Genomic DNA, 124,752 nt, shown 5'->3' on the forward strand with positions numbered 1-124,752 from the left:
AGATTCCTTACCTGTGGGGATCATCTGGTCAGGGGGAGCGGGTGAATCTGACGAAGCCAACTCAGAGGGCAGGAGAGCTAAGATATGGAGAGAAATTGAGTGCTGTGGTATCACATGAGTCCCTGGATCCAGCTATACCTGAAGCCACATAGCCCTGCTTCAAGCCATCATAGTCATTTGAGTCTATAAATTCCCTTTTTGCTTAAGCCAGTTTGAGTTGAAAGTCCTGACTAATCCATTACGTCAAGAGAGTAGTCTACTAGTATGACAGCCATTGTCCTAGAGAGTTTATAGCAGCATTATTCATAGCAGCCTTCAACCAGAACATACCCAACTGCTTGATAATGGTTGACCGGATAATAAACTGTGGTATATATTGACACAATGGAATACTATTCAGCAGCAACTAAAACGAATGACTTACAACCTCACTCAACAATATGGATGAATCTCACAAACATAATGCTGAGCAAAAGAAGTCAGATACAACAGTATATCCTCTATGATTCCATTTATATAAAGTGAGTGTCAGTGATATTTTATATCTTGATCTGAGTGCTTGTTAAATGGGTATATTCAGTTTTGTTTTGTTTTTGGTGAGGAAGATTGGGCCTGAGCTAACATCTTTTGGCAATCTTCCTCTACTTTGTATGTGGGACGCCACCACAGCATGGCTTGATGAGCGGTGCATAGGTCTGCACCCGGGATCCAAACCTGCGAACCCCAGGCTGCCGAAGCGGAGTGCGCGAACCTAACCGTTACACCACTGGGCCAGCCCCTCAGTTTTAAAAATACAGTGAGCTGTACACTTGTGATGTGTGTATGTTTCTATATATATGTTATACCCCAATTAAAAACAAAACAAAACAGAAAAACCTCAGTAGGTACAAAACTGGGGGATAAAAAGGATGGCAGGCCAGGACCGGGTGGATTCAGGACTCAAATTATGTTGTCAGGGCTCAATTCCTCTTTGTTGCTTGCATCAGTCTCCCTCCATATGCCGGCTTCATTACCAGGCTCCGTATGTTGATAAAATAACTGCCATTGCTCCAGCCTCACAATCTTTCATATTTATATCTACCAGGAAAGAGAAAGTCGGCTTCTCCAAAAGCATACATTTAAACGTCTGAGAACTGAGTCTCATTGGCTCTGACGAGTGAGCCCAACCCTGAACCAATCACTATTACCAGAGGAATACAATGTCCTGACTGACCAAGCTGGCCCGCAGAACAAGTCTGACGGTCAGACGACAGAAACAGAGCCAGCAACCCCAGAGAGCAACACAGACTGAAGGCAAGAGAACTAGGAAATTGGAGCTGTTGCAGAAGGTAAATGGAAGTGGCTAAAAAAACTTCAGCAAATGCCTGGTACCTAGCATCATCACCATCATCACCATCATCATCATCATCATCATCATCATCATCATCATCATCATCATCATCATTTTCTCTTAGCATTTAGAAGAACGCCTGGCACCTAGTTTGGTACTTGATAAATATTTATTGAAAAAAAGAATCACTTTTTATCAGTCAATACTCCCCAGGAGCAACCCTGTCATACCTCAGGCCTTTGAAAAGATAGCAGAACTTAGAAAAGGGATAGAAATCAGTCATTTGACTGCAGAGATACAGCGGTCTCTAGAATCAATGCTGTTGGAAGACTTTTGCTAACTGTTTTATACCAGTTCTTCATATCTTACCGTCTCTCTTCAGAGAGCTTTGTGGCAGAGGGACAGAGCCCTGGAAAAGTCTGATCACAGCAACTGTGGGTGAGGCAGGAAGTCACAGGAACCTTCACTCACTGCTGAGGGAATGCAAACTGGTACACCCATTTTGGTGAACAATTTGGAATTAGTCAGTTAAGCAGAAGATGTGCATACCCTAGTGCTCAGCAAATCTATTCTTTGTATGCATGTGCTCTGGAGAAACTCTTGCCCTGGTGCACAGGATACATACAGAAGGCACTGTTACAGTTACTATTGCTCTAACAAACCACCCCAAACTTAGCTGTGTAAACAATAACCGTTTCATTATGCTCATGGATTTGGAAAGGGCACAGTAGGGACGGCTTGTCTGGGGCTTCAGCTGGGAAGACTTGAAGGTCAAGGATGACTTGAGAACTGGGGGCTGGAACATCTAAAGGTTTGTTCTCTCACATGTCTGGTGATTGATGCTGGCTGTCAGCTGGGACCTCCACTGGGGCCATTGGCCAGAGCATCTATACGTGGCCTCTCCATGTGGCCTGGGCTTCCTCACAGCGTGGTGGCCAAAGGCTCCAAAGGAGAGTGTCCCAACCAACAAGTCAGAAGCTGCATTACCCCAGAAGTTGTGCAGTGTCACTTCTACTTCTTTTTATTGCCTGTAAGTGATTCCCAGTCCCACTCAGATTCAAAGGGAGGGGAATTAAAGAAAGTTCTAGAAGAGTATGGGGATGGGAAACATTGTTGAGGCCATCTTTGGAAAATACATTCTGCCACAGATGTTCACTGCAGCAGTGTTTGTACTAGGCCACCATCCCTTATCCAAACTCCTTGGGCCAGACGTGCTTGGAAATTTAGAAAACCTCAGAATTTTGAAAGGTAATATGATACATATACTAAATATTTATATAACACCCCTCAAGAAGGATGTGTCACCCTGTAAGCAACAATCTAAATATTTCCTCAGTGGAACATATATTCATATTAAGTACGGTAAAGATTCTTGATAGCTTTCTGTCTATTGAGGTCAGATTTTGCCACTAACAGGTCAGGTCATGTCTTGCTGCCAAATAAATTATGAAAAAATTTTTAGGTTTTAGATTTTTTAGATTTTGAATTGTGGCTAAGGATCTATGGACCAGTAATAGCAAAAATTGGGAAACAACCTAAAAAGACATGATTAGGAAAAAGGACTTTAAAAAGTGTGGCCTAGTTATATGATGAAATACCATATAGCAGTATAATGAATTTGAATAAACTTGAGCTACATGTTTCATTGGGGATACATCTTATAAAAACAATGTTGGGAGAAAGCCAGCTGCAGAAGAGTATATTCGTGATCAGTTAGGATAAGCCAGGTAGCAACAAACAGCCCCTATATCTCAGAGGCTTAAAACCAAGTTTCATTTCTTGCTCTTACTACAAGTGCATCACTGGCCAGATGGGGTTGGGGGAATTTCTTCCTCACTCTGGAACTCAGCTGGTGGGGCTGCTGCTCTGGGGAACACTGATGATTATTGTGGTACAGGCATAAGAGGGGCAAAGGACGCAGGGGTTCTTAAAGCTGCTGGCAGGAAGTGATGCCTGTCACTTCTGCTCTGAGTCTCAGTTTCCTCTGAACAGGCTGATAAACCACTGCCTGGCTGGGGGTTACCAGGGTGAACCTCACACTCAGTGCTCAGTCAACAGGCGTGCCGGCACCGGAGGCACTCAACGCCACGGCTCCTGTGGCCTGGAGAGCAGTTACGCGCATGTCAAGGATCTTTATCCGTTCACCAGTTTGAACTGAGATAGTCATTGCTCTGTGATGTTATCACACCACTGGTGATTAGTGTTTACGGATTGTGCAATGGCTTCCTGGGGGCCAGGGCCTGGAACCCTCTCTAGTAGAGTCTGAAGGGCGGGGCAGGGCATGGTGTTACTTCTGACTGACTTTAGGCTGTGGATCCTTTTCTTTCTGTGTTTGATTTGGGCAAGGCTGTAATTGGGTTTTGACAAGCACACGAGGCCTAACTCGTGCTCTCCTGGGACTTGTCCAGGGAACTCCCTTTCTTTTGGCCACTCCTCTCCTCTAAAACTTTCAAGGGCTCCCTATGGCCCACAGGAAAAAGTGTAAGAACAGCGACAGCTCGCATTGATTGAGCACCTGCTACATGCCAGACACTTTATAGACACTATCTCAAATCCTCGCAGCAACCCCAGGAAGGAGGAACTGTATGATCCCCACTTCACCGATGTGGAAATGGAGGCTCAGACAGGTGAAAAGACTTGCCGAGATCACAGAGTGAGGGCAAGGAAGAGGCAGGACTGGTTGGTCAGCAGATCTTTCTGACTCTGGGGCCCCTGCTGAGCCACAGGGTCAGGCCCCCTCCAGCCTCACCCCTCCCCTTGTACTTTTCCTTGGAGGGACCAGTTGCTCCAGCCAGGCAGGCCTCCTCTCATCGCCCCTTGAGCAAGTCTGTCTCAACTCCCCTTCAAAGACCATCTAGAATCTCACAGGACACCTCCCCCCACCGCAGGCCACGTGAGTCCCGCCCTCATCGCATCGCACCACAGTTACTCACTTTCCCGGCGGTCCACTGGACAGCGGCGAGAGCCTCCACTGAGTCACCTCGGCATCCGCCAAGCCCAGCATGTGCTCAGCGCACATCTGCTATTCTGTCAGCATTCCTCCAACAATTATTGAGCACCTGCTGGATGCTGGGCACTGGGCTAGATGCAAGGATACGGCAGAGAATGACACTAAATCCCTGAGCTCATGGAGCTTATGTTCTGATACCGGAGACAGAAAACGAACAAAGAAACACACACATGCTTAAGATATAATGTCAGCGGATGAAAAGCGCTACGAAGACAAAGCCGCGTGAGGGGATGGAGAGTTCTGGGGTGGGGACGAGGAAGATAGGCTAGTGGAAATGTCTCTTAGAGGAGGTGACATCTGAGCAGAGACTAGAATGCAGGGAGCGTGTTTGGCTGAGGGACTGAATAGTAAGTGAATGAATGAACGAATGAATGTGTGCTTGAGTGAGTTGGAAACCAGACTCGGAGATGAAAAGGGAGTGTGAAGGGAGGAATCTGAGCTAGGGATCTCCTTCCATTTAAAAACATAACCAATCTCTCTCAATACCTGCTATTTCAGACAGGACATGAGTAGAGATTGGTCATCGGTGTACAGTCCAGGTGTGGGAAGGCCTCCTGTCTCTTTCCACTAGGGAACAGGGGAATTCCTTGCCCACTAGGCTAGAGTAGGCGGATGGTGAGGGAATCCAGCCGTAGAGGACATTTGCTGTTCTGAGCTGGCTGGATCTCCACCACCCCCTTTCCAGTTGGAGACCATTCTGTGTCAACCCAAGGGGCCAGACCCTCTGTTTCCCTGTCTCAGCATAGTCAGAGGTGTGCAAGTCCCTGAGGTCTTTCCCCCTCCCTGCTCGTTGAGGAAGTCAGTCTTATGAATGTCATCTGACAGATGTGGGATGACGGAGTGAGGAGTTCCAAAAGATGCATCCAGGGCCAATTAGGAGGCACTTCGGCCTATTGACAGGGCAGAGGCACCTCTCCCCTTGGCTTCCAAAACACCCAGCCTCCTGGCTTTGCCTCCTACCTTTCCGTCTCCTTGGCAGAGTCACACCATTCTACTCCACCATTCAAAGTCGGACTTCCTCAAGGCTTGGCACCGAGCATTCCCTCTCTTCCTCCGACCTGGTGGCCCACAGATGGTTTTTCAGAGGCCAAATGCAAGCACTTTTTCATATGCTTCTTGGCCATTTGGATATCTTCTTTTATGACATGCCTGTTCAAGTCTTTTGCTTGTTTATTTTTTTCCTTATGAGGTTGTTGGCTGGATATGAGTTATCAGCTATGTATTTCTATTTCTTCTCCTACTGTGCAGCCTATGCTTTCCCTTAATGATGTCTTTTGATGAAGAGAAATTCTTATTTTAATGTAGCCGAATTTATCAAATTTTTCCCTTTTGGTTGGTGTTTGTGTCCTCTTTGGGAAATCTTTGCCTACTCTAAGGACATATGGATATTTTTCTGTGTTTTTGTCTAAAAGCTTTTTTGTTTTATTGTTCACATTTAGATTTACAATCCATCTTGAATTGATTTTGTGGATAGTGTGAGGCAGGAGTGAAGAGTCTTCCTTTTCTCACATGGAAATCCAGTCAACCCAGCACTAGTTCAGTTAAACAAAACATTGCACGGTGAGTGTTCATTGCACCATTCTTTCAACTTCCCTATAGGTTTAAACATGTTTTAAAAAAAATGTTGGGAGGAAATGATGAAAAAACGAGAGAGACTATTGCAGATAAATACTATGGAAATAATTCCAAAGGCAATGTGCAAGCCTTGATTTGATACTATTAAAAAAAAACAGCTATAAAAGACATTCTTTAAACAAATGAGGAAATTTGGGAATGGATTGGATATTACAGTATATTATGGTATGAGCATTCATATTCTCAGGTGTGATAATATTATTGTGGTTCTGCAGGAGAATGTAATTTTTCTTAGGATTTCTGCTGAAGTATTGAGACATGAAGTACCAGTAAGGCAGCAACTTAATTTTAAATAATTCAGAAAAAAAACCTTGTACCTATGAATATGGATAGATAAATCTGGAAAAATGATATCAACCGTTGATTCCAGGTGGAGAGTGTACAGGTGTTCCTTGTACTATTCTTTCCGTATGTTTGAGAATGTTTATTAGAACAGGGTGAGGGAGGGGCCATTGTGTGGGCCAAGCAAAAAATAGCTGCAGGTCAGATTATTCCAGCTGGTTTGGGATTTCTGGTTCAGGGCCTCCCCTCTGCTATCTCACTTATTCCACATCACATCCCTGTGGGTGGGCAGCCTCGGGCCCATTTCACAGGTAACAAATAGAAGCTCAGAGGAGTAAGTGATTTGTCCAAGGTCACACAGCCAGTTGAGGCCAAGCCAAGATTTGAACCTACATCTGTCTGAGTCAAAATTCTCTGCTTTTCTTTTTTGTTCTTTAAGCCTCTTCTCTCCCATCCCACTTCCCATGGTGCTGGAGCTGGTGAGAGCTACGTGCATTTACTATGTGCCGGGCTTTGGATGTATTACTCAACCTCTCATAACAACCTGATGCGGTTGTTACTAACATCCCCCATTTTACTCAGAGGCACAGAGAGGTTAAGTAACTTGCCTGAGGTCACTCAGGTATGAATGACTGAGGTGGGAGTCAAGAAACCTGGACAGCCCAGCAATAGAATCCCCACTTAAAGGATCAAAGGAACACCGTAAAAAAGTATAAATCACTTCAGGAGTATAAAGTGGGATTATTGTTGGTTCTCACAGAATCCCTGCAGAGTCCTCTCTCCTCCTGACTGCTTCTGGCATTCCAAGCCAGTGCCCCAGGTTCAGATGTGTCTACACAGGGGACACTTCCTCCTCCCTTCAGCTGGCAGCTTCTTGAAGCTGGGGCTGGTTCTACTGGCCCTCACTATGAGTCTAGTGACTGCTCACTGTCTTGGGAGGTCTTCTGGATGGGGGCTGATCTTAAAGCAATGTTTTGGATATGGTCTCACACTCTCCTATGGAGTAGGACACCAATTTCCCTGCAGGACGAGAATTAGGGGCCAGCTGGAATGCAGAGGCAGTTACAACCTAGTGGCCAAGGATCTGCCTTGGGAGACAGGTCAGTTTTAATTTGAGCCCTTACTGCAAGGCTTGGGTGAATTGCTTTTCCCTTTAGAGCCTCAGTTTCCTCATTTTTACAATAGAAATAATAAAAGCAGGGCGTTTGGGGGGATTTTATGAGATAAGTAAAGCACAGTGTCTCTCAACACAAGTCTTCACATTGATGACTATTATCAATTACATAACTGTTATCATTACACTCCTTATGATTCTGTGGGATGTGGACCCTGCCTAGAGCCCCCACCTCATCCCTGCTGCTCTGCCTACCTTACTGGATTTTATCCATGCTGGCCTGGGAGTCAACCTGGGGACACATCAGGCTTTTTTTAACCTCAAGGCCTTTGCACCTGCTGTTCACCCTTTTATGGCTTAGCTCATGTCAGCTGCTCAGTGAGGACTTCCTTGACCACAGTAGCCTGCCTCCAACACATTCTCCCGTTTTGTTGTGTTCATATCACTTGTCAGTATTTGAATTGTATTATGAATTGTTTCTTTTTCTCCTCCCATTTGAATGTAAATTCCAAGAAGCCAGAGATTTTGTCTGTTTTGTTCTCTGTAGCATCCCCAGCGTCAAGAACGGTGTCTGGCATATGTCTGGCGTTCCATACGTGGTGAACTGAATGAAGGCAGGAAGGAAGGAAAGAAAGAATGAAGGTGAATACCGAGCCCTCATGCCTACAACCCCGGATCTGCCGCCGCAGTGGGTGACCAGCGGCCTCAGACACTGCAGTGGCCGCCCGGCTCCCGGGTCTGGGGCGCCCTTGCGCGGGGCCGACCGGCCCTCGAGCGCCGCTCTCCGAGAGCCCCGGTGGCCGCGGGGGCCGGGCGATCGCCCTGCGGCCACGTCCCCCGCGGGCAGCCGCGCCGCCGCGGGGCCGGGCGGGGGGGCGGGAGTCAGGTGGCGCGGGTGTCCGGCGCTGGCCCCGCCCCGGCCGCCCGCCCCGCCCCGCCCCGCCCGCCGCCGCCGCGCTCGCCCGGCCGCCCGGCCCCTCCGCTTCATGTGGCCGGGCCCGCGGCGGCCGGCGGCTGGGAGCGACGCGGCGGCGGCGCGCGGCGGCCAGCGAGGCCCGGGAGGCGGCGGCCGAGGCCCAGGCGGCGGACGGGGAGCGGCGGGAGCAGGCCCGGCTGCAGCATGCGCGTCCGCCGGGGGCTGCTGCGGCTGCCGCGCCGCTCGCTGCTCGCCGCGCTCTTCTTCTTCTCGCTCTCGTCCTCGCTGCTCTACTTCGTCTATGTGGCGCCCGGCATAGGTAGGACGGGGCCCGCCCTCGCAGGACCCCTGGCCCGGAGGCGGCGGCGGCGGGGACCGGGCCGACCCTCGGGAGAGCCGGCGCTGGCCCTCGGGGACGCCGGGACGTTCCCGCCCTCTGCGCCCGGCCGGCCCCCGGAACCCCCCGCCCCCGCCCCTCCACCCCCGAAGCCGGCCGTGCCTTCACGCGCGCCGCCCCGGCCTCCCTCGAACCCCGCTTCCCGCTGCTCGGCTCGGGACTCGCGCTCCTCCCCGGGGGCTCTCGGGCCCCGCTTCCCGGCATTCCGCGCACCCGAACCCCCCCGGCCCGCCCGCCCCTCCTCGCCGAGCCCCGGTGCCCGGCTCTCCAGCGCCCCACCTCCCCGCTTCCCGGCCATCCTCCCCGCCCTCCTCCCGGTGACTCCAGCGTTTCCTGCTCCCCTCCCTACCCTTTCTTCCCTCCACTTTAAGTCCCCGGTTACATCCACCGCCCGGTCCTCCTCGCCAGCACACGCTCTCCTCTGCCGAGTGGCCGAATCCCTTTCCTCGCCGGGTGGCACCCTCCCCCGCTTAGGGAGGTACACCCCCCATTCCAGCCACTCACCCCTCAGCATCCCACGCCTCCTTCCCACCTCGATCCCCCCGTCCTGCCTGCCCCCAAGGGCACACCCTTGTCATCTCCGCCCCCTTCCCCCCTCTCCTTCCCCAAATCCTACATCCCCTCCGGCCCTCAGCGACAGTTTCCTCCTGAGTGAACACTTGGGGAAGGGCTGCTCTGGCCTCTTCCTTTCTTCCACTTCTGCCCTCTCCTAGCTTTGAGGGTAGACGGTGGCCCTTCAGTATCCCGTGGTGTCTGCTCTGGGGACTGAGGGGAAATTGAAATGAGCCCTGGAAGAGGAGATATGATAAGGGCCTTGGGGAAGCGGTGCCAGGTGGGAAGGAGGAGCGTGGAGAAAAGATGGAATGGGTACTCATTCTTCTCAAAGGCATGTCCTTTAGAGGAAAGTCAGCTTCTGGAGAAACTGAACCCTGCCCAGGCATGGACTTTGTAAGACCACAGAGCAGACATTTAGGACATAAAGAATTTACTAGCAGGAAATACGGCATGAGGGTTAAGGTCAGAGGACATTGAGGTCAGACTGGGATTCGAATCCCTGCCCTGTGTGACCTTGGGCAAGTTACTGAGCCTCAGCTTTTCTCCTCTGTAAAATGGGGGTACTATTCCTAACCTCATAGGGTTTTAAGGATGGAAGTAGATAAATTCCCTTTTAAAGGACTTATCACTATACCTGATGCATGGAGAGTTTTCAGAAAAAAAAAAAAAGGAATTATTATATGTAATTTTAGAGAAAGAAGGGAGTAGGTGGAAGTTTAAGGAATGTATTTGCATCACTGGGCCTCTAGAGAAAACCTCAGTTTAGGGTGATAAATGATCAGAAGATGCTGTTGGGGATGGGGCAAGGAGAGTAAATTTTTCTATGAAAAGTCTGGATTATTTGGGTGTTAGGAAAGGGTTGATGGTTTAACTATAGGGAAATGCCCTTTCGGATTGTAGTAATAACTAGTACCAGTCTCTGTTGATCTGTCAACACTGAACTAGCTGAATACAGAAATTTCCAGATAGAGCAGGAGATTCTCTCCTGATTTTTTTTTTAGAGCATATTTCATCTGATGGTTAATATTAATGATTTGTATTCTAAACTAGATCCAGGAAGATAGAACAGGCAGCATCCGATTACCCTAACAATTTATAAAGTGTCTTAGGAAAAGCATTCATCTAGGAAGGTGCAGTATGTGACCTGATGGATCAGATGAGTAGATAGGAATTTTGGCAGAACAAGAACGGGTGAGTAATTAGTGGAATTAATTGAGAAAAGAGTTGATTAGCATAGTGGATATTAGAGTCTAATAAAAAGGGGTGTGAAATGATGGATTTGGCTCTACAGGAAGTTTTGGAGCCATAACCCCTTTTGTGAAAGTGACAGGTTATTTCTGGTGTGGGTACATAAATCAGCCATATCTAAATGGAAAAATATATCCCACTGGGATGGTAATCACCCTTTTGATTAGAAAGGTTAGAAGCCAGATTCTCCGACAGAAATAGAATTTATCAACTTAATTAAAATTCCTGAATGGTAGATTTTTAGGTCAGTGGAACCCCACTGTAAAGCGAAGGGCTACTACCATGCTTAGATTTCTATATGACTAATAACTGAAAAAGATGCAAAGCACTTAAATTTTCACTAGTTTCTCTTTAAAAGTAAGTCTTCTAAAGGGCAGATCTACTTGATTCAAATTCTGTTAGTGGGAAAAGGGAGCAGTAAAAGGATGGTTTTTAAAAAAAGTGGTTTTAGGGTTCTCACAAGTGGGTTGCATTCAGTTTGGTGGTTTTATTTTTCTTGGCTTTCCTGTTAATGAACTTGATTTTTCAAATGACCAGCTTTGGACAGAGAGGTGGCAAACCTTTTCAAAAGGTTAAGGCAATCTAGAGAAATATAAGGTTTTATTTGCCTTGGGATATGAAGACCTTATTTGAGATAATTATTAAAATGAGCTTAGAAAATAATATTAGGTTGAACCATATGAAATTTCTGTTATTGCAGTTCAAAAACAGTTGTATATCGGCAGTTTGATATAGCTCAACCTAATACATTTCCAGATAATGACAGTTCTGTTTTTTGGCCATGGAAAGTGTTAGGCTTGTATTTCCTTCCAGGTTTAATTTTTTCCAGTCCTGCTTTTGATTTGCTTTCTATAACCTGTAACCACGTTTTGCTCAAAGGCTGAAGAGAAATCATCACTCCAAGAGTGTGTTACAGCTATATTCAGAAATAGGTAGGCTTGAAATTGAGATAAGAGAAAGATCAAGTTAGTTATAAATGTTTTAGAGTTATTCATGTATAATATAACCTAGCCACAATTTCAGCCTAGCTATTAACTTAGTATTTTTGAGATCTAATGCCAGCTCTTAATATCCATCATAGTCTGAGAGCAAAGGGAAATTTTCCTGGACTTGAGGGTCATCTGAAATGGGGGTAATGGTACCATTTGATGTAGAAAATTGGAATTTTACTAAATATGACTTTACAAATACAAAGTGCTCTTAGCTCCTTTAATATCCTCATCCCAATCCAGTTAATAAGTTTAAATATGGCTTCATTGGAAGTTATGTTTTTGTTATTAATTCAAAAGTAGTGTTTTATATCAGCAGTTTAAAAGTAGAAATGCAAAGGATGGGGCAGAAAGTGTGAGGGAGGTGATGGATTTGAGAAAGGAGGACAGAGGAAGGTGATATGGTGGTGAAAATGCTGTTACATCCCTCTTCCCTCCATCCCTCCATAACGCCAAGTTATTAAATCACTTGTTTCCCCTGCACTGTTAAAATAGCCCTATTCCTTTTGGGGTTCTGAAGAAAACTTTGAACTTATTTGTGATCTTTTTTTTTTTTTTTTTGAGGAAGATTGGCCCTGAGCTAACATCTATTGCCAATCTTCTTCCTTTTTTTCCTTTTTTCTCCCCAAAGCCCCAGTAGATAGTTGTATGTCATAGTTGTACATCCTTCTAGTTGCTCTATATGGGACATCACCTCACCATGGCTTGATGAGCAGTATGTAGGTCCTCGCCCAGGATCCGAACCGGGGAACCCCGGGCTGCTGAAGGAGAATTCTCGAACTTAACCACTACACCCTCCACCAGGCTGGCCCCTTATTTATGATCTTTTAGCTTAAAAAAAATCTAAGAGCTCAGAGTACTTCCATATTCCAGTCTGACCAGGTCTTTTAGAACATGAGAGGTGAATTATTCATAGATGTACATATGAAGTGCTGATTTAAAAACATCTTAATAAGTTTATGGTGCCGTCATATGGGAAGGTTGTATAGAGGTTACAGATCTTTGCAAACTGTTAAAATATTTGCCAATTTTGAGAGAGGTGCCTGTGCACGGTTAGAGGTGATGGTCTATGCATTGATGGAATTTTATTAAAGTTCTATCATTGAAACTAATTTTTCTTTTGTCCTTTGATTATTGAGGGAAGGAAATGGGGAATGATTTTTCCCTTTTGGCCTGCTTAGTTCCAAGAAAAGTTTGATTTGTGGCTAGCTTTTGCAAGGCAGGAACCAGCAATTCTAATCCTGCCTGAAGTGATCAGATGACCTTGAGCAAGTCATTGATTCTCTGATCTGAAACTTGGCACAAAAAACAAAGCTCTTTGAAAAACAAGAACTGCTCTTAAACTTTTAATGAGACTTTTTAAACATAGAAAGTTGATAATTCATTCACGTTCTATACAAATATTGGACCTCAGATTTTAGATAAGATACATGTTTTATATAATCAAATGCAACTTTTTCTAATAACCACAGAAAAACTTCAGATTCCGCTCAGTTTAGTATGAAAGTAGCCTTTTGTTGTGGTTTTTCCTCACATGAAAATGCCTCAGGGCACTTGGTTCCTGAGCTTCTCTGGAGTGAAATACTTATGGTGAAGTGTGGGCTGTTTTTTTTTTGTTTTGTTTTTGTGAGGAAGATCAGCCCTGAGCTAACATCCGTGCCAATCCTCCTCTTTTTGCTGAGGAAGACAGGCCCTGAGCTAACACCTGTTGCCAATCCTCCTCTGATCCTCCTCCTTTTTTTCCCCAAAGCCCCAGTAGATACTTGTATGTCATAGCTGCACATCCTTCTAGTTGCTGTATGTGGGACGTGGCCTCAGCATGGCTGGAGAAGCGGTGCATCGGTGCGCGCCCGGGATCGAACCCGGGCTGCCGGTAGTGGAGTGCGTGCACTTAACCACTAAGCCACGGGGTCAGCCCCTTGGGATGTTTTATTTCAGAAAATTAAAAAGCCTCACCCTGTTAAAGATCCCCCACACGTGCGCATGCTCACTCAAATTTATTTTCTTTGAGTATTGTGTCCTGTCAGTCTTCTTAGAAGGAAACCATATTTGGAGAACAGGTTGAAGTTATGAAACTGAACAGCCCTGCTTTTGACCAGGACTTTGGTGACCTTTTACGTCCTTTCTGCAGAATTTTGCTATGTTGGACACAGAGTTTTGGGTTTGGAGTTGAAATGTCTTTAGCAGTCAAAATATGCTAGTCTTGGACAATCTTTGGAAGCTGCCGTTCAGACAGCATGAGTCACTGTTCCAGGCCGTCGATGCTCTAGCCAGTAGATGATTCTGCTCTAGTCCTGGCATTTCCCCCCTGAGCTTGACAGGCCAGTGCGAGCAGTATATAATAAATCACCGGGAAAGAGGGTCTCCCTGTGTGGCCATGACTCTTCAGAGTTCTTCAAGAGAGTAGAAATTTCAAAGCCACAGAAGCCAAGATGCTGCTGACTTATCTGCTTCCCTAATTTTGCGGCTTTTTTAGATTATGGAAGGTATGTTGGGAACATCCAACTGTATAAGCAAACAGAACTTTAGCAAGCAAGAAGTAAGGCATGTGATGCTGCTGAGGCCTGACAGAGATAGAGAAAACTGGAGGTTAACGTTGGTCAAGATAAAGGATAATCAGAAGCAAACAGGTTGGGTGTTGGCTTACAAGCAGTTAATGGAGCTATCATGAGGAGAGGCCAGGGGCGGCCCGGTGGCGCGGGCGGTTAAGTGCGCGCGATCTGCTGTGGCGGCCTGGGGTTCGCAGGCCCGGATCCCGGGCACTGCTTGTCAGGCCATGCTGTGGTGGCATCCCATATAAAGTGGAGGAAGACGGGCACGGATGTTAGCCCAGGGCCAGTCTTCCTCAGCAAAAAGAGGAGGATTAGCAGATGTTAGCTCAGGGCTGATCTTCCTCACAAAAAAAAAAAAAAAAAAGAGGCCAGCCTGCAGTACTAACAGTGAAAGGGTAATTAGTCGTTAATTTCTAATACTAGCCAAATATAAGTATGGCTTCCTTTGCAGACTAGGTGTATTTTTGTAGCAAGTTGTGAGAAAATTCAATAATAATTAATAAAATTAAATGATAATCCAGTATTTGAGTGTCTGCCTGTCATGTTACCAGCTATGGGAGATATTTGAGTTCTAGACTTTTGGCTGCTTCTTTCATTTTATAGCAGATCGTGTAAGCCCAGGTTGAGTCATTAACTTGCCCAAAGTTGAGAATTGTAAGATATCCTCGAGGCACATACAGTATGGCTGAAAAGACAAGATTAATCACAAGAAGCAACTAGAGAAGAATAGAAGATAGTGTGTTATCAGCTGCTGAATCATGTGATACTGGCCCTTGGTGAGATGGAGGTTCAGACACCGGGGTTCGTTCCTTTATTCAACAAATAGTTTTTTTGAGTGCCTCCGCTTGTCAGATCTTCTTGGGTACCGGGTGGTCTAGACACGAATAAGGCAGAACATTTCTGCCATCGTGCTGCTTTCATTCTACTGGGAGGCTTTTGTCTTTGTGGTGCTTTTATTCTCATGGGGGGACAGCCACTATACAAGACAATTTCAGATAGGGGTAGGCGTGACTGAGGGTCAGTTTTCTATTGAGTGGTTAGGGAAAGCCTCATTGAAGAGGTGATTTTTGACTTGAAGGGGTGTAACCAGTCACAGGCCTGGGGGGGGGTGGTTGGGGTGTGAGCGGGCGTATGCAGCACCTGTTACAGGCCCCGAGGCAGGGATGAGCTTGGGTGAAGGTTGACTGGATTTTTGTGAGTGATGGGAGAGTGGGAAGAGCGGTCAGACTGTGTAGGACCCTCTGGGCCATGGTAAGGACTGTGGAACATGAGTGAACGTGAGCTGAGAAATCAGCCAGACCTAGGTTTGAATCAACCCTGACTGAGTGGGCAAATCATTTTCAATTTTGTTATGTAGCAAATAGAGGATACCGTCTTTCTCCGCGTTGTTAGGAGAATTAGGTAGAAAATGCGTGTAAAAGGGCTTAGCACAGAGCTTGACGCGCCGCTGCCTGTGTGTAACTGTTATTTATGGCCGTAGGAGATGTCCAGTTGGTCTCATGCTAGTACTAAACTAGAGTTGGGAGGATTGGGCTGCAGTCCGACTTTACCAATCACTAGATAGAAACTTTTACTTCAGTTTTCTCATCTGTAAACTGAGGAAATTGGACAAATTCTAGGGTCCCTTTTAGATCTGAAGCTACGTGATTCTGAGCAAGTGTGAATTGAACCTTGAAGCAGAAAAAGAAATAGTGACTTCTGTCAAGTAGACACCCCATTTAAAAAAAATGCAGATTTCTCCTTCACTCAGTCTCCCACCTCGAATGAAACACTGAGCCCAGACGCCGTGGTGCTGCAGGGGCGGTGCCGTGTCTGTGTGGGATCAGCAGACTTCACAGCTTCACTCTTGGGGTGAATGGAGCCCTTCACACTGTGCAGTGCTGTTGTTTTAGGACATTAGCCCTAAAAGGAAGACTTAGCATTTCTACACTTAAAGTCTCTCTTTGAAATTGTTGTGACAAAGAAAGGAAAAAAAAAAAAGAAATTGGTGTTGTCTTGGTCAAAGGAAAAAAAAACTAAAAGAATTTTATGGGAATATCTTTGTGATGTTAAGACTGTTTTTTTTCCTTTTTTCTCCCTCCCCTCCTCTTTTTTGTCCTCAGGGTAATCCTTTTAAGTTTCAATCTACTAAATGAGTTCTTTCCTCTAGCTTCACACTCTTCTGCTTTTAAGCATGAACTAGAGCCCTGGACTCATTAGCTCCCGCCCCATCCTCAATCCTCTAGGTAATTGGATGTTAAATGAAAATGAATACGTATTGCATTTTGACCCAGTAATTCTTTTTATATTGTGGCTTTATATTGAAGAACATTCAAACCTCCTGCTGATCCCATGAATTCAGTGTTTTTACCGAGCATGGGAATCACACTGAATAAAGTGCTGTCTCTTCTCATATTCTCCCTCACCTCCTTTTATTTGTTTGATAAGCAATTATTAGACTCTAGGTATTGTTCCTCTTCCTTCCCAGGTTACAGAGATTTCCAGGTACTTTGTGGCGACTAGAAGGCAAGCTGGTCATTGTTTCTGAGGTGCCTTAGTTACTGTCATCAATTATGAACAGTTCTTTGAGGCGATCAGTGGCCTAATTATGCAGATGAAAAATGATGAGTATCAGGTGCAGGAAAGTGTGCGTTGTAGGAAGGCTGTGTTGTGTTTTAACACTTAAATTATCTATGGTATACTAGTGAGCACAACTGCCTATTATTTTTATTAAAGGGAATAGATTGGCAGGGAGGGGGTGAGGGGAGGACGAAAGGGGTAAAGGGCACATTGTACCGTGACGGATGGCAACTGGACTTTTGGGGCTGAACACGATGTGGTCTGCACAGAAGTTGAATTATAATGATGTACCCCTGAAATTTACACAATGTTATAAACCAGTGTGACCTCAATTAAAAAAAGAAATAAAAATAAAGAGCTATAAAATATTTGAATATCAGTAAAGAGGGAACTTTTTTTTTCACTCTCCAGGTGCTCCTAAAAGTATGATCATTAGACATTTAAACCTTTTGCTTAATTCTCATGTGTTGAACAACCATAAACTTGGAAAGATGAAAAACAGGAGTATTTTTTTTCTTCATAGAACTGCTAATTACCCCATTTTGAGTAGTTCTGCTTGAGACACCAAGCCTAAATTATATTCATGATTGTGGTGTATGTATATATTTATTTTGTGATCGGCAGACCACTGATTTGTGAAGGTCAGAAAAAGCTGTTTTTCCGAATGCTGCGTTGTGGTCACATTTGCATAGTTAAAAAAAAGAAAAATTATTTATTCCAGTTCAGAAAAATGACAAAATTGTCAACCTAAGGAAGTTAAACCAGCTGGACCAAAGATGGTAGTAGACTGACTTTAGGATTCTTGATGTACTTATTTTGAATCCGTGCATTTTAAATAAAAGCATTTAATCTTTTAACTTTTTAAGAAACACTCATTTTATCCATATCCTCGTAATATATAGAGTAACGAAAGGGAAGTTTTCTGGATTGTAACTTCCTTGTGTCTAGGATGGTGCCTAGCACATTGTATGCACTTAAATATTTAACGAATTGAATGAAGAAACTGTTGTATGGGCAAGCTGGCCTTTTCCTTGTTGGAGTGCATTTACTCTGGGGGAAGGAATGCGTAATTCTGACTTTGAAGTTACTTTGAATTTATTTTGCCCAAAACAACGTTGTACTTTTTTTCTTACTTTTTTTGGTGTGTGTGGTAAAATATATATAACATAAAGTTTGCCATATATTTTGGTTTAATTTAAGTGTTCAATTCAGTGGCATTAATTACATTCACAATGTTGTGCAACCATCACCACTATTTCCAAAATTTTCATTACCCCAGACAAAAACTCTGTTCCCATTAAGCAGTAACTCCCCAGGCCTGCCCCTGGTAACCTCTAATCTACTCTCTGTCTTTGTGAATTTACTTTTTCTAGGTACTTCACAGAAGTGGAATCATACAGTGTTAGTCCTGTTGTGTCTGGCTTATTTCGCTTAGCATGATATTTTCAAGATTCATCCGGGTGGTACCATGTGTCACAACTGTGTTCTTTTTATGGCTGAATGATATTCCATTGTATGTGTATACCACCACATTTTGTTGATTCATCTGTTGATGAACACTTGAATTGTTTCCACCTTTTGGCTGTTGTGAATAATGCTGCTGTGAACATTGGCATACAAGTATCTGTTTGAGTCCCTGTTTTCAGGTCTTTTGGGTATATACCTAGGAGTGGAATTGCTGGGTTGTATGGTAATTCTATTTAATTTTTTGAGGAACTGCCAGACTTTTCCACTGTGGCTGTACATTTTACACATTCCCACCAGCAGTATATGCAAGTTCCACTTTGTCCACATTCTGGCCAACACTTGTTGTTTCCTGTTTGGTTGTTTCTTTTTTGTATATGCATTCTGCTAGGTGTGAAAAATTGTGGTTTTGCTTTGCATTTCCTTAATCACTAATGATGTTGAATGTCTTTTCGTGTGTTTATTGGCCATTTGTGTATCTTGTCTGGAGAAATGTCTCTTCTGGTCCTTTGCCCCTTTTTAAATTGGATTGTCTGTTGTTGAGTTGTTAGGAGTTCTTTATATATTGTGAATATTAAACTGTTATCAGATATATGATTTGCAAATATTTCCTCCCATTCCATGGGTTGTCTCCCATTTGCTCTCTTGATAGTGTCCTTTGATGCGCAAAAGTTTCTAATTTTAGTGAGGTCCCATTTGTCTATTTTTTTCTTTTGTTTGTACTTTTAAAAATATACGGTGTACTCTTAAGTGTTATCACTTAACTTCCGCCCCCTACAACGTGCCCTTTCCTTTTTCTGCCTTTGCAGGTCTGATAGGCATTTCTTACACAAGCTGCTACTGATCTGATTTTTGAGAAAGCAGTAGTCAGGGTGTTTTGATTTATCTTGTTCTTACTTGTTTAAGTTTGATGCTGGTTTCTTGATTTCTGATTCTTTGTCTTTAAAACGGTTACTGTATTTGCCAAACATGACATGGTCTGCAGATTCCGTCAAATATTTCACGTGTTTAAAGAGTCCTATGACCTTTTCTGATTAAAGAGAGACTATCGTATCTTATTTGATGTCTTTTGTTTGCTAATTATTTTGTTCAGTAGGACTGAAGTATGACTTAAATTTAAATGTTTTCTGCTTCTAATTGTAGTTCTCTGGAAGTCCATCTAAGGCAGGCGCAGATGTTGGGAGACCATATTTTTGGTCTTGGGGACAATACAGTTTACTGATAAAACATATGATATGGAAGAGAAATTTGGAAAATATTATTTATAGATTGGTGAACGTAGTTAATGAAACACTGGGCTCATTTTTTTCCCTTCAGAAATGAAAGGACCTGATGACTTTGAAGATAGGGGAAAGTAAATATTACTTGGCATTTTCTTGGCCCCAAATCTCTGTTAACCAGCACCTTTTATATTTTATTTAATAAGTGGTGGTGGTTAGAGTGAAGACCTGGAGGCATGACTTTGAGTTTGGTATATGTGGTTTTTTGTTTTCTGATTCTTTGAAAATTGGTGATTATTTGTTCCCCAGAGCATTCTATTTCCGCATGCCTCCCCAGTCCACGGCCAGGCACAGGATGGCAGGTGGTGATGAGAAATGGCTGTCAGGATGGTCCCTGGATGGCTAGCAGGTGTGTGGTGTGAGCACAGGACTTGTTTTTTTTTCCTGTTTCCTTTGTAGCATTATCAGAAAGTGAAGAGAGTGCTAAAGAATGAGGAAATAGAAAATTCTAACATGTAGAACCTGCTGGACTCCTGCAACTTGGATGTGGTGCAATTTGGTAATGGGATTTTTTTTTTTCACTGGTATCAGCTGAACTGCAAATATATTTCTCTAAATGTAAGTGATAATGGTAATGATTAAAGACAGAAAATGTTTATGTTTGGGGACCTGTGATAAAAGAAAAAATTACAAACTTGGCTGTGCATTTGCCTGATTTGGCTATTTTCTTAGAGCTGACTTTATTAATGTAATCTGTACGTGTTACACCCCTATGGTGTGCTAGCCTTGTGCAGTGATGAAGCAAGCAGATACCATCGCTCTGTCCCTTTTTAAGTCTTCAGCTAGGGCGCATGGCTTCACTTTAGTAAGAAAATTTCCGTTTTGAGTGATTTTATACTCCTGGATGGATATATGTTTAATGGAGAGTCAGTTCAACTGGTGTTCAATTGGTAACATTCCTTAATTGCCAGGAATAATAGTGAATATATTTTAAGTCTAGACATTTAAGACAGCAAAGCAAATTTTAAGAAAGCCTTGAGAAGACGTTTAGTTTAATTTCTTACCCCATTGGGCCTATTGGTTGTGCCAGCCCTAGGTGGTGGTCATATTTATAGGCAATGTTTCTGCTGTTTATTTCCCAGAGTCATGGTGATGGTGATGAGCAGTGACTTGAAATTTCTTAGTAACACAGATGCTCTCTGGACCAGTGGAGGAGTGATGCATTCACGTGCTGAGGCCTCTTCCCTTCCACCTTGCTGAGTCAGACTTAGAGTAGAAGTCTGGCACTGAGTAGGTGCTCAGGAAGCATTTGTCAGTCATGATGAAGCTGTCTCCTACCCTTCAGTGGCTTTCATTGCTCTTAGGATAAAGTTCAAACTCCTTCTTGTAGATTGTAAGGCCTTTTGTAATCTGGCCTCTACCTCCCTCTCCAGCCTGGTTTATGCCACTCCTCTCCCTTGCCTCCAGCCACGTGGGCCTCCACCTGGTTTCCAGCGTAGACTAGGCTCTGTTCTTGTCCTTCACTGGCTACCTGCTATACTGCTGCCCATCCTCAGATCCCTAATTCTTTCTTATTCATTGTTGTATCCCTGCCTAGAAGACTGTTTTGGCACACAGTAGGTGTTCAATAAATATTTATTTGTTAAGTCAGTGAAGTAAAGTGGAGGTGGACAGATCCGAGGCCCTGAAAAGCACAACCAGCCAGTTCCCTGCTTATTTGGGTATATTAAAGATTGCTGTGCTAACTATTAAGACTTCAAGGTGAGGAACTAAAAGGATCAAATAAAAACATGGTGGATTTGTAAAAATGGTAATTATGATTGAAGGTATGATTCATAGCACAGTTTTTATGCCCAACGCAGTCAGATGTGTGGTTATGTAGGCCTGGTTTGTGGGCAGATGGCAAGTAGGAGGTTTTAAGTTTTGCCCATTTAGGATTCAACATAGATTTTAACTCTTTTACGTGCTTTGTATCTTATATAGTATGTGTATGAAAATGCTTTAAAATTGCAAATCACAAATGAATGTATTAATGGTTTCTCTTGTACCTAAACTTGAAATTTAGATGAAAAAATTGATAAACATAGGAAAACAATCAGTCCTGATTTAAGATGGGGCAGATACAATAATTCTTATATATTGCTAGGAACATTGTTTCTAATTTTTAATTAGAAAACTAGGTTGATGGCTTTGGTGGTTTCAAATTTATGATAAAAACTATGCCTTTATGTCTTGAATATGCTTGCCAATCTTTAATTCGAGAGGTAGTTTTTGCCTAGGAAATGAGAAATTGTTCTATATTTTACTTTTTCTAAGGAGAGAAGAGGAAGAAACACTTTCTGAAATTGAAAGTTCGTATAGATGGTAGGGAAAGTAAGTCTGTTATTCATATATAGCTCGTCTCTTATGCTCCATGCTATTGGATGGAAGGTAGAAATAATCTTGCCTCTATTGCTAGGATTATTTTTCCCATAAAAGCTTGAGCTGGCTAGAGCTAGGCCAGCACCCATTTGTCTAGAAGGGATGACTGGAATCCTTCATTGTGCTGTGTGTGTGTGTGTGTGTGTCTGACTGAATGTGAGAGTGGGAGGAGGTGAAATGTTTTGGTTTTGATGTTGGCCTGATTTTCTGTTTCATTGTTGACTTGGCATGCCTGCCTTTTTCTTTCTGGTTTTAAGTGTTCAGAAATCTTAAGAGTTGTGTGAAATAGAATATTTGGATTTATTTGAATCTCGTTTGGCACTAGGGGAGATTAACTCTGGGTGAGAGCTCCTTTTTTGGTTGGCTTTATGTTTAAGATAATTTTTTTCCTTAATCATTTTATTTTACTATAGAAAATTACAGACATATACAAGAGTAGAGTGAATAGTATAATGGACCCCCATGAACAAAGCTAATTTTTTGATGTGGCCTTAATATTTATGAAAAATATAAAGGTGAAAGGGCCCCAAAACTACCCACCAGAATGAAACAAAATGAAACAGTACAGGCTTAGGCTTATTCATAACCCGGATTTTTAAAGCTTTTGGATAACTGGATTTTATTTTAGTTCAGACGTCTTGCTGATCTAGTTAGCTACATGAGTGTTTCTTAATGTGTAAAAAGGGAAGATAAACAGTATATAAACACAGGATTATTGTGAGGATCAAAGGAGAGGATATTTGTCGGATGTTTGCAAGTCTTAGTACTAGTGAGGTATTCACCAGATAAATGTCCCCTTCCCCTTTCACAGTCCCTTAATCACAGTGCTTAGCGGGAGGAGAGAGGGGAAGGGAGAGAAGTGGACTTCCTGCTAGTGTTAGCAACCCCGGGCGCTGGTACCTGGTAGAGCAGGGTTGGAGCAGTTGATCACAGCCGAGTTTCCAGAGGATTTAATTGTTTCCGTTATCCCGTCCTTCATTTGAACCCTGGAAACCCAGAGCTGGAAGAACAAGGGCCAGCATGTTTGCAGAGGATAAGCCTTTCCACGCGGTGGGGTTACCGTGAAGGCTGTGCTGAGCCTGAGGAGCAGGTGCTGCGGCTGAGGATGCTGAAGTCCCTGAGGAGCGCCGGGAGCAGCCGATTACTGCTAGCGTGTGTACCACCTGTGTTCTTTTGGTTCCCTTGGCCTTTCTTCTGAGACTATATTGCTAATTTCAGTAGCTATTTACGTCAGCTTTGCCCGAAGCCAACTGCAAAGCTTGCAAGGGAGAGAATGGCAAAAATACCTCTTTTAGGACTTGTGTTGGCATAGATGTTGTGGTTTATGTTTAGTAACATTCCCCAGTAGCCACACATTAACACCACCGCTGATTTAATTTTAGTATTGTTAGTTCTGTTAATAGTTCTGTAGTTAAAATAATAAAACAGTCTGCATAGATTGAAGCTCTAGTTTTGGGTCGTATTGTGTGTGTGAAAAACCGACTTTTCATTGTGATATTTGAACAGACTTACCAGTGGATTATTTATGTAAGCTTGTGTCATCAGAAACATTCCAGAGTGAATCATGTTTAATTAGGATCTAACAAATGCTACCACCCTTGTTCTGTTGAACAATATTTTTAAACTATTAAATCAACTTTAAGAACAATAAAAGGAAATTACAATAATTTGTTCATAATCATCTTTTTCATCTCAAGTGTTTTCATTTTTTTGTTTCCTTCTCATCTTTATACACACACACATATTTGAAAATTTTGCACCTTAGGAATTTCTAGGCTGAGAGAATGGCTTCCAGGAGAGTGGCAGCAATTTAGAAAATGCCGTGTTTGTGCTAGAATAACCTTTTATAATCTCTTTGCTATAACATCTTTTTCTGGTGAGTTCTGTGTTTCCCCCACTAAACTAAACATAGTATCTTGATATAAGATTATTTCTGGCCAGATATCCTTGAAAGGAAAGCTAGAAAGAAAACATACTTGCTGTGTTTACCAATATGTGGAAAACTTGATGGGAAATTCTAGCCCCTTTGGTATCGGGTTGATTTAATCTCACTCCTAAATATTATTAATAAAGTTAAATAGGAGAATTTCAAATTTCATTGAATGTTATAATAGTGTGGCTAATTTAATGTGCTAGTGTAATGTTTGATCTATCTCCTCCTTTAATTGGATTCTGCAAAATAGGAGTAAAGGCTTTCTCAGAAACCTATTTGTACTTAGTGATTATTTTTCTCAATTCTGGTATTTTTTCTCTAGTTTGTCAAGAGTAACTAAACTTTGAATGATTGAGAAGCTGCTCAAAGATGTATCAGATCAATTGAGCAGAAACCAAAGAGGGTAGGTTGGGCTGCCCTGGCCACATTAAACATACACATTACTGCCATTATTTCTTTGTGTCTTTCAAATACAGCTGTGTGACACAGCTTGCCCTCTAAATCTGTCGTTAAAGGAACTGAATATGTAGTTGAAGTTAATTTGTGTGGCCTTCCCTAGGCTGACCTGGCTTTCTTAGCCCTTTGGAAGATCCCACGTGGAACCATTAGACATAATGAAAACTCAAGACATTATTCCTTTGCTTCTGAGTTGTTGGAAATGATTAGGTTGAAACTAAATGTACTATTTTCTTTCCACACTCTTTTTTTTTAAACCTATATGTACAGAATGGGGATACCGTTGAAGTCATGCAATTATTTTCTGTAAAGGTGATTATATTAAATACAGTTAGTTCTGCTATAACATGATTTCAAGCGTTCCTAAAAATCACCATCACCATGGTATACAAAATTGTGGAATAAAAACCATAGAGCTTATGGAACAACTGAGGTTAGGCACACAACACTCAAAAACTTCATGAGTCACACATAAAAAAAAAGGGTGAGGGGCTGCCAGCCCCCTTCAAGTTCCACGCCCTCCGCTTTGGGCCGCCTGGGTTCTTGAGTTCAGATCCCAAGCACCGACCTAATCCACTCATCAGCCACGCTGTGGAGGCATCCCACGTACAAAATAGAGGAAGATTGGCACAGATGTTAGCTCAGGGCCAGTCTTCCTCAAGCAAAAAAAAAAGAGGAAGATTGCTAACGGATGTTAGCTCAGGGTGAATCTTCCTCACCAAAAAAAAAAAAAAACACCTAATAAAAACAGCACAGTTTTACACGTGTAAAATTGTTAAGAAAAACCATAAAGGGCACTTTACTTTGCAAAAGACCTGAAGTTTACTTGTGGAAGTGGGCATCAGAAGGATGGCAACTTGTGAGTTATTGTGGAGTGGTAGAAGGAGAGTCGTCCTGAAATAGTCCTGAGTGTCGTGACAGGAAGTGTGTGTGGGATCCCCACTTAGTGAATTGCGGTTGATGGTAGGTGTTGGAGGTGTGTGTCTGTTCAGCTGGGTGTAGTTTTCTGGGTGTTCCTCATGGGCAAAATTGCACATACATAGATGCAAAATTCCAGTTATGCTCATATTGTTCCCAGATATATCAGTTGTGTTGGAACAAATGTGCACTTGCAAAATAAGCGTTATAGCAGCACTGACTATAAGACAAAATGTGATGTAATTTGTATAAATATGTGAAAGTTTTTAAAAATGATTTTTAAAAAGTTTTGAAATCTCAAACCTACAGGAAAGTTGCAAGTATAGTACAGCAACTTTTTCTTGGACCATTTGGTGGCATGATGCCCCATCACCCCCAAATACTAGAGTCTGTTTTTCAACAAACAAGGCTATTCCAACGAAGGACAATCCAGCCATTAAAGTTAACATCGATACTTTACCTTTAGGGCCATCTAATCCTCTGAACCCCCATTAAAGTTTTGCCAGTTGCCACAGTAATGTCCTTTATATCAAAAGGATCTAGTTCAGAACCACCCAATGTGTTCAGTTGTAGTATTTCTTTAGTCTCCTTCAGGAAAATCTGGAAAAGTTCCTCATCTCTCCTTGACCTTCATGCCACTTTTGAGGATGACAGGCCAGTTATTCCTTTTTTTTGAGGAAGATCAGTCCTGAGCTAACATCTGCCAATCCTCCTCTTTTTGCTGAGGAAGACTGGCCCTGGGCTAACATCCGTGCCCATCTTCCTCCACTTTATATGGGACGCCTCCACAGCATGGCTCGACAAGCAGTGTGTTGGTGCGCGCCCAGGATCTGAACCTGTGAACCCCGGGCCGACGCAGCAGAGTGCGCGCACTTAACTGCTAAGCCACAGGACCGGCCCTATTTATTTTTATATCTATCAGTATGGTCCCATACTTTTTAATTTTTAAATTTTATTTATTTATTTTTATCAGCATGAACTTGTGGCTTTAATCTGTCACTGTCATTATTTACGTTCGTGCTCAGTTGTCCTGATTAGGCCACTGGGAGCCCCTTTGCCCTGGCGTCTGTCCTTTGACATGTCTATCTGCCCTGACATGTCCCCATCATTCTTGAACGCTTCCTTACTTTCTGGAATAACAAGGTGTTCTAGGCACATGTTGTGCTTTCCTCACCCCAGACCTGGAATCAGCTATTTCCCCAAAGAACTCGGATTCTTTTGAGTGGAGAATGGGTATTTAGAAGCCAAGATCCGTGTGCTGGGTGCACTCATTGCTGTTGGAGTGTCGTGGCTTCTAGGCCTTCTCATCAGTGTATAAGAGCTATGGAATGTATGTATGCAGACACACACACAGACACACACACACACACTCTGACATCTATATTTGTTTTTGGATGTATGTGTATATAGAAAACTGTGAGTTCACACAGTACCTACAACTTAAATCCAGCACCTCAGTGTTCATTCTAGTTTTCTCCCTTTCCATATTTGTAGCTCTGTTCCCTGAAAGTGAGAATCCTAGCTCCCATTTTCCTTAATGTATTTACGTATTTGATCAAGACCCCGTATGTAACCATGCTGCTCTGTCTCCAGTCCCTGTTTGGACATCCGTCTCACCCCAGACGTAGTTCAGCTCTCTTTGCTGAGCTGTCCTCCCTCCTCACCCCACTTCAGCTCGCACAGCCTGCACTAGGCCATCTGCCAGCACGGCTCCTCTCTCCCTTGGTCTCTGACACCCTGCACCAGGCTGCCCCCTCCTCGCTGTGCGGACACTCCTCTCACCTCTGCTTGGACTCTGGTACCCCACTCTGGCATCCCCCTCTTCCCTGCTGGATGCCCTCCTCACCCTTCCTGGGCAGGGCAGCCCTTGTCATCCTGCTGTGCTCAGACATCCCTCTGTGGCCCACGTGTTTCTCCTGTCTACCCTGGGCATGGATACCTACCTGTCTTGGCCCCACCTCATGGCTTTAGGACTGAATTGTTTCAGTAGAGAAGGGGAAGGGGCTATATAAATATAAACTTCTCAATAAGTAAATTCACATTTTTGGGGAAAAAAATTATTTGCCCTGACCATGGCACTTAGTTTTGCTTTCTGAACATATAGTCACCATACCTGTCTGAAATTGTTTTTAGACTATTTTTTGTCTCTTGATGCACAGAATATTCTTGATTTCTTCCTATAGACTGCACATTTTGAGCTAACCAAAGAGTGGCAAAGTGAAACATTTAGCCCACGTAATTATGATGAGTCTTTTTTTCCCCCGCCTTCAATCTTTCCTCTGACTTAGATGGGGATTGTGGGGTTTGAGAAGCCCTATTTCCCAGAAGTGACTATCTTGGTTAGTGGTTTGCATTTCTCTCTCTCCTTCTAGCTCAGTAGTCCTTTTTCCTCTGTCTCCCAACATGACGGTGGCAGCAGGTGCTCCTTCCAATTGTTGAGTCTTTCTGTAAATGTTTGCATGTATATTATCCTATTAATTAACACCCTCATTCTGTGAGATGTAGGTGTTTTAGAGGTGAGGAAACCAAGGCTTGGAGAGGTTAAGTAAATTTTTAAAGGTCATGTCACTTGTATATGGACAAGGCATAAGCCCGAGCCTGCTTTCTTTCTAGAGCCTCTGCTCGTGAATAAGCCTGTGCTACCTCTGTAGTATTAGGGTAAATTTGGTTATGTTCAGTTTTTCAGTCAATGTTTTTGATTCCTTTTGATTTAGGAAGAGGAACTGTAAACTCTTGAAAGTTATAGTTGGGAGAAGAAAAACAGATGCTATTAGCTGTCTGGAAACACTGACACGTAAAGGACTGTATTGCTGGACCAAGCCCAAAGGAGTGGTAGGTGGGAAGCCTGGATAAAGCCATTTCCTTCTGATCTGGGCACAATTCCTCTCTTTATACAGAAAGAGCACTTTGAAGTATGAGGATCAAAACTTTTCTAACTTCTCTTTGGAAACTAATGCGAAAATTAAAGTCTTAAAAGAAAGTATACTTAATCTGTCTGATGCTTTTTAAGGAAGAGTGGCTTAGACTTCTGCTTACTCAGGCTCATCAGCCCAGCGCTGTTATTTTTTTGTGAATGGAGTGGTGTAGCTAATTGTTATGTTAAAAGTGGGTGTCCGCCATGTGGTTTTGAGTTATTTTCCAGGTGCAGAGAGTAATTGTTCTGCGTCTTTGTCCCCCTTTACATCAGCTGTCCCTTGTGACTGGTGTTAGGCGTTGGTTAGGTAGCTGTCTGGGATTGGGGAACATCCCCCAGGCTGCTCCTTATGCAAAGACTTGTGCTTTATGCAAAGCTGCAGGCCCGCCTGGAGCCAGACTGGCACTGCAGCCTCATTTGCACTACTCTAACCGTGGAGCTGAGCTAATCATATCTGAGCGTAAACACACTGTCAGCCATGCTTTTTGAAAGTGGTGAGGGAAATAAGCTTGTTTCTTGATGATGTATAACCATGAGGATAGTAAGAATATTTATGCTCAGAATTCTGAGTCCTAGAAATCAGAGGTATAGAATTCTTTCTTTCTTTCTTTCTTGCCTGCCTTCCTTCGTTCCATCCTTCCTTCTGTTTCTCTATCAATCAGTCAATCAATCAACCTTTTGGCTTACAGGCCTTTAGAAACACTTACCAAGTTCTATTGTACTGTGTTGTGCTCTGTTTAGGACAACGGGAATTTACCTGCACCTGGGAAATGGACCGCAATGAGCTCTGTAGCTACACCTCCTGAGCTCATGTCCCAGCTCTGCAATGTGCTGGTTTTGTGACTTTGGGCAAGTTCCTGAACCATTCTGTCCTACTTCAGTGTCCTCATGGGATGATAATATTCCAACCTCATAGTGAAGTGCGTCACAAGGTCCCTGGCAATGATGAGCGTAGCCCATAAATGTTAGCTGCTACTATGATTGGTGTTCTGCCTGTTGGGAAGTGGTAATCTTAGATGTGTTTTCACGACTAATTCACATATATAGGATATAACAGGATTCGAAGAATCACAGCATAAAAGAGTAGGAGAGGATATTCGGGATTACTGAACGAACTCTGTATTTTACAGTAGGGGAAATGGAATCTTAGACATGTTACAGGATTTAGTCAGTCTCCCAGGTAGTACCAAGACTAGAACTCATTCCCAGTCTAGTTATACCAAAGATTTCCATCGGTTTTATCAGGGATTCTCATAAAGTTGGCATTGGATGATGATGGTATGAAGATACTAGGATTTTTTTTTTTTTTGGTTGGGTGTGAGGCAGAGAAAGGTTTGTGCATAAATAGAAAAAGGACACTCAACACACCTGTTGCTTTTATAATGCAGACTACAGTGGATAAGATTAAAAAAAACTTGGCAGGTGGGAATATACCAAAGATAATGAGAAAGCGTGATTGTAGAGGTTATAGGTTTGAAACAGTTGAATTACTGTCTGCTATCCTTACAAACTTGGGGTAAGTGGAATGTCAAGGTGGTTTGCTGCTGGGAGAACCAGGTTATACGCGTCTTCGGCGTGAGCAGCAAGGATACAGGTACAAAGGGCATCATAGCTCCGTAACCAGAGTGTGGCAGGGATCATGACAGGTCAGTTACTGCTGGCGTTTCGTTTTTCTCCCCCAGTCGTTTTTATTTATTTTGGGTTATAAAAGTAATACATTTGGGGTATATAATTTGGAAAATACAGCAAAGCATGGAGAAAATAAAGGCAGCCTAAAATCTCATAACCCAAAGATAATTCACTATTAACATTTTGGTGCTATTTCTTTTTTTTGGCCAGGGCATATGTGTGTAATTTTTGAAAAACAGTTGAGCTCACATTATATGTACAGTTTTATATAGTAACTTAAACTGTTAAAGTATGATATAGAGGCAGAGTGACTGTCAGTGTTATAAGGAAATGTGGACTTTACCACATGCCATAGAACATTCTTTAGTATGTGTTTTGTATAGTAGTAATGTCTAAAGAAGGCTGATTGTGCTGCACCTTTGTTTTTATCAGAATGACTCATAATTTCCCATCTATAGGTAGTCTCAGATGAAAACAATAATAAGTGACTTAATCCTCAAGGAAGTTTTGCCTGGTTTGACCAGCACCATTTTGATCATTTATAGCCCTTATCCGTTAAATGATATTCTAGGACCAGAGCACAGGCGTTATCTGTTAAAACCAGGTAACTACAGTTCACAGCAGAGAGAGCAGTCCATTCTTGCCAAGCAAGATTCGGTTTGGTCATATGCAGAAGGGAAAGCCATACATCCAAGGAATATAAATTATAGATGAAATTGAAGCCCAAGGGTGAGGATTCTTCCCTAGAATATTTTGTGCTTCCATGAATTCATAAAAACAGAATTTCAGGAAACAAGAAGAGTTGTGAGTAAAGGCTACGTATCTTGGACATACCAATCACGTGCCTTCTTTGGGGCTAAATATTACCACATTGAAAGATCCTGGCAGTAAATTAGCTATTAGATTAATATCACTCTAAGTGGTTTATAGGAATTGAAAGATGTCGCTTTTTTTCCTACTTTACATATATAAGTATATTAAATTTAACTTCAGGAATTTGCTTTCATTTAATATTTTATAATTAAAATGATTATCTTTTTTAAACATTACTTTTCTAAGATTGACTCTTCACACCAGAGATTTGAAGATTATTTAAAATGCAGTTCTGAGAAATAGTGAGTTAAAATAACACTTGTTCAGTGAGGGGGAAATGAGCATGGGGATTGACTCGGAAGGGGCTACAGGAAACTTTCAGGCGTGATGGTAATGTTTCATATCTGATAGGGATTTGGGTTACACAAGTGTGTGTATTTGAAAAAACTCAGCAAATGTACATTTGTTCATTTTATGAAATTTTACACCTAAAGGGGGAAAATGTATGCAAATATTGATCTCTTATTAATAATATGTATGCTGAAGTATTTAGAGGGCAATATACTGATCCGCAGTTTACTTGGAAATGCATGAAAAAAATAAGATGAATTGATGGCTGGATAGATGGATATATTTGTAATAAGTTGAGAGTAGAATCAAGATAGTGAGTATATGGGTGTTTGCTGTAAAATTCTTTGAGCTTTGCTGTATGTTTGAAATTTTTCATAATAAAATGTTGGTTAAAAAAATGTGTAAATTAGTACCTTTAAGATTCTTTTTACTTTAGGGGAGAAATGGAGCCATTTGAATCTGACCACTGCCCTGATCATTTTACCTTTGAGACTGATAGAGAGGGAGCTAAGAGTTGTTGGATTCTTGATCTTTACTGTGTTAAAGATCTCAGTGTCTTTCTCATTGAGTCTAAAGATTATTTTTGTGATTATTGTAAGTCCTGGAAATGACTGAGTAACATAAACCCTGTGTAATTGTCAAAGAGGTGGCACCTGTGTTCATTTCTATGTACAATACTATTGTACACATAAACACTGTTTTGCTGAGACACTTTCGAAGGCTAGCTCTCAATACAAATCTGTATTTTTCTATCTCCTCCTCTACTCTCCAAACTTTGGTCTGGATATTTTTTTTTTTTTTTTTTTTTTTAAGATTTTATTTATTTATTTTTTCCCCCCAAAGCCCCAGTAGATAGTTGTATGTCATAGCTGCACATCCTTCTAGTTGCTGTATGTGGGACTCGGCCTCAGGATGGACGGAGAAGTGGTGCCTCGGTGCGCGCCCGGGATCCGAACCCGGGCCACCAGCATCGGAGCGTGCGCACTTAACCACCAAGCCACGGGGCCGGCCAGGTCTGGATATTTTTTATTGTCTTGACATTTAGTTCACTAATTCTCCTGTTTTGCTGTGTCTAATCCAATATTAAACCCATCTATTAAGTTCTTAATTTCAATTACTATATGTAGAATTGAATAGAATTTTTATTTGATACTTTTTTATAGATTGCAATTGTATGGTGAAATTCTCCATTTCCTACCCATCATTTTTCTTTTTTTCTCCCCTTCTATTTTCTTGAATGTAGTTATTTTTACAGCCCATGAATGATAACTCCTTATCTGCATCACCTGTGGATCTGTACCTATTGTCTGGTCCTTCTTTTGATATTCAGTCATTTGGTCCTGTCTCTTGGCATGTCTGGTAATTTTGATTGGAAAAGTGGATATTGTGTATAAGAAATTGTAGTGGCCCTAGATGACTTTATCCTTCTCCAGAGAGGGCTCACTCCATTTGCTAGGCAGATAGGATGGGGACTGATTCCATTTATCCTGTGAGGGATTGAGCTGATCAAAGCTAGGGTGTGGTTTTGGGAAGGCTCCATCTACTTCTGGTTTGCTGCAGTCTTAGGGAGCAGCCTTCCAGCAGTTCCAGCTGAGAACCCGGGGTGTTCACCATGGCCTTGCCCCGGTGATGTGTGCTGAACTTTAACCTTTGTCTCCTCAGCACATGGGTGAAAACTCTGCTGTGCTCTTCAGAGGCTTTCTGCTTGGTTTCTCAGCCTCCTGCCCTATGCTGCTTCAGGATTCTACAAACTCTTTTCACCAGGATCCTGGCCCCTTAAGTCTCTATTTTTGTTGCTTCAGACCTGAAATACTGCCAGAAGTTTTGCTGGTTTCTCTGCCTCTTAGTAGTGGCTCCACTCTTGTGCCCAGACTGTTTGCCTCCTTCCTGAGCTTTGTTGTTGGTACCCAGAATTGGCAAATGCCCTGAGGGACAAGCCCGCTGCAGAGTGTTGGCTCCCTCCTAATGGGTTCACCCTTCTCCAGGGTTTTGTCCCTTCAATCCTGATTGCCCCTGCAGCTCTCCAAAGTCTTCAAACTTTTTTTTTGCATTTTTTTCTGGCTTTTCTAGTTGTTTTCTGAGGAATCCCTGGTCTATAGCAAACTACTCAGTCATAGTCAGAAGCAGAATTGCTCCTGGGTTTTGTTCCTTATGTTGTAGAAAAGATGGTGTTAGTCTCTGTTTCATTTCTTAAGGAAGATATGTTCAGTTCAAAGGGAATTGAAAGGAAATATGATCTGTTTATTAATCTGAAAGTGAACCAGCCAATATAAACTTATTTATATATTACTACTATGCTTTTTGTCTAACTGTATCAGCCGTTAACTTGAAAGTGAGTATAGCACAAAGAAGTTAAATGATTTGTCTAAGGCAGAGTTTCTCAATCTGGCACGAGTGACGTTTTGGGCTGGATCATTCCTTGTTGTTGGGGTCTGTCCTGTGCACTGTAGGATGTTTAGCAGCATCGCTGTCCTCGTACCCACTAGATCCAGTAGCACCCCTCTCCCCTGGCTGTGACAACCAAAAATGTCTCCAGATATTGCCAAATGTCCCCTGGGTGCAGACTTAGCCCTGGTTGAGAAGCAGTGGTGTAAGAGGGAGGAGTAGTTTCCTGATTTGATATATGCCCAGGGAAGTGCAGTTGAGTTTTGAGTTACTCAAGTCATTGTCTTTCACCGTTGGACTGTTTTCCAGCTGCATTTCTTGCCTGATCATTTGACGGTAGATATGGGGACCTAAGATGGTAATAAGAATAAATGGGTTTCTTCACCACTAGCTGGCCTGCTGTGAATTGGGAGCTCAGGTCACTTGTCCACCTGTTCTAGGGTTGGGAAGACAGACTCGTGATTTCTAGGTGACAGTAACTGTTCCAGCCTGTGTGTGGTATCTCCTCGGGCTTCTGTGAGGGCAGTACTGTTGGAGTCTGTTTTCGTTGTGTTCTAACGCAGGCAGTCTTTAAGCCGACAGGAGCAAATTAACAGAGAAATCCACTCACAGAATGTAAATAACCATTGGGAATTTAAGGTAGGAAGGACATAAAGAGATCAGAATTAGGGCTAAAATAAAGGTTAAAAGAGAAAAAGCCGCTTAGAAGAAAAATGACTTCGAGTGGACATTTCTGAGGTATGACACTGCCAGAAATGATTTAAGCTGTTTGCTACTCTTTCTCTTAGTCTGCAGACATTTTCCAAATCATTCTGCTTTGATGCCAAGGCTCTTATTAATAATGCATGGCTTTTTATGGTACTCCCTTCCCATCTGCCTTTTAGGTGCTGAGTCAGAGAAGATGGTTACAGCAGCAGCTCACACCAGGGAGGAGGAGAAACCCCTCTGCAGTGCTCAAATGCTGCCTTTTCTCTTGCACATATATCTTATAGCAAGCTTTTCACCTTAATTACCCTAAAGCTTCAATTCAGAGGATGCTTTTTTTTTACTCTTAAAGAATAAGCCTTTAAAAACTATCCAGAAGTGTCTATGACATAAGGTTTTTGAGAGCTCTTGGAAGTGGATCTGAAAAAAGAAAAAAAAATGTTGACATGAATGTTAGTATAAATTGCATTTGATTTCAGGGACAGTAGCTGTTATTTTCCACTTTTCTAGCTGTTGTCTGGATATGTCTCTTCTGAGTCCCTAATTTCTATTTTGTAAAATTTGAAATGGTATCTTCACATTACCTTTATGATAGGGAGCTGCTAGGAGTCAAACAGGAGGGAATGGGACAAGTAATTAATTGTTCAGTGAGCACTAGGACCCAGGCCTGGATCCAACATTTTTCTCCCCTACCTCTGCCGACCCACAGTATTCTGGATGACCACTCAGAGACTGACCTTCGAGAGCTCAGCAGCTGTTCTCCCTGCTGCTTGCAAATGCAGGTCTGTCTAGACCACAGAGTTTTTCATTTTCTGGTTGGTTAGGAAATACTATGTTGTGATGGGCACTGGGAACAAACAGGAATTTTGGAAGCCACTGGGGTCTGTGGTATGAGTTGAGGGTACACCCACCTCACCTGCTGAAGCTCCTGGGGGAGATGGTAACATGGAGAAGGTGTTGCTGGGTCTGTGATGAGCATCGTAGCCTCTTACTCACTTCTGCCTTTAAACTATGACACATCTTAACAAACTCGTTAAGTCAGTTCATTAACATGGCGTGGTGTGTTTTAAGTGCTTAAGTCAGGATTTCCTCATAGTGACAGTTTTCATTGTTGTCACGGGTTTTAAAGGTAGCTTAGAAATTGTTTACCTCTCCACAATGAGAATAACAATATGGATAAAAATGATTGTATGGGAACTCGTTGTACTATCTTCACAGTTTTTCTGTAAATCTAAAGTTATTCTTAAAAAAAGGCTTATATAAATAATAACTGTGACTTAGTGAAGGCCCACTGTGTTCTCATCACCAGCTTATCAGTCTGACATTTGTTATTTCTTTTTCTTTTTTTTTTTTAAAGATGTTTCTTTTTTTATTGAGGTATCATTGATTTATAACATTATATAAGTTCAGGTGTACAACATTATCATTCAGCTCCTGTATATATTTGACATTTGTTATTTCTGACCCTCACAAGATGTTAAGAAGGGCAGTGATGAGCTCAAGACCACACCGATGAGTCGGGTCCAGACTCAGACGTTGGTCTGAACTTAATGCCAGATGACTCCTGCCCCGTTTCACTCCCTCTGTGTTCGATAGGGGGTGGGAATGGAATTATTTGAACAGGTGGCTCTTCAGTGTGTCATGTAAGTCTATACATATGCCTTGATTTCTTTCTGTTATAGCATCACTAATATTGTGTGGCACTTACTGATCTGCACACTTGTGTCCTTGGTATGTGGCCTCTGTCAGTTCAGGGACCAACTTTTTTTTAATCTCGATTAAAGTAAATTCTGAACTAACATGTGAGTGCTAACCACATACGAGGCCCTGGTCTCAGAGCTTTGCGTGTGTTGCTTATCTTCCTAACCCAGTGAGGTGGGTGCTGTTATTTTTCTCATTTTGTAGGTGAGGAAATTGATGTACAGAGAGTCTGAGTAACTTGACCGAGGTTACACAGTTAATACGTGACAAAGCCAGCACTCAAGTCCAGAGAGCCTTATTCTGGAGGCCAGGCTCTTAATCACGAAGCTGTAATCCCATTTTAATGTCTTTGGATCCCCATTGCTTCATAGTAGACACTCAACTGTTGATGGATGGTTAGAGTAATGAATGAATAAAGCAACTCCGTGGAGAATAGAAACAATGAAATCCTGATTTTATAAAGTGTTTTCCTTTTTCAGTTAGATCAGAGGGCATCAACTCAAATGCTGGTGTCTGTAAGGACGCGGCAGGCCTAGTGAGGATTAGGGTCAACTAAAAAGATTGTATTCTGTTACAAGGAGATGGCCACCGGCTACTCAGCACCTGATGATTGTATCAAGGTGGGAATTGTATGCCTATTATTGCTAGATCTTCCAATATTTCAAGAGAATCTATAAATCTGGATTTTTATGTGAGTAGTAATAATAATAGCAAACATTTAAATAAGTATAGTGCTTATTATGTTCCAGGCTTTATTCTTAATGTTTTACAAATATTAACTCATTTAATGCTAAATGAGATAGAGATATTGTTATCCGCATTTTATGGATGAAGAAACTGAGGCACAGAATGGTTAAGTAATTTGCCCAAGGTCGTTCAGCCCACTAGGATTTAACCCTAGGTAGTTCTCCAAAGTTGACGCTTTTAGTTAACCACCAAACTGTTTATCTGGCAATTAATTCACAGTTTAAAGATAAGGAAAACCAGAAGACACCTGATAGGCGACACAGAAGACTTTTGTGTGTAGATAGTTTGCAGCTTCTCATCTGAACATTAACTATTTGTGAGATCAAAGCAGTTTATTTCTAACATAACTGCTTCATTAATCATTTTTAGTTAAGAATTTTTATCTGCTGTATACAAGCTTATTTTACTCTTCTATATCATTTCTCTATATCTTTATTTTTCTCTTACGAAGGAATATAGAGTTATATGAAATTCAAACATAACAAATATATAATCTTAAAAAGTCAAAAGTTCTGCATAATCCCGCCCTTTTCCTCCAAGTAACCACTATTAAATAGCCTGGTGCATGTTTTTCTAAGCTTTTTTCTAAACATAAACTAGTATGTTAATAGTTTCTGAGTTCATTTCCGGTATATTAGTGTTGTTAAATATCAAAATTGTATTTAAGGCTGTAAGGCTGGTTTGTTACTTTATTTGGTAAATTCGAAACCTGGAGTTATTACAGATTAGCCCTTCAGGTTTCTTTGATGTTCTCGATTGTGCAGCAAAGAATTTACTATCATTCATCCATCTTTGACTTTTCTTGCATCATACATTTTTCTTCTTGCTTATCAAAACTAGAGTTGCCAATTTTGTTAGCACGGGGTTGGTTTGTTTTTCACTAACATAGCATTTCTTTAACCTACTTCATCAAAACAGGAGTTTTTTCTGTAGTGCTGGTCATTTCAGCTGGAAAGGTGGGATGAAAAACAATATTAATGAGATATTAACATAGAATAATAGGATATGTATAAATGAAGATGACTTCTGAAGATTTAAAAATAAAGTTCAGTAGGATATAAATAAATTGCAGAGCTATAGTTTGAAACAGGTTTCAAATTGTGAGCACATATGGTGTTTATTACTTAATTGAAACTCTAGACTGGTGATTGATTTTTTAATTGAGAAATTTATCTTTAGCTTCGGAGGTATTTGTCTGTATTTGGAATGTGTTATAAGCCAAAATTGTGTTTTCAGATTCTTTTTAAGTACGGATCCTAATTTTTCCCATCTTTTTTGTTAATCATTTGATTTCCACCCCTACAATTAGAAGAGAAATCTTGAATTTTTGCCTTAGGCTCACTATGCCTCGCATACTCGTTCAACTATATTTAACAAGTATTGGGCTGCTACTGTATTCTGTGCACTGTTCTAGGCCTCAGATGCTTGAATAAGACATACAAGAATCTCTGCCCTCGTGGAGCTGATATTCTAGTGTGTAGGGGTCAAGTCAGACAAAAAAGAAAACTGTATCATATTAGGTTTAGATTAGTGCTTTGGAGAAATACAAGCAGAGAAGGGGAGGAAAGTGTGGATGTGTGGTTTTTTGGGAGGTCAGGGTTGCAGTTTTAAATATAGCGTGCTTAAGGAATGTCTTGCTAAAGTGACAACGGAGTAAAGACTTTGAGGAGTTGCAGTGGCATTGCAGTTGTCTGGGGGAGAGCAGCCGGCTGGGAGAGCCGCTTGGGCCTGGCCTTGCGGTGGGAGCGTGCAGGGCTGTCCGCGGACCAGGGAGGCGTGGCTGGAGCAGAGTGAGTGAGGCGAGAGGAAACAGAGATGCCGCCAGAGGCGTGAGGATGAGGTGCAGACAGTTTGGAGCAGGGGGAGCAGACATCTTCTGTCAAGGGCCAGCTGTCAGTGTTTTAAGGCCGTGCGGTCTCTGTTGCAAGTGCTCAGCTGCGCCTTGTAGCTCGTAGGGCTGAAGCAGCCGTGGACGCTGCATAAACATAGGGGTGTGGCAGTGTTCCAGTAATACTTTGTGTACAGAAACAGGCAGTGGGCAGGATTTGGCCCCCAAAGCTTGCTGACTCCTGATTTGGAGGCCTGGAGGCCACTGTCCAGAGTTGGACTTTTACTCTGAGCGAGGTGAGAATTCATTGGAGAGTTCTGAATAGAGAGGAGCGAGATCATTTGCCTTCTGTTTTAAAAGGGTGCTGCTGGCTGCCTGGTTGAGCGTGACTGTGAAGGGGTGAGGGAGAAAGGGTCGAGTTACCGTTAACCAGGCCGGGAGGACCGCGGGTGGCGCAGGCTGGTGGCGGGAAGGACAGCGCTGTGGTTTGGACAAGTTCAGTTTGGGAGGACTGTGAGACAGGCATCCAGGTGGGTGTGGAGGATGCAGTTGCTCCACAGACCCGGTGCTCAGGGTGCAAGTCAGGGCTGACTTACACATTGGGAGTCTTCAGCATTCCTGTGGTCTTTCAAGTCTCGAGACTGGATGAGGGAAGAGTGAGAGCGGCTGTAGCTTTGTCTGGACTGTCGGACTCTTTGGGAGCGTTGATTCCTCTGACTCTTCAATGGATTTTCAGTACAGAACCTTCATGCCCTGTGGGTTAGGTTTATTAGTTACCACCTATGATCTTAAGTTATAATTCTAGTTTTTACCTGCTTTTTTCTTATTGTGGTAAAATATACATAACATAAAATTTACCATTGTAACCATTTTCAGTGTACAATCCAGTGGCATTAAGTACATTCACAACGTTGTGCAACTATCAGCACTGTCCATCTCCAGAACTTTTTCATCATCCCGAACAGAAACTCTGCACTCATTAAACAACAACTCCCCTGTCCCCTTTCCTCTGGCCCTTGGTAATCATATTTCTACTTTCTGTCTCTATGAATTTGCCTATTGAATCATACAATATTTGTGCTTTTGCATCTGGCTTATTTTACTTAGCATAGGCTTTTCAAGGTTTGTCTATGTTGTAGCATGTGTCAGTGCTTTTATTATTTTTTTAAAACTTCTTCGAATAATTAATATAAACCTCTTATATTAAGTCTTATTTCTAAGAGCAATTCTGTGCTACAGAGAGGTCTCGATCACTCAGCCTTGTGTTCCAAATACTCATGGTCTGTGTGTCTGGAAAGCTGTACGAGTTTGTGGAAGTGCCTCTTCAGCCCATGCAGCCATCTTTCTTATCTGTGCTACTAGTAAAATAATGACAATGATATGGATGATTTACTCTCTAACGTGATTTGAGGGGTTTTCTGATATTGTATGGCATTTTTAACCAAAGGATAAGCTTGTCTCATTTGGAATAAATAGAAAACCAGAAAAAGTGACATCTTAAAGGTAGCAATCAAGTCAGAATAGATTCCTTCTGGAATGGGATGAGGGGTATTTTGGAGAGCTATAAGTGTACAGCTTGCTTATTTGACAAATCGCTGCGCTTGGGTACAAGTCCTGCAGTGTGTGCCTCTCACTGCAAGGCAGTTGTGGTATTATTTGCTATAGCTCTTGAGTGACCTCTTCACTCTGCTTGATAACAGCAGTATTTATGGCAGTGAGTGCATTGGGGGACAACCTGTTCTCCTTTGGGGTTCGGGAGTTAAGTCCTCTGAAAGCTGACACGTGAACAAGGCGTAGTTTGTTTAACCAACATTCGGTCTCGATGGCACGGCCCAGTGACATTCTTGACTGTGGTGGCAGAGAATGTGGAAGATAGAATGAAAATTAGTTTTTAGCTTCATTTCAGGACTGGCAACTGCCAAAAAAAAAACCTTTGTTAGTTAAAAAAAAAATTGAGGAAAAGAAAATTAGAGGCAAGAGACGCAGCCTCGGTTTAGTAGTTTCCAGTAGACCTTCAGGTCGTTTCCCATAATTCATTGAGTCATCCAGCAGTGCTGAAAAGGAGCAGCTGTAATGCAAGTTGAACAGGAAAACCAGAGTCTCCAGGTTCTCTCCTCTCGAATTGTGGTTAGCTTGGCCCTAGGTTTTTAAACTTTTCTTTTTTCTATATAATCATCTAGTGGGCAAGGGATTAAATTAATATATCTGGGAGATTGGAGGAGACTTTGCTTTGGGCTCCAGGAGCCCTGAGAACTTTTCATCTTTGCGCTTGTTGGCAGTAACAGCAGTAACAGCGTCTGTATTGAAGCACCTGTGGAGCCCGAGGACCTCTAAGGTCTTAGTGGCAAGGCTAGTGGGGGCTTCTAACCCAGATCTAAGCCAGCTTGACTCACAGCTTGTTTTTCTATAAAGTGGAAATAATAATACTTCATTTCAATTACTTGAAACCCCTTAACTCTTACTTTTCCTGTTGATTAAGGCTTGCACAAGGAGGAAGTTTGAGAGGAGTGTGTCCTTGTCATGTGTCTGTCTCACTTTGTCCTCCCAAAGACCTGGTGAGCTCCTGGATGGCTTCCAGGGCTCAGTGATTATGCATCTTATCAAGCAGGCATTGGTAAGCTTTTCTCAAGACCTCAAGGCCAACTGATTACAGTAAGTCTTGCCCTTCAGAGGCAGCACCCACGCTAGTGGGCGTATCTACTTAAGGACTCATGGCTGGTGCCCAGCTTGTGGCTACAGTGGGAAGGCATCTGCATTCTTTGAACAGGAGCTGAGTAAACTCAGAAAAGGGCCTACACTCTTCTCCAGCCAAGTTGTTACCCACCTGTCGTGGACTATAAGTAATGCTACGAGATACATTCAATCCTATTTGAGTTCCGGGGTTGATTCTGCTTTTCTGTCTTGATTCCCTTGGGCTGTCTCTGGGAAATTAGTAACCAAGTTGACCTTCAACCTTTAATTTAGCCCAGAGCCCTAGGCTGTATCTGATTGGCATATCAGGGTGAGATCTAGGCTCACTTCCAATGTCATCTGGTTCTCTACCTTGCCATTCTCCTCTACCCTGAAGAAGTAAAATTTGTTTACTCTGTGTCCCAAGGTGGAAAATGTCTTTTAGAGCACATGCTAACATAAAACTTCAAAGGTATCTCACCTATCACATTAGCCAAATCCATGTGTAATTTTGGAGAATGTGACTCTTATTTTATACTGCATTCTGGTTCTATTTAATTTTTGTTTTATCCGTTCAGCTGCATAGTAAAAAGCAATTTCACTCTTTCCCTATGCAGACAATTCCACTTCAGAAATCAGCAATAGATCGAATAGAATCAAAGAAACCTTACTTTAGCATAATTGCCAACAAGCGTTTGCACCTAGCATTTGAGACAAGAGATCAGTGTGTTTACAGTCTAAATGGTGTGAAAGGGGATAAAAAATAGAAGTAATAGTACACATTAGCCAATGTTGACGTTGTCAGTGGATTAACGAATAGTGCTGTCCTGGAAATGCTGCTTTTGGGAGACTGGAGTGGAGGTATGGTGCTGAGGGGGAGGCCAGGAGGTCGAAAGGAGATTCTGAGTGTTTTACTGGACACAGTATCTGTGGTGTTATTTTAGGGCCAGACTTTTGGGGGGGAGATTACTTTAAGACTTCTCATTCTCAAGATAAACTTGTGCTTTGCACGATAGGTGGTATGGTTATGCCCATCTTTGAAGCCCTGTGGTTTCCTTTCTAGCCCATGCTCACCAGATGACATCAGCAAGTTGTAGCTCTCTGGCTCATACTCTAAGGTTCTTCTGAAAAGGCTGCAGAGATACCCCAGGGAACAAAGAAGTCAGCAAAACTATAACACCCTTTAAAAGATAGGCACACACACCTCATAGGGTGGTATTGGAATGTCCCAACCCCATAATTTTGGAATGATTATGCCTTTATGTAGGTAGAGGAATACAGAAGTAATTCTCTGCTTCTCAGGGTGACTCCCATTCATTACTCACTAGAAAGCGGAGGTACTAGTTGTCTTAAACACAGAGTATGAATGCCATTTAACCTTGTTCTTTTAAAGAGTGAAAACTATTGCTGTGTAGTTTTTTCTCTCTCCTCCCCCCAAGGCCAGGACAAGACTGTTACACTGTCTTCTGTCCAATTGTGCCTCTCCTCCCTGTAGCCAGCTTCCTAGTTTTGGACGTTCCTGCGCTACTCCTGGTAGTGTGAGGTCTTCCCAGACCCCACGGCCACTGCACAACGGCATGTGTAAGAAGTGTTGCCCGTAAGAGCAGTGGGACTTTAAAGAAGGAAGAGCTCAATGGGCAGGTACATTGGCTCTGCGTCTTGAAGGTGCCCATACATTCTTCTCTCTCTCTTTTTTTTTCTGACAAGGTTAGTATCGTCTTCCATCAATAGCTTAACTTCATCTCTGCTTTTATTACTGCTCCCAGCATCAATTATTTAGCACAAATGCAGATATAATCTCATAAAATTACTTAGTATTAGTGTCCAGCTGTGAGCATCATTTTCTGGAGTGTGCTGTGCTCTCACCATGAATTAGCAAAAGACACTTAAAATCTTTCTGTGGATCCATTTAGAGGGATTGTTTGGGTAGAAGGTTATAGTTGGTGCTACCTGATCTTTTTTTTTCTTTTAGGTGAATTTTTCTTTTATTCTTATATAGTTCACAGCTTTCCTAGAACAATATATTTTTATTTAATTCACTTTTTACCCGATAATATTTTAATCCCTTAAAAATTTGTCAGGTACCCCATTGGTGGACTGAGTCATTTTATGAGCAGGGATCCAGCAAGGGCTAAGCTTTGTTTGGGGAGCTGGTGTTGGGTTGCCGGGAGAGGCAGTAATAAAACTCTAATCTGAAGCCCCAGGGCCTACAGTTGTTTGAGTTTAAGAGTTAGGTTTATTTTAGAGTGGCCTCCTGGGACAGTGACCCTGCACTAGAGATGACGTCACTCACTCACCCCTTTAATGATTTGCCAGGTTGTTGAAGTCAAGTCTAGAGCTGAAAATTTTGCTCCTTTTTAACAGTGATCTAATTGTGAAAAGCACAGATGGCTACTGCCAGTTTACGAATGTTAGGCATTTGCTGATTTAAAAGATAAGTGTCAGACGAGAAAACCAAGGTGAGAAGAGAGACTGAAAATCAGAGAGCCACATATGGTTTTGGATCTTTAGACAGCAAAAGAAACAAAATACAGGCGTACTGAATTGCTCAGGTAGTTGTAACAGTTCAGGTTTCTCCTCCCTGTGCACTGAACCCCTGGTGCATTGGTTGTAATAGGTTATTGGGCCAAGGCATCTGCTGACAAACCACAGGGTCATAAGCAACTTTGGACCCCAGAGACTCTAGTTGTTGGGCGTGGTGGGAAATGTTAATTGGCCTCTCAGTGAACTAGGAGTAGTACTGCTAGGATTCTTATCCCTTGATAAACTTACTCCCTCTGGCAGTCTTGTTAATATTTAAAAATAAAGTGCTAAATCTATTACAAAGCATTGTAATTTAATTTTTGTGGCATTTCAGTGCTGTGTGGTTGCCAGCAGAGGGTTGGTATCATAATGTCTTTGGGCATACCGAGTTTTAACTCTTAACCTCTGCAGTTTTTTTAAGGTGGGGTGTGCAGGCCTAGGAATTGATTTTTGTCTGAGAGTAGGGCCAGTCTCAGTCATTGAATGTCATTGAAGAGAGCCGAAAACAAGCCAGCCGGAGGAATGCTACATGTGAGAGGAGAGGGAAGCACAGCTGGCTTTGGTCTTCACTGGGATCTTTTCCCCTCCTCTCCCTTTTCATCCAGAGCTCATGCTTTTGTTATGATAGTCAACTTTTCCTGGGAATTTTTCCTTGTCTTCATCCTGGGGTTTGTGTCTTTAAGTTCTGGGCAATGGGAGCAGCATTGTCTGAGATCTTGGCTGGTTCCAGAGCGTTGCTGATATCCATGTGGCTGGAAGTGGGGAGTGGCAAGATCTGAAACCACAGAGACAGAGGCCAGGTTTTATGGACTCTTCTAAGTCATGCTAAGCATGAGGAATTTGAACTTGATCTTGAAGGCAGTGGAAAGCCTTTCAAAAGTTAAATGAGGGAGCAACAGCAAGATTGATTTATAATTTCTCGTCAGCTCTCCTATGAACTTTTAGGTAAGGAGTAAATGCAATTCTTGGTTCCAAAAACAAAGTCAAGAATTTTTGTTTTTTGGCATACAATAGCCGCTGAATGCTTTAACTTCTTATGTGAACATTACGAGGATATTTACTGCCTGTATTATAATTTTTGACCCATTTACAGGATTCTTAGTATTAGTATAGTATTAGTATACTTTAATTTAGATTTAGTTGGCAATTTAGATTCAAAGTCAAACTTCTCTCCCAACTTTTTTTTTTATGAAAAAATTCAAACACAGAAAAGTTAAAAGAATAACACAGTGAACACATTATACTCCATCTAGAGTCAACAGTTATTACATTTTGCTTTATTTATTTTAACTCTAGGTTTTTTTTCCCATGAGCCATGTGAAATTAAATTGTAGATAGATATCAAGATATTTAACCTCTAAATACATCAGCATGCATCTCTTAAAAAATAAGGATATTCTCCTATATAACCACAATACTATTATTGCAACTAAGAAAATTAACAGACCTTCATAGTATCTTCTAATATCCAGTCCATTTCCAAATTTCCCCAGTGGTGCTCAAAATGTTATTTATAGCCACCCTCCCCCAAAATCACATTATTTTTTATTGTGTCTCTCTGGTCTCTTAGTCTGTAGCTGCCTTCCCACCCTCCTTCCCCCATTATAGTAACTTTCTGAAGAGTCCAGGCCAGTTGTTTTATAGAATGTTCTACATTCTGGAATTGCCTGGTGTCAGTTGGGTATGTTCCTTAATCCCCTGTATTTTTATAAACCGGAAGATGGTTCTAAAAGCGTGATTAGATTTAGGTTAGAGGTTTTGGCAAGAATGCTCTGAAGGTAATGTGAGCTTATTCCACTATTAGTGATGCCCAGTTTGATCCCCTGGTCAAGTGGTGCCTGTCTGATTTCTCCACTGCAAATGTACATTTTCCCCTTTGCAATCAAGTCATCTGTGGGTGGAATTTGTTTTTCGGGATTTTACACGTTTTGACCACGCATTACGCTTTCCAGCATTCCCTTGAATTAGGCTGGTCCTTCTGTTTCTGTGGACTTGGTGGGTCTTGTGTTGCTTTAACAGTGAGCATCACTTAGCGAAAGAAAGAGAAGTTAATGTCTGATCATTCTGGATCAAGTGAAAGACACAGCAGGATAATAGATGACAGAAAAGGAGCCCAGCTTCCTGCCTGAGTCAGAGGAGCCCTTCTAGGATCACAGTCTGATGTTTGCTAAAGACAAGCCCTCTGGTCTGGAGGGAGGGTTTCATACCACAAGGTGTTAGGGGAAAACTTTGTTTTGCTAATGTTTATGCCTTAGAGTCAAGACATTTTCAAGTGCTTTTCCTGGCGATTTTTGCCTTTATTTGGAAATCGTGGCTCTGATTTCATGTGTTTGACAATTTGGGTGTTAATATCAGCCAGAATGATGCCTTCTGGAAACACTTCAATTGCCAAAGAGTAGATAACCCTATTAGTCTGTTACAATCTTCCAGGCTAATAATAATATGATTATGATATATTATCCCCATAGGACATGGAGAATAATCTCCTTTCCAAAAGAGGATCTGGAGAGAGACCAGAGAGTTGTCTATGGAAGAATGCTTGGGATGGTGGCTAGAGAGAGGAAACGTGCTTGGTGAAGTTTTAACTAGAAGCACTAGAAGTTTTAGGATAATTTTGAGTCATTGCGGGATAGGTGAAGGTGGAATAATGGTTTTGGATTGGGGAAAGTATTTGGGTCAAGAGGAGGGGACCCTTAATAAGGCAAAAGCCCCGGTTGTGTTTTTGTGCCCCCTCAGTATTAAAAATGTATGGTCGTTGTTTTAAAAAATGAAAAGAAAGAAAAAGACCTGTCCTAAGGTAGGACTCCTGGAGTGTGTTCATAGATATTAAACAGGTGTTGTGTGAAAAAATCATTCTCAGGAACTCTGGAAACTTTGAAATTTTGGGTCAATTCAAACAGATTTGGTTACTGCAAGAATTTTCGCCATTGGAACAGAGAACCTGTTTATCATACAGGGGCTTTTCTGACGGTCATGGAAATGCTCAATTGTAGCAAAGAAAAGGAAGTCTAGATGACCCATAATCCTACTAAGCAGAGATGACGCTATGAACATCTTGATGTACAATTTCTGAGATTGTTTTATTTCTCTGTGTCTTTTTCTTGAACACAAGTGTGATGTACTATATACATTGTTATACAAAAGGATTTTTTAAATGAAATAATGGTTGCTTAGTTTTCCGTAGTATGACTTTGCCATAATTTTTTCCCGTAGTTTCTTTTGTTGCACATTTAGATAGGTTTGCAGTTTTGCTTTTATAAACAATACTGAGATAAACATCCTTGACCATACTTCTTATTTGTCCGGTTCTTTCTTTAGGATGCATACTGGAAAGTGGGAACTGTTGGGTTAAAGAGTATGAACATTTCCCTTTGATGCATATTGCAGGTTGTCCTCCATGGGTTATACCAATTTATGCTCTCTTCAGCAAATTATGAGATACCCATTGCCCCACGTCCTCACCAACCTTCATTATTATCAGTCGTTTGAATCATTTAGACAAGCAGCTTCTAGCTTGATCCTAAAATCTTGTTACATATTTGCAGAGGGATAGAAGAAACTTAGTTGTAGGGGTTATGTTTCAGAGTTGAAAAAAATTCACCCCGTTGCTGTAGAGTTGCATTCTTTTAAATCATCACTAAAATGCAATTTTTCAGCATGGTAAGAGAGGAAGAGAGGAAATAGAATTAGAAGCCCTTTTAGGACCGTGTTCACTCTAGGTGGCTCCAGTGTAATTTCTTGACCAGTTATATGGAGAAGGAGGTGGCTCTGGGAATGTGCTTCTCCATCTAGTTCAGGCTCCACTCTCCCAGCTTTATCATGAAGAAGGCTAAAGCGCCATTGTTCGTGTGTGTGTGTATGTGTGTGTGAGAGAGTGTGAGAGAGAGAGGAAGACTAGCCTTGAGCTAACATCTGTTGCCAATCCTCCTCTGTTTGCTGAGGAAGACTGGCCCTGAGCTAACATCTGTGCCCATCTTCCTCCACTTTATATGGGACGCCGCCACAGCATGGCTTGACAAGCGGTGCGTCAATGTGTACCCGGGATCCGAACCCACGAACCCTGGGCCAATGCAGTGGAGCATGTGAACTTAACCGCCACACCACTGGGCCGGCCCCATAAAGCCCATTGTTCTGGAAAGGAAGGCCAACAGTTTAGGCCAGTCAAACCCTAACCCCTCTGGAAAGGGAGAAGAGAGAAGGCAGACACATGTAAATCTGAGGTGCATGCAAGCCAGTTTTTCCAAAATGAAGAGAGAAGAAAGCAATGAAGTTATAATTGTGAGATTTCGAGTTGAATGAGACTTTGTGGTCTAGTGACTCTCAGGGTCCAAAGGGAGGGGAGAAGAATCAGAATTGACAGGAGTTTGTGTGATTTGTAAAAGCACATTCAGTATTATATAATTTTATATTTTGAAAACATTCATTGTAAATATAAACTAACATTTTTATTTGCAGCAGATCTTCTGTGTGTCAGTGATGGGGTCGGGGCCTGGGTGAAAAGGTTGAGGAAACCATGTCCAGTTCCATAATGCCATCGTCCGGATGGGGCGGCCGAGCTCCGCAGAGGCCCAGAGAGCCAGCCAGGGACGGGACTCAGGCCAGTGCTGCTGGCTGCCTCAGTCCAGGGGTTTCCACTCCACCTGTTTTGCTTAGAAGGAAGATTTTTATGAGGGTTGCGTATCTTTCCCATCCTGTCTGTCGTCGATGCAGTATAGATGTGCTCTACTCCCGAGACGGAAAACTAGAACCCCTTGTCAGTACGTAAATTCTCGGTTCTTGTAGACGATTCTGGTTCTAAAAAGCTCTTCTGGGCTTCAGGTTAGGGAGAACTTGAGGAGAATGCGGCAGCCGTTATTGGCAGCCCTTCTGGAACAGAATGTTGATGTGGAGACAGTTCAAGTATGGCAGCCACACACTTGATACACTCCCTCGCCCCCTCCCCGAGAAGCCTAACAAAGAACAGAATGTGAATGTTTTGTTTATTAATGTCTATTGTCATGTGAGATAAATTCAGTCTGGCTGGAGGAATCCTTTATTTTTGCCCTAGTATATATTAAAAAAAGAAAAAATGTTGTAGAGAAAATTGGAAAAACAGAAGAAAGGAGAAAAGTCAGCTCACGTCACTGTCAGCCCCAATACCTAAGCATGTTGGTAAATTTGCTTCCAGTCTTTTTCTGCCTTATGCCTGTGCTGATTGTCCAGCAGTAATTACCGTAATATAACAGAACTTTGTTCATGTTGGCAAGACTGCGATAGTCTATGCTATGTGTTCTACATTTGTTCTGTTTATAAGATTTCATAGCTTTTACTTTTAAAGCTGTATAAGATTCTATCAAGTGTATGTATCCCAGTTAACTTTCTGTTATTTTATTGTTGCTTTTGAGTTGTTTTCCAAGTTTTTGCTTCTAGAAATAATAAAATACTTTGTGCAGAGAATGTCCTCATATTTGGGATAGTTTCCTTGAAGTTGCTAAATCAGAGGGTATGAGTATTTTTTTGGCTCTTTGTTGAATTAGCAAATAATTTTCCCAAAGGGTTATACCGATTTACACTTACACCAGCAAAATTAGTCAAGGATCAGTTTCACTGTGCCCTTTTCTGGCTTATAGAATCTTTCTTGTGTGGTTGCGGGAAAATCAGTACACTTCTAACTTGAGAAAACAAGTCACCACCACCAAATGGCCGTGACAGCATACTGTGTGCTGAGCTGTAATTCGTTAATTTAATAAATAGCTAAGTGTCTACTGTTCATCAGATGTTGTAGATGAAAAAAGAAGACAGACTGCCCTCTTAAGGAGCTTACATCCTGCTGGAAGAGACATGCTCAGATTTATAGGGGTCATGGATGGGAGTTTATGTATCAGTTGGGAAAGAGCCAAGACAGTATAATCTTGAGGGTGGGGTGATGTCAGGAAAAGCTATGAAAGGAGCCATTAAAGCTTAGTGTGAGCAGGTGTCACCAGAGTACATTGGTACAGAGGAGAGGTGTCAGCAGCCACAGGAGGTGCAGTCTGCCTGGCAGGTGGGACGGAAATGGGGAGAGGTGGGCAGAGCCTCTGTCTAGAGTCAGCTCCAGGGGGCAGTGTTGCTTTGCAGCTCTGTGTCCCTAGCATATTCCCATCCATGACATCTCGACTCACTGCGACTTTATCCCCAGGGCAGCGCCGGGGACCCTCAATGCAAAGAGCGCCAGAAAGGTCATTTATAGTTTTCTCTGATCCAGGGTTCTTTCGGGTTATACAGTGCCAGACCTGAGCATCCTTGTTTGCTGAGCCTCTCTTGTGGGTGTATATTTCTGGAGGTTGGTAATTGATCGTGCTGTTAAGATCTTTTTGGAAAAGAAAGATGAAGCTTAGGTCACTTAAGTGATTACCATAGGCTACTCAGCTAGTTAGTGGCTGTCTAGGTAGCATTTTCATTTCTAATCTCAAATACAGTTTAATAATTTAACAGATAATAGACTACCAGGTCAGTGGACATGTTTATAGGGTATTTTAATAGCTGTTAATTTTTATGACTTGGGTTTTTTTGTGCGTGTGTGAGGAAGAAGTTAGCCCTGAGCTAACTAACATCCATCGCCAATCTTCCTCTTTTTTGCTGAGGAAGATTGGCCCTGAGCTAATGTCTTTGCCCATTTTCCTCTGTTTTATGTGGGTCGCCGCCTGGGCGTCCTGTGGGACGCATAACCGGACAAGCAGTGTGTCGGTGCGCACGGGGGATCCGAACCCGGGCCGCCAGCAGCAGAGCACGTGCATTTAATGGCTACGCCATGGGGCCGGCGCCCCCAAGTTTTCTTTAAATACTTTTTGTGTGAAAATTATTGCACATTTGCTCCAGAACATTAAAATAGATGTGCCAAAGGGTGTAAATTTATTGTCAAAAAATGTTTTGTGTCTTAAAAAAAAAAAAACCAAACAGCTTTATTTTCTTTCTTAAATATGTGTGGTTGTGCACCAACCTTGGATCTTAATATCTCTCAGTGTATAGTATGAGTGTCCAGTGTTTTAAGTGGATCTGAAATGTGGAAATTCAGGATTCGCATTAGAGCTTCAGACTTACACCACTTTCGTAAAACTGAATAGAATTTTAGGGATGCACCGTACTATATTATGAGCATTGGCACCCACTACTGAAGTGGAATATTGGAAGCCAATCATGTAAGATTGCCAGTGAAGATCTGGATAAGAGGAATCAGTAGGCAAAGCGGGGGAATGGTAGCTGTGGATTCAAGGGATTCCTAGGCTTTGAGAGCCTGAGAGACGACAGAACAGATCTGTTAAAAACTTGGAGTCTGGAGACAAAGACATGTGAAGTCTTGGCTCCACGTAGTCAAGTTACTCATCCAAACCTCAGTCCCCTGTCTGTAAAGTGAGGGTGACAACCTACCTCGGTTTATCATGAGGACGACATGAGGTAATGCATACAGGTGTTTAGAAAAGCACTGGCGTGTAGGACTCAGTGAGCGTATGACTTTTGACGAGAATCCACTTCTTTTTAAGCAGAATAAGTAGATTCATTTTTACAGAACACCTGTTCTGCAGAGCAGTGAACGCTGATAATCTCTGACCCTGAGGGTAGAGATCAGTTGGTTTTCAGGTTCCGGTTTTTCTCAGAAAATATTGGTCAAAAAAGGTAGCGTAGGTGTTGTAGATATTCTGGCATGGTGAAAATCAACTTCAGTGTTCCTACTGGCACATTTCTGTTCTTTGTTTCCCTTAATTCTTTTCGTGTGTGTGTGAGGAAGATTGGCCCTGAGCTAACATCCGTGCCCATCTTGCTCTATTTTGTATGTGGGACGCTGCCACTACATGGCTTGATGAGTGGTGTGTAGGTCTGCACCTGGGATCCGAACCTGCGAACCCAGGGTCCCTCAATTCTTATTGAATCTTATATGTGTTTCTTATATGTAGGGGGAGGGAGGCAGAGTGAGCAACCTTCCTGTTTTCTTCTCTTTATTCATTTTCTGCTTCTGCTCCCCTTATATTCTCTCCGTTTGCCCTGTGCTTTATTTTATTTTGAAAGCATGGGCATATGAATGGGTATAACCCCCGGTCCACAGATTGTTCCAGTGTTTTCTGGAATGTACGTGACCCTGTTATAAATCACACATTGTGTGGTCTGTAGGGGTGTTTGGCACAAAGATGCATATGATGTGAGTAAATCCAGGGAGAGAACACCTCATCTGACAGGCCCCCCTGAACACTAGGCAGCACCTCTGCTGACTGGCAGATGCCCGCCCTGCGCCCCAGCTCTCCCTGCTGTGGTTAGTATTATAGTAGCACCCGCTTTATATCTTGACATCTTCACTCCAGCCCATCTGTTTGCTCCAAGATATAGCAGACGGGGTGTTCCTCCTGGTGCTTCACGTGGAGCAAAAATACAGCCTTTGGTAAGATTTGGACACCCAACTTTTAGTGACCAAATGGGATTCTACGTGCAGAACCTTATTCAGTTCATCCAAAGACGTTTCTCCTTTAAGGAACTTAGGTCTGGGAACTAAAAATCTCAGTCCTTCAGCTGGAGCCGTGAATTTGAGTCGGGGTGAATTGACTCGTTTTGATTGATACCTACTAGTTGGCCTGCCCGAAGTCTGATCCTGGACCGTTTCTTCTGTGTCAGGCCCCTAAGTATAGCACATAAAGCCCTCAGCGGTCCTGCTTCCATCTGTTTCTCTACCTCCTCTCGTGTTTGCCATACGTGCCCTTCATTCCAGCCACACCGAACTGTTTTTAGTTCCTCCAATGCATTTCTCCCTCTATGCCCCTTTGTCTTCACTGGTGCTCTCCTTTCCTATTTCAGTGCTCTCTTTCAAGACGCATCCTAGAGTCCTCTCTTCCTCAGAGTATTTTCTCTTTTTTTTCTTTTTTTTTTGTCAGGAAGATCAGCCCTGAGCTAACATCCGTGCTAATCCTCCTCTTTTTGCTGAGGAAGACCAGCTCTGAGCTAACATCTATTGCCAATCCTCCTCCTCCCCCCCCCCCCAAGCCCCAGTAGACAGTTGTACGTCATAGCTGCACATCCTTCTAGTTGCTGTATGTGGGACGTGGCCTCAGCATGGCCGGAGAAGTGGTGCGTTGGTGCGCGCCCGGGATCCGAACCCGGGCCGCCAGTAGCGGAGCACGCGCGCTTAACCGCTAAGCCGCGGGGCCAGCCCCCTCAGAGTATTTTCTGACCCCCGCCCTCATGGTGTGATGTAATAGCCACTCTTGTGCTCCCTTAAAACATGAGTTACAGGTTTCCTTGTCTGGCTCTTCCACTAAAGATAATGGCAAGGACTCCATCTTATTTAAAATTATCTTTTTATCCACAGAGTAGAGGGCAGCTCCTGGCACATAATGGGTATATAACGAATGTTATACCTGGTTCACCTTTCTTGTGTTTCTTTTCATAAAATTTGTGTGTGTATAAAATTTCACCTTATTTCTTAAACAATCAGTAATATAATACAAACACACACACACGCTATTGCCTTTGCTTTTTTTCGGTTAACAGTATCTCCTGGAAATCAGTTTGTAGATTTTCCTCATTCTTTTTTTTTTTTTCCCGTAAATTTTATTGAGGTATAACATACATATTAAAATGTGCAAAATAAGTGAACGGCTTGATGAATTTTACAAAATGAATATACCTATGTAACCAGTACCTAGGTCAAGAAGTAAAAGATTACCAGAAGTCCCCTTCCAACCCTCCCCACACCCCCTAAGGATACCTATTCTCCTGACATCTAACACCATAGATTAGTTGTGCCTGGTTTTGGACTTTATTTACATGGAATTATACCATACGTGCTCTTGGGTATCTTGGTTCCACGTGATGTATGATAGATTCATCCATGTGGTTGCATATAGTTGTAGTTTGTTGATTCTGGTTGTTGTATAGTATTCCAAGAATCAAATAGGCTACAAATTTAATCGGTTCTACTATAGATGGAATTCTGGATTCTTTCCAGTTTGGGGCTATTTTGAATGGTTCCTCATTCCTTTTTATGGCCTTGTAGTACTCTGTCCATGTGGCCGTACAATAATTTATTCAACCAGTCTCCTTTGGATGGACATGTAGTTTTTTCCCAGTGTTTTTCTGTTATAAATAATGTTGCACAAGGTTTTGAATAAACTTGTGCATTATATTAAGGAACATTAAAAAACCAAACAGCTTCTTGAGGAGTGAGAGTACCAGGGAGCATTTTTTGGGGAAAAACTAATCTATTTGGCAGCTTTGCTCAATTAGTCAAAAGGAATTGGTGAACTTTTCTGGGAACAGATTAGTGCAGTGAAGCTGGTTAACTCCCAATATTTGGGTTCATCTCATAAAGGAGTAGGGAGCTAATACAAGAGAAAGGCTTGAAATCCCAAATCCACACCCCGTTGGGCCCAGCTTAGTTCAGAAGACTCAATTGTTTATTGTCCCAACTTAGATAATGATTTATTCAGATATTTATTGTGCATCTTCCATGTTTCAGACACACTGTTCTGTCCACCAGGGGCATAGCTCCTTGCCCTCATGGAGCCCACATTCTAGGGAGGGAGATATCAATAGACAGACAAATAAGAAAATGTGTAGTATGTGAAATAGAAAAATAAAGCAGGGAAGGCAGATTAGGGCGTGTGTGTGTGCGCTCATGTGTACGTTGGGACATTTGGGTGTTGGGAGTAAGACACAGATTTTAAAGAGTAGTCAGGAAAGAAATGCTTTTCTTTTCCTACTTCTTAATTCTCTTTTAGCTTACCCAGCCAGATGTAACAAGCATTAAGGATACACGTGTTTAGGATAAAAAATTATGAACTCTTAAGTATATAGAATCTCATAATTCTGTCTTTTCCTCTTGGGTTCATTGTGTCTAATTATTTTACTCCTAATCTGGAATGTCAGATTTCATTATTTTGTGAGGAATTTTTATGAGTCAGAGTCATTTATTAATGTGTGTGTTCAGGTGAGAATCATGTTCCCTGATTCATAAGGATACGGCGGCTGCCTGGAATTCTGATGGGGAGGAGAGAGCGTGTCTTCCTGTTAGGGGACCCAGGGCTTTGCTCTGGGAAACTCTCCGTTTAAAGCCATGGCCCCAGGCTGCTTACGTTGGCATCTGGATGGAAATTTCCGACTATGTAAACCTGAATGGGGCTCATTTTTCTCTGCTGAATTATGATCATAAGAGATCCCTCAATCTAGATGCTGGGGCTGGATAATAATTACAATTTCTCATGAAAGTGTAAAAAAGTTGTTAGTAAGCCCGAATTTGTAGTAAATGTTATTTTAGCATTTATCACACTGCATTATGATTTCTTGCTGAATTGTGTTGGACCTTACTCTGGTGTCTACCCGTCCTCAGCCCGGTGGCCTAGTGCTGTGTGTCACAAGCAGAGGCTCAGTGAACACTTGTTGACACAGTGGAGGAGTTAACGGCCATGGCAGGGTGAAGTTTGTTTTTTAGCTGTGATTCAGCCACTCTTGATCAGGACTGTGTTATTGGAAAGTAAAGCTCTTCAACATATTGTGGAACGCCTCACCTCACCCCTCTCCGTTTCTGACTTCACTCGCCGTCTGACCTGGGGGGCTGGCTTCTGCAGGACTTGACTTGTCTGAAAATAAAAATCAAGATGATATCTACTTCACAAAGATGTGAATTATAAATGAGATAACAGATTGAAAGCAACGTGTGTGTGCATATACACTTCCTAGTTTAGGCCAGAGCCATGGCTAAATTTAGTAACAGACTTTTAATAGGGACACTTGTAAGGTCCAAGGGTTTGATCTATATAACCAGCGGCATGAACACAGAACAGGAGAAGGGCGGCTTAGCAACAATGTGTCTAGAAAGAGTGAGGATTTTGCCTCCAGCAAGCTTAATATGAATCTATAATATGGTTTGACTGCTATTTACCAATAACATTCAGCAATTATCGATGGATTACCTACCATGTAATGCAAGTTTTAAATTCTGCTAATAGAAATATCCAAAACAGTGTTTCCCAGAGTGAGTTCTGCAGAGAATCACTTTGATGTTACTAGTTGTTATATGGGGAAAAAAGGGCTGGTTTGGGAAACAGCGGGTTAGATGATTGAACATCTCTGTTGTAGAATTTTTGGGCCTTGAGTTATTGTGCATTGTGAATCTCCAAGAGCGGGGCCTCCCATGGACAGCACTTTGGTAAGAGGTGGAGCAGGGCTGTTGGTGGTTCTGCCTGTTTCTGGGCCCATCAGACTGTACCTGGACCACTCTGTCAGCAGGGACCCCACTCCCTGTCACATGTGGACTGCTGGGCCAGTATCCAGAGGAGGGCAGCCGGGATGGGGAGGGAAGTGGAGACGATGCCATGGGAGGGGCACACAGAGGAAGTGGGGCTGCCTAGCCTGTGGGTACAGGGGAGGGTTGGTGGGGTGGAGGTGAGGGTAGAGGCAGACTGAAAATGCCTGTCCTCCGGTATCTGAATGTGGGAGAGGGAGTGGACGGTTCTCTCAAGGAGCGGAATGAGAACCAGTGGGTCAGAGTGACTGGAAAACATTTTGGACCCAACCCAAAGTAGAATTTTCTTTGAAGATGGCTGTATTTTACATACTGACTCTGTGTTCTTAGAAGGTGTGGCTTTTGGGTGGTGTAGAAGCATTAGATGGTATTGAAAAGTGTTCTTTAAAATCCCATCCAATCCCCAGTCTATGAATTTGCGATTATTTTGTTTTGTTTGGCAAAGTTTATTTCCTCAGCCTTCTGTGTTTTCAGCATTGTGCAAATTCCTGTGGGTAATTAGAAAAAGCAGTGGTTTGTGTAAATTTGTTAGTTGAATGACAAGACTAACACATGAGACAATTGTTAGCAAACTAAGACAAAATATAAACAAAAGGCAAATTTTTGATCTGTAAAGGTACCACAGAAATTCAAGAAGAGGAAAACTTGAGGAGCCTGTAAACTGGGGTTTGAAGGATTAATAAGATTTGCTTGGCAGAGAGGCGAGCAGAAGCCCTGCAGATCAGCAGAAGCCCAGGGATGAAGGCAAGAGACAGGAAGCTTTTGAGCAGGAGCAGTGTGGATAAATCTGTAATTAAGAAAGATCCACGGGCCGGCCCCATGGCTTAGCGGTTAAGTGTGCGCGCTCTGCTGCTGGCGGCCCGGGTTCGGATCCCGGGCGGGCACCGACACACCGCTTCTCTGGCCATGCTGGGGCCGCGTCCCACATATAGCAACTAGAAGGATGTGCAGCTGTGACGTATAACTATCTACTGGGGCTTTGGGGGAAAAAATAAATAAAATTAAAAAAAAAAAAGACCCATCTGTCAGCTTTGTGTAGGAGATAAAGCATCTCCTTGAGAGTAATCATCTAAGCCATGTGAGTGCTTGCAGTCTTTGAGGGAGAGGTTGTGGCTAGAACATGGATGAGCGAGGTCTTAAAGCTTAGTTGTTAGAGCACAGGTCCATCCGGTTCAGATCCATCCCTCATTAGACCTTCGTGAAGCTACATGGAGAAACTGAAGCCCAGAAGTTGACTGTTAACTGGATAGTATTACTTGCCTCTAGGATATATATGAGGATTAAAGGAGATAAAGAATTACGTAATTCAGTGCTCAATAAATGTTACTTAATGTTATTTATTATGTAGCTGAAGTTCCCTAGAGCCGTGGTTCTGGAAATGTCCACAGACCCACCGACCACATTAGTGTCATTCGTGAGCTTGTTACATGTGCAAACTCGTGAGCCCCACTCAGACACACTGAATCAGTCTCTGGGGTGGGGCCTCAGAAGCAGGCTTCACAAAGCTCTCCAGGCAACAGGCAGGGAAAAGTCTGAGAATTGCCCTAGAGGAGTCCTACAGTTGGGATTCAGGAACTAAGAAAGGGAGGGTGTTTAAAAGAGGGGCTAACTGGGGCCCACCTGGTGGCCTAGTGGTTAAGCTCCGCTTCTGGGGTTTGCAGGTTCAGATCCCAGGCTCGGACCTACACACCGCTTATCAAGCCATGCTGTGGCCGGCGTCCCACATATAAAGTAGAGGAAGATGGGCACAGATGTTCGCCCAGGGCCAATCTTCCTCAAGCAAAAAGAGGAGGATTGGCAACAGATGTTAGCTCAGGGCTGATCTTCCTCACCAAAAAAAGAGGGGGGGCTAACAGCAGTGTTCTTTGCAGTGTAGAAGATAAAAAAACACAGAGATTATGAAATTTGGGAGAAGGGAGGTAGTGTGTTCTTTGCAGTGCCTGACAACTTTACACACAGTGTTCAATAAATATTTGTTTTTATGTTATTGACGACAACTGGTTTAGTGGTATGTTGGGAACAGAAGGAAGATTTCAGGGCAGTTATATATAACATATATAATACATAGCCCAAATTTTAAAAAATACCGCAGAACCACATTAGAAATTTAATGTTGGGTGAAGTTTAAGTTTTAGGTTTAACAGTGTTTATGGACTGCCTACCTACTGTGATTGGGCACTGTGCTATCTGCTATAAATAGAAAATGAGATACAACTCTTGTTTTCAGAGGCTTCACAGAATTACACTTTTTTATGAATTTGAAGCTGTCTTTTTCCATAGCTTTTTCTAGCTGTGGAGAATTAACGCTATATCTGATCAGTAGATGCCGGAAGTTGAGTGTGTGGTTGTCTTCCAGCCAGTGCGAGGCCTGATTTGAAGTGACCTCGTTTCTGAAAGCATTCTGAACGTTGACTTCTTTTGTTCATTATTTTATGGCTTGAGGTATACCTGAGAGACGATTTGAAATCTTTTGAGAAATTTTATGTCCCTGTTAAATGTGGGCACCTGGGGGTTTTCCACATTGAGAGTTGTGCCAGTTGGTTTGTCCCCATTCCCAGTACACGCACCAAACGCAGTAGCCCGAAATAAATTGACTTCTAAGCTTCATCCGTTTAGTTGTTACCTACTGCCCATTACGTACAGGACACTGTGATGATAATGATGAAACAGCATCGACAGAGTCTGTCTTATTGAAGAACCGGGACAGCCTGAGGCCGTGCACACTGAGTCTGGAGGAGTGCCTGGGCTCTCGGTTCAGTACCTGCCTGGGGCCTGCTGGAGGTCAGCCAAGGGTTCAGTTGATCCCTGACACACGGCGGGGTTGAGATTTGTGAACGTGCCGCCCCTATAAGACATCCCCCTTTCACAGTGGCGAGGGGAAAGTGAGTACATTAGAGTGGCTGGTGAAGAAGCTGTGTTTTTAAAACTTACAGTTTCTTGAAAATAGATGGCATAGTATTTAAGATTGCAAGTGGAATACAGGAATTATATTTGCTTGTATTTATGATCTCCTAGTTTTATATCGTAGAGAGACTTCAAGAAAACCCCAGTGGAGGTCGCTCTCCAAAGATGATGATGGTGATCGGGCAGTTAATCTGAATAGTCATTTGTTAAGAATGTTGCTTGTTTTGTTTTTATTGAGGTATAATTGACATATCACATTATATTAGTTTCAGGTGTACAGCATAATGATTCCAGATTTGTATATATAGCGAAGGGAATGTATTTTAATTGACGCTTGGACCAAGCCGCCTGCTCTCTTCCCCTTGCTCTGGACTTTGGGGCTGAGGTGGGTGGGTAGTGAGGACTGCTGACATTCTTTTATTCTTTTTGTCTCCAAATCCCCCAAAGAAAAGTAGCTGGAGCCTTAGTCCACCACTTTGAAAAAGTTGCCAAGACCAGACCGAGATCTGAGTGTTTCCAGTGGGCAGAGCGGTCAGCAGTGTCCTGTCTCTGAACATGGCTGTCGAGTATTGAGACAGTGAACTCTTGGATCTGTAAAGATCTTTCTGATCACCACAGTGCTAGACCACAGATTGGGTATTTGAAGACCTGGTGGAATAGATTTTTTTTTAATTTATGGGTTTTCTAAAACTGCTGAATATTGCAGTTTTCCTCTAAGTCCTACAGCTACCCAAGGAATGTTGGTGTCCTAAAAACACAGAACCCAGTGTGGAAAATAGAGTTATGGCATTTGTAGGGTTTTAGAGCTGAAAGAGGTTTTAAAAAGAAAAAAAACCCCCAAGGTTATACGCACTTTTTTGTTTTGTTTTGTTTTGTTTTAATGATTGCTTTGCATTCACCTCTTTTTTCCCTTCCCTTCTGTTTTCTGCAGTGAACACCTACCTCTTCATGATGCAAGCGCAAGGCATTCTGATTCGGGACAACATGAGAACAATAGGCGCTCAGGTCTATGAGCAGGTGGTTCGCAGTGCTTACGCCAAGAGGAACAGCAGTGTAAATGACTCAGGTATGTTTGTAGTAGAGGTGGTCTGATTAGAATGTCTCCTCCCAGGAGAGGTAAATTTGGTTTGAATAATTGTTTTTGATGGAAAAAAGTGCATTGTAAAGGTGGGAGGGTTTGGCTCTATCTTACCTTATTACTAAAAAAGAAAAGCTTGCAAAATGAATCCTTGTTTGTTTTGCTAATAATACCTTAAGGGTGTCTGGATGACTCCATTTTCGCTCCTAATACTTTTCAGGGAGGGGGAGGTAAGGAGTATCTTTCAGGACCCCGTTTTTCGGTGTAGTTGCCCCACTAGGCAGCTTAAGCATATATTAGGATACCAGCAAAATAGAAGCACCAAAAGCTGTTTCTGGAAATAATTTGATATTTGATTTCAAAAAAATGTATCCGTACAGCCAACAAGGAAAACAGAATTTGGTTGGACTTCTTTACACTTCTTTTATGGCTTAACTTAAAACTTGTTTTGTTGTCTTGTTTTTTTGAGTTACACGTGGTGGCGATAGTGGTGGTTGTGATGGTCATGGTGGTGGTGGTCTTGGTGGTGGTGGTCTGTGGTATTTTCAAAGCTAGTCTGGCCCTGGTTGCCACACAGGAAGAGTTGCTCCAACTCTGTTCTTCCTATTAGACTCTACTTGAATTTGTTCAGCCCAGTAGGACTTGTTTACCTTGTTGTTCATGAATGTTTTAGTTGAAACTTACCAAATTTCCATTTCATAATGATCGTGTAATTCAGGACAGTTTCTACAAAATATAGCTATAAAAACGACTTCTGGAAGGTAAGTTTAATAGATCACCTATCTACCTCCCAGTAAATGGTGTGATATTCATCCTGTGGTTTAATTCCAGCTAGGTGGCTGAGTTTGGTGGTCAGACTCATTCAGCTTGGAAGAAAGCTTTTCAGACTGTTCAGCCAAACATGCAATGATGGGCACAAGAGTGAACATTTCTGCCTCAATCTTTAGAACCTTTACCTGTGGCTTTTATTATCTTATAAGCACTAATTATATAAAGAGGAAACAAGAACACAGAAGTTAGATGGCTTGCCTAACATTGTAAAAACTTTTTCCTGAATCATGGTTTTGACTGGAACTATTTTTATAAAAGACTGTCTGTGGCAAGTTCTTCACCTTTGAGGGAAAGCTGTCTTTTTTATGTCTCTCTTTTTAACTCTTCCAAAAATTGAACATAGGAACTATTTTCAGATGGTTAAATGGGACTGTCATGAGCCTTCTCCAGTCTGGCCCGGGATGGTTTTTATTTAAAAAGTAGATTCTGAAATTTCATCTTGCTTAAGCATTCATGAGATGCCTCTTACTGAAGACTAACATGCTTTCCTATGGTTTCTCACTGATTTCACTCAAGCCTAGTATTATAAAATACATATGTTTTTAAAAATATTCTTTCCTCCAAATCAGTCCTCTCTTCTGTGTAAGTTCTAAGATTGTCTGGGGCTCACTGTAGAATGTGAAATTGGTTTGCAGACATTGCAAATGAGAATTATTCTGTGGTGCTTGCCATCTCAAGGAAAGCATTGCCTCTCAAAGGGCAGTTAAATCCTTGAAAGAATGGACCACATCCTAATTTATTAGTCTGTCCTGCTGGCCAACTTAGCAGCAACAAAGGACCCTAGTTAGCAAAGCTTTGGTACTTCCTTTCTTCTTGCTTGCAAAGAGGAAGTGATTGACTTTTCAGGGATTTTTAGCCAAATTGTGGGGACAAATTGCCTGAGCTCTGAACCATACCTGGAAGGGGTCCCTGCAGTTCCTAAAGTCAAGGGAGAAGGCTGAGTACATTTTTGTTTCCTAATTCATTGTGTGTAGTGTTAGGTTTTGCAAATGATCCCCAGACAGCTTGTCTCACTTGACTGGAATATGGCCCAGTCAGATAGGCAGGATCTTATGTTGCTTCCATTTTTCACATGTAGAACAGATAATCTTGGGGGAGTTGGAGTGGCTTGGTCGTGTGACTTTCCCTAAACCCTGCCAAACACCTGCTTCTGGCTGTGTAACGAAACTAGGGAGTCCTCTGACTACCATTCCCGAGCTCTTTGCCCTGGATCACTCTGGATAAAGGAACATTTGTGCTGTCATGACGTTTATCCATTCCAAGTGTTCATGCCTCTCTGAGGTTGGATGAAGTAGAACTTCTGTCTTGGCGTTTGGCGAGGTAGTCTGTTCTCTCTCAGAAGTTAGAGGGGTACAAAGCAGTACTCCATCCCCCACCGCTGCTGGTCTTGCAACACAGGATCTCACTAGATTGAGGGATTGTTGTCCTTGAAAACAGCACAGAAGTGAGTTGCACCCTTGGAAGGCATATCCAGGGACCCATTATTATTTGACTTTGCATGAGTTTATTCTCAAATTACCATACTCCAAAATAGTTCTTCCTAGCATGCCTCTGGTTGGACTAGTTAACCATCCATTTTGTGTTTCATGTGTCTATTTCCCTTATGAATAGGAAGTCTTTGCCATCGGGGGCTGTGTTTCTATGTGCTAGACACTTAACTTGCATTATCTCACGGAATCCTCACAAGAACTCAGGTAGCTGCTGTGTCCCCATTTTTGGGACAAAGGGGTGACTGTCTGACTCTGGTGCCCGCCCTCTGAACCCTGGCTGTGCCCTCGTGCCTCTGTCGTTTTTGTATCCCCAGCACCTGTACAACTGCCTACCACATAGGAGGCACTCAGTAAATTATTTTTGAGTGTGAATGAATAGATTTAACAAGAAAACACATTTTAAGTGTTGTGACATAATTCTGAGATTCCTATCTTGATTGGCTTCTATGTTATTGGCACATCCTTGGCGGGTACCTGTGAAAAAGTAAATATTTCATTGGGAATGTGTCCAGTGAAAACCCACCATTTTTACTCATGTCAAAGCAGTTCTCTGCCTAGCACAGTTAAAGATGGTGTTCTCGGCCTAAAGCTGCTGAGATAGCCAGGTGACCGCCACCTCTGACCCGGCCACTCCCGCCCAGAGCTCTGTGGGCTTGATGAGAGTAGGCTGGACCGAGGTCGTCCACCAACTCAGCTGCCCCACCCTGGAAACAGGGCTGTGGCACACACCCACATTCGAAGTCTGTCATTAGGCCAAGTGTCAGTGTCACTAAAAAGCTTAGTGTCACATTCAAGTAATGCTAGCTTTCTTTATCCTTGAAAGCTAAAGTGGTGATTGTCTAATAAGAGTGTTCTTTGGGGGATCAGGACCATGAGCCTGGAAATAGGCCTGAAGTAATGACCTGGAGAAGCTTCCTGTCAGTGAAAGCCATTGGTATGTGAGACTGTGAATCCTGCAGAACCTTCTATGAGCAATGAGGGGAAACGCTCAAAAGAATATTGGCATCAGAAGAGAATTCCCTGGGTTTTTCCAGTCCAGCCATTTAGTTTTATAGATGAGGGGAGTGGTTGAGTGGCCTGGCATTTCTCATTCTTAAATATGAATTTCCAGGTGCCATTCTACCTAGTAACTTTCAACCAGAGGGAGATTTCTTACCTCTATACACGCATGTACACGCACGTGCACACAGACCTCTCCACACTTACGGCCTCGTCCCCTTCTGGTCGCATACTCAGAAGAATGTGCTGTTGCCCACATCCTTCAAAACGGGGCTGTTCCATGGGCAAATAAAATGGATCAGGTCATTGCCAGATAGATGTTCTTGACCCCTTTCTCTCTGGTTTTTAGATGCTCCGTCAGGAGTTGTCTTTAGGTCTCCTCTCCTGTCGGGTGGTCATCCTTTAAGCATGCTAGTTCTTGAAGAAGGCGAATTCCTTTTTTTTTTCTTTGTGAGGAAGATCAGCCCTGAGCTAACATCTGATGCCAATCCTCCTCTTTTTGCTGAGGAGTACTGGCCCTGGGCTAACACCCGTGCCCATCTTCCTCTACTTTATATGGGATGCTGCCACAGCATGGCCTGACAAGCAGTGCGTCGGCGTGTGGCAGGGATCCGAACCTGCGAACCCCGGGCCGCCGCAGCGGAGCACGTGAACTTAACTGCTACGCCACTGGGCCCGTCCAGAAAGCGAATTGTTTATATCTCACAGATACTTGTCCCGAAGCCATCTTTCTAGTGTATATAAATTTCCACATTCTTCGTGCAGAGAGGCAAGTGTTTGGTCTTTTTTCAAATGGCAGACGGGGCAAGTGGTGATTCTTCCTGGAGTCTGTTAGTCAGCACTTTCCAGTCCTTGCTCAGCTGGATTTGGAAAGTTAAGGGAGAAAGCAGATTGTTGCCACCGCCTGAGTATTAGGGTGGCTGTGTCAACCTGAGTGCACACTGGAACCCCCTGGGGTGGGGAGGCTTTGAGAAATACCGGTGCCTGCACCCCACCCCCAGAGGTTTTTATTTAATTAGTCTGGGCTATAGCCTGGGCATTAGAGAATTTTTAAGAGCTTCCTAGATGATTCTCATGTGCAACCAAGGCTGCTGAGCCGGGGCGTAAAGCAGAGGTGAATAAGCAGCCGTTTGAATCTGTAGGGAGGAAGGGCGTCTGTTGTTTTCCCATTTTATACACGTGAACGCAGCTGCCGCCACCTTTGTCCCCTCCTTCCCTCGCTGGAAGAACGCGTCCTGATTTGAAATAGATTAGAGTTAAATTAAAAAGGAAAACCATGACCATAGAAATTCGGCAAGCTGGTTTCTCCTTGTAGCAGTTCCCTCAGTCAGTAGGTACGGGCTTTAGAAGAGTAAGAAATGGATGTTTGGATCCCTGGGGCGAGTGCGCAGTGCCATCCGCCCACCTCTGGGCGGCTGGAGGAGGAAAAACACAGGGACCCCACAATAACCATGCACAATTTTACCAGGTCATGGAGCAATTAATTTCCTCTGCCTTTTTCACTTGTTTAAAAGTTTTCTCCTGCTGGTGAGAAAGTAGATTTTATTTAAATTTTTATCTAAAGAACTTAAAATTAGAAATGAAGAAATTAGGGGTTTTTTCCCCCTAAGGTGTAGGGAAGGGTTATGGAGGACTTCCACTTAGGAGTTGTGTATTTGAGGGTTTTTTAAAAATATGGCATTACTAATTTAGTCATCAGAAGGAAAAAATAAGTGATGTCTTGTTTTGTTGCATGCTCGTTGCTGCCAGGCTATGTCAGTGCTTGAAGGAAGTAGAAAGGAATTTATTTGTGTCTTCAAACAGACCCCAAAAGTGGGCTGATTATGGTTATTAGAAAGCATCTTGTCTCCTCTCCCCGTGGTTCCCTTCTCATTTCCTGTTCAGGTTGTAGCTGTGAAGCTTGGTTCTGTCATGGCCCAGAATTACTGTTCTCTTCTGTTTTTGTGGATTTGCTTATGAAAATGCTTATTATAATACCTCTGGGAATTTCTTTGCCTTCTAGGCAAATGTAATTACTGTGATGCGGTCTCTAACCAGCTTCTCCCTCCACACATGTGCACACTGCAGACACACACGTTTTCTAAAATAAAACATAAAAACCGTTAATTTTTACTTAATAGTTTTTTGTATTAAAATGTATATATATAATTAAGAAGCAGAAGCAGAATCATTCAGAGTAACAATTAGTATTGGAGGTTCTTAACACAGCTCTTTGAAGTGTTAATACCTTCAGAAAAGGATCAACTCAACGACAGGGTTGCATGTGTGAACTGAGGACTTGGGGCTAATTTCTGTATAAATGTCATTTACCTTTAGGGTTCATGCTGGCTTGGTTTATGTCTTTATATAAATGCAGGCTTAGTGTGTTTTCGGAAAGCTACAACTAAAAAGGACAGAGAGCATTCTGTTCCTTTCCTCCCCTGTTAAGAGACTTAAAATTCTCAAGTTGCCTCTCATTGAGTTTGTCCTCTGAGTACTTGTGGAGTAGGCAGCCACATGCCTGTATAAAAGGATTTACTGTATTAGTCATTTGATTCTTGGAAACCCTCTCATAGTGCTTTTTAAAAAATATCTGGTTGATGATTCCAGAATTCCAGGGTGCAAGTGAATTTGAATAGGAAGTTTTAATTTTCATAGAATCAGCATGAATCCAAAAGGATTGCTGAGAGAGATTTTAGTACTGTGAAAAAACAGCACAGTGTAGTGGAAAGATCACTAACCTGGAGTTTAGTCGGGTCTCTCTGTGCACTGGGCAAGCCTCTTTGTACGAGTTGTGTATATTAGTGCCTCCGTGTCTTATCTGTGAAAAATAAGAAGTTGGAGAACCCCCTTCCTATTCCGCTATTACAGTCCCCTAGGGAAAAGGCACCTGCTTCATACTTTTGTAACCCCACTAAAATGACAGTTAAGAGGCGTGTGTGTGCGTGCGTGTGTGTTTAATGGCATAAACTCTTAAGAATGAGGAGAACAAAAAAAAGAGACCACAGCAAAAAATTGTGAAAGTGGGAAAGCAGATGGACTTAACAGACCCCAGAAAACTGACTGCTAATGTGGCAGCAGGGAAAGCCAGCAACACCCAGTTTTATCCCAGAACCCCCCAGAAGCTCAGGAATTAGCAATACAGGTACTTTTGGAGGTAAGAACAAAGGTGGCAGCTAAGATAAAGGTTGGCTGAAAGCTATTTAAAAAGTAGTCAGATACCCAGATCCCTTTCCCCATCCTGGCAAAGGACTGGAGCCTTGATAACCTCTAGAGATGGTACAGAGGGTCCCTCAACTTGGGGACACCTGGCACGGTTTAGGGTGCCCCTAGCCTATTTCTCAGACATGAGCAGTATAGAATCGTCATCATATAACTGTTGAAGATTGTCGTAACCCCGATGATCATATATGACTATTGGGAGGCGGGAGGATGGAAAGGGTGTGTGTGTGGTGGGGGCAGGGGAGGAAAAGGAGTGGAATCCTCATCCCCCATAGGGGGACGTCAGTAGATAAGACCTAAAACAGAAGAGTCAGGATGAACTGTATGCTGATGGAGGTAAATACTAAAATAGTTGGCTAAAAGAAGTAAGAATAGTTCCTTTAGTGAATAAGACATGGGAGTGGGGTGCTATTATTTTTTTTATTACGTTGTAGAGTTATTTGACTGTAAACTCTCTGCACATAAAGCTGTAATACCAATAAGAATAGAAGCACTGGTTAAAATAGCATCATCTGGGGCCGGCCCGGTGGCATAGCGGTATAAGTGCGCGCACTCCGCTGCAGAGGCCCAGGGTTTGCAGGTTCGGATCCCGGGCGTGCACCAATGCGCTGCTTGTCAAGCCACGCTGTGGCGGCGTCACATATGAAGTGGAGGAAGATGGGCACAGATGTTAGCCCAGGGCCAGTCTTCCTCAGCAAAAAGAGGAGGATTGGCATCGGATGTTAGCTCAGGGCTGATCTTCCTCACAAAAAATAAAATAGCATCATCTGGTTAACATTCTTATTGATGGGTTCAACTCTTCATCTCTTGTGAAGAGCTCGTCCAGAGTCCTGCTTCATGAAAGACAATATCTAAGAGAAATACTTCTTGGGTAGCATCTAAGAATACAGAATTGATTGCACATTCCAGTCTGAGTTGCCTGTTTCTTACCCCTCTAGATTATCCTCTTGACTTGAACCACAGTGAAACCTTCCTACAAACCACAACCTTTCTCCCTGAAGACTTCACCTACTTTGCAAACCATACCTGCCCCGAAAGGCTCCCTTCCATGAGTGAGTAGAACTCTCGCTTCTCTTCTTCTGCTTTTAAAATGGCTATGTCTTTTTGTTTGTTTAAAATAGAAGGGAGAATGTTGTTGATCCCTCCATTTGTCTCCCTATCTAGAGAATATAAACATTTGCCTCCCTGCCGTTAGGAACAGGGGTCGGGAAAGTCACTTGTGTCCTTCACCCCTCTGCAAGGTGGCCTGTGTGCTTGGTGCTGGTTTCTACCCCAGTTTTTCACTCTTTCCTTTGCACACGCCCCCTCCTCTGTAACTTGGGCTCTTGCACACGCCCCCTCCTCTGTAACTTGGGCTCTTGCACGTGCCCCCTCCTCTGTAACTTGGGCTCTTGCACACGCCCCCTCCTCTGTAACTTGGGCTCTGTTAGGATGTCCTAGAGAAGGTGTAGGCAGCGGCTTTGTCCTTTAGTATAAATCTCACACTCATTATAACTTGTTTATATGAGGGAAGTTGTTTTCTCAGCAAAGTGCTGGTTAAATTTTCGGATCTTTTTCTGTTTTCTTTCTTGGGATTCCATGTAATCGAAAGCAATGACAGCAAACTGTTATACCTTTTCTGTACTTGCGAGCTGCTTCAACAGGTCCGCTTCTTAGTTTAAGTCAGAGATGGTGAGTGTCCTAAGTTGGACGTGACCAGTCAGAGCCACTGATGAATTAACTGGGACAGAGTGTCTCTGCTTGCCCTGGGAGCACACAGAGAGGGCTCCAGGCTCAGCCGTCTTTCTCCTTCCTCTGAGAGGTTCAGCTGCTGTTTTACTTAGTCTTAATTTCTTTCTACACCCCTGGCCGAAGCAGAACTCTAAAGTCTAATTTCTTGATTTGCTGCTTTACCCAGCAACAGTGATGAGCTGAGTGCTGTGAGTTGGGAAGCAGGGGAGGGGACTCCCATCCCTGTTAAAAACACAGTCAGCTGAAAAAGCATTGAGCTTCTCCAGAGAATAAAACTCTTGGACATAGGGAGAAGAATCTATCATTTTCTGGCCTCTTCATTCTTTTTTTTCCCTCTCTGTGTCCAGAGGGCCTGATAGACATAAACATGAGTGAAATCGGAATGGATTACATTCACGAACTCTTCTCCAAAGACCCAACCATCAAGCTCGGAGGTCACTGGAAGCCTTCTGATTGCGTGCCTCGATGGAAGGTAGGGTGTGAAGTCAGACCTGAAGTGCTGGGAAGCCCACCTGGGACTTGCCGTCCTTCCGAATCACCATGGGACTCACTGACTATGACGTTTCATAATTTGCACCCTACGACCTGATGCAGAGTATTTGCGTTTGGTGGAAACATTTTGGAGGAGTGAATTTCCCTAAGGACTCTTCTGTAGTCACAGAAATTTGCATCATTCCGATGACTGAGCAGAACCCTTTTGTCTTCCTTACAGGAATATTGGCTGAGCAAGGGGGGAGGGTTGGTAGATCTCTTGTGACACATTTGCAGAAGCCATCTTCACAAATTCAGCACTTCTTGCCTAATTCGTCATTGTGACTATGAGTTTAGTGGAATAAACAGTGGCGTTAGCTAGCCTGACACTGAGAATTGTTTAGTGTTTTTCTGCACAACTGTAGTCAGGAGACACCAGCAGTGTGGATCCAGCTTATGACACCGGCTTAAGTCCATTCTTTAAAGAAGTACTTATTAAAGTGCTTATTCTGTGCTAGCCCTGTGAGTTACCGTGATGCAGCAATGATCAGAGCAGATCTGGAATGGATCGGTGTTTCCAACCCATCACTGGAATGTTAAATCAATTTTAATGACCAGCATTAAAAAGATAAACATATATGTGTTAAAGTGCATTGCACGTTGTAAGGGGAAGTCCTACTTTGTGAAGCACATTTTAGTTGTTTGTTTATATGTCTGTGGGTGTGTTTGTGTACTGGGTCACAGTGTAGAGTATATGGCTTCCTCTGGGCTGTGGTCTAGAATGAATTCATTCAGCAGGCCCACCGTGGACACGGTATGGTGCGTGTAAGAACAAGGTCCACTTACTTCCGGGGGTTGGCTTGCCAACTAGGTCTTCCTTTAGAGGAAGTTGAGGACAAGGCAGCCTCCCAGCTCTGCTCCCGGAGGGCTGGTCCCCGATGCTGCAGGAGTGTCCTGCTGCAAAGCAGTAGTTGAGGAGACTAACAGGGCGGCTTCTGCTGTGACCCCCTCCAGGTGGCGATCCTTATCCCCTTCCGGAACCGCCACGAGCACCTCCCGGTCCTCTTCAGACACCTGATCCCCATGCTTCAGCGCCAGCGCCTGCGGTTTGCATTTTATGTAATTGAGCAAGTGAGTGGTCCTTTCTTTCCTCTTTCTCTTCTGAGACAGCAGTTTAGAGGGCTTCAAGCTAATCCGTCTCTGGTGTGAAGAGCTGGTAAATCTTACGATCCAGCCACCCCGAGGTGGGAAGGGGAGCAAACAGTGCTCCTCTTCGAGATGTTCACTGCCAGCAGATTTGAGTCCAGGATGGAACTTTGTTTGCCCTTGAACAAAGGCCTCTTGTGTGGCGGTTTTACTGGAGCCGCTATGGGTGGTGTCTTTAGGCTCCAGACCCAGGATATTCTCCTTCAGATCAGGAGCTGCCAGTAGAAATGGCAGTGTTGTTCTTTCTTCCCTTTATGGGGCTGGGTTCTCTTCTGAATGCTGTTATATGGCTGAATGTCTGCCTTTACAACAGCCCTGGGAGAGGAGCTTGGGTTTATCATTATCACCCCTTTTATTTCTAAGAAAGTCGAGGCCAGAGGTCAAGTGACTTGTGAGTCGGAGATGAGCCGTGCTGGACCTCTCTCACTTCTGGCCCAGTGGTCTCTCCCAGATCAATAAGCTCTCCTTTAGGCAGGGCTGAGGTGGCGGAGATTTTACTTCAAGAGTCCTTTTAAAAATAAAATTCTGGGGGCTGGCCGGGTGGCGCAAGCAGTTAAGTGAGCACGCTCCATTGTGGCGGCCTGGGGTTCGCCAGTTCAGATCCCAGGCACGTACTGACGCACTGCTTGGCAAGCCATGCTATGGCGGTGTCCCCTATAAAGTGGAAGAAGCTGGGCACCGATGTTAGCCCAGGGCCAGTCTTCCTCAGCAAAAAAAGACGAGGATTGGCAAATGTTAGCACAGGGCTGATCTTCCTCACACAAAAAAAATAATAAAAAATAAATAAAGAATGTTCTGGGGGTTCGCCCTGTGGCTGAATGGTTCAAGTTCTGCACGCTCTGCTTTGATGGCCTGGGTTCACAGGTTCAGATCCCAGGCTCGGACCTACACCACTTGTCAGCCATGCTGTGGAGGCATCCCACATAGAAAGTGGAGGAAGGGCCGGCCCCGTGGCTTAGCGGTTAAGTGCGTGCGCTCCGATGCTGGCGGCCCGGGTTCGGATCCCGGGTGCGCACCGACGCACCGCTTCTCCGGCCATGCTGGGGCTGTGTCCCACATGCGGCAACTGGAAGGATGTGCAGCTATGACATACAACTATCTACTGGGGCTTTGGGGGAAAAATAAATAAAAAATAAAATAAAATAAAAATAAATCATAGAAAGTGGAGGAAGATTGGTGCAGATGTTAGCTCAGGGCTGATCTTCCTCAAGCAAAAAAAAAAAGAGGATTGGCAGTGAATGTTAGCTCAGGGCGAATCTTCCTCACCAGAATAAATAAATAAAAAATGAACTTCTGCTCGTTTTAGGTTGGCACCCAACCCTTTAATCGGGCCATGCTTTTCAACGTCGGTTTCCAAGAAGCAATGAAGGACTTGGACTGGGACTGTCTCATTTTCCATGATGTGGATCATATACCAGAAAGTGATCGTAACTATTATGGATGTGGGCAGATGCCAAGGCACTTTGCAACTAAATTGGATAAGTACATGTATCTGTGAGTATCATTTCCTCTTAACTAAAGAGGTTAAATCTAAAAGGGTGGTGAGAGATGCAACAATGGCAAAATCCAATTAGCTGCAACCCAAATGTCCATCAGCTGATGGATGGATAAACAAAAGTGGTATGTCCATACAATGGAATACTGTTTGGCAATAAAAAGGCATGGAGTATTGACACATGCGACGACATGGATGAAGCTTGAAAACATTATGCAAAGTGAAGGAAACTAGTTACAAAAGACCATGGATTGTGTGATTCCATTCATGTGAAATGTCCAGAGTAGACAAATCTGTAGAGACAGAGAGAAGAGTGGTTGCATGGGGTTGAGTGGAATAGGGGAAGTGAGGAGTGACTGTTCATGAGTACAAGGCTTCTTTTTGGGGTGATGAAATGTATTAAAATTGGTTGTGGTCATGAATGCACAACTCTGAATATACTAAAAATCATTGAATTATACACTTGAAGTGGGTGAATTATATGGTATGTCAGTAATGTCTCAATGAAGCTGTTATTAAAAAAATCAGTTAGAAAAAAATTCAGTTTTTTTCTGAGTGGTTGATGTGTGTCAGTGTGAGGACACGATTTCAGATGGTTTGGGGCAGCAGCACAGAGAGATTGTTGTACTGAAGACAGTTCTCCAGGGAGATGGCCTATTCTGGAGAAGAATCACCCTTTAATGCACAGATGGTTGATGCTGTCTGTCTCCTTGTAGGCTTCCTTATGCTGAGTTCTTTGGCGGAGTGAGCGGCTTAACAGTGGAACAGTTTCGGAAAATCAATGGCTTTCCTAATGCTTTCTGGGGTTGGGGTGGAGAAGATGATGACCTGTGGAACAGGTACTCTCCTTCTTCCAGTGCCTTCTAGAAATGCTACCCTAGACTCTCCAGACTAGCACTATCCAATAGGAGTGTGATGCAAGCCACGTCTGTAATTTTAAATGTTCTAGGAGCCACATTTGAAAAGTTTAAAAAAAGAAAAAGATGAGATTAATTTTAATATATTGATAAAATATGTTAACATATTTATCACAATGTATCCAAAATAATATTATTTCAATATGTAATCAATATAAAATGTTGAGATAGTTTACATTTATTTTTTCTTACTAAATCTTAAACATCAGGCGTGTATTTTACACTCATAGTACATTTTACTGAAACCTCCCCAAACCAGAGATCAAATATTAGTGATACGTGTACACAGATTTTCCATGCCATCAGATAAGGCTTGTATTATACAAGTTTGTGAATGGTCCTACATGTGAGTAGTGTAGACTAATATTTTTACAGAGTAAATAAATAGTAACCTAATAAGGAACAAATAAACAGAAGAATTTCCACCTTGTATCTGTTTACTTTCTAGCTTGGCTTTCAAAAAGAAAGTATGTATTGGTTGTTAATTACATTGGTTCTTAATTAATAAAGTAATATTTGCTGGTAAAAATTCAGGTGATAAGGAAGTGCATAAACCAAAGAGGGCTAGTCTCAATCCCCATCACTTTCCTATTTCATTCCCAGGAAGTAGCCGTTTTCACAAGCTGTTTCTTCCCATTCGTATGTGAACAACCCAGACACATCCCTTCTTCCCTCCCAACTGTGTTCATACAGAGAGAGCCACTTCGTTATTTTTAACAATATCATAGTATTCCTTTACATAGATCCACGATAATTTATTTTAATCTCCTTCTATTGATGAACATTACTGTTTTAAGATTTTGAACATCGCTTGTTCATGTGTGAAAATATTTCTGTTGGTTAAATTCCTACTTGTGGAAATGCAGAGTCAGAAGTAAATGCACTTCTCAATTTTGATAGTTATTGCCAAATTTTCCTCCAAAAAAGATGGCAAAAGGATTCCGACCAGCGGTGCATTAGTGTGCCCATTTTCTTACATCACTGTCAACATTGGGTATAAACAACCTTTTAAACCTTTGCCACGTTTCAGCCCTTTAGTAGCCACACGTGGCTCGTGGCTGTTATGTTGGACAAAGCAGCTCCAGACAATCCTGTCTCAATCTGATAGGTAAAAATGGCATTTCATCCTTTTAATTTGGGTATCTTAGGAACCTAGTGAGGATGAACAGCTTGTCCATACACTTAACTGGTTTGACTGGACCTTGAGTCTAGTTGAGCTCTCCCAGGATGTAATTCTCCTCTCACGTTCTCCCCAGCTCAGCGGGGGTCCCTCAGCTGCAGGAGCTGTGGCTGGTTTTCCCCAGCAACCTGCACAATTCCAGGCGCACAGTAGGCATTCCATATGTGTTTGTCACGTGAGAGTGAGCACACATCTTCCTGTATCAAAATGAGAGCATAATTTGGATTCAACAGGAGGATGTGGAAATAATATCCTCCCACGGTTTTAAAATATGAAAACGACCACAAATTTCACATAGATATCCAAAGTCTACCTCCTTGTATTAATTATTTCTTAGCGCCCTATCAAGTTTCCAGTAAATCCAGCTTGGGAAATCTTAGCTTTATCATATTAAGGGTAAATCCTAGATACCTCCTCTAAAGTCTGCTTCCCTCATAGTGACTTTCCATAAATTGTGAAGTTTTACATCTAGATTGGAGGATGTCATATAAATCAGTTCATCTCCGTGGTGATGGGGAGGTGGGTGGAGACATAGGTTCTACCTAAGTAGGGAAAACACACTGCAGCTCTGACTTTGCCAACTTGCTTTGTATAGGCTGTGGGGGGAGGGGTGCTGTCACCAGTGAGACAGTATTTTTGGTAGGAGCCAAACAGGCCGGCCTGCTGGGGACACTTGTGTTGTGCCTGTCGCTGAGAATCCACGTCAGACCTTACACTCGAGGATTTTGAATTCTTTTCTTTCTCAGAACTCTTTTCTATTGTAGACTTCTTTTCCAAAACCATGCATTTATCCATAGAGTAGGCAACTTGAATAATCAGATGCAGAAGAAGTTCTGTCGTTCACCATGGGGTTTCTCACCCTCGGCGTAGGTTTGGTCACCTGTAGGACTTGATCATGTGGTCTCAAAGCCCCTTCTCTTTGTCTTGGACAGAGTACAGAACGCAGGCTATTCCGTGAGCAGGCCGGAAGGTGACACAGGGAAGTACAAGTCCATTCCTCATCACCATCGGGGAGAAGTCCAGTTTCTTGGAAGGTTGGTGCAGTTTATTTATTCCTCTTACAAATATCCTCTATACTTTGCATTTCCAGATGTCCCAGAACATCTTACAACCCCTCATGTTACTCCACACCCCACTCCGAGGTCCTGTTCTGACAGCTGTTTTATAGTTCCTGTATATATATTTTAGTTTTTAATTTATTTTTTTATTTTTTTTAATATTTATTTATTTTATTTAGTGTGTGGGTGTGTGAGGAAGATCAGCCCTGAGCTAACATCTGCCAATCCTCCTCTTTTTGCTGAGGAAGACTGGCCCTGAGCTAACATCCTTGCCCATCTTCCTCCACTTTTATATGGGACGCCGCCACAGCATGGCCTGACAAGCAGTGTGTGGGTGCCTGCCCAGGATCCGAACCCGGGCCGCCGCAGCGGAGCGCGTGCACTTAACCGCTACGCCACGGGACCGGCCCCTATATATTTTAATTTAACCGTGAGGCAAACTTTGGGAGTGAAATCAGACTATTGGTGAAAAATTTGATAGTAAGATGTTTTAAGGAAATCACTCATTCTATGTCTTAACCGTTGTAGTCTCTTCTGTAGCCTTCAGGGAGTTGGAGAAAAATCCACTGGAGTAAAGGTCTCTGTGTAACATGCAGTGCGTGACAGCAGAGGCAGCCGCCTTTCTGCAGGCTCCGGTTCTGGAGTGGTGTCCCTGGGCTTCTGTGTGTGTGGTTGCTGTTGCTTTATTACCCTCTTTACTGTCAATAGGGAAATTCCAGATTGGACTATGCGGGGCCTGTGGACAGAGTGACACCTCTGCATTTTCAGGAGTGGCTCTTTTTGTCTGTTGTTAATTGGAGGGAGGATTGTTCTCTAGACAGCCGATTCTGATTGCGTGAACTTTGTGTTGATGGGAGGGAGAGGGCACTGAATACAGACTCTGATCTTTCTTGTCTGATATGTTTTTAATATCTCGCCTCCCACTTCCCCACTCTGTGGCTTTGGGGAACAGCCTTATGTTTGACATAAGGCCATTTAACATCGTGAGCCTTGGTTTCCCCATTTGCTTACGAGGCGGGTGCATTAAATGTAATAATATAGTAAATAAAGCACGTGGCATGAAACAGGAGGTGTTGCTAATAATAATAACAACATGTTTATCGTGGAGAAGCTGACCGCCCTGGGTTGTGGGTTGTGTCCCCTCCTGGTCTGCCTGTCTGTCCTCTGTCGTGAGGAGCTGGCACCCTCGCTCAGGCCTCCCCATTCTCTGCTTACGCAGGTATGCTCTGCTGAGGAAGTCCAAGGAGCGGCAAGGGCTGGACGGCCTCAACAACTTGAACTACTTTGCGAACATCACGTACGACGCCTTGTATAAAAACATTACCGTCAACTTGACACCCGAGCTGGCTCAGGTGACCGAGTACTGAGATGAGGGGAGAATATGTTTGCTTTACCCACCGCCACCAAGAAAGCGGCCTGATGAGATGTCTCGGGGCTCCACCCGGAAGAGAGGAGACATGCGGCATCTAATGAAGGATCACAGGGTCAAGGAACAAATGTGAGCAGAGCACACGCACAAACGCCTTCACGTTCGGACCCGCCGGGAGGAGGGAGCGAGCTTGGGACGGCCTTCATCAGGACGGACTTTCTATTTCCACGAGACAGACGTCTGTCCTGCTGCTCTTCTCCCCGTCTCCTACCCCACCGTCCCCTCTCAGCCACAATCCAGAGCCGGGACTGTGAGCTGCCGCGGAGCCTGTTCCTGCGAATGGCCTTTGGAGCAAAGAGGTAAACCCACCCCAGGGCAGCTGAGTCTTAGGAAGAGCAGATGCAACTCCACACACCGTTCTTCTACGTCTCTGCTGTTCTCCTTGGTTTCATTTTTTTTTTAAAAATTACCTGCTTCGGGTGGGGATGGAGGGTGGAGGGGAGGGACTGGGGAAGATAAGTAGACGTATAACAATCACTTCTTGAAGAAGTATAATTGTAAATAAGCCATGTAAAATGCCTTTTTTAAATTTAATTTTATAGCTGGCTCCAATTCAAACTGAGGATTTATACATTAGATCACTTATTTGGTTGGCACGTGCGGGAACTCAGTTAAAATGCAGTGGAAGATCTCATCTCCCAGATGGCTGTTGCTTTGGGAGGGAGTGGATATAGAGCACTTCCCGAAAAGAACAAAAGCGTCCAGTCTTTGTCACTGGTCACTAACTGCTTCTGCCCCTCCTCCTCCGAAAGTCTTGCTCGTGACCTTGCTCTGGATTCTCTCTTCCCTGCGGGGCGCGTGCTCTCGTGTCCTGCTGTTTTGCTAACAGGAGGCTGCTGCTGTAGGGCGTGCTGCTCTCCCTGCTCAGAGCGCACCCTTCCGGGGCTCTGCGCACCCCTGCTCCCCGGGCTTTATTTCTTGTCCTTTCATCATAAAGAGAGAGGGTGGGTGTTGGTTTTTCCTTCTTCTTTCTTTCTTTTTCTTTTTTTTTCTTATGGAACTTGGCCACAATTTCTGAAACCTGTGCCTAAATTACCGACTAGCTTCAGTGATTCCTCTGAATGTTTCCCTTTCGGTTTCTGGAAAGATTCTTTGTCCACGTTGTTAACTAGGACATAGAGCTGAAGAGCCTTGAATTATGAAGAACTCAGCCAGAGGGCAGGTGACACTCGTGTTCTGTGGGTCAGTGGGATCCAGGTTAGACCAATCAGAGCTTCAGGGTTAGACCACCGAGGTAGAACCCGAGCGCTCTCAGCCCCGTGTGCTCTCTGAAGTCAGATTCTAAATTGTGTTTGAGTCTGTGCCTCTATTTTCCCCTGAGCCAGATCCCTCAACTCATAGCCCCAGTTGGCTTTTGCAGAATTCTGAAAAATGCCAGTTTGTCCCTCCTTTTCCGTAAAACATATTTATACATGGTGATTAGGAGTACTTTCTGAAGAGTACTTCATATTTTTTTCAATTGCCTTGTTTGCCTTCAACTTCCTTAATTTTCATGGTTTACATGGATGTGTGTGTAGGGGGTATATTTGTGTACATACGTGTGGGTTGGGATTTTTTCCGTTGCATGTGTGGGTTCCATGGACATATGATCCCCACAAGCCGTGGGAGTGATTGGCCAGGCCTTGTTTTTCGTTCGTGTTTTTGTTCTTTTGAAGAATAGAGTGGTATTTAGAAAATAGAAATGCATTGCAAAGCTCTTATCGGCTCGTATGAGAGAGCAGGCTCCTGCCCTTGAAAATGCTGGTAAGTCGTATCATATGTTTTAAAAGAGTTTTGAGCATTTCATGCTTTAAAATACTTTCACGAGGGAACTTTACACACAGAAGTTCATTTGGTTTTTTTTTTGATGTATGGTGCATAGCAATAAAGATTCTTCCCCTTTTCTGCCCCGCCCCGTACCCCCAGGCCTCTGTGCTGGCCACTGCTCTCCCTGCTCTTCTCCTTCTCCTCTTTTTCTCTCTTGTCACTGAAGGCTGTGAGCTGCTTTCAGTGTGACAAAACCATGGTGTCACTTGGAAGAATTTGCCAGGACAGACTGATTCTTGGTTAAGGATGATGTGTGTTTTCGTGGCAGTGCTGTAAAATGATCCTGTGGGAAGCTTTTTCATTAACATATTTACCACCGAGAACAAAATGTTGGCAAAAGGCTAACACCTGATTTTAAAAAGATGGTCCTGGGAGGACAGAGGGAAGGGTCTCTCTTCATTGCTTGAAGTAAGGTCACTTCAGTTAGCTTGCAATCATGTGTAAGTTTATTAGTGTGCAGTCTTACTGCGCACTGTTACTCATTTATCCACCAAGTATTGTGTGGGAAACGTGAAAAAACATAGAGCTGCCCGCTGTTAATGGTGTGAAATTCTCACGTTAAAAAAAAAAGACCAATAAGAACCAAATGTGACCTTGTGCATATTTTGGCAGCTGAAGTTCTTTGAGGCTACTGATAGGTGACCCCTTAAATGAGTCTTGTCTTTGCAGCGTGCAGGGAAAGGTTTTGCCTTTCACGCTGTTTTTTGGGGGGTGGGGTGGGGGTAGTTATTTGCAGAAAGAATCATTTTGACATTATAGGGACTCTCGTTACAGCTCCTGCCACAGACATTAATAGCTGAGCAACAGCCACATGTGTCGATTGTATCCACTCACCGGTGACGATGGCATTGAGCGTAGCTAGCTGCTTTCCATCACTACATTTTTTTGAGCTTGCTCTTATGTTTTAAGAGGTGCCAGGGGTACATTTTTGCACTGAAATCTAAAGATGTTTTAAAAAAACACTTTTCACAAAAATAGTCCTTTGTCATTACATTATTTACTCATGTGTTTGTACATTTTTGTATGTTAATTTATGAATGATTTTTTCAGTAAAAAATACATATTCAAGAACCAAACCTTGGTGGTCGTCTCTTTGTCTTGGACAGTGGGCTTTCGGGGGGGGGGGGGCGCTGTCTTTCCTTCCCCTTGGGAATTCAGCTCCTGTGTGTTCCTTCTAGTGACTTGGCTTCCACTTGGCTTGGCTGACCCCTGGGTGCTCCTGGGGGAGATTCTGCCCGCGAGACCCCTGCACCCAGGCCCTTCAGTGAAGACTCAGCCGATGTAGCAAAAGCAACGAACCCACTTGCTGTCCAGACAGCCTCCCGCACTTGGTTTTCATTCAAGAATTGACTCTGGTGATGCCCATCAAGTCCAATGACTCCCCTGGGCAAGGGGAGGTGGCGGGGGGCGGGGGGGTCCATGGATCCTGGCTCCAGAAGGTCCTCTGGGGCCAGTCCTGAGTTTGCTGTCCGCCTGATTCTGTGCGGAGATGGCAATCGTTAACTTCTATTTGTTGGATATTGGCCAGTCACTAATATTTATTGAGTGTGAAGTTCTGTGCCCAGGTGCTAAGGCTATAATGATTAGCAGAATAAGACAGGTCAGTGGCCTCATCAAGCTTACTGTCCTTTTCTCTCCCCGCCCCAGGTGGAGGGTATGATTCAAACTACAACCAAGGCAAGTGCTATAGAGATACCCATAGGCACAAGTGCGTGGTGCGGAAGGTGTCGCTGACAGGCGGTGGGTGAGCTGCAGGAACAGCAAGCCAGTGCTGCTGAAGCAGAGAGGGCAAAGGCGGGCGGCAGACACTGTTAGGCTGGGGAGATGGATGGGGGCAGACCATGCGGTGCAGGGCCTTGTGGGCCTGGGTAAGGAGTTTGGATTTTATACTTAGAGCAACGGGTTCAAGCGTTTCCAGCCGCTAGGGCTGTGTGCGATGTGATTAGACAGTAATCTTGGTAGATGGCTCCAGCTGCAGGGAGAATGGGGGGTTGTAGAGAAGCAAAGGAGAAGTAGGAGGACCAGTTGAGTGCAGTCAAGTTGGGGGGTGGGTGCGGTATGCAGGAGAGGAGATGGAGGGCGGCTGGTATGGAGGAGAGGAGATGGAGGGCGGCTGGTATGCAGGAGAGGAGATGGAGGGATGGTGAGAGGTAATACAGGACCTGGACGTGGACTGCTGTTGGGATGGAGGAGTCCACTGAGCTGCTGTCTTCTCTACTGGCTTGGATGGCAAGGCCGTTCCCTGAGACGGGGGCGCTGGAATTGGACCAGGTTCATGAGGAAGATCATGAGATCAGGTGTGAGTGTGTTGAGTTCAGGGGGTTTTGAGACAACCAAGCAGAAACGGCAAATAGGCAGTTGTACGTATTCTGGTTTGGCGACTCAAAGAAACGATTGGGACCACCGGTGGATTTGTGAGTCTCCAGGTGTAGGAGGTAAGTGAAGAACTATGAGTGGATGAGATTGCTTCGAGATTGAGTAGAGCAGGAAGCAGAGGGAGAAGAGAAAGTGGCCTTGGCCTAAGCCTCTAAGAGCTTTGTTAAAACAGTGGAGAAGAAGAGGATGAGAGCAAGGCAGGCAGGAAGAGTGGTGGGAGGAAGGCGGGAGTGGAGAGGACAGGCACGTCAAGGGGAGAGATGTTCAAGGGAGTGTCAACAGCACTGAATGCAGCAAAGAAGTGACACAAGACGAAGAGGGAGAACTAATGATTGGCAAGGGGGAGGACATTGGTCATGTGGCAGGAGCCATTTTGCGGAACTGGGGGGATCAGGGGACACACAGGAGCGGGCTGAGAAAGGAGGGAATGAGGCAGCGGTGAGGGCCGGCGTCTCTTGACTTTCACGTGAAGGGGTCAAGAGAAGGCTGGAAGCTGGGAAAGCGTGTGAGGCTCAGAGAGGGTTTTGACTTTGGTTTTCCAACAAGGGAAAGCTGAGTGTGTTTTTGAACCATAGGGAGATGTCCACCCGAGAAAGAAAGCTGAGTATACAAGAGACGAGGGATAATCCAGCAGGAATGTTCCTGAACTAGTGGCGGGGGAGGAGACTCAAAAAAAGAAAAAACTCAGTGGGAATTAGGAGCCCTTCGTATGCCATCTCTCGTTGGCAAACACCCCGTGAAGACCCGTGTTGCTGTTAAAAAGGTCGCGGGTCCCTTCCAGCAAGTCGCCAGAATTAGAATTCAGCAGAATCGATTCCTGTACTACCACTATCTTCCTACTCAAAATTTTTTTAATTTGGGGCAAGTCCAGTCGTAAAAACAGTAATTCCCACTTATTGAGGGCTTGTTCTGTGCCAGGGGCTGTGCTAGTTAAGCACATTGTACACAATTAGTCATCAATCCTGCAAGATAGACGTTGCTTCTTTTTCTAGAGTAGAGGTTGCTCAACCTCGGCCCTTGACATTTGGGGCGGGATAGTTCTTTGTACGGGGAGGGGGCGCGGGGGGTGTTGCCGGCCTCTGGGCACTGTGGGATGTTGAGCAGCACCCTTGGCCTCCACGCTGTGAAGGCCAGTAGCAGCACCCCCCTCCTCCCCAGCTGTGACAATCAAGAATGTCACCAGACATTGCCAAATGACCCTGGGGAGAGCAAAATCGCTAGGGTTGGGAACCGCTGCCCCAGAGCTGGGGAACAGAAGCCACCACTTGCCTGAGGTCACAAAGCTGGCACATGGAGCCAGCCAGGATCTGAACACCAGGTCGCTTTTCTCCAAGGTAAATGCTCTGAACCCATAAGCCGCTTCTGATCCAACTTCTCTTTTGCATCTGTGCTCTTAAGAGCTTTTGTTCACAGACGCAGTTCACAAATATTTTTATTATAAAAGTAAGACATGAGTACATGCTTGCTGAAAAAAAGTTCTAGATCTCTCTCCCTTTAATGGCGGTGTGGCTGGTGTCTTTGTCTACGCCTGTATCTATGTACCTGCGTGTATGTATAGGGAGATCAAGGCGTGTACCTTTTAGAAAACATGAATTGTCTTGTTATTCCTTTTGTTTTTTTGTCTTAATATATCTTGGAGACCTCTTCTCCATGAGTGAAGAGTTTCCTCAAATCAAGTTCCGTGTCACCTCCTCCGAGAGGCACTGCAGGGGCACCCAGGCTAGAATACCACATCCCTCACTCTCCTTGATTTTGCTTCTCAAGATTTCTTCCTCTGAATCCTATGTTGTTATTGGTTCTTTGTTCACTGACTGTCCACCCCACTAAAATGTAGTCCCCATGAAGGTAGAGACTGTTTTGTTCTCGGCTCTATCCCCAGCACCGAGAACTGGTCCTGGCACCTAGTAGGTGCTTAATAAATATTGAATGAACGAATGAACCTGTCTTACTCCTTTGAATGGCCGAATGTCGTAACCCATTGTATGGATGGATGTAATTTATTTAGCTCTTCCCCCTCCTGATGGACATGGAAGTTGTTTCCAGTTTTCCGCTATCACGTCATACGTACCCCAGAACACAGCTGCAAGTATTAGTCTGCATGCACATATGTAAGTAGGTCAACCTGAGAGAATCCAAGAAGCAAAATTGCTGGGGCAAAGGGTTCGCACATTTTAAATGTTGATGGAACAGACCAAATTGTCCCACAAAAAGATAGTATGAATTAACCCTTCTACCGTCTATGCATGGCCATACCCTTTCTCTCTTTAATCCCCTGGAATTGATTTTGTGTATGATGTGAAAGTGGAGTGAGGGGTGTCCAGATTTATTTTTTTCTGAATGGACTGCTAATTGTCCCAACAGTATTGATTATAATCTATAATTTCCCCCAGTTATTTGAAATACCATGTCTCATTAAATTCTGTAGCAAGATTCTTCCGTTCCACGGGGCTGTCTCATTCTGCCTTACATGGCTTATGTTTATATTACTATATCCCTATAGTATGTTTTCATAAGACAAGTGTCTCCCATCTTCCATATCCTCCTCCAACCTTTTAAATGTAAGCTTTTCTAGAAGTGGATTATACAGACAGAAAACTCCATAAATCATAAGTGAATAGCTCTTTGAATTGTCCAAGTGAACACATCCGTATAACCTCAACATTGTTTTTTATCAAGATTTACTTGGTTATTTTTATATATTAATCCAGTGAAATTTAGATTTATTTTGTCCAGTTCTATTAAAAAAATCTAGGATTATGATTGACATGACATTGAAATATTAATTTGGGAGGATTTAGTATCTTTCCAATATTAAGTCTTATCTCCAGAATTACCAAATTCTTTTGCTGAGAGCAGCCTTGGACCATCCACTCCAGCCGTGACCAACGCATCACCCTGCAACTACGCTTTTATTGGCCAGTGGATTTAGAACCAAAAAAGTGTGAAAAAAGAAAAGTCCCTAAATGATAGGCAAAAAGATCTTCTGGCATCTTTCTGCTTTGTGATGTTATTTTGTATTTAGTTCCGTTAAGATTATTCTTTAAATAGAAATACCAGTGATCTTGCCAGTAACTAGAAATCTGGGCTCCAAGTTACTTCTGAGTGTGTGGATCGAGTACATTCCATTTCTATGTGATGCTTTACAGTGAAGCCACTATGACGGAAGAGGCTCCGTTGGCCACCCACCTATTGTGGGTCAGGTATTGTGCCGGGTAACTCACATAGGTCATTGCGTTTGCCCTTCATGATGACCTTACGTGGAAAGTATTGTCACCTCTCTTTTCTGAAAGAGCAAGGATCAGAGAAATGTGACTTTACCAAGGGCACTAGCTCCTAAGTGGGCTTCAGAGCTGGATGTGTCTGGCTCTTTCTACATCCATTATCTTATCTCATTTAGTTCTTCACCTGTCAAGTTGAGAAGGTTCAGCCTTTCGTTCATTCAGCAAATATTTAAGCACCTACATCGTACTTTAGGTCCTACCATGTGCAAGTCCTGGAATGGGTACTGGGGATTGAATAGTGAGCAAAAGAGGGTCCTTGTTCTCCGTTTTAGTTGGGAAAAAAGAAACAAAACCCTACTTCATAGTATATATGAGTTAGGTGGTACAGCTAGGATTTCAGTTCTAAACTGTTTTACCTCCAATAAGTGTTGACAAGGATATGGAGAAACTGGAACCCTTGTGCACTGTTGGTGGGAATGTAAAATGGTGCAAACGCTATAGAAAACAGTATTTCTTCAAAAAATTTAATAAAATAGAATTACTGTGTGATCCAGCAATTCCACTTCTGGGTGGAAATATCCAAAAGAATTGAAAGCAGAGTCTTGAAGGGATATTTGTATATCCATGTGTTCATAGCTGCATTATTCACAAAAGCCAAAAGGTGGAAGCAACCCAAGTGTCCATCAACAGATAAATGGATAAGTAAAATGTGGTATATACAGATGATGCAATATTATTCAGCCTTAAAAAGGAAGGAAATTCTGACACATGCCAGAACATGAGGATATTATGCTAAGTGAACTAAGCCAGTCACAAAAAGACAAATACTGTATGATTCTACTCATACAAGGTTTCTAGAATGGTCAAACTCGTAGAGACAGAAAGTAGAATGGTGGTTGCCAGGGGTTGAGGGGAGGGAGAAATGGCGTGATTATAGAATTTTGTTTTTGCAAGATGGACATTGGTTGCACAACAGTGTGAATATGTTACCGGATACATACACAGGTTCTTTACCCGCCACACAAGAGGGACCAGATAAAACTAGAACGCCAGGCTTATGGCAAGGAAAGAGTTTTTATTTCAGGTGACGTCAGCAGAGAGATGAGAGCTCTCAAATTTGTCCCGTCTCCCCGAAAGACGGGAGGCAAGGGGTTTTAAAGGTTGTGAGGGAGAGCAGGTGCTGGGGTTTTAGGTAGGGGAGGGGGAGCAGGTGCTGGGGTTTTAGGTAGGGGAGGGGGAGCAGGTGCTGGGGTTTTAGGTAGGGGAGGGGGAGCAGGTGGTGGGGTTTTAGGTTGGGGGGGGTGGAGCATGTGGACGTGCTGGCTGGCACCTTCCCACCAGCTCGCATTTGACCTTGAAGACTGAATTTCTTTCCCTTGACTGTCTGGACTTTTCCGGTTAGTTTTCATCTTCAGCCTGCGTTGGGCCTTGTGAGGCTGAATCTTGACTTCCTGGGAAAGACAGCTCACTCCTATCCTAAGGAGGGACAGAAAGACCTGGTTAGTTTTAAACAACAGTTGATGATGCTGAATATGCACAGCTGCAGTTAGCAAAGCTTATCTCCAAGTTTTTGCTCTCTTCTTCTAGCCCGGGGAAGATTTTTTTAACCTCTTCTTGCTCAGTTTCAAATATACTTAATAATACTGAACTGTACATGTAAAAATGGTTAAGGTGGTAAATTTTACCACAATTAAAAATTGTAACAGTAAAATTCTACTTCTCAACAACCCCATCCAGTAGGAACCGCCATTATCCCCACTTTAAATCTCGTTGCTATGTTAGGTAGCCCCTAACATAGTAGGCCTTTATTTAATATTTGTTGAATTAATTTGTAAATTAAAAAAAAAAAGAAGCTGTTTTCCATCTATTCTGTTTTTGATCATCTGTTCAGACAGAATGACAGACACAAAAACGCCGTCTCCCATTGCACTCAATCTCCAGTTATTGTCTCTGTAGCCACGTCCCAGGATCACAGAATGTACAGTTTAATACTGTAATCAGCAAGTCCTTCCTGTGGTGTGTCCTTTCTTCACTTGACAGGCTGGCTATTCCGTGTTCCTTGTCACCTGTCACTTCGGTGTCCCTTCCTTTTCCTTTGTGTTGACAGAGCCTGGCTTGTTGGCCCATTCTTCTCTTGGTGGTGGTTTGCTTTCCTTCCATGTTATTGCTGTTATGTGTTCACGGTGACAAACCAGCCAGTACACATTGTTGGTTTTATTTTTCCTGGACTCCTTCCCTGTTCTGTGATCCTCCTTCACCATTCATAGTTCTATTAATTTTTAGCCTAACTCAGGGGTGGGCAAACTCTGACCAGCCAGCTGCCTAGTTTTGTAAATAAAGTTTTATTGGAACACGGCCATCCCATTGGTTTACATACCGTCCATCCGTGGCTGCTTCAAGTTACGATGGCAGAATTGAGGAGTTGTGACAGAGACTAGGGACAGCCCCCAAGGGCTAAAATATTTGCTATCTGGTCCGTCACAGGAAAATTTTGCCAGCCTCTTGCCTAACTAATACAGTTTAGAGTACAAAAGGTTAAATTTTGTGTTTAAGCCTGGCGCGTCCTGTGTAGGGTAGTAAGTGAATAATTGGCATGTGTTTCAAGCTGACACTGGGGACATCAGCTTCGGGGATTTTCCCTTATTCCTCCCTCTGCTGGGAGCCCTCTTGTGATCACAGGGTCTGAAGGGGCCGGCCATCCAGTCCTGTGTAATTTTTTGTCACCACATCACCAGATGAATCTATTTGTTTATTTGTTCACTGACTTATTATCTATCCTTCCCCTTCTATACTGGAAACTTATGGAGGGCAGGAATGTCAGCTCTCCTCACCACCTAGGTGTCTGGCAATAGATGGTGTTCAAATATTTGTCAAATAAAAGAAAGAAAAAAAGAAAGAGAGAAAAGAAGGTGCCTACTCAGACTTCTTTGCTTTGCAGTTTGTCCGTCTTACAGAAATGTGGCCCACCCCTGTGTTGGCTCTGATTTCTCTCTATCTGACTGTGAAGGAGACCGTGAAGGAGTCACTTTACCCCTGAGAAGTGAAATGACTTCCCCAGGCTGTGGAGTTCTGCTTGTAGAAGTGGAAACTGGCTACAGAGCATCTTTCCACGTCCCTGTTCTTTCTAGAATTAAGAGCAGAAGATTTACACCACACTCCCCACTATTCCTTACCCCAGCCTCCCACAAAGCAGGGACCTCTTTCAAACTATGTGGCTACTTCACCAAGCCACCCACCATAGTCTGGAAATAAATCAAACAGCGTCTGTGAGCGCCACGTCTAGCAGGAGTAGGGAGCTGAGGGGGCAGGGCGAGGTGGCAAAGAGCAGAGGTGTGCCTGGGGCCCTGAGAAAAGACACAGGGCTTCCTCAAGGGGCTGCACAGCTCGGAACGTCCCAGGGAAGTTTTCTGCCAGCAACGAGCAGAATTCATTTCACAAGCGGCATAAATTACCCCTAACAGTTCATCCTCGCAGCTAATTCGCATGTGATGGTAGATATGAACCATTACTCAGCGATTATGATCGTGAAGGGAACAGCTCACCCCCGCTCTACTGTAACGTTATGGGTGCCACGTTAGGAGGGAGCGTTCGCGTCTGTCATACACCAGGAGCTTCATGTCAGGCCTGGGGTGTTATCATGATGGTTGGTGGTAGCACCAGGGGGTGGCTCAGGGCTGGAGGAGGTGCCTTTGGTCCCTTCCCCATAATTTCAATGCCTCCAAGGCCACCCCAGATAAACATCCAACATAAGGAAAGACAATGAGTTTGCTAAGCAATGGTGGCTTCAAGACAAGTGCCTTAGCCCTGCTTTCCACCCAGTGGCCACAGGTCCCCCCATATAGAAACTCTTTAGCCACGGTTTATTGGGCCCACTTTACAGATGAGGAGACAGGCTCAGAGAGGCACAGTAACTTGGTCTAGTCAGAGTTGGTAAGTGGCAAAGTCAAGATTCACCGTAGAGGTTTTTCCAAGCCCCCTTCTCATTTTGTAATCCAATATAATTAAGAATAAATCCTCATAAGAGACCTCAAATTCTTCTTGAAAATTAAGAGCTGCTCTTCTAAATAACCCCTGAATCAGAGGAAAATCAAAACTGAAAGGCCAATTATCTAGACTAAAGAGTAATAAAAAGTAGATACTGTTCATGCCAAAGCATTAGGGATGTAGCTAATGCTGCCTGCCGAGGAAATTTATAGCCTTATGAACTTTTATTATTAAAAAAAATTGAAAACAAATAGATTAAGTATTTAACTTAAGAAAATATAAAATATAATTTAAAAAAGAGTAGGAGTAAGAAATTAAAGGTAAACTGCAATTAACGAAATAAAAACAACAAAAGACTAGAAATGATAAATGAAATTTTCTTTAAAAAATAATTCTTTGGGGAAAAAGCACCATAAAATAGATAAATCCTGGAAAATCTGATTAAGGCAAAAAGTAAAAAGATTAGGAGTAAGTAAGGAGACATAATCACAGAATCAGGAAATATTTATCAATCCATTCAAAAATAGATCACGCCTACAAGCCCTAGTCGCTGGTTTAGTCACAGCTTTAGTCACAGTTACGAGCTTTCGTCACAGCTCCGCTCCCGTCCCTGTAACAGAAGTGAACAGGCAGACAAGATTCCGCCCTCCTGGAGTTTATTCCAGTGGGAAGAGATAGGAAGTAAACAGATAAAGGAATAAGATAGTTTCAGATAGTGCAAAGTGGTTTAAAAGAAAGGTGACGTCGGGCCGGCCCCGTGGCTTAGCAGTTGAGTGCGTGCGCTCCGCTGCTGGCGGCCCAGGTTTGGATCCCGGGCGCGCACCGTCGCACCGCTTCTCCAGCCATGCTGCGGCCGCATCCCACATACAGCAACTAGAAGGATGTGCAACTATGACGTACAACTATCTACTCAGGCTTTGGGGGAAAAAAAGGAGGAGGATTGGCAATAGATGTTAGCTCAGAGCCCGTCTTCCTCAGCAAAAAGAGGAGGATTAGGATTAGCACGGATGTTAACTCAGGGCTGATCTTCCTCACAAAAAAAAAAAAAAAGGCAATGTTTGAGGGAGTGCCTGGGATGTGGGACTGCTTTAGATTAGGTGGTCAAGGAAGACCCTCTGAGGAGGGGACATTTCAGATGAGACTTGAAGGATGTAGCATCAGCCATGAAGATCTGAGAGAAGGAGTGTTAGGCAGAGGGAACAGCAAGTGCAAAGGCCCTGGGGTTGAACAGAGGTGCCTCAAGAAAGAGAGAAGGCCCACGGTGAGGGAGGGGGAGAGACCTCACAGGCAGATGTGGGGCGCACTCATGCAGGGCTTGTGGACCATGGTGAAGAACTGGGATCTTCTGAGTATACTGGGAGGCCGTTAGAGGGTTTTAAGCAACGGAGTGAAGTGATCCGATTTGTGCACTGGAAGAGCCCTCCTGGCTTTAGGCTACTGGTGATGAACTTGGTGTTGGTGAAGGGTCAAGAGTGGAAGCTGTGGGGCCTGCCCAGTGGCGTGGTGGTTAAGTTCCCCCACTTCGCTTCCGTGGCCTGGGGTTCAGCACGTTCGGACGTACACACTGCTCGTCAAGCCATGCTGTGGAGGCATCCCACACACAACACAGAGGAAGATGGGCACAGATGTTAGCTCAGGGCCAATCTTCCTCACCACACAAAAAAAAAAGCCAGAGTGGAGGCTGAGACCGCAGTGAAGAGCCTAAGGCAGCTGTCCAGGTGACAGGTGGTGGGCTGGCTCCAGGTGGTGGGCTGGCTCCAGGTGGTGAAGGTGAAGAGAAGGGGACCGTGGTGGACACTGCGGTCCCGCAGCTCAGGAGTGTGGGAGTCAGCCCTCTCTGGGACTCGCCTTCAGCCTGAGACCATGCCCCTCCCCAGGGGCACCCATATCCAATGTCTGGTTGACGTGTAAGTCTGAAGTCCCTGTCCCTTTACCCTCATGGGGGACAACTCAGAAGGGCCGTCCCAGCTTTAGAGCTCTGCGAAGGCCTCTGGCGACCTCATCCCAGCCCAGCGCCTCCCTCGGCCCCGCCTGCTGCTCTCATTCCTCAGAGGTGGGGTCCGTGAGAGTTCTGTCCACAAACCACTTGCCTGCGAAGCTCTGTCTCTGGGTCTGTTTCCCAGGGGGCCCCACCAAAGATGGGGACCAATTAGAAGAACCATAAAAATAGTGTAGGCCACGCTGTGGTGACAAGTCCATTCTCCAGAGGTGATGACTCAGAGGAGGGCCACACCCAAGGTCACCCAGCCGCGTCTCCTCCCTCACAGATCTGCGCCCGTCCCACCTGCAAACCGAGAGTCAAGTCTGAAAGGGCCTGCGAGGTGGGCAAAGGCCAGAAGGACGACTGCACGAAGTCCCAAGAACCTGCCCTTCTGCGGCAGTGGGCCGTCGCCGCTTTGGTCGAAATTTCATGGGAGGGTATTTTTACTCCTCTGACACTGCGAGACTCTTACGATCGGAAGAGCCAGTCATCAACATTCAAATCATCCCCTCCAGAGATGATGCCAGCCTGACTTCTGGAGGGTCTCAAATGTCCCAGTCACCGCAAAGCCCCAGTTTTGCACACTTTTGAAACCCCGACCAGGAGCAGTGACCTGAAACAGTGAAACTACCCCATATTCTAAATTGGAAAAGTTCAGCTCTGTGGGTCTGAAGCTTCCTGCTCTAGAGCCTTCTCACTTGCTGGCTTTTTGGGTCACAGAGGGGCTGCTTTCACTCATTCGTGTATTTATTCATCAGTCCTCTCTGGTGATGCTGACCGGGGCTAAATGCCGAGATACTGAGAGGAAGATGAGAGAGAGCCTGCTCTCAGATGGCTCGTGGCCAGGTGGGGGAGGCAGACAGCAAGCCGATCCACTTCCTGATGGTTCAGTATAAATGTTTTTTTAATCATTTGGGGATGCAGTGAGCATCCTATTTGGGACCAGTTCAGGAAGCTTTAACTGTCACAAAGAGCAGTTTGCTGTCTATTCGATAGGCAGTGGGGAGCCAAGGAAAGCTCTTGAGTGAGAGAGTGGCATGATTAAATGTGAAGTTTAGCTTTGTTTTTATGGTTTCTATTTATCCATCCATCCATCCATCCACCCATATATTCACTCGTCTGTCCATCTATCCATCCCTCCATCCATCCATCCATCCATCATCCATCCATCCATCCACCCACCCACCCATCCATCCATCCATATATTCACTCATCTGTCCATCCATCCATTCATATACTCCTTCATCCATCCATCCATCCATCCATCCATCCATCCATCCATCCATCCATCCAACAAATATTGAGCATCTACCATGCGCCAGGCACTGTGCTGTGTACCTGGCTTCTGTGTACAGCAGTGAACCAGACAGACATAAATTCCTGCCTTCATGGAACCAACATTCTGGAGAGGAGGGGTGGACAGACAATAAACAAGCAAACAAATAAATGAGTGACTTCCAGAGCTATGAAAGAAAGAAACAGGGAGTTGGGGTTGAGAGTGACCAGGGCACAGGGTGGGGCGCCTTCAGTTGGATGGTCAGAGAAGAGACCTCTGGGGAAGTGATTATTTAGCTGGGGTTTAAAAGAAGAGAAAGACGCAGTTATGACAAGACCAGGGGAAAGAGTTAGAGGAAGAGGGAAGCGCAAGGACAAAGGCCCTGAGGCAGGAAAGAAGTTGGCTTGTTGGAGAAAGTGAAAGGAAGCCAGTGTGGCTGAAAGGGAGAGAAGAGGCAAGACAGGGCCTCGTAGGCTGTGGTGAGAACTTGGGAGTTTGGGGGAGGGCAGCCGGAGGCCCCTGGAGGGTTTCAGCAGGCAAGTGACATGTTTTCAGTGACGTTCCTAAAAGTTCCCTCTGGCTGCTGTGAGGAGCAAGCGTGGCCGGCAGGGAGGCTGCAGGCGAGGACGGTGGCGGCTTGGGCCAGGCGGCGGCGGTGGAGTTGGACAGAAGTGGACCACTCAGGACAGACCTGGGAGGTGACGGTGAGGGAAACGGCGGATCGAGTGACTTTGGAGCTTGAGCTACTGGGGGTTGTGTCACGAGGAGCAAAGGCCGGAGGTTGGGGTGGCCATGGGGGCGGGATAGGCGTTTGGGGGGATCGGATGTCTTTTTAGGGTATTCAGGTAGGCACTTAGGGGTTCAAGCCCAGAGCCCAGGAGCGCAGGCAGCTGCTGATGGGCACGCGAGACTCATCGCGCACGTGTTGATTTAAAGCCGCGGGGTGAGTGAGGTCGCCAAGCACGGGGCTGGGGGTGGGGTGGGGGTCCAAAGATGGAGCTCTGCGAGAAGGTTGCTGAGAGGTGACCACGACTGGACTTGGCAGCAAGGATTGGCATCAAGAGCCATCTGGGGACACAGAGGGTGGCAGCCTGGTGGGGTGAGAAGTGGGTCGGGGAGTGTGGAAAGGCGATGTGGCAGGGATGGAGGAACGGGGCGCTGTGGGAAGACGAGGGGTCGAGGGAGCGCGTTCTATGTTTTTCAACACAAGAGGTCCTGAGGGAGAAACTGAGGCTGTATCAGCGAGGCAATCGCTGGAAGGATGTTCTTGAGTGGGCTGGAGCGAGGACACGGCGCCAGGCCTCCTGTTCCGTGGGCATCACCAATGGTGTCCCCTCTCTCCCTGTGCGACGTTGGGCGAGTTACAGGGACATTTTGAGCCTCCGTTTTTACATCTCCAAAATGGGCCACACAGGCCCCTGGTGACTTGGATGTTGAGGTGGCTCGTCCTGGGTTGCACGAGTCCCTGGGACAGAGCAGGCTCCACCAGGGAGGCAGTTGTGATGACCGACACCCCTCAGTTTGTGATTACCCGGACTGTCCCCGAGGAGGCCACCAGGCTCCACCAGGCCCACCTGGCCGCAGTGACCAAGCCTGCCTCCGCCAGGGTTCACAACAAGGCCTGGCTGGCCCCTGGAGGCTCGGTCTGGAGTGCTATACTTTTTTGGGGGGGAAATGAAAGTTTTAGAGTCTGAGGGGCTGCCAGGCCCAGTAAAAGAGGCTCTGGAATGAGTCAGCCCGGATTTGATCCTAGCTCTGCGCTTCCTGGCTTGGGGACTTGGAGCAAGGACATTTCCTCTCTAGGTCTTAGTTTTCTAATCTGCCAAATGGGTATCATCATCATCATCATTGGTCCTTATGAAGATTAAGTGAGATGATTCCTTCTTTCCTTCCTTCCTCCCTCCCTCCCCTCCTTCCTTCCTTCCTCTGTCTCTTTTCCTCCCTCCCTTCCTTCCTCTTACAGAAGTCAAGTTCTGCCGCAGGAGTCTCCCTCTTCTCTGGTCGTGTTATCTGGGGGGGGCCTGGGCCCCTGGGGTTCTGAGGAGGCAACCTTGGCCTCTGCCGCACCCACAGGAGTCTGGGCTCGGGGGCCCCTGGGGGCTCTCCATTACTTGCATTTATTTGTCCTGCCCTTCTGCCCTCCAGCCTGGACCCGGTATCAGCAGTTGGCCGGGAATCCACACAGTGCAAAGGGAGGGGCACTGCAGACATGGGGGTTGGGCCAGACAACAGGTACGTGGCAGGCCCAGAGAGGGCCAGGGGCTTGCCCAAGGCCACACAGCAAAGGGAGGAGGGCAGATCTGGTGACAGCTTGTCACCCAGTCTTCTGTGGGGCGTTTGGCCCAGGTGGTAGTGGCCAGAACTGCCTGGGGAGTAGAAAGGGCGTGAACGCACTTGGCAGCCACTGGGGCAGATGCCAAGGGCAGACTCTGTGAGGACACCTCCCCAGGGTGGCTCCAGGCTGCTAAAGGTTAGTTCTGAGCCCAGCCCGGTGACTCAGGGGACCTGTGTTGGGTCCAGCAGGTGCCTTTCAATGTCCTTCCAGCCCTGCAGGCCCCAGAGACAGACAGGCTGAGGTTGAATCCTGGCTCTGCCTCTCAGGAGCTGTGTGACCTAAGGGAAATTATTAAAACTCTGGAGCCTCAGTTTCCCCGTCTGTAAAATGGGGATGATAATAGTGGTTAAGCCCTTTGATTAGGAGAATTTAAAATGCAAATAAGATCACGCCACTCCCCTGCTCAAAACCCTGCAGAGGTGCAGAGGTCCACTACACCTGCCCCTCTCCGCCCCACACCAGGCCTACAGTGTCTGGGCCCCTCTCTCCCCTCGTTTTCTCTACCCCAGCCACTCTGGCCTCCTGCCGCTCCTCCATCTCCCTGAGCTCACTCCACCTCAGGACATTCGCCCTTGCCCGTCCCTCTGGCATGCCTGTCCCTCTGCTGTTCCCTGCGTTGGTCCTTCAACTCTCCCCTCCCAACCAGGTCCCCAGAGAGGCCCCTGACCCCGCTCCTCGCTCTGTCCCACTCCTGTCTTGTTTACTCCGTAGCACCGAACTGTCTGAATGAGTCGAGCGTACTCGTGTGCGGTTCCTTGTCTGTCACGGGAGTGGGGACCCACAGCAGGGGCCAGGTCTGTTTAGCGGCTCTGCCCCGGACCACGTGCCCCGGAGCTGCTCTGCGAATATTAGCTGCCGTAATTTCTTCTAGAACTAGTTCTAAATCGCTCCAGGTACCCGGTGCCATGTGGGTGGAGAAAGGCAAGATAAGGGCCTGCTTTCCGTGGCTGGTTTCCGTGCGCCCTGGTTCCCTGATTCCTTCAGAGCCTCGTCCCGGAGCGCCTGCCGGGTGGCGGGGTGCGGAGGAAGCTGCGCCGTGCAGGATGCTCGCTAGGCCCCTCTCACGGGACCCACGGCTTGGCCCTCCACTCCCACGCCTTTCGTGGCTCCCTGTCGCCCCAGGCCGAAGTCCACGCCCTTATCTCCGCCTGCCTGCTCCCCCTTATCTGGGTCCAGCCGCCTTTCCTGGTAGGACCTCTCCAGGCGCCACTGCCACTGCGGCCGCCACGCGGGCTTCCCGTGCTCAGCGGCTGTGCCCTTGCTGCGCCCGCCTGAGACGCGCTCCCCCAGCCCGCGGCCGCGCTTCTAGGTGTGTTCACGCAAGCACGGGCCCCTGCAGGCCCCGCTCACCTCCCCGTTCACCTCCCAGCTCCCGTGAGCCTCTCACTTCTGTGTCGTCAAGTGGGCCTCGGCCTGGCAGGCATTCTTTGTAAGGCCTTCTCTCATCAGGACCTCACGCCCACCCCACGGCCCTGACCCCTGTTCCACAGAAGAAGGCACCAAGGCACAGACCTGTTAGGAACTTGCCCAAGGACGCACAGCTAGAGGGGACTGGAACCCAGCAGGCTGACCCCAGATGCATTCTCTGTGTCCCTGCTCTGCCATCTTAGCCATTTAACTGGGCCTTTCCAGAACCCCTTCCTGTGATCAGCCTGTGGGGAGCTTGTCCTCACACTTCCCACCTGCCCTCCTGAGGCTGCCCCCGGAAGCCCTGGACCATCCTATAACCTCAGGGCCAGGCCCCCACGCTGGGTGCTTCACAGTCATGGTGCCGTGTGAGGCTCTCGTTATCCCTGTCTTGCAGATGGGGAAACTGAGGCATGGAATAGGGAGATCACACCTGCCCCAAGCTGGAAAGCAGGAGATCTGAGTCAAACCCAGGCTGTCTGAACCAGAAACCCAAACCGGTCTCCCCTGCCGGTCTTCATCATTCGTACCCCCATAGCCAACCACCACAGCTGACCACAGTGCGCCTGCACAGCCGACCACTGCAGCTGAGACTACAGTCAGCCACCACGGCGACACTACAGCCACCACCACAGCTGACCACCTGCCATCAAGCACCTACAGGGTCGTGCCTGGTTCCCATGGTCTCCCAGGAGGCCCCACACCATCCCTGAAGGTCGGTCTGTTTTTCACCCCATTCTAGAGATGGGGAACCGAAGCTCAGAGAGTGGGATGACCCGGCCAAGGTCGCCCAGCCAGCGAGGGGCGGGCTGGATTTAGAACAGGGCCGTGGGCCCTCGAAGCCCTTACACAGCGGCCCTGTCTGTCTAAGTGACCAGGCCGCCTGTGTTTCTTGCCCACCCCTGCCCTACCCACCCTGGGAAACTTGAGTCTCCTGGGAAGCTCCAGATTTCAACTGTTCCCAGCCAGAGCTTCCTGGGAGCAGACAAGGGGAACCACCCACTTGGGCTGCCCTTCCCCTCCAGCTGTCAATGGGCCTTTGTGTGGTCGGGTCTAGCCCAGCCCCTGTCCACACCATATGGCTTCCTGACGACTCAAGGGCTCTCAGCCAGCAACTGTGTGCGGCCTGGGAACCCGCCACCCAGATGAGCAGAGTCTACCCAGACAGGCCTGCTCTATGGCAGGCTCTGGGGCTTGAGCAGCCCCAGGGCCTTTGCACTTGCTCTTCCCTCTCCCCCCAGGAAAGACCTTTCCTCAATCTCTCTCAAGTCACAACTTAAATGTCACCACTTCAAAGAGGCCCTTCCTGACCATCTGGCTCACTAGAACATGAGCTCTAAGGGGGCAGGAGTTTGTCTGTTGTGTAAGGGAGACCAACAATGAGAAGTTAACATCTCAACAAGATCCTTTCTGTTAGGGATACCTGCTGTAAAAATAACTGGGTAATTGGGTAGAGTGTCTAGAACAGGGGGCCTCTCTGAGGCAGTGATGTTTGAGTAGAGACCTGGATGAAAGGGAGGAGCCATGCCAATACCTGGGGAGAAGAGAGTTCCAGACAGAGGGAACAGCAAGTGCAAAGGTCCTGAGGCAGAATATGCCAATGTGTGTGAGGAACCTCGAGGAGGCCAGTGTGTCTGGCGTGGTGATTGAGAGGAGAGTGGTGGGAGATGAGGTCAGGGAGATAAGATGCGGGGTGGGGGTCAATCACGTAGGGGCCTTATAGGCCACGGGGAGAACTTTGGCTTTTACTCTGAATGAGGAGAGTTCCAAGGGACATGATCTGACATGGGTTTCCACAGGATCCCTCAGGCTGCCTTGTGGAGAACGGACTATCTGGGGGCAAAAATGGAAAAAGGGAATTTATTCACCTAACCCAATGCAGCCCCTACTGTGTGCCAGGCACTGTCCTGGCTCTGCACATACAGCAGTGAATGACTTTGACAAAAACCCCTGTCCTCAGGGAGCTCACACTCTTGAGTTGGGAGCCTGAAGATAAACTAGAGAAATGAGTATAATAATTAGTTGAGGTGAGGATATGGAGAAACGTAGGCAGGGAAGCCTCCGGGAGTGTCAGGGTTCATGTACACATATGCCATTTGTCCAAGCCTGTGCGCTCCTGGAGGGGACAGTGGCCTTGCCACGGCTGGATCCCAGATCCCAGCATGGGGTGTGGCTCCAAAATGGACTCCTACCTCATTCTCCATATGGGGAAACTGAGGCTCAGAGAGCTACTATGACTTGCCCAAGGTCACACAGCTAATAAATGGCAAAGCCAGGCTCCTCTGCCACATAGGGTGGATGAACTTGACCCTCGGTGTTCCACTGTCTTGAAGGCTGCCTGGCCGTCATCTGGGGCCAGCTCTGTCTGGGTGGGATCCTGCTGGAAGCAGGCGCCCTGGGCTGTGGGCCCCAGCGGAGCCCAGGCTCGGGCACACAGTAGGCGCTTAGTAAATGCATGCAGCTGAGCAGGCACCAAGGCAGTGGCTCCCTGCTCCGGGCGATTCCCGCCCCCCCCCCCCCAGGGGATTACGTGGCAACGTCCGAAGACGGTTTTGGGAGTCACATCGGGGGAGGGGGGGCCCTGCTGACATGCAGAGAGCGGCGGCCGGAGAGGCTGCTGGACCGCCCAGCGCGCGGGGCGGCCCCGGCACGGAGGAGGATGCTGTCCAGGCGGCTGGGGGGGGGCGGGTCCCGGCCTGGAGGCCGCGTCCCGCGAGCCTCCTCGACCTGCCCGCTGTGCGCTGGCGCCACCCGGTGGCCTCACGAGACACTGCAGCAGCGCCGGAGGAGCCCGGACTTCGGGATGGCCGGCCCGCCAGCGTCCGGTGACCACCACACCGACGGCAGGGGCCGCCGCGACCGCCGGCTCGCCCACGGCTCACCGTGTGCCGGGTCACCGCGGGGTGTGTTACTCACATAAACCCCAACTCCGCATCCACACCAGCCGGCAACTCAGAATGGACGCTGATCTTCCGTGGGCGCCTTCTCCAACTCAAAGGCGGTTCCTCCTCCCAGACACTCAGTGAGTCTCCCCCGACTCCCCTCTGTCGCCCCACGACCCTCCGGCCCTCCCCCCCACGGCTCCCACCTCATTCGCAGTGAAAGTCAAAACCCCTAAATGGCCCACAAGGCCTCTGCCCCATTATTTCAAGTGGAGATACACGCCGGGTCTCCTCCTCCTGCTGCACTCTATTTTTAGTATACAGCAGGAATCGCCAAGGGACATCTATTTTACTTATTTATCTTGCTTATTGCCCAGCTCCGCCACGTGAGCAGCTCCCTGGGGGCTGGTCTCTGCTCTCTGCCCAGCGTCCAGCACTGTGCCTGGCACACAGTAGGTGCTCAACAGATATTTGTGGAATCAATGGATGGATGGATCTGCACAACCTCCCTGCCTCACACTAGAACTTTGTGGGTTCTAGTCTCACCTCCACCACCCAAAGCTGTGTGACATAGGACAGGCTAGTTAACCTCTCTGGGCCTCAGCTTCCTAACAGGAATAAAAGTGCCCACCTAACTGTGCTCTGAGAGCTTTAAATGTGTCAATCTATAGGTTTAGATATGTTTAGAACAGTATGTGGGGGCCGGCACCGTGGCTTAGCGGTTAAGTGCTTGCGCTCCGCTGCTGGCGGCCTGGGTTCGGATCCCGGGCGCGCACCGACGCCTTCTCCAGCCATGCTGGGGCCACGTCCCACATACAGCAACTAGAAGGCTGCACTGACATACAACTATCTACTGGGGCTTTGGGGGGAAAAAAAAGAAAAAAAAAAAGAACAGTATGTGGCACCCAGTATGTGCTCAGTAGGGACAGGGCCTCACTTCAGTCACCAGTCCCAGCCTTCTACCTCCTCCCCTCTCAACTCCCTAAGCCCCTGAAGGGGAGGGCTCATGTCTCAGTCTCTTTAGTCCTTTGCACATAGTAGGTGCCCAGTAGATGCTGGTGTTGAGGGAAGGACATTGATGTTAGAGGAATGCCTCCTGTTTGCCATGCAAGCAGGCTGTGAGGCTGGCTCTCCTCCCCCAGTTTATGAATGAGGAACCTGAGGCCCCCACGGGGCAGGGCACGACCTGTCCCTCCGGGCTGGTCAGGTGCCCTCCTTCAGGCCAGCTCCCCGGGGAGGGTCAGGGACCCACCGAGGCAGAGGGAAGGGCTGTCGTTCTGCAGAGTGACCAGCAGGGGGCAGCAGAGCCCTGGGACTCCTCTGTGTCCCCCAGCACCTGGGTCTGCACCCCCCTGGGGGTGAACGCCTACTTACATTTTGCGCCCCAGGCGCCTCACTTGCCTCAGCCTAGTCCCGCCCTGGTCTGAGAGGCCCCATCCTACCAGGAGGGGCCTTCCTGCTGCCTCGAGCACGTATGTCTTCCCGGCTCTGCTCTAAGGGCTTCCCGCGTGTTAACTCGCTCAGCCTTCACAGCAACCAGGATGAGGGGGTGCTGAGACCGCCCCCGTTGTTCAGAGGCGGGAACTGAGGCCGGGCAGTGAGGTCGGGAGCCAGAGGCGGTGCTGTTCCACGTGGCGTGTTGGCTGTATGGAGGCAGATCGCGTGCCTTTAGGTCACATGTCGGGACTGCAGTAGACATTTGCCTGGTCCCTTTGGGGGGGGGGGGGTACATGTATCTGCCTGCTGAAGAAGGGAGGCAGACGCTTGCACCCAAGAGGGTGGGCCGTAGTGGAGCATAATAATTTGTTTAAAACATTCGTGGACTCTCCATATCAGAGAATCAGAAAATGTCAGCGAAGCAAAGCTTGACCCAGCCTCAGGGGACGCTTCAGGGGAGGGGAAGAATCAGGAGCCCACGGATTTCTCAGAGAGGAGCAGTGCTTACCCAGGTGAAAGCAGGAGGCTATTTCAGACAGAAGGAACAGTGTGTACAAAGGCCCTGGGGCGGCTCAAGGCCCCCCCAATAGCTGAGTCCAGCTAACATGACATAAAAAAGATGGAGGGAAGGCGGGATGAGGCAGAGAGATCGTGGGGCTCAGTTCGCTGGGACTTAGGGGAAGGGCAGACCACTGGGGTCAGACACAGGACACGCAGGGTGCCGTGGGGTCCCAGAGATGGCCCTCCACCTCCTGTGGGAACCTCAAAGGGCTATCAGTGTCCCCCTTTTACAGATGGGGAAACTGGGGCTCAGAGAGGTGGGGACAACTTGCCCAGACAGCCAGTAAGAGGCGGGCTGGGGTCTGAACCCGCTCTGTGGACCTCCACGCTCTGCTGCTTTTCGAGGGAACACTGTGAACTCAGGAGGGCCGTTCACTGAGTTCAGCTGACTGATGAGTTCACTGAGTCCTTCACGGGCCTGGCGCTGTGTGGAGTGTTTTCCTAACATGGTCTCACTGAATCCACAGAAATAACTGTAGGAGGGAAGTGCCATTATTTTCCTTTCTTTTACAAATAAAGAACCAACGCTCAGAGAGGGCAAGGGATTTGCCTAAGATCACACAGCCCACAAGTGTCAGAACCAGGATTCAAGCCCCGGCCCTCGGGTTCTGGCATCTGCCCTCGTCCCCTTGACCCCTGAGTCTCCCAAACTCCCGTCAGCCCTGAGTTTTGTCATCTGTGCTCTGCCTTCCTTAATCTATATTTTAAATGGACTCCTCACTCACCTTTTTTTTTTTAACTAAACCCGTTTCTGTACAGAGGAAACTGTATATCATTAGCAGAAATGGAAAACCCGTATCATTTATCACAAATCGAAGATGATGAAAGTAAACATAATAGGAACTAAACATCATCCCATTCTTGTCAGAGCCTGTTGCCAGCCCAGCCTGGATGCAGAGGCCTGCTGGAGCGTCGTTAAAAGGGACACGAGAGAGAGTCAGTGGGGCGACAAGGAGATGCTGGCAGAGAGGGAGCTTTTCTCCTGAGATGCTCGGAGCAGCTGCAGGAGACGCCGTGTGGGGGAAGCTGCGTCTCTGTGACCCGAGCCCCACCTGACCTAGAACAGCCCGCAGTGCTTGAGTCGCCCAGTGGCTGGAGAAGCCACTCAACCCCAGAGCAAATCCTTCTTCAGCTCATTCGGGCCCGGTAGCCACAGACCCCGTGTCCGTGCCTGGGGTGGGATGGGGGATCCTGGGAACAGAGCCCCGACTGTCCCTCTCACCTTCTGCTGCTCCCTGGCAGAGCCCCTCAAGGCAGGGTATACAGCTGGCGCTCAGCCAGGCCTCCAGAGCCCGGGCTGCAGACTCAGCTTTCAGTGGTTGGTCTTATTTTTTTAGTTTTTAGTAGAAAAACGTTTCCTGCACCACTAACTCTTTCCTGGGCAGGGTTTGGAAACCATTTCCAGATGGGAAATAATTTTAGGGAAGAGGAACAGCTAAAATTGTGGGCCATCCTGCTGCCAGCTCCCCCTGGGAGGAGCGGGCTGCGGCCCTGGAACGTTCCCGACGCGGGCTGGGTGGGCCTGCGCTGCGGAGAGAAGCCAGGATGGGTTGTTGAGACTGGAAGCCTCATCTGGCGGAGCCGTGGTCAGGCCACGTGGGCACTCCCAACAGTCTGGGCCACTGCGTTTGGGGGCTGCCCACTCGTGCCAGGCCCCCCTCACATGCTCAGTCCTCGCCAACACCCCGGTCAATGGGTCCGGCAGCCGTTTGGCAGGAAACGCCAAGGACAGAGCGTGCGGAACACGCCGCCGCGCTACCGTCAGCGGAAGGCAGCCCCGGGCAGGTCTGCAGGTCTGACAGCTCGTGTTCTGCAGCGGAAACTGTAAGCAAGAGGGGGCTGGAGGGAAACAGAAATGAAGACTTGAGAGATACCAAGTTTTTAAAAAATGGGCAAGACAAAATATAGTGTCTGGGGACACACACAGAGGTGGTAAGACTATAAAGAAACACACGTCATGGCCCTGAAAGTCAGGGGGGTGCTTACTCTGGAGGGACGGAGGGGCTGTCAATGGGCCGGCTTCCCGCAGGGGCTTCTGGGACAGCGGTCAAGGCCTCCTTCTTCACCTGCACATGGTCACGGGGAGTTTAGCTGTCTTATCATAAATCATTAAGGTGTATGTTTGTGCCGGGTGGTTTTCTGTATCTGTATTTTATGTAAAAAAAAAAAAAGATGGATTGTAATTAGTGTTTGGGCGGTGAACATGAGAACAGGATGTAATCCATGCAGAAATAGAAGTATAATGAGGTACACCTGAAATTTATGCAATGTTATAAACCAATGTTACCACAATACACAAAAAACAAACAAAAATAAGATGGTATTATAAAAAAAAAAAAACAAACAAAACTCAGAGATGCCCCCCATGCAGATGAAGAAAGGAAGGCTCTGGGAGTGCGGTGGCTTTCCCGTGGGTAGTGAGTGGAGAGCTGCCATTTGACCCCAGCCTATCACCCGTAGCTCGTTTATTCATTCAACAAATATTTGCGGAGCTCCCAGTCTGTGCCAGGGGCCGGGCCTGCAGCGGCGAGAGAGAGACGCAGTCCTGCCCTCACGGAGTTAAGAGGCTGAAAAGTGAGACAGGTCAGAGAACCTGGAACCCCTCCCGCCAGGACACCTGGGGATTCTGGGGGAAACCTGACAAGCAGCCTTGTCAGTCATCACAGGATGTAAGGGAATCCTCAGGGCCTTCAAGCAAAGAGGAACCGAAAATTCTAGTCTGAGCTAATGCCGTGGGAGGGTTTACCCGCCACAGTGGGATCCTAGGGACTTTTCAAAAGACTTTTAATTTTGAAATAAAAGTTGCAAGAATAGTATAATGAACTCTGAACAGCCTTTACCCGGATTTACCAATTGTTAACATTTTGCTACATTTGTTGCCTCATTCACTCTTTCTCTCTCTCCCGGAGATTTTTCTTTCCTAAATCATTGGAGAATACATTGTAGACATGGTGTTCCTTTACCCCTAAATATTTTAGTGTGTGTTTCCTAAGAATAACCACATTCCTTTATAAAACCATGTAGCTGCCAAAGTCAGCAACTTTCACACAGATCATATCTAAAACCCAAAAACATTTTGCCAGTTGTCCCAGTAATGTCCTCCATAGCAATTTTTTTCCCAATCCAAAATCTAATTTGGGTTGTGCATCACGTTTAGTTGTTATGTCTCTTTCGTCTCTTTTAATCTGAGAGATTCTGTCCTTAATCTTGATATTTTTTGAGGAGTGCAGCCCAGTTTGTAGCACGTCCCTCTGTTTGGGTTGGTCTGACGTTTCCTCGTGTTTCGGCTGAGGTTATGCGCTTGTCAGGAACCACAGAGCGACGTTGTGTCCTTCTGGGTTCATACTATCAGGAGGCACAGGAGGCTGATTATTATTAATAATTTTTTATTATTATTATTGTTTATTGGTGATGTTAACTTTGACCACTTGGCTAAGGTAATCAAAGGTTTTCCTACAATTTACTATTTCCCTTTGTCATGAATAATTACTCTGGGGGCTTGTATTTTAATGTCCCCTGCAGGGAGCCGAAGCTGAGCCTTAGGGAGTTAGTCCCCGACGTGGGGACCCTTGAAGAGCTTCGCTTTCCATGAAAGGGGAATTAACAAAAAAAATCCAACTTCTGTGTATGAACTTGAGCTCTAGGTTGAAAAAAAATTATATCTTGATAATATGTAGCCGTGTGCCTGCCCTCACTTGCTTTGAATTTAAATTTATACCTAGACAGGGAAGAGTGGATTCAGGTTGACGGGCTGGGCGCACAACCCAGGCCTGGCCAATCAGAGCTCACGGCAACTGTAACAGATGGACAGTGACCCAGCCAGGCCAAGGAGCATCTTCCTGGGGTCGGTTTTGGGTGTGCGGGGAAGGAGGCTGGAGTAGTTTGCTGGGGCTCCCGTAACGAAATGCCGCAGACAGAATGGCTTAAACCTCAGAAAATGTTCCCACAGTCCCGGAGGCTGGAAGCCCAAGATCAAGGTGCCGGCAGGTTGGTTCCTCCTGAGGCCTCTCTCCTCGGCTTGTGGATGCTGCCCTCACGCTGCCCCTACCGTGGTTAACAAACAAAATTCAACTGAGTAAAAGTTGAAGATCTTAGTGGCTTTATTCAATGATTCATGGATTGGGCAGCATCCCATCTGGCAGATGGAAAGGAGCTCTGAGGAGCCCTACAAAAGGAAAGAATGTATAGGCAGCAGGGAGCAGCAACGAGGAAGTTATACTAGGAAAACAGGCGGGTTGGTTACTGCAAGGTCACCTTCCTTTGGGGGACAGCAGGGGTCTGCAAGGCAGATGACCTCACTAGGGTTGACAGGCAATTCCTGATCGACTGGTTTAAGATTCCCTTTCTGGGAGAGGCCGAAACTGTAATTAAGTCATGGTTTGGTGATGTGGGGCTTAGCATAAGTGACTCCGTTTTGAGCCTGTTGTCTTGTTTTTAACAACGTGGTCATCCCTCTGTGCACCAGCCAGATTGGATTAGGGCCCACCCTAATGGCCTCATTGAATTTAGTCATCTCTCTAAAGACTTTGTCTCAAAATATGATTACATTCTGAGGCACAAGATTTGGGATTCAATGCATAAATTTGGGGGAAGACATGAGTCAGCCCGTAACAGAGGCCTTCTCTTTGCACTGAAGGTGCTAAGTGGACAGGATAAAAGCAGCCACTGGGATGGTTCTCGTCTCCTTCCAGATGCCCAGAGGTGAGCTGGCACGGAGCCGAGGGAGGAGGCTGCGTGCTTGGGGCTGGGACCTTCCCAGGGCTGTGAGGAAGGGTGCCTGTCACTCACCAGGTTGGCAGGAACAGTGACCCCCCGTGCTGGCATGGATGTGGGGAAGTGAGCCATTTCTTTCCCTTTGGCAGCAGCTAACAATAATGGAGACGTACGTCCGTCTTTTGACGTAGCAATTTCACTTCTAGGAACCCATCCCACAAACTTACTGGTATGTGCTTACAACTCACGTCTCTGGGGTTGTTCACGGCAGTGTGTTTGTGCAAGGAAAGACCTGGAGACAGCCTCGAGGCCTACCACCAGGGACTGTCCAGGGGGCGACAGCTGCTCCATCTGGAGAAGGAATACCTGAGGTCAGATCCCAACTCTGCTGCTTCCGGGCTGTGCGGCCTTGGGGAAGTCTCTGGGCCTCTCAGAGAAATGGGGAACATGACTGTCTCCACCTGTGACATCGTTGTGAGGAGTCGATGAGATAGTTCCTATAGAACACTTGGCAGACAGCAACAGGGTTTTATGTGTCTGAGTCTTTTTAATCAAGAGAAATGGTATTCTCTCAGTTTGCATTTGCACAAAGACCCCCCCACTACTCAAAGCATGGTCCACATCAGCATCACCTGGGAGCTTGTTAGAAATGCAGCCTCTTGGTCCCACCCTGACCTGCCGCACTAGAATCTGCATTCCAACGGGGTCCGCAGGAGATTCTAGTGCATGTTAAAGTTTGAGTGGCATTGCCATAGACTGTGTTCTGGAATGCTAGGAAAGATGGGCTCCCTTTTCTCTGGGGTTTGCTGGGCTGGCAGGATGAGAGCTGGGAGCTGCTGGGGGCAACCTTGGTCACCTGCTGAGGACAGCCTATGTGGAGCGAGAGCAGAGACAAGAGCCAGAGGGAGTATATCTCTATAGACGTTATCTGAGCATCTGGATCCAACCCTGCCTGAAGTCTACGCTATCCTTGCTTTTTTCAGATATATTTGACATATATTCCCTTTCTGGCTTAAGCTGATTTGAGTTAGGGTTCTACACTTTTCATCTGATAGAGTCCTATCTAAGATGCTCACTGTGTGAGCTTGGAACTTCCTTGCTCTCTCTGAATCCCAATTTCCTCTCTGCAAAACACAGGTGACAAAGTTGGTGGTTTTAAGGAACATATGTGACAACATATGTAAAGCACATGGACCAAAGCCTGGCACATAGTAGGAGCTCAATTAATAGTAATTGTTATGGTTTTTATTGTCCCCACCCCAGCTCACACAGCCCCCCTGGAGGCTCCGTCCCTTTCTCCGGGGTAGAGGTTTCAGGGCAGAGGGCTGGCACACAGTAGGTGCCCTGCGTGTGTGATAAGGTGACAATAGAGCGTGCATGTTTGGAGCACTGGGTCTGGAGTCAGGCGGGTCTGGGTTCACCTCCGGGCTCTGCCACTTACTGGCCAGGTGACCTTGGGCAGATGTGACCCCTGTGGGCCTCAGTTTCATCATCTGTGAGGTGGCTTGGTGGCCCTGGGCTTTGCCTGCTGTCCATGCGCAGTGACAGCTTGACAAGGGAATGTCCAGAAATCACCCAGCCATCACCAGCCTACTTAGGGGGACGATGCAGCGCTCTCGACCCGCTCCCCTGGAGCAGCTCCTGCTCATCCCTGGGGACCGCCCTGAAGCCAGGAAGACCCAGGCCCCAGGAGGAGAACGGTGCAGCTTGCCCCGAAGCCACAGACCCTGAGCCACTGATCTGTTGTCCGTGTCGTGGCTTGGGTTCCTGTGGAAGTGGAGACTGAAGAGAGGATTCAAGGGCAGGGAGTTGATCTGGGAGGTTATCCTGGGAAGCTCTGGAAGGAGAGACGGGTGGGAAGGCGGCCGGCACTGCTGTGTTAATGAGCAGCTTCTACTGTGGACAGTGGGGCTCAGCCCATGGGGACCTCTGGGAGACACAGAAGAGCACCGTCCGCACTGGCCCACCAGGGCCCGGGAAGGTGGGGTCCCTGTCTGCCCGCTGCCACCCATCTATGGCTGCAGGTCACCCCTGGCGGCACTCACTGCCCTGTACCTTCGGCCTGCCTCATGCCCGGGCCGAGAGACAGCGGGGACTAGCTGTAGGACGCTGTGGGCATGGACCACACCGGCGAGCGCCCAGTGAATATGGTGGGGTGTCAACAGCTTCTGCCACCGCCCGCCTCCTCTCTGTCCCTTGGCACAGCACATGTCCTTGGGGGGGCTGGAGGGAGGGACACAGGCAGTGGTGAAATACCGGTTTACGCGGTCTAGCCTTGGAAGCCCAGCTCCCTCCTGCTGTTCGTCCCTCGGGGAGAAGGTCAGAGAAACAGGCCGAGTGAGGGATGGGACAGGACAGAGGCCGGGCGGGGGTCCCGGCCTGAGAACCACGGCAGGAAGACAAAAACCGCTTCCTCTGACTTTGTCCCACCAGCCCAGACCCGCCAGATTCCCACCTCCATCTCCACCCGGACCCTAGAATCCATCTGCCCCAAGAGGCCGCTGTTGCCGGGAGAGAAATGTAAAATATGGCTTTGGGGGAACCTGCTCCTGCTGCAATCACTCAGCCTGCTCTGGCAGGCCCTGTGCAGGGAGCCAGCGAGGCAGAGAGGAAGCAGACAGATGTGGGGCTTGAAAGACCCCATGGGGACACATGGTGGATCCGTGCCTCAATGGAGCTGGCAGCCACGAGATCTGAGAGTAAAGGGGAGGGAGAGATTAATTCCAGCTGCAGGAGCCGCTGAGGGCTTCATGGGGGAGGTGTCACATGAGGAAGACTTGGCCCTTGAACAGTATTTTGTCAGGGGAAGGGTGGAGTGGTCAGGGGGACAGCCTGAGCCAAGGCCCGGAGGTGGGAAGAAAGGGAAGATTCCGGGAAGAGCAGGGAAGAGCGAGTTGGGGGATGGAGAGGAGTGGGGAGGGCATGGAGCTGGAGGACGGGCAGGTTTCTATCAGGCCAGGGATTCCAGGGCCTGCTCAGGACTTTGGACATTTCTAGAAGGCCATGGGGAGCCATAGAAGAGCACAGAACAGCAGGCCCAGGACCAGGGTGAGGCAAGAGAGACACCTGGACTGCAAAATGTAAGGAGGCCTCACTGTCAGGGCCGGGCAGGTGCAGGGTCCCCCCTGAGAGAGGGTCTCCTGATGGTGTGTGCCTCGGGCGCCTCGCTTCCCTCACCTGAGTCCGGGCCACCTGAGAGCAGCCCGGGGACGACGGGATTCGAACTTGAGCACCATCTCTCTGACTATTGGGCGGAGAAGGGACTGGAGGTGAGGGCAGAAGCAGGGAAGCCGGGGAGGGGCTTGTGCAGTCGTCCACGCGGTGGTGGCCAGGAGAGGTAGAGGGACTGAGGGAGGTTGGATTTGGGGCTCTGGGGTGAAGGGACCTCCTTTTTGCTCAGTGGTACACCCTGCCCTTTTCCATCTCACATGAGCTGTGTGACCTTGGGCAAGTTACCTTACCTCTCTGTGCCTAAGTGTTCTCATCCGTGAAAAGGGGATGACAACACCTATCTAGACAACACCTATCTAGAGGGCTGTTGTGGGGATTAAATGAGTTAACACATGCAAAGTGCTTGGCTTCTGGTAAGTGCTACAAAGTGTTGGCGACTGTTATTGTTATTGTTGCTATAATCATCTTCATCCTCATCACCAACCTCCAAACTTCACAGCTGTGAATCCAGACTCCAGAACTCCATGTAAGTCTGGAGTTTAACTCTTGAAACTGAGTACGTTATCTGGTAGTCTCGCTCTGACCTCGAGGGTCCCAGCCCCTGATATCTGGGACCCTTGCATCCCCTCCTGGTGCCCCAGGACCCCCATCACTGAGTTTCTGACCCCGACCCCAGTCTCTCCTGTCTGGGCCCCTGCACTGGCCCAGTCCCGGCCGGGACAGACACATGAGCCCAGTGTGGACTGGGACATGGGGGCTCGTGGCAATCCTCCTTCCTGTCTCTACCTGCCCGCACACCTGTCCCTGAGACTTGTCTCCTAAAACCAGACACTTCTCCGTCTCCACAGCCTGTCCAGGCCGCCATCTTCACTCCCCTTTGCGACTGCAACAGCCTCCGTGCTCTTCTCTGACTTCCGAAGAAGGAGGTTTAATGTTTAATTTCAAGTCACACAGCTTGTTGTATAAGTTCAAACAACACAGAAGCACGTCAGAATCTATCATATGTTACATCTGGTTAGCAGTAGCGGTTTCAGGGGAGGGGTTAGGGACAATTGGTTCATATTGTGTGCATTTCATTGTTTAAATTTTGTGATAAATGAGCATTGCTTTTCTGTTTTTTCTAATTACATTCAAAATATAAATAGTACATATAAATGGTAAAAAAAAATGCAATGGCACAAAAAGGTATCCAGTGGAAATGAAATATTTTCTCCACCTTTGACCCCTAGGTTTCCCAGTTCACTTTCCCAAGGCAACCCTGTTTCCAGTTTCCTGTGGGCTCTTCCAGAAAAAGTCTGTACGTGTGCAAATACGCACGACCATAGACTCTCTTTATTTACATAAAAGGAAATATAATACACATGATGTCTTGCACGTTGCTCTTTTTCACTTACCATATCTTGTTGATCTTCCTAATTGGCCACATACGTGAAGGCATCATCCTTTTTCACAGCTGCATAGTATTCCGCTGTGTGGCTGAGCCATATTTTACTTAGTCATTCCCTTACTGCTGGATCTTTAGGTTGTTTCCAGCTTTTTGCTATTACCAAACAATACTGTAGCAATTGTCTTTCTCCTTAGTATCTTTGTGTGTGTGTGTGAGTATATCTGCGGGAGAAATCCCTGGAAGTCAGATTTCATGACAGATTTGTGCATTTTACGTTTAGATCCATATGATCAGATTGCACTTTATAGAGGCTGTGCCAACTTCTTCTCCCTCCCCAGTGAGTGAGGGTGCCTGTTCCCCCACAGCCTTGCCAACACCGAGTGTTATGACCTTTTTGATTTTTTTGTTGCTGTAATAGACAGCAGCTCTCTCAGTATAGTTTAAACTTCTCTCTTAAAATCGAGAGTGAAGCAGACGTCTTGGGTTTGTCGAGTTAAACCCGCTAGCCTTGGTTTGCATCAGGGACCTCTGTTTTATTTTATTTTATTTTATTATTTTATTTTTTCGTTCATCCTTGATGCCCAGGCCCACCAGATACGTCCCTGAGTGTGCACGTGTCTTTGTAAAACCAGTCGTTCTGGTCTATGTGTGGGTGTTTCTAACGGACAGACGGGTTCCCCTGCGCGCGGTGCCGTCCGTGGCTGAGCCTCCTCGCGTGCCGAGGGCGCTGGTTTCTGCCTCCTCTCCCGCGGGCCCTGTGCTCGTGCCCTTCGGGGCGGAACATCTGTCCGTGGTGAGGGAGCCTGGGCGAGCCCGTCTGCTTGGAGGCCGCGAGGGAGGGAGAGCCCCGCGGCTCCGTGCGCCGCGCGGCAGCTGCCTGCGCGCACAGCCGGCGGCCTGGGCAGGGGCTCGGGGCCGGGCGCGGCCCCGCTTCAGCCGCGCAGACCGCGGGCCTTCCCCCCGGGGCTCCCCACGGCCGGGGCCCGTGGGCGACACGGGAAGCGGGGTCCTCCGGGCGCGGGCGGAGCCGAGCCGTGGACGCGGGGACGGCGCGGCCGCCGGGGGCTTCGTGCCGCTCCCCAGCCCTCGGCTGGCGGGTCCCTCTGTCCCCGGGGCGGCTGAGTCACCCCTCGCGCCGCCCGTTCCTTCAGCCGCCACGTGCTACTCCGGCCACCATCCGGCCACCAAATATTTGCGGAGCACCCGCTGAGCGCCAGGCGCTGGCCATAAAGTAGCCACCCACGGGGACAATAATCCGTGCCCTCCTGAGCCGTTTTGGGGAGTGTGTGTGTGTGTGTGTGGTAGGTGGATTAACACCCACCCCCACCGCAAGATGCCCCTGTCCCAATCCGTGGGGCCGGTGAAGATGCGAGGTTCCGTGGCAGAGGGGAATTCAGGTTGCTGATCGGCTGACCCGGAGCTGGGGAGGTGATCCTGGGCTATCCCGCGGGCCCGTGTAACCGCAAGTCCTTATAAACAAGTGCGACAGGGAGGGAGGAGGGCCAGAGCCCCAGGGGGGCTGCACGGGAGCCTGGCCTGGCCAGCTGGCTTCAAAGATGGAGGATGGAGCCACGAGCCCAGGAGTGCAGGCGGCCTGCAGAAGCTGGAAAAGGCAAAGACACCCCTGCTCGCTCTGCACCTCCAGAGGGAACTCGGCCCTGCCCCTTCATTGTAGCCAGCGAGACCCAGTCTGGACTTCTGACCTCCAGAACTGTAAGACAATACATTTGTGTTGTTTTAAGCTACCAAATTGTGGTGATTTGTTACAGTGGCAACAGGAAACTAATACACAAATAAGCCAGTGTGACATATAACATGTTAGATGGTGATAAGAGCTGTGGGGAAAAATGAAGCCAGATGGAGGAGGGGGAATGTTGGGATGGTTTGCAGTTTTAAACAGGGTGAATAGGCAGGGAGGGCCTCACTGGGAAGGTCACGTTTAACAGAGGCCTGAAAGAGGTGAAGACACGAGCCATGTGGATAATGAGGGAAACTGTCCCAGGCAGAGGGAACAGCAAGTGCAAAGGCCCTGAGGTGGGAGCGTGCTTGGTGAGTTCAAGGTACAGCGGGGCAGCCATCGTGATTGGGGCGGAGTGAACCAGTGGGGATGGAGAGAGGGGAGGTCAGGGAGGTTGTGGGGGCTCAAATGAGCTCCAATGAGATGGGCCTGGCACACAGGGGCTGCTCAGCAAGGTCTCTAAGGGCGGTGCTGGGCTGGAGGTCCCAGCCTCAGTGGCAGAGCACGCTTCTCCAGACAGGAATTGAACCAAGATCCATCCCCTTCCCAGCTCTGCCCAGGCCTGTGGAAGTGGTTTCCAAGTCACTGAAGTGAGGGAGGAACGTGCCCGCCCCCCACCCTACCCTGCTCTTGCTTCCTAGGCCAGCCCATTACTTGGAATTATTCTCTCCGTCTCAGTGCCTGATACGGCCTGGTCCAGGCGGGGTGGGCAGAGATACCGTGACCTCTCTCTCACCCCAGAACTGCCAGGCCTGGGAGGAGGAGGCCGCGCTGCCTCCCTCGGGTTCATGGCTGAGCAGGCCAGCCTGCGCCCTGAGCTTGGGCAGCTGGGCTGCGCCTGGGGGAGAAAGGTCGCTATTTCCTGTCCACTTCCTGTGCTCTGTGACGTGGGGCTGGTGGCTCTCCCTCTCTGGGCCTCAATCTCCACATCTGTGCCACACGTGGTTGGATTAATTGGGGGTCTCACACTGACAGCCTGTAGCCGTGTCCTGCTCACAGATGTGTTTAAGTGTTTTAAATTAGTTGCCAACACTTAAAAGTTGGGAAACTTCTCGTAAAACTCGAGATTTCTGGCTGCTCTTGAGAAATTGGAAGATCTGGCAGCCAGTGATGGGAGCTGAGTAGTGGCTGCCATAGTCCCCACCCAGCCCACTTGGTCATTTCTGACTCTTATCTTGGGATCTTGGGGTTTGCAACCCTGGACTCAAATGGCCCTTCCAGCTCTGATTCATCTGTCCATTCATTCATTCATTCATTCAACAGCTATTCCTTGAGTGTTTAGTATGTGTAAGACCTAAGAGATAAACCTTAAAACACTCATTTTACAGATGAGGGAAGGGAGGGGACGTGGTTTCCCAGGGTCACAGAGTCAGTGGTGGAGGCCACAGTGGACTGATCAATTGACAATTGATCCAAAAGGCTTTGGCTACAGTTTATTGAATACTGACCACGGGCCCGGCACCAGGCCACAGCCCTGAACCAGACAGACAAGACCCTGCCTTCACGGGACGCCTGCAGGATAACTGGGCAGATAAAACAGGGTGGTGACAGGGGCAGGGGGAGGGAGGACGTAACATCAGAGCTGTTTCCCATGGACACTTCGCTGAGGGCCGGGAGAGTGGGACAGGTCCCACTCCATGAGGCTGACTTTCCACTAAGACGATGGTGACATGTGGCTCTGGAGCCAGGCCACCAGGGTGCAAGTCCTGGCCCTGCTGCTTCCCTGCTGTGTGACCTTGGACAAGGGACTTAGCCTCTCTGAGCCTCAGGGTCCAAATCTGTAAAATGGAGACAACGTGAATGTCTACCCCACAGGGGCGGTGGTGGCAGTATGGAGTTGCCTGGGACACAGCTGGAGCTCCGTCACAGCTGTGATTAGAATGTCCTCCTGCTGGGGAGAGGCGAGAGGGTAAACAGACGATAGAGTATCCCTTCCCTGGAGGTCTGGGCTGCGGGAGGAACTGGGAGACACGGGATGCGTCGCTGGGTGACCCACGTACAACGGCGGGGTGGGAGCCCACGACTGAGGGGCCCAGGCAGCCCCTGGGGCAGACAGGAGGCTGGGATGGGGGCCCTGGGGCAAGTGTTTGAGGAGGAGGAGGAAGAAGGTGAGGGGCTCGGGACCCAGTGTCCCCCAGTGCGAGGAGCAGGGCTTCCGGTCAGTCCTGGGCAAACACCCACGTCTCCCCAGCAAACCGCAGGCCCCCCGCTGCCCTGCTGGGCCCTTCCCAGCTTGCCGCGCCCCCTGCCACCTGCGTGTGACCTGACGGGGGTGTGGGTGGTGGGCAGGGACCCGTGCGTCTTGCTCAGCACCGGCCCCCCGGGGTGAAGGCCCCTGCTTTGTTGAACCGTCCTGCCTCTCCCTGTCTCCGTGTCTGTCGGCTCTCTCTCTCTCCCTCTTCTTTTTCCTTCCTCACGCACACATGCCCTGACCCTCCCGGCCACGGTCACCCCGTCCCATCCCAGTCACCTCTCCACTCCCGCACGCCCACTATGTGCCTGGCCCCGGACACAGCAGGGGACAACAGGGACACGGTCCCTGTCCTCTGGAGCTGCTGGTCCAGTGAGAGACATGACAAGCACACACGATCTCCCTGGAGAGCCAGTGTGGGGAGGAGGGAAGGAAGCTCAGGGGCTGCGGGAGCCCCGAGGAGGCACCTGCCCCGCGAGAGGGATTCAAGGTGGGCTTCCTGGGGGAGGCAGAGTTTGAGCTGAGACCTGCAGGGTGAGCAGGAGAAGAGGAGGGGAAAGGGGTTCCAGGCAGATGACACAGCCTGGGCACGGGCCTGGAGGCGGGGGAGAGACTGCGGCCTGGTCAGAGAGCTGTTGGAACTGGGGTGTGAGGGGAGAGGGGTGGGAGGGGGTCAGAGGGGATGACAGCCTGGTCACAGCTGGAGGGGGAAGGGGCGGGAGGGGCTGGGAGGGGTCAGAGAGGATGACAGCCTGTCACAGCTGGAAGGGAGGGGAGGCTGGGCTTGTCCTGAGGGGTCCTGAGAGGTCTGAGGCCAGGAGGGACAGGGTCTAAGGCTCTGCCTCACAGTCCGCGGAGGCTCACCTCTCCTGCCATCGCTCAGTCTCTCCCTTCCTCTGGCCCCCCTCTCCATCTCTGTTCCTATCTCTCTCTCTCTCTCTCTCTGACTGTCTGTCTCTCTGTCTCTTTGTCTCAGTCTCTGTGTCTCCATGGGTCTCCATCTCCTCCTCCCCCATCTCATGACACACATCCTCTCCACCCCCTCCCTCTCTTCTTCACCGCCAGCCACTTGGAAGGCTCCAGAAGCCCAGCCCTCGCCCCAGGCCCTCTGGCCTCAGTCCGGGGAGGGAAACCGCAGGTTTTCACTTATTCCTCGGGGTGGGAAGAACTGGGGCTTCTGCAGAGACGCCACTGAAGTCCCCATCGCTTCCCTAGCTTCTCCTAGCCCTGGATCTCCCAGGAGAGGGTGGAAGGCGGAATGAGGGAGGGTGGGGGCTGAGAGAGGCCTGTCTAGTCCCCACTCTGTCCCTCATCCGCACAGTGCAGGCACATAGTAGGCCCTCAATGAATACTGGCTGGGGGGCTGGCTGGCTGGGTGGATGGATGCATGAGTGGGTGGATGGATGGGTGGTCAGAGCTTAATCCTGAGAACATGATCTTGGAGGGAAATCACTGGGTCATCATGATCCCAGAGCCATTCAGGCCAACCGTCCCTCCCCGCCCTCCTGGCTCCTTCCAGTCCAAGGCTCTCCAGGGAGAGGGTGTGTCTTTGCTCAGAGATGTTTGAATGTATCTTTGCTTAGAGACCGGCCATGTGATGCCCCAGCTTCTGTGTGGGTTATAATCCCCCACAATGCCTAGCACAATGCGTTCGTGCCTGTGACATGCTGAGTAAATAAACAAACGTGGAAGGCCGCACAGCTTCATCAAATCTCCCTGGTGTCCCGGGTGTTACATAGTCAGGGTGGCATCTAATCACGGCAAGCCTGTGAGGGGTAAGATCATCGTCATTCTACAGAGGGAGGATGTGGAGGCTCAGAGGAGATCCGCCACTCGGAAGCGGGGGGAGGGGCGGCGCTGACGTCCCGTGTCCCAGGTCAGTGCTTCTTCAGCCGTGTCCGCTGGTCTCAGAATGGCCTGCGGACAAGATCTGCTCTTAGGTGAGGGAAGAGGAGCAGACTAGGCAACCATCATGGCGCTAGTGTTTCTTGAGCATTTACTATGTGCCAGACTTTCTAAGTATTAGCTCATTTATCCTTCCTGAATCAGTCGGGGTTCCACCAAAGAAACAGAACCAGGAGAGAGAGAGATTGATTGCAAGGAATTGGCTTACGCGATGGTGGAGTCTGGTAGCCAAGTCCCAAATCTGCAGGACAGGCCATTAGGAAAGGCAGGCTGAAGACTCAGGCAGGAGCCGAGGCTCCTGTCCACAGGTGGAATTTCTTATTCCTTAGAGAAACCTCAGTTCAGCTCTTAAGGCCTTTCAACTGATTGGACCAGGCCCACCCAGATGATCCAGGATAATCTCCTTTACACACCACAATTGTAGATGTTATTCACATCTACAAAACGCCCTCACAGCAGCCCCAGCTGCGCTTGTGCTCGGTTGAAGAACTGGGCACCAGAGTCTAGCCACGTCGACACATCAAACTAACCATCACACTTCCCAAGAAGCCGAGACGGCAGGTACAGATATTGCTTCCACTCAGGGTGAGAAAGCCAGGCTCACAGAGCAGGAGTGACTGGCTCTTGGCCCCACAGCTGGGAGAGAAAGAACCAGGTTCAGAGCAGGGCTGGGTGCCTGCAGAGCCCGAGTTCTCACCGCCTCACAGTTAGTCTCGGCCCACTTCTTAGTCACATACACAGGGGTGGAGGACCTGAGGTCCGGGTGATGCCCCCGTCAGCGGTCAGAAGTTAAAGTCCATTTCAGATCAGATGCCGTTTCTTCTAGGATAGGGAAAGAACTTGGGATGTGGACTGAGTGGTTAAGATCTGGGTTCAAATCCTGGCTCTACCCCCTACTAGCTATGTGATTTACTTGGGCAACTCACTTAACCTGAGTGTCGGTTTGCTCATCTGTAAAATGGGGGTGAAGGTGAAACCAGCCTTGTGAGTCACAGCGCCAAGGGCAATAACCTGGTGTCCCCTCAAGGTCAGATGGCACCACGGAAGGACTTGGGTGGATTTTAGGCCACCCATAGATTTGACTTTAAATGATGGCAAATCATGCAGTGAGAGTGTTATTCTCATTTCAATTCTCCTTTAATCCTACTGATTCTGGCGATGAGAAAGCGCAGATTGGATCACCCGGTCATGAACACCTCTCCGACATCTGCCAGTCTCCTTTTCAACACAAACAAGCAGCCCCAGGCCCGACACCTACGCAGCATCAGTATCCAGAGAGAATTTGATAACATTGTTGCATCTTCATGGAATTTATTTGCACAGTTTTCCTGCTATTAATAGCAGGTATATGATGATACTGGTTCTCCATTTCTAGTGATACCGTCAAGATTCCTTTATACAAGTTTCTTTAAATAAAGAATTGATTTAAAGAAAAAGGCTAAGTAATAGTAGTACAGAGAGTACACAGATATGGCAAAACAACGACAAGAACCCAGAGGTAATAGAGGTTTACTTAGCACATGGTAGGCTGTCATCATACTCACGGTGGGTGACTCTCATTCGTTCATTTGTTCAACAAGAATTTATTGAAGTGGGCACTTATTTACATCTTATCAAAAGATAAGATCCTTTCCCTATGGAGCTGACACTCTAGTGGGAAACGCTAACAATAACAATCCAGCAAATAATCAGACAGAATCACATCATCAAGTAACAAGTCCAACGAAGGAAACATGCCCGGGGGGAGGGGTGTGTAAAGAGGTTTGGAGAAATGGCCTCCTCTGGCTGGAGGGGTCAGAGAAGGCCTCTCTGTAAGGTGACATTGGAGCCGAGACCTGGTTGATAAGAACCCGAAGGCCGTGGGGAGATGATGGGGAAGGCATTCTAGGCAGCAGGAACAGCAAGTGCAAAGGCCCAGAGGCAGGACCAAGCTTGAGTGTTCAGGAGCAGAAAGAGAGTATGGCTGGATCATAGTGAGTCAGGCCAAAAGTGGGAGGAGATGAAGTCAGAGATGTCGCAGGGACGGGACATCCAGGGCCTCAAGAGCCATTATTATTATTTTTACAGCGATATGTTGGAAATTACTCTTTTCCTTTAACAACAGACTGGAGGAGGCCACAAAGGCGGAGGGAGGGTGCCTCGGGAGTACGCCATGAGCACTCCATGTGTATGGCCGGCCTGCCAGCTGTCAGATGTGCGGCCGAGGGTATCTGTCAAGGAGTTTGTTTTTTGAGGCTGGGAGGATTTGAGAAAGGAAGGAAGGGCGGGGGCCAGCTGCTGCCCAGGCGCTGAGTGCAGCCTCTCGAAGGCTCTCCCAGGTGCGGGGAGCCAGGCTGGGACCAGCTCAGGCCCCTAGTCTTTAAAGAATTTTAAAACCACTCCAATAACACATGGATATGTTCTCTTTCTAAGAAATTAAAACATACTTGAGGCTGTGAGGTCCCCACCGAGGCCCCTTCACTGCTTTACTTTCCCACCTGACACTCAGCACTGTCTTAGGAACTGATGTCTTACTATGTGCTTCCTGTCTGTCTCCCCCCGAGAATGTGGGATCCACAAAGGCAAGGATTTTTCTTCTCTGCTGCACCCCCGGCACCCAGCACAGTGTCTGGCACATAATAGGTGCTTAATAAATGTGTGTGAAATAGATGAAGGAATGAATCAGTAATGAATGAAAAACCTCCATCCCCATCCCGGTCCTTCCCATCTCGCCCCACAAGGTAACTGATCTTATCTCTTTGAAATGGGCCCGTCCGGGTTTTATTCCAGCAGTTCTAAACTGGGGGCGTTTTTGCCTGTAGGGCACATTTGGCAATATCTGGTGACATATTAGTGTCACAACTGGTGGAGTGGTGCTATTGCATCTAATGAGTAGAGGCCACGGATGTTGCTAAAGACTCTGTGAGGCACAGGACAGCCCCACCACAGAGAATTACCGACTCCAAATGCCAGGAGTGCCCACGTTGAGAAAACTTGCTCTATTCCGCGCAGCCACACAAACTGATAAAGACTTGTAGAAAATACCAAGATTTTTTGGTGTGTTTTTAAATAAATGGTATCATATTGCATATCATTCTCTGCTTGCTTTTCTCTCTTAATACTAAATCTTGGAGATTTTTCAGGTCAGTGTGTGCAAACCTCGTCATTCTATTTAACAGCAGCTCACATGTAGATTGTTTCCAGTTTTTGATGATTACAAACATTGTTTCAATAAACATTTTTGGATTTTCATTTACATGAGCCAATAATTTATTCATTTTTTAAAATTTGTTTTACTTCGCCTGGGTCGAACTGGGATTTTAGCTTTTGCCATAAAAGCACCTGGAGACTCGGAAGAGAGTTGAACAAGGTTATCTTGAAAATCCTTACAGCTTAGACATTCCCTGAATCCTTAAGTGGAGCGAGCACCGGCCAGAGGAGGTGCCCTCTCTGCGAAGGCAGGAAGCTCATGAAGGGACTTAGCAGAGAGGGAGCGCCTGCCAGGTGGCAGAGACAGCAGGAGCAAAGGTCTGGTGGTGGGGGATGCACCTACGCTTGGCCAACGATGATAAAGCTCACCTCTGGCAATGACCTCAAGCGTCAAGTGACATGCTGAGGCCTGGCCACTCCAAGTGTGGTCCCCAGACCAGCAGCATCGGCGTTGCCAGGGATCGTATTGGAAAAGCAGAATCTCAGGCCCCATCCCAGACCTACTGAGTCAGAATCCACTTTTTCACAAGACCCCTGGTGGTTCCGATACACATTAAAGATGGAGAAGGACTGGTCTCAGTTTAGAAACCTCCAGAAACACACTTTTATCCTATAGGAGAGAAGAGTGGACTGAATTGCTGCTTCTCTGTTTTCACATCTCTCAGACACCTTCCAACACTTTCCACTTTGACGGAAGAACAAAGAAGGAAAAGAAAATGCAAACGCGCACGTGTGTCCGTGCACACGCACATGCACACACACAACACTGGCGGTGTCGTTTGCCATTCAAGTGATGGCTAACAGGCACGTATCTCTTTAATGAACTCCATTTCCTACCGAAAACATGCCTCATGCTTTATGCAATCCTCCCGTCAAGGTCTGCAAGCTCCGGGGCTCATCCCAGCCTAGAGGTCAGAGGTGACGCTTTAGCCACTTAAAGGACAGTCAGCAATAAAACGATTTGACAGCAGGAGGTCCCTTATCATTCTCCATCTTCTGGGAGAAGAACCCATCAGCGAGGCCTGTCATTTTTGATGCAGAGCAGAGCCCAGGGCGGCTTACGCTGCCAAGACCTTGACTGTGATGACTCTGCTCCCCTAGGGGCCCCTCCTCATAAATCCACCGTCTTTAACAGCTCAGAGTCAGGCCTTTGTCAGCAAGCATCTGTATAAACAAAATATTTTTGGGTCTAGAAAAGTGGTTTCTTCTCTGGGCAAGATTTTTTGACTTAATTGTCCCCTCACCTCCAACTCCCATGTTTAAAAAGATCAAGCCTGGGCAAAAGAAACATATCATTTTGTTCCTCGTCTCTTAAGAAAACAAAAACACATTCGAATTCCACGCCTGCCTCAGGGGGATGACTGTGTTGGCACCGGGTCCTGCTCTGGAAGCCTCTGGATGTGAAGTTAAGGAGAAGGATGTTTATTTCTGGCCTCCAACTACTTTCTCCTGACCTCTGGTCTCTGGCCTTGACCTTCCCCCTTTCCCTGGATTCCGTCTCCCCAGATCTCCTGGGCCATCTCTAAGCCTCCATCTGCCCAGGCAGGAAGGGAGAGTTCGCAGCATAAATATTTAGCCTGAAGGTCTTGGCGGGTGTTTTGGGGAGGCTCCTGGCAGCGGGGTTCCAGGCTCAGCTGACCTCACAGCTTCTCCCAACGGCACCATTGTTGTCCTTTCTGCCTGCCCTCAGTGCCCATGTCCCCACCCCCACCATCCAGGGCACTCCGTGGTGGCACCTAGAGGAGGCTTGGTGGTGGGGGGAATCTGGCTCCCCCATAATCTCCATCATCACTCCCAAAGCCACTCCCAGGAAACACACAAGCTGAGATGACGCCGCTCACCCCCTTGCAGGCTGTTCCTCCGGACCAGACCCCTGTCCCCGAGCCCCTCCCGTCGACAGAGGCTGGGTCTGCCACTGCGAAGAGCTGACCTCTGCACAGCAGAGGTTAACATCCGGGGCTCTGAGCCGGACTTGCGTTTGAATGCTGCTGCTTCGTAGCTGGGTGACTGCGGGCAGGATGCTTTGGCTCCCTGAGCCTCCATTCCTCCCTGTAAACTGAGGACAAAGCAGTGGCTCCTCCCTGGGGGTGATTTTGCCCCCGGGAAACATGTGGCAATGCCTGGGGACATTTCTGGTTGTCACGACGAGGGGAGGGAGCTATAGGCGTCTAGCGGCTGGCAGCCAGGGATGCTGCTGAATATCCTACAGGGCAATCGCAGCCCCCCCCCACAGAGGATTACCCGGTACAGTGGCAACAGTGTCGAGGTCGAGAAACCCCAGGATGAAGGGGTCCCCACATGGTGGGGCTGTTGTGAGGATAAAGCTCACGGAGCAGCTAACACGGGGTCTGGCCTGTGCTGTGCCCCCGCTCCCTGGCCGCTGACGTGGGTATTATTATGATCCGCTGTCGACTCCATCGCCTTCTCTCCAGCCCCAGGCCATCTCCTAGCACAGCTCCAGGGGGCATCTTTCACGGTGTAGCGTCCACGAATGGCACCCCCTGGTGGTGTGCAAAAGGACGCTCTGACCACCCCCACTTCCCCATCCCAACCACAGGCCTGTCCCCTGGAGCCCTACAGTGGCCTCCTCACTGGTCTCCCTGCCTCCACACTTGCTCCCCCCATCGCCTCCTCCACACCACCACCACAATGAGTCCCTAATAACCAGTGTTTTTTGAGCATTAAGAAGGTTCTAGATCTGTGTTGAGTGCTTTATGTTCATTATATTACTTAATCCTCAGAACAACCCCGAGAGGCAAATACTAAGATTGTCTCCATTTTAGAGGCGGGGAAACTGAAGCTCAGAGCGGTGCAATAACCGGCTCAAAGTCACACAGCAAGTGAGTGGCCGAGCTAGGATTTGAAACCAGGTTTGGCTGAGTCCAGACGTTTTAACTGGAATGTTACCCAGCAACTCTGTACTCACTAAAACAGTGGGTGTGCTTCAGATGCAGCTCGGAGGGGCGTCAGTTAAAATGGAGAGCCCATCTACAGTGGACCCCAGGAATCTGCATTCTGACAATCTCAGTCCCCACTGTAGGTGATTCTGATGCTGAGAGTCTATGGACCACACTTGGAAAAACACTCAGATCCTGTTGCTTCTCTTCCTAAAACCATCACTGGTTCCCTTTTCCCCTCAGAATTGAGCGCAAAGTCCTGGGCATGTGGCCCCCTTTCTCTCACTCCCCCTGGTTTTTGAGTGTGTGTCCCATCTCTCACCCCTGGGCATTTGCACATGCTGCACCCCCTGCCTGCAGCCTTCTCTCTCCCTCTGCCTGGTTGGTTCCTGCAGGTGCTGAGCTGGGAGTTAAGACTCCTGGGTCTTAGCCTCCTTGGGCAGCTGTCACATAGCATAACCCTGGACATGGTCTTCACTCTTTCTGGGCCTCAGTTTCTCCACGTGAGCCACAAGGATTTGACTAGCTGCTGGCTCTGTGCACAGAGACGGCCAGAGAAGGTTCTAACCACAGAGCCAGGCAGCTGGGCCACCCCCTTGGTTGCGGGTCAGTGGACTGTGTTCCTGGCAGGTGCTAAGTGCCACGTCATGCTGCTGAGAAGTTTCAGGCAGCTCCGGCCCCAGCGCCTTGGCTGCACTTGCTTTGGCGAAATCGATGTTTCTCCACCTTATCTCCAACCGGCTTACTCATAATGTTTAGACACTTGGCCTCAAGCTGAGAAATCTGGTGACTCAGAGAGATGGCAGTTGCGGGGCCGGTTCCTGACCCTGAGCCCTCTACCCCTGTCAGGGACGCACTCTTTCAGAGACAGAAACGGCCTTTCCCCACCAGCACTCTTCAAGGAGGCAGAAGGAAACTGAGTCCCAGAGAGGAGACACAGCTTCCCTAAAGCCACACAGCCAGCCAGCGGCAGGTGTGCAGTCAATGTTTACTGAGCACCTACTATGTGCAAGTCCCTGTGGCAGGGCCTGGGAGGCCCGTGGTGAACAGGACAGAGAAGGGAACCATCCTTGTGGGGATTTGAGTCACGGCCAAAGACTCTCGATCACATTAAAAGCTGACACTTACAAAACTCTTATGGGCTGGTCACCCCTTCAAGTGCTTTAGGGGATTCATTTATTTTATCCTCATAGGAGCCCAGTGAGGTGGCTCCTGTCATTTTATAGTAAGGAAAGTGAGGCACAGAGAGGTTAAGACGCTTGCCTGAGGTCACACAGCTAGTGTAGTGGGCTACATGGTGGACCTCCGAGATATAAGGTCCTGATCCCTAGAACCTGTGAATGTCACCGTATATGGAAAGTCTTTGCAGATGTGATTAAATTAAGGATTTTGAGATGAGGAGATTATCCTGGATTGTCTAGCAGGACTCTAAATGCCACCACACAGATAAGAGGAGGGCAGAGGAAGATTAGACAGACACGCAGAAGAGGAGAGGGCAATGTGAAGACAGAGGCAGAGACTGCAGTGATGTGGCAACAGGCAAAGGGAAGCTGGCAGCCACCAGAAGCTGGACGAAGCGAGGGGTGATGCTCCCCCAGAGCCTCCAGAGGGAGCACGGCCCTGACGACATCTTGGTTTTGGCCCTGTGAGACAGATGTTGACCCTTCTGGCCTCCAGAACCACGAGAGAATGAGTTTCTGTTGCCGTAAGCCACCAAGTTTGCAGTAATTTGGGGCGGCCACAGGAAACTAACACAGCGAGTAAATGGCCAGGCCGGGATTTGAACCTTGGCACCTTACTGCTGTTCCTTTGGCTTCTGTCAGTGCTAGTCCTGCAAGGCGGTAACGAAGATTACTCAAAAACAAACTCTTGCTTTTTCCCATTTTCTGCTGGCTGGGAGGCAGGCGTGAAGGCAGGACCTGGAGCAGCCACCTCGCACCCGGAGAATGAGGCTGCATGTTGGGAATGGCTAATTTACCTCACCAGCCCTGGACCAGTGATCTCGTTACAGTAGAGACAGAAATAAACTTCTATGTTGTTGAAAGGAAGGAAAGAGGGAGGGAGGGAAGGGAGGGAGGAAGGAAGGAAGGAAGGGGGGAGAGAGAGAGAGAGAAAGAAAGAAAGAAAAGAAAAGGGATCTCATTATCCACGTTCCTCTCAGAAATGCCAGTGAGTTCATTGTTCTTTATTCCTCCTCTCTTCCTCCTCCTCCTCCTTCTAAAATATCAGATGAATAGGCTGATACAACTCAACACATTTCCGTTTTCACCTTAGCTGCCAGGAAACCCAGCTAAAGTCAGTATTCAACTGCATGATTGATTCATCTCAGGTAGATGGTAACATCTGTGCCTATGCTCCACTGAGTTGGGGTTGATCACTTAATATTTTTAGTTGTTCTGGAGGACTTAGTAGACTAGACCAAGGTTCAAATTCATCTCTCTCTCACACTTGCCAGTTGAGGAAACTCGCTGAGGTTCAGTTTCCATACTTGCAGAATGGGGATGAGAATCATAGAGCAATAGATCCCCAGGATTCATCCTGCCCATCTCTTCTTCTGGAAAGCCCCCCTCCTCCACGCAGTCCAGGTGGTTCTGGTGGACTGGTCCCTGTATCTGTCAGCTTCTAGTACATAACAAATTATCCCCAAACTCAGTGGCTTAAAATAACAAGTATTTGTTATTGCCCACACGTCAGTGGATCCCCTGGGCAGTGTTGGTCTCAGCTGGTCTCGTGCATCTGGTCAGCTGAGGGCGGGGTGGCAGCCCTGCTGATCTTGACTGGGCACGCTCACACTTTGGGAGGTCAGGGGGCTGTCGGCTGGTCTAGGATGGCCTCTGCTGGGGGACCGGGCTCTCTCTCACGTGGTTTCTCGCCCTCCGGCAGACTAGCCCAGGCCTGTTCTCATTGTGGCTGTGCAGGGTTCTGCGAGAGGGAGCAGAACTGCAAGGACTCTCGAGGCCTTTGCCGGGAGCAGGCACAGCATCACTTCCCTGCATTCTAGCCGCCAGAGCGAGTCTCAAGGCCAGCCCAGATGCAGAGCCTGTGGAGTAAACACACATCGCAAAGGGCCTGGGTCCAGGGAGGCCATTAATCAGGGCATCAATGCGGTGGAACCACCCCGGTCTCCACCTGCAGCTCCGGAAGTAGGCAGGAGATCCAGGCCACTCCGAGCACCCCAGACAGCTCCAGGGATGAGTGAAGGGATTTGCATCTCACTTACATAGGACCAGCCTGAGTCAGCCCCAGACTTTCAACAAACTGTTGACAGAGAGACTCTCCTTCCACTGGGGTTTCTGGCGGGATCTAAGGCTGCTGAGAGCCATCTTGATCTGACATAAGGAGCAGCTGCCTGAGGGTGAAGCCAACACAGAGGAAAGCAGAGCTGAGAGATGGAGAGAAACAAATCCTGATAACGTCCTTGGGTTCCTGGATCCTGCTATGTCTGAAGCTGTTTTTTCCCCAGCTCCCTGAAGCCGGGATTCCACCCCTGGACTTTCCCAGATTGAGCTGATAAATTACTTTTTTTTTTTGCTTAAGCCAATTTGAGTTGAATTTCTATCATTTGCAACGCAAAACATCTCAACTAGTACATGGAGACAAATGGCTCCCACACTGAACACTTCATCAATGAAGTAGAAAGAGCTTTCCTTTTGGGATCCAATGGCATGGATCAGCTGAGCGTGGGAGCTTCTGAATCTTGTCCTTTCTCCAGGAAAACACACAGACGGGAGCAGAGAGAAGCCAGGCTTCGGAGTCACGCATCCCGGAGTCTCGTGCTGCTTCCATTGCTTGCAAGCTCCCCGACACGGGTTGAGGGAGCTGCGACCCTCCCCCCCACCCCCCCCACCCCCAACACCACCCCCGGAGCAGGGGAGGGAGCGAAAGTGAACAACCATGCTTGTCCCCGAAGCACCTGAGTGAAGCCAGTCTTACCGGAATAAACAGTTTAAATTATTAGCCTGGCTTCAGATTTTGTTTTTCCTCCCACATGAAGGCTCATGACAAGATCAGACTAGGGACGGAGAACACCAGCAGAGCCTTTTGTGGTATTTACTATATGCCAGACACAGGTTACATGGGGGCCCCCTCAAGGGAAACTGAGGCCCAGAGAGGTTAAGTGACTTGTCTGAGGCCACACAGTAAGTGACAGAGCTGGATTTGAACCCAGGTCCTCTGGCTCTGGAATATCCCTTGCTCTAATCATTGCACTAGATGACCTCTATGGAAAATAAAAAGGCTCATTTTTCTTTGCATATCCGAATTCAGAGGGAGGAAATTTGCAACCCTCCTAGTATCTATGAAAATAGGGCCTTAATGTTTGTGTGCAGAAAGGCGCATTCCAGGACTTACAGACTAGCCATCCTCGGGCGCCTCCAGACCTCCACGTGTTTTATGTGGTCTATTTTACATTTTAGAAAAACAGGCTTTTTCTCCTGGCTTCTCTTAAAAAACGTAGGGCTGCAGTTGAGGGGAGGGGCGGGATTTGGAGCGGGGTCTGTTCACTGCAGGGGGAGGCAGAGGAGGAGGCCTCGACCCCTGAACGCGGCTCAGCCTGCGTGGTTTCCTGCGCCCGGAGGCCTCATCTGGGTCGGGCGCATGCCCAGAAGCCAGCCATTCATTCCTGCGGAGCGGAATGCCTTCTTGTTCTCCGGCCAGCCTGGAGCCCGGGGAAGGAAAGGCAGCTGGGGCCTCTGGTTGGAGCCCAGACTCCACCGTCCCAGGGCTCTGTAGCCTTGCCAATCCCCGTGCCTCTCTGGGCTTCCCTTCCTCATCTGTAAAATGGGCATGCGGCCACC

General features: G+C 46.6%; 1 protein-coding gene across 2 annotated transcripts; it reads left to right on the forward strand.

Moving 5' to 3' along the window:
• Window positions 1-8,404: 8,404 nt before the first annotated feature.
• On the forward strand, window positions 8,405-78,381 carry B4GALT5 (beta-1,4-galactosyltransferase 5). 2 transcript variants are annotated; one of them, XM_087445130.1, is made up of 9 exons: window positions 8,407-8,606; window positions 59,345-59,479; window positions 66,951-67,064; window positions 68,091-68,215; window positions 69,229-69,345; window positions 70,727-70,914; window positions 71,632-71,754; window positions 73,945-74,046; window positions 75,290-78,381. In XM_087445130.1, the coding sequence occupies exons 1-9, from the start codon at window positions 8,492-8,494 to the stop codon at window positions 75,435-75,437; spliced, it is 1,167 nt and encodes a 388-aa protein (XP_087301256.1). In that variant the 5' UTR covers window positions 8,407-8,491; the 3' UTR covers window positions 75,438-78,381. The 2 variants fall into 2 exon arrangements, with proteins under 2 accessions (XP_087301258.1, XP_087301256.1); XM_087445132.1 differs by lacking the exon at window positions 71,632-71,754 and having other exon boundaries at window positions 8,405-8,606.
• The last annotated feature ends 46,371 nt before the right edge of the window (window positions 78,382-124,752 follow it).

Source organism: Ceratotherium simum, chromosome 21 (genome assembly GCF_057802395.1).
Source record: "Ceratotherium simum simum isolate JZ-2026a chromosome 21, ASM5780239v1, whole genome shotgun sequence".
In the NCBI taxonomy this organism is placed as follows: Eukaryota; Metazoa; Chordata; class Mammalia; order Perissodactyla; family Rhinocerotidae; genus Ceratotherium; species Ceratotherium simum.

Bases quoted from the DNA above. Each gene is read 5' to 3' on its own strand.
- B4GALT5 (XM_087445130.1), top strand. From the start codon at position 8,492: ATGCGCGTCCGCCGGGGGCTGCTGCGGCTGCCGCGCCGCTCGCTGCTC. The intron at 70,915-71,631 runs GTGAGTATCATT...GTCTCCTTGTAG, and splicing joins TTGGATAAGTACATGTATCT to GCTTCCTTATGCTGAGTTCT. The intron at 71,755-73,944 runs GTACTCTCCTTC...TGTCTTGGACAG, and splicing joins GATGATGACCTGTGGAACAG to AGTACAGAACGCAGGCTATT.